Genomic DNA, 133684 nt, shown 5'->3' with positions numbered 1-133684 from the left:
CTAATATCTTTCCAGGGCAGTAGTTCTAGTAGTTTACAACGGTATCAATTAAATCTCACCAGCTTCTCTCGGCTCTGTTGTGGTGCCATCCCAACAGAAACCACCACGAGTCATCTCCCTTGTGATGGAAACACAACGCAAAATCAGATCGCTGTGGACATTTGAAATGACTCGCATTGACGAGGACTTCTGTAATCAGATAAACGTTTGTGATTTCATCCCTGACAGATAAACAAACAACCACAGTGACGGCACTACTGCATCATTTTGAGACTACGATAACAGAAGAAGCAGATAGTTTAGTATAAAATAGCAAGTTACATTGTCGCAACATGAATTGCCCAGCAGGGGTCGTCAATAAATAGCATTGGATCTCTATCGGTATAGTATATGTCATGCACTTGCAAACAATTCGCATAGTGAACATTCATGTTAACTTTACAAGATCGAGTGGAGAAAACCTGCGTAAAAGACAAGAACCTCGATGAAAATACCTAGAAAAACTATTATCGATAACGCAGACTGTTTTACTGCAGCGAACAAGAGATATCCCCAGCGTAACCATTGCAGGTTAGCACACCACCAACTACAGATGACATCACATTTTATCAATACGCAATGACAATTTGAAACAAATTAACTTTAACCGATCATGTGCTCATATTGAGTTCTCTAATCTACTTAGTGTGAAGTAAATACAGGAGATTGTATATATCAGGTCTGAAAAGTCGTAGGTAGATAACTTTGCTCGTATTCCTACCTTAGTACATTCCTAACTGCATCAATACCACATTCCTGTCTTGAACACAGCATCGACTATATGGGTGGTTTTTAAAACTAACTGAAGATGTATGTAATCGAGAGGGTAGCCTAATGTTTGGTTACGCCCGAGTTTGATCACCTACATGGGCATAATGAGTGGGGGCCATTTCTGGTGATACTGGTGGACTACTTACAACGTAAAACCAAACTCACTCACTCACTCTTGTATCTGGTGGTCGCTTGCGGTAAGGGTTGTTAATTTGTTACTTGCTAGTAAATGTCACTGTTAGTGTCCTTTAGTTTTGGTTAGTTAATACTCTGATTTGAAAACCCCTATATCGAGTAATGTCTGTGTGTGTGTCTCTATCAATCTCTCTCTCTCTCTCTCTCTCTCTCTCTCTCTCTCTCTGTGTGTGTGTGTGTGTGTGTGTGTGTGTGTGTGTGTGTGTGTGTGTTTGACTGAATTTCTCAGTATTCCTATTATATTGATATCTTGGCTGGTCACGCCGACGACCCGGGTTCGATTCCCCACATGGGTACAATGTGTGAAGCCCATTTTCTGGTGTCCCCCGCCGTGATATTGCTGGAATATTTCTAAAAGCGGCTTAAAACTCACTCACTCACTTTTAGCAATATTCCTGTCGTACATGTACCACGGCTTGGGACACTAGAAATGGTGTCAAACAGTTCAAAATGGTGTTCGACCAAATAAATACTTTGTTCACAGGTCCCTCGTGGCCCATGAGTTGATGTACCCTCTATCTTTGTTTATGTTCCCTGAGCATCTGTATCTAACTCTTCGGGAGAATTATCGTAATATTTTTTTTCAGAGACTAAATTCCTTATTCAACAGTTTGACCAAGACATCAGTACAGTGATACAAAATGACGCGTTCAGTCCTCATATGCAGTGAGAGAGCATGGCCCTGGGTGTCATCTAATCAAAGAGTTTGTTGGTTTCCGTAAATAACCAAACAGCATTGTCCTGTAAGCTTAATCACTACATCCTCTAGCCTGTTCTTATTTTGTCTTGTTTTTTTCGATAACAGATTTTATTACAACATACAATTTTTAAACCAAATCTCTGATATTCTTGTGTTTTACGGTATTTCGACGACAGGTTTATATGGTGTGTATTTATTGTGGTTTAATTGATAAATTGTTCTCGTCACGATATGTCTGAAATGCTGTCGACGTGACATTAAATACTCACTCACACACTCACTCACTCACTCTCCCACTCTCCCACTCACTCACACACACACTCTCCCATTCACTCACACACTCACTCACCCACTCACTTACTCACTCCTCTCTCATCCTGATGTATGTTGCTCACACTCACAAGTTTTGTATGCCAAACAACGTTGATGTCTTTTCCAGTTACTTCCCCATGAACGATAAATACTGAATTTGTTTACTGCTATTTGTTGTTGGCGTATCTCGCACACGATTCAAATATCGGTTGCGTCGTTATATTAATGTTATTTTCTCTACAACTACAACTGGCCAACAACTGGCAGGTTCAGTTTGAATTGAATTTGTCTTCCTGCGTTGTTGTAAACAGATGGATCTTTATGCTTCTGAAATATTAAATAATAGCTATTGTCTTCTTGCGGAGGTGGAATGGATATAATACGAACCACATATTTTCACCTGCAACTACAAAGGATTATTTGTAAATTCATCCGAAATTGCGATAGTGACTTTCATATTCTATTTTTTTAGTCAGTTTCGAAGAGCGTGCACATGGTAAAAATGCATTGTCATTATCTGTGCGTTTGTTTGTAGTTTTACGCGGCACGGCGATTTGTAAATAATGACAGGATCTTCTTTCGAATGATAACGTAAGTTATTGAGAGTAAACAGTTCTTTCTGTGGGTGTTTTTTCTTGACTCAGCAGTTTTAGGTCTCCTCTTTTTACTTTCCCATAACCTATTTTAAATGAAAAATGAATATTTCTACTTAAATCTAATTTCAAATTGTTCCGAATTACAAACCTCCGAAACTGAATTCCAAATTACACTTACAAAAACCCACAATCTAAAGAAGGGATATTGTTTTGAGGCCATTATTTGAAAAAGAACACATTCAGCATTGCTGGTCGTCAGCAAGGGCCACTTCAAAAATTAAAACTAAGAAGAACTAATTTTGTTTTAAAATCAAGCATCAAAGCGATGTGTGTATCGTCGGGTAACAGAGCGGAGCTAGAGGAGTGCGCAAGGGAAGTTGACGATGTCACTGTTTGGCAGAGACCGCTACGCAGCCGTTTACGTCCCTGAACGCAGTGATGGCAACGCTAGGAACAGACCCTGTTAATATCAGCGACATGACTGGCGAGATGTACCCACTTACAACAATTTAAAACATACGGTAGATATCTATACTAATTTAGGATTCCTCGCATATTGTTAGAGGAATATCAAGTCATTTTTAGGACTTCCAGTATATATTTATTTCGTTTGGCATTGTCTCCAAGAAATATTGTTTTCAAGCATATTCTGTGACAACTTATTGTTTACAATGTTTCCCGTAATTAATTAATTTTTTTCAGGCACTCTCTATAAGTGTAAGCATTCGTATAATCAATATTGTCTCTGCATTTACATTAACTGTGAAACGTTTTGTGGCTTCAAGTATTTCCTGTGTCAAATTTGTGTGTTCAAGTGTTTTCTGTAACAATTTGTAACTGTTTTCTAACATGTTCCGTAAGAAATGATCAATAAAATATCAACCCCTTTTTCTCCTCGCCTGGGAATAACAAACAATTCTGGTCAACTCTGAGGTCCACTCATATTTCCTAAAATGTCCATGATACGTCCAGCCACCTCTTCAGCTGAAGGTCGTAACCTTGGATCTTCCTGCATACACCGTTTAATTAAAGCGGTGACGTTAAAGTCAACACATCCTTCAAAGATACCACTCAAGATGACTCCGAGCCCGTAAACGTCCGCTGCAAATGACGTCACGCCGCCGGCTTTAAGTTCCGGGGCTAAATAATCCAGAGAGTCAAGGTCATCCGACTTGTTCACTGTGTACCCGTATCGAAGGGTACATTTCCCCAGGTCTATGAGCTTAATAACCGGGTAGTTATCCACAAAATTAAACAAAATATTGTCAGTCTTGAAGTTGCTGATGATGAAGTTCCTCTGATGGAAACTTGACATTGCTTCTGCAAGTTGTATTGCTAGCACGAGTTTAACCTGTAGGTTAAACTTGTGGACGAGGCACATGATGTCTTGCAATGTTTGCCCCCCGGCGAAGTATTCTTGTACGATGCTGAGGTTGCCAAGCGATGGCCCGAACTGTGTCAATCCGAGGAATTCGGGAACATAGCCTGTATCAGTCATGATGTAGTTTACAGTCGCTTCGTGACGTATGTCAACAAAGTTGGAATCTTTAAACATCTTGATGATGACGTCCGTGTTACTTGGTTTATGGTGACCTAAAGCTATTTTAGTTTCTCCACTGTGTCTTAACCAAATCGTTTCTCCGTCGGATTCCAGAAAGTAGAGATATTCCTGGGAAATTAGAGGTAACGTTATAGTCGCTTCATCTACGATAGAATATTCGGCTGTATCTTCTATATCATTGGTACCATCCCTGTCAGCCGTTGTTCCGCTGTCAACTGTAGTTTCCATTTCAGCTGTAGCGCCTTTACCAGCTGTAGCGTCTCTACCAGCTCTTGCGTCTCTACCAGCTGTAGCTTCTCTGTTAGCTGTAGCATCTCTAACAGCTGTAACATATCTTTCAGCTGTAGTTCCTCTATTAGCTTTAGTCTCCCTCTCAGCTATAGCTTCTCTATTAGCTGTAGCATCTCTGTCAGGTGTAGTGTCTCTATACGCTGTAGCATCTTTTACAGCTGTAGCTTCTCTATTAGCCGTAGCATCTCTGTCAAGTGTAGTGCCTCTACCAGCTGTAGCATCTCTACCAGCTGTAACGTCTCTACCAGCTGTAGCATCTTCCGCAGCTGTAGTGTCCCTTTCAGTTGTAGTATCTCTTTCAGCTGCTGCATCTCTTTCAAATGTAGCTTTAATATCAGCTGTAGTTTCGCTGTTATCTATATTATCCATATCAGATATTTCTTCATGATATGAATTGTTCACTTCACTGACCAGACTATCCTGACGTCTGTTCCCAGAACAAACATCCTTGTAGAGATTCGCCAGGAAATCATTGACGTTTCGAAGGGGAGGCCGACGGGATGGGTCAATGGCTGTACACTGTCTCGACATTCGGTAGAACTCAACATTCCCAACGAATGGCGAAATGTACTTCATTAAATCACCCACCGAATACACATCGCTCGAAACCGTTGTCAAGTCGAACCACACCTCTGGAGCTAAGAATCCATACAGTTTCCGGTCTTCTTTAAGGACTCTCCTGCTGCTGTAGGACATCCCCTTGCGAAAGGTGCAGTGGCCGAAGTCGGTGATGTGGACGGTAGGGGTTGACCCTTGCCAGGACACAAGGATGTTGTTTGTGTGCAAATCATTGTACAGCACCAAACGTTTGTGGATTTCTTGTAAAGTCGATGTGATCTGCCTTGCGACGTCGATCCAGACACATTCTGTTAGAAGTGCGCCAAGGTTGAGAAGTTCATCAAGCGACGAACTGTTCTTGAGAAACTCAGACACCAAAGACACGTCGGCGATGTCAGGACCCGTTGGAAGAAACCCATACAGACGGGGTATCGCGGGTATATCCTGCAGGTATCCCATTATATTAGCTTCGTGAAGGTTTTCTTCAAAGTCACGGTCTATTAATTCCTTGACAATGACTTCCTCGTCTGTGAACCGCATCCATCCGATGAATATCTTAGCTTGGGCTCCTGTGCCGATCAGTTTGAACTCCTTTAAGTGGTTGACATGGTGAAGGACGCTGCCTTCATGCAGGAGACCCGGATGGAAGTGAAGCAGGTCATGGGGTATGTCTTCGTCTGTGTAGTCCTGGTCTTCGAAAAACGCATATTTTAGTACTCTTGGGCACATTGTGTTGTTTTGTAGAAATGCCTGTACTCCTGAAACAGAAAGATGCTTTGAGATAAGGTAAGATAAGATAAAGGGGCTTAGATCAAGATTATTGGAATATGTGAATGCTGGTTTACCATGCGCTGGACAATCGGCTTCAGCAACCCATGCTTGCCACAAAGGCGACTATGCTTCTCGCGAGAGGAGACTAATTAATCCGGTGGTCAGACTCGCTGACTTGGTTGACACATGTCGTCGGTTCCCAGCTGCGCAGATCGATGCTCAGGTTGTTGATCACTGGATTGTCTGGTCCAGACTCGATTATTTACAGACCGACACCATATGTTGTCACAGCCACTAGTGCGCAATACACATCTTTGTGCACTTAAAAGAACTCACGAATCCGTTGGTATATAATAACCTTAAGAACCATGGTATATGATAACCGGATGGTGGCCACATGAATACGTGCATACACCTAGATGCGGGTACAGCAACGTGCAGAACACATGGACAGAGAACTGTGACTATGTGTCACAGTCCACCCAGCTGTGAATGTGGTACCTCGTTAGGATGAGAGAGCCACAATAAACTCGGTGCGCCTAATGGCAGCAAGAGTCGTATACTCTCCAGGGAGGTGAGACTGATAATATGATGTGACGCTGAGACGGACATCCAATGATCGAGGGAAACCAAATACCTGCGCCTCGAGCAAGCAATAGTTGGATGGATATGTGCGCTATATAAATATCATTTAAAATTTCTAACTCGGATCTTCACCGTTGGAAAGTGAGTAAAACGTCAGTGTGAGTGACTTAAAGTGAGTGAGTTGAGTTTTACGCAGCACTCAGCAATATTCCAGCCATAGGGCACCTTTTATGGCAAGCATGGGTTGCTGAAGGCCTATACTATCCCGGGACCTTCACGGGTCGCCTTTTATGGCAAGCATGAGTTGCTGAAGGCCTATTGTACCCCGGGACCTTCGCGGGTCGCCTTTTATGGCAAGCATTGGTTGCTGAAGGCCGATTCTATCCCGGGACCTTCGCGGGTCGCCTTTTATGGCAAGTATGGGTTGCTGAAGGCCTATTCTACCCCGGGACCTTCACGGGCCGACTTAAAGTGAATAAAAGTGAATGAAGAAATGTGGATATAAAATGAATATCAGTCAGTAAAACGTGTGTCTAGTTAAGTGTGTGTGAGCATTGATTTAAGCCTAGACCTTAAGATGCATGATTACACATATCCGACACATGTTTATTCTTTCATGGAAGAAAAGCTAAAGCCTCGGGAAGTAAACACGATGGATCATCTGACGCGCACTGAAACGAGTCAGTACTGGAATGAAGCTGGAAATCATACCCCACTAAGCGAAACATGCTGGGCTAAGTAATACAACTGTACCGTCGACTCACAGCACCAGAAGAAACGGACATTCGTGCTTCCTGTCTTTGTACAGCCCTGACAGAACAATTACTATAGAGTCCCTGCAGGTATGTCTATTTACCTTTACACATACACACCTGTTTGGAAGGCTATTAAGTACAGCACTGCGGCGGGTCGTAGCATACCTGAAACAAAATGTATTTCATGAGACGTCCACTAATGAAGCACGGTTGGTATAATGAGAGTGATATAGGACTACATCGATGTGAAACAGCGGGGCTGATCCGCACTGATCTGTTGTCCTGGTGACAGAGTAGAGCCCTGAATACACGCCCTCAGAAGAAAATAGAGCCGTGATGTGTTTTGGTATATTATCGCGAGAAATATCGCTGAAGAAAACTTCCTATCATCTACTGATACACAATACGCAATGCTCCGGCCATATTTCCTAGTCGCGTGATGGGATCAGAAGTTCTGAAGTCGGACGCCTTGTCCACATGACCAAAGAGGTTAACCCCGTCAGCAAGCTGACAAGCTAAGGATGTCATCTGTGGGATGACTCCACGCACTGCCACTCTTAAATACATTTGAGGATACAATTCAGTGTTTCTTTACTTGCAGTAAGTGATAATATCAGTAAAACCTTTGCATGCATAAGGCTGACCTGAAATTCGGGACCCTTGCAATACCCACCCAAACCTTTCTCACAGGGTGTGCACAACACCCTTAGACCCCAATTTAATGTCTTTATATCCAAGCAGTACACATAGTTCTTAAGATATATACTGGACAAACCTAATTAGGGATATATGTAAACTTTGAAATTATGAATATTAATGTATGTATTTACCCACTGCCATAGTGCTAATATATCAGTCATAAATATACCAATATCCCTAACCTGTTTTGTCCAGAATAATTTGAATGTATTTCCCTATATACTGAACCAAAAACTGTTTAGCACCCTGGTGTAAATGAGTCTTTAAAATGCTCCAACATGTCTGAAATTGAAAAGTTTACATTGTCAAATCTCTTGGCATCGATGCATAACGAAAAGTCGAAATGCACGTAACACGTCACAATTTAATTCTGGACTCACAAAAGTCCAGAAACTCTCAGCACTGTGGCCACTCTCTCACAAGGGGTTTCGCAAAATTAAACATACAGCTGTTATGTATATGTGCTAAGGATGAAAAAATGAAAAAAAGTTTTTTCGAAAACTCAAACTTTAAACTCGCTCGCCCATGGGCACGCCCATGGGCGAACAGTGGCCAATGGGTAGGCCCATGGGCAGGCCCATGGGCGAAAGTGTTTCATTTCATCCAGAATAAATGTTTTGGAGGTTGTAAATGAATGAAAAAATGTTGATAAGTATCATGACACAAATTTCAACTTGTTGTGACTTGACTCTGCTAACTGACAGCGATTTTAAAAAATCTCGCCCATGGCTAAAAAACATTTTGGCCCATGGACGAGAATAATTAATTTCATTGAAACTACATGTTGTTTTTTTTCAGGCTTTGCAGCTTTTCAATGAATGAACGTGTATTTATTATTGTCTTGATACGAAATTAAGCTTATTTTGACTTAATTCGGCTAATTAAGAGTGATTTTTCAAAAAGTCTCACCCATGGGCGAAAACCATTTGGCCCATGGGTGAGAATATTTACTTTTACTCAAAATTCACCTTTTCCCATGTTTTGGAGGTTGTGAATGGATGAAAGTATGTTCATAAGTATCATGTCACAAAATTCAACCCATTTTGAATTAATTCCGTTAATTTAGAGCTTTTTAACAAAATCTCACCCATGGGCGAAAAACATTTTGGCCCATGGGCGAGAATATTTCCTTTTACCCCCAAACCCATCTTTTCCAATATTTGGAGGATGTAAATGAATGAAAGTACATTTATGAGTATCAGGACAGAAATTCCAACTCATTTTGACTTAATTCCTCTAAATGAGAGCAATTTTGAAAACTCTCGCCCATGGGAGAAAGACATTTTGGCCCATGGGCGAGAGTATTTGCCTTCACTCAAAATACATCTTTTCCTGTGGTTTGGAGGTTGTAAATGAATGAGGATATATTTATGAGTATCATGGCACAAAATCCAACTCATTAGGACTTAATTCTGCTAAATGAGACCGATTTTCAAAAACATCTCGCCCATGGGCGAAAAACATTGGGCCCATGAGCGAAAATATTTCCTTTTCACTCCAAATACATCTTTTGTAATGTTTTGGAGGATGTAAATGAATGAAAGTGCCATTGTGAGTATCATGACACAAAATTCAACTGATTTTGACTTACTTTTGCGAATTCAGGAAGATTTTTAAAAATATGCCAGAATAATCACTTTTCCTCAAAATACATCTTTTCCTGTGTTTTGGAGGTTGTAAATGAATGACGATATATTTATAAGTATCATGGCACAAAATCCAACTCATTTTGACTTAATTCTGCTAATTTTGTAACAAGTACAAGAATCTGGACTTCCACTTAAATTTTCATAGCTTTTTTCATTGTCTTGGGGGTTGTAAATTTATGAATGAAGTGTGTTTATAAGTATCAGGACAAAAAAAAAGAAACCATTCCGGTCTTAATTCGACTAATCTCGCTCATGGACGAAAATATTTTCGTTTGCTTGTTTTCTTTATTTTGCAAACATATGGTTTAAAAATAGATGCAATTCGAATGAAAGTTCAGTTTAATTTCGTGAGTTTAGTTTTATGTCGCACTCAGTAATATCCCAACAATATGGCGGCGGTTTGTAGATAATCGAGTTTGGATCAGACAATCCAGTGATCAACAGCATGAGCATCGACCTGCACAATTGGGAACTGGTGACATGTGTCAACCAAGTAATCGAGCCTGACCACCTGATCCCGTTAGTCGCCTCTTACGACACGCATAGTTACCTTTTATGGCAAGCATGGGTTGTTGAAGCCCTTTACTTCCAGCAACATATACAGTACATTTAGAATGCTAAGCCTTGAGATTCTTTTGAATTTAGGTATTCTATAAATATAACAAAATTCAACCTATATCTCTGAAGTTGAAGTTATTTGTGAAAGCCCTAATCCACAGTGACAAAACTGCAAAGACTATGCTGGGACACATTAATAAACGGTGTTGTGAGATCTTTAAACTGTATTGAAATGTATGTCTTGTCAATTCCACTGACATTCACCAAATGTACCTACTTAGTAGTTTCAAGTGTACCTACCCAGTTTAGCATGTTTCGTTTTAATAGTGTGGCCTCCATTTTTAGTAATTCCCGTTTGCCCGTCCCGGCTTTTCTTCGTCCGAGGTTTTATGGGGTATTCTCCTATTTGTCAGACCAGAAATAATCTACAACAGGGGTAGGTCACTCCCTTGTTTTCTTTACCATTTGTACTAATTAGTATGCGCCTCCTCATGCTCCAATGCACACAGTGACCTGATTCGTCTCCATCGCAACTTAGGCTGCGTTTAACAGTACTTCAGCCAGTTTACTGTATCAGTCGAAATCTTACAATGAATGAATGAATGAATGAATGAATGAATGAAGAGCAAGAAGTATATGTGAATGAATGAAAGAAATGATAAAAGAAAGAAGTACATATGTGAATGAATGAAAGAATAAATGATACACCACGGCCATTCCTTCCAAAACATGCTAAAAAACGCAAAACTAACGTTAGATCACATGTGTTAACATCAGCTTGTTATTGTCTAACTGGTCAGACGTAACAATTGTCAGACAGGTTAAAACAACAAACTATCTGGTTGACTGCACAGCTGCCTGTTGACGTAGTCTACCCACATCACCTACTTTTCCTGCGTAACCTTCATCTACATCACCATCCTTAATATATTGAGCAGAGAGCACAGAAGGCCCTATAGCTGTAACCACTGAACCGTGGCGTCTCTCTGCTCCCAAGTTCCCAAGTGGGGGTGTCCTTCTCTACCTCTTCCATTATGACAGACATGTACTTTTGTACTGTGAGTACTATGTAACTGAACGAAATGAATTCTTCTCCACCCTCATTGACCAACTGGATGTTGACAGTTATGTTAAAATTGAACTTTTGGGTGAAAATGAAATGCTTGCATTATTCTGGGGAGCGGCTCAAACATTACCTGGAATTGTTAGCTTGACCACTTGGGACAATGTGTCACTATTATTTTGTAAATATGTATTTCATCTCAAGAATGTGTTGGACAGTCCTCTCTTTTCTGTGCAGCAATAACCGGCAGTCTGTGTACGTATCTTACTGAATAGTTATTTACACAGCTTATGACGTTAGCATTCATATTTCTATTCTAGCATTCATATTCTATATATTAACATTATGTGTTTGCTCTGAGTAACATCAGAGATGCTGTAAATCTTCGGATGTAAATTCTGGAGGAAATAAAGAAATTCATTCATTCATTCATTCATTCATTCATTCATTCATTCATTCATCACCACCCTTAATATATTGAGCAGAGAGCGCAGAAGACCCTATAGCTGTAACCACTGAACCGTGGCGTCTCTCTGCTCCCAAGTTCCCAAGTGGGTGTGTCTTTCTCTACCTCTTCCATAAATCTTAAAACATCTAACAAGCTCAACGCATGCATCTTTTTATTAAAATGTGATGTTATACATAATCATAAGAGTATTTGTATGTATTATTCAGTTGATAAATTATTAGTTTATGATATATATATATATATATATATGTATGACACGCTGGACAGGTCTAGGGCATTTTGTGTTAATTTACCATTCCCATTTTCATAATGCTTAAAAAAGACACTCATTAATCTATCACAGAGTTTTGTCATTCCTTCACTCCAACAAGGTTGCTAAATCCCCTATGATCATAGTATATCGACTCTGCCATACCCAATTCACCTTATCCTGAGAAATCAACCAGTCATGACATACCCACATCGCCTAATTAATTTTCCGTACCTATCGAGTAAAAAATACATAAACTGGGAGGGCGCCTTGTTAACTAATGGGAGCGAGCCTTGTAGGGAGTACCCTCACTCTCACAAACCCACATATTGAGGAGAAGCGGCCGTGTTTGTCGGGGATTTTTCTGGCTTTGCTAAATAAATCGTACATAAACATGTAAAATATTTTGCTTTGATTCTGTAACTACCCACATTGTGACATTGAGACCATTTTGATTTATTGAGTAAAATACGATTGAATAGTTTTGAGTTTGAATCTTGCCACTTTAGCGCTCTATCTTTTTAAATGGGGCGTGCATACTAATATTTAGGTGGTTTTTAGTATTCCATCTATTTGTTTAAATTAATTGATTTATCTGTGTTTGCTTTGTTTGGGTTTATTTTATTGCTAGTGGCCCAGCGAGTGAGTCTGCTTTGATACCTGTAAATTTATTCTGACGTTTGACGAGCGGGACGTAAACAAGAACATATATGGAGCCCCTGCATCAATACGTATTAAAGTGTTTGAAACATTATTCTAGACCAGTATTTGTACACAACTGATGAAATGTACCTGAAAGATCAAGGTTCATAAGAACTACAGGGCACATTTCTCCTACCCCATTTAAGAATGTCCATTTCTGATTGGTTCACGTGGCCTTGCGAGGGAGAATAGATCATTAAGTTTTACCCCGCCACGTGGGAAAAGCCTGCATCCACGGCAGTCAGCGAACTGTAACGCAGTGGTTCGAATCGACTATAGTTAGTACCATGTTAATATAATACATGGTTTCAGCTTCTTTTGATGCTCTATTTACATAAAGTGATATTTAAACATCCGTTATGGTAAATACGGTGTAGCAATGTGATGAAGAGTATGCGGGTATTCTTCATCTCATTTCATCCACCGATGAGAATGGTGGTATCCTCTTTTGGTTCACACCCGGATTGTCGATTGTTTTATCAAATACACAACAGGACTGTCGAAAACAGTGGAGTGGGACAGTGCTCAACACTGTTCTAATGACACTCGGAGCGTCGACGACCTTGGAGAACTTGTGCCCGAGAATAGCAGGACCTGTCGCTACGCTAATTAACGAGCTAAAACACATACACAAAGACATCGGTGAAAGAATGAGCTGTGGAACCAATTCCTGAATGATAGTCGTCGCACGAACAGTAGTCGAGAAAGTTGGCGTCATCGTGAATCGAGGGTCTGTGAACATGTAAACTGCATATTGTGACACAGTGGCCACAATAAAGAATAAAGAAGAACTTGACAGAAGGCTTCAGCGTCTCAACGAGCAGCTCCAAAGACAAAAGATTTCCGTAATGAGCTGTGCTCATCAGACTGTCTGCCTCGCTCATAGTGACCACATCACTGTACTTTATAACGTATTTGGTTTTCCTTCATGTCCGGAGCGTCGAACGCCATAGTGTTGACACCTGATTACCTCCTTACGTAATACCCGAAACATCGAATTTACAAAAATTTCAATTCAATTTTAGACAGCTCAGGCAAGTCGTTTGTTTAAGGAGTAAGAGGATTAGGAGGCATGGTCGACTAGATTTCTTTGTTTAACGTATCCCACACGGCCTTCACCAATAGAGGGAATGATTTCTGTTCAGTTATGACATTGCTGTTCTCCATATGTCTCTATTTTCTCCACACATCTCCATGTTGTTGTATATTTGTGTGTTTTGTAACTCTGATTGGGACTGGTGAACAAGCTTTACTGTACCTCACCCATACAGCATATAATACAAAATATAAATGAAGCATGTGTCGTCATCCATATGAACTATCATATAATAACATATGCATACATATCATTACATCAAATACAACAATCATATAGGTAAACATGAAAAATAGAGTTATGGTTTGTTGTGTCTGACTAGCTCTTTGTAGAAACACTGAACATTTGTGAGAAAGTTTTTAACAAGTTAATTAGTTTCCTGTTAAAAAATTAAAAATCAAGCTTTGTGTTTTATGATAAAATCGTGGACGGATTCAACTATTTTATGGTTTTCACAGTGAATAAGTTCTTTTCCGTTCACCGAAGTCATCATAGACCACAGTGAGAAAAGGTCGATCTTCAAGCAGTAAGGAAGACCATGATAGCGTATGGAGTACGTGTGTCTTGGTCATCTCCTCCGTTACCCCCTCCCCGAATCCACATCCCACCAGGGCGTGTAGGACTTGTCTCGGTGGATAAAAAGGGACTCCTATAACTCCATATACCCCTAATCACAATGCTATAATTTGTCGATTTTGTGTATCCGGTTTTGTGTATACTGTAATATTGTATAGTACTGGTGAAGTGTTAATCAAAGCAATATTTTGCTTGCTAAACGAACCACATTCTTTGAGAATCAAAATATGTTTTAAGCACATTTCCAAAGTTGAAATGCAGCATGCACACAATAACTAAATTGGAAGGAATATCGTGCCGGACAAGGTTTTCCAGAGCACCTGCACATAAATGTCAACGTCTTTCAAAGACTACTATGTGCAGGTCTTGCAAAAGGACAAAGCAGGTATGCTTGACAAAGTTCTTGCAAAGGGGGTTTATACACAACAACAAAACCAACTGGTCAGCTCGATGCCTTATAAAACAATCAATTCGAGATTTCCTTTGAATGTGAGATATTTGGCTGCGCGTCTTGCAGTCTTTTTCATCTATATACACTCACGAACACCTGTTCATTTCAAAGCTGGTGTCCCCTAATGACCTAATGTGGTCCATGGATGAATTTTGTATATGACAAGTGAAATACACTTGAAAGCGGCAGCTGTTTTACTCCAATAAACAAGACCAGCGGACGAGACATGACTTTTTCGGCGCAAATTGTCGTAGGCGCTTTGCGGAAATTACGTAAGTGAACGCGGAAGAAACAGAAGTGTCATCGTTCCGCTCAGTTTCCATTGTCTTTGCGAGTTATGCTGAGATACTCAGCAAGCTGAGATAAAAGACAAAATGATGAAAAAGTGGAAATCAGTGTGTGGATTAGAACTTGAAAATCACTCATGAAGTTTCTGACAAAGTAATATCTGTTCAGGTCATGATCATTTGGAACAAACACGGAAGTTCTATGGATGTACAACTTCTTATAAGGTAAGCAGCATTTCGGCGTAGCTGTTAAACTCGTTATCAAGAAAGGGATATCTTACAGGTAGTCCTGTAAGTTAAACCTTTGTTTTGGGTCGTGGTCAAAATCGTTTGGTGTAGTGACAACGGTGTTGTTTTATGGGATTAGATTACGGATTATACGGATTTTCTATAAAAAAAAGTAAAATGTGTGTCCTCAGGAAACGAAATAAGACACGTGTACAGGAATGTAAGTGAATCGATGTTGGCGAGTTCAATCAGTGACTTCAGTTAATAAAATGGGCTTTCAGTTCACTCCTTCCATTAGTAATGAGTTATTTAGTTTCTTGATAAAATTGCCTGCAAGGTGAATGTTGAAAATGACAGTTTTCAGGATCATTTTAACAACTTCAGTTATGGCAAATGCGCTGCTATGCTTCACATTTCGTCCTACTTATTTTACGGGAAGATACCTTTGTGTAAACAGCTATATGTTCATTTTGAGAACTGGTAAAAAGGGAGAATATATCTCGTGAAAAGGAATTTTGAAAGACTGCAGATCAACAGTTCCAGTTGTCTCAACAGCATAATTTCTAAAATACTTAAAGACCACAATCACGAAATCCAAAGTAAATCTTTTCGAGTGAAGCAAAAATAGTGAAAATTTATTTAAAAAATAGAAAAGTCAATGCAAAGTCAATCTTGATTACATTACGTATTCCTCATAGCCCGATATAATGATTACACATTAATAGTATGGATACGTTAATCTATAGTTTGAACCAATCTCCTCAAGTAATCGGGACTGGATTGGCAAGCATAAACATACATATCAATACCGCTCCATACCAATAATATAATTACATAACACACATGATAACAACACTTCATGTTCCGCTCGTCAAACGTCAGAATAAATTTACAGTTATCAAAGCAGACTAACAGGCCCGCTAGCAGTAAAAAACAAAACAAAACAAAACAAAAACAAATAAATTAATAAATCCAAATGAATAGATGGAATACTAAAAACCACCAAAATATGCACGCCCCCTTTAAACAGGTAGAGTGCAAAAGTGGCAAACCGGTAAAATATGCCAAGATTCAAACTCAAAACTATACAATCGTATTTTACTCGATAAATCAGAATGGTCTCAATGTCATAATGTGGGTAGTTACAGAATCGAAGCAAAATATTGTACATATATGTATCATGAAATAATAATTTATCAACTGAATAATACATAAAAAATACTCTTATGCATGCGTTGAGCTTGTTAGATGTTTTAAAGATTATTGGAATAGGTAGAAAAGGACACCCCCACTTGGGAACTTGGGAGCAGAGAGACGCCACGGTTCAGTGGTTACAGCTATAGGGCCTTCTGTGCTCTCTGCTCAATATATTAAGGATGGTGATGTAGATGAAGGTTACGCAGGAAAAGTAGGTGATGTGGGTAGACTACGTCAACAGGCAGCTGTGCAGTCAACCAGATAGTTTGTTGTTTTAACCTGTCTGACAATTGTTACGTCTGACCAGTTAGACAAAAACAAGCTGATGTTAACACATGTGATCTAACGATAGTTTTCCGTTCTTTAGCATGTTTTTGAAGGAATGGCCGTGGTGTATCATTTATTCTTTCATTCATTCACATATGTACTTCTTTCTTTTATCATTTCTTTCATTCATTCACATATACTTCTTGCTCTTCATTCATCCATTCATTCATTGTAAGATTTCGACTGATACAGTAAACTGGCTGAAGTACTGTTAAACGCAGCCTAAGTTGCGATGGAGACGAATCAGGTCACTGTGTGCATTGGAGCATGAGGAGGCGCATACTAATTAGTACAAATGGTAAAGAAAACAAGGGAGTGACCTACCCCTGTTGTAGATTATTTCTGGTCTGACAAATAGGAGAATACCCCATAAAACCTCGGACGAAGAAAAGCCGGGACGGGCAAACGGGAATTACTAAAAATAGAGACCACACTATTAAAACGAAACATGCTAAACTGGGTAGGTACACTTGAAACTACTAGGTGGGTACATTTGGTGAATGTCAGCGGAATTGACAAGACATATTTCAATACAGTTAAAAGATCTCACAACACCGTTTATTAATGTGTCCCAGCATAGTCACTGGAGTTTGGTCACTCTTGATTAGGGCTTTCACTAAAAGCTTCAACTTCAGAGATATAGGTTGAATTTTGTTATATTTCTAGAATACCTAAATTCAAAAGAATCTCAAGACTTCGCATTCTAAGTGTACTGTTATATGTTGCTGGAAGTAAAGCTCTGTGTTCGGGACCCGTGAAGATCTGGAGTAGAAGAGGGCTTCAACAACCCATGCTTGCCATAAAAGGCGACTATGCTTGTCGTAAGAGGTGACTAACGGGATCGGGTGGTCAGACTCGCTGACGTTTGCTGACACATGTCATCAGTTCCCAATTGTGCAGGTCGATGCTCATGCTGTTGATCACTGGATTGTCTGATCCAAACTCGATTATCTACAAACCGCCGCCATATTGTTGGGATATTACTGAGTGCGACATAAAACTAAACTCACGAAATTAAACTGAACTTTCATTCGAATTGCATCTATTTTTAAACCATATGTTTGCAAAATAAAGAAAACAAGCAAACGAAAATGTTTTCGTCCACGAGCGAGATTAGTCGAATTAAGACCGGAATGATTTCATTTTTTTTTTGTCGTGATACTTATAAACACACTTTCATTCATAAATTTACAACCCCCAAGACAATAAAAAAAAGCTATGAAAATTTAAGTGGAAGTCCAGATTCTTGTACTTGTTACAAAATTAGCAGAATTAAGTCAAAATGAGTTGAATTTTGTGCCATGATACTTATAAATATATCGTCATTCATTTACAACCTCCAAAACACAGGAAAAGATGTATTTTGAGGAAAAGTAATTATTCTGGCATATTTTTTTTAAAAAATCTTCCTGAATTCGCAAAAGTAAGTCAAAATCAGTTGAATTTTGTGTCATGATACTCACAATGGCACTTTCATTCATTTACATCCTCCAAAACATTACAAAAGATGTATTTGGAGTGAAAAGGAAATATTTTCGCTCATGGGTCCAATGTTTTTCGCCCATGGGCGAGATGTTTTTGAAAATCGGTCTCATTTAGCAGAATTAAGTCCTAATGAGTTGGATTTTGTGCCATGATACTCATAAATATGTCCTCATTCATTTACAACCTCCAAACCACAGGAAAAGATGTATTTTGAGTGAAGGCAAATACTCTCGCCCATGGGCCAAAATGTCTTTCTCCCATGGGCGAGAGTTTTCAAAATTGCTCTCATTTAGAGGAATTAAGTCAAAATGAGTTTAAATTTTGAGTTTTCGAAAAAAAATTTTTTCATTTTTTCATCCTTAGCACATATACATAACAGCTGTATGTTTAATTTTGCGAAATCCCTTGTGAGAGAGTGGCCACAGTGCTGAGAGTTTCTGGACTTTTGTGAGTCCAGAATTAAATTGTGACGTGTTACGTGTATTTCTTTCAGAAGTTGATGGTAATCACGGGAAACGCATTTTTTCCTGTGTCACAACGTCCAGGGAAGATCTATTTTTAGTAACGTCATCTCGACGTCACAGGTTTACCAGTGCACCACAGTTGGTCCGCGAATTGCAAAATGATACAGACACTATTGTTCAAGCACAAACTGTCATGAATCACCTACACGCCGTCAGACTGCATGCCCGACGCCCAGTGGTTGAGGTACCCTTGACTCAACGTCACAGACAGGCACGTTTACAATGGGCACGTATTCATCAACTATGGCGTTGTGCACAGTGGAACAGGACATTATTCATGGACATATCACGATTCTGCGTCGATTGTGTTGACGGGAGACGTCGGATATGGCGTCGAGCAGGTGATTGAAATAAGGTCACTGAACATGACCGATATGAGGGAGCATTATGGTTTGGGCTGAGATCCATGCCAGGGTTAAAACGGACTTGAGTGTTGTCAGTGGAAACACTGAGCAATGATATTGTGATGAAATCAACAGACCAGTTGTTGTCCCGTTTGTGCAACAAAATCATGGCTTTACGGTTCAAGAGGATAACGCTAGGCCATACAGTGCCATGCTAACCAGGAACCTTCTTCAACAGCACAATGTTCAACCTCTGCGGTGGCCAGCAAGATCCCCAGACCTCTCTCCCACAGAGCATGTTTGGTATATTCTTGGCAGGAGGGTCCGGGAATTTCACCCCCATATTGATAACCCTGAAATTGAACTTGCACTCGTACGGGAATGGGGTAACATTAACGTTGGTGAGCTCAGAACAGTTGTTGACAGCATGAGACGTCGGTGCACATCTGTGATTCAGGCCAATGGATGTCGCACACGATATTGACATTTGTGGCCTCAGGCCCCTTTCTCGAGTTTGGGAGTGTGGAGACGTTGTTGGGAACACTGAACACGGTTTTTCGTGTTTTTCTAGCCGATATATGAAATGCGACAATAGTATGATCTGCAAATACAAATTATGTTTGGTATAATATCATTTATGTCATTTTGTATACGAGCGTGCTAAACGTTTTTGCTTGAGTATATGTTCATGTTGTACTCAGAGTACTGTATCTGTAATGTATTCCGTATTTACTCAAGGTGTATTCAGAATGCTCAAAATTTATTTATACAATGTATTCCATATATACACATGGTTGTACTCGAAGTGCTCACAATTTAGTAGACCGGTGACGGTCCGGGGTAGAATAGGCCTTCACCAACCCATTCTTGCCATAAAAGGCGACTATGTTTGTCGTAAGAGGCGACTAACGGGATCGGGAGGTCAGGCTCGCTGACTTGTTTGGCACATGTTCCCAACTGCGCAGATCGATGCTCATGCTGTTGATCACTGGATTGTCTGGTCCAAACTCGATTATTTACAGACCGCCGCCATATAGGCGGAATGTTGCTGAATGCGGCGTAAAACTAAACTCACTCACTCACAATTTAGTAGAGAAGGTATTCCATATTTAGGCAAGTTGTACACAGTGTGCTGAAACTGTATTAATTTTAGAATGTATTCACGGCGCACTTATATGTCGCGGTAATATTGCAATCACGACCTAGACATCGGTAAATGTTATGAATCTAGAATTCATATATAAATATATTTCATTCAGATGTATAAGCAGTGAAATGAGAGTATCACTGTCACATAGATCATGTCCCAAGATATTCATCAGATAACATTTTGTTTGATTAAAGCTTTCGTAGACGAAGGTATACACTTCTGTTACCAGAGCTACGGCGATTACCTCGATGTCTACGACTACGAGGACTGGGCCTAGGTTTCTGCTAGGATTGTCACTGTCATTATTTCTGCTCATTGCTGTCAGTCTTTCGTTAAAACCAAACGTTTCATGTGTGACTGGAGGGTGAGTGAGTGAGTGAGTCAGTGAGTGAGTGAGTGAGTGAGTGAGTAGGCTGGTGAATGGGTGGATGAGTGAGTCCGTGAGTGAGTGAATCCGTGAGTGAATGAGTGAGTGAGAGAGTAAGTGAGTGAGTAAATGAGACAGTGAGCGAGTAAGTGAGTAGGCTGGTGAATGGGTGGATGAGTGAGTCCGTGAGTGAATCCGTGAGTGAATCTGTGAGTGAATGAGTGAGTGAGAGAGTGAGTGAGTAAATGAGACAGTAAGTGAGTGAGTGAGTGAGTAGGCTCGTGAATGGGTGGATGAGTGAGTCCGTGAGTGAGTGAATCCGTGAGTGAATGAGTGAGTGAGAGAGTAAGTGAGTGAGTAAATGAGACAGTGAGCGAGTAAGTGAGTAGGCTGGTGAATGGGTGGATGAGTGAGTCCGTGAGTGAATCCGTGAGTGAATCTGTGAGTGAATGAGTGAGTGAGAGAGTGAGTGAGTAAATGAGACAGTAAGTGAGTGAGTGAGTGAGTAGGCTCGTGAATGGGTGGATGAGTGAGTTCGTGAGTCCGTGAGTGAATCCGTGAGTGAATGAGTGAGTGAGAGAGTAAGTGAGTGAGTAAATGAGACAGTAAGTGAGTGAGTGAGTAGGCTGGTGAATGGGTGGATGAGTGAGTCCGTGAGTGAATCCGTGAGTGAATGAGTGAGTGAGAGAGTAAGTGAGTGAGTAAATGAGACAGTGAGCGAGTGAGTGAGTGAGTGAGTAGGCTGGTGAATGGGTGGATGAGTGAGTCCGTGAGTCCGTGAGTGAGAGAGTAAGTGAGTGAGTAAATGAGACAGTAAGTGAGCGAGTGAGTGAGTGAGTAGGCTGGTGAATGGGTGGATGAGTGAGTCCGTGAGTCCGTGAGTGAGTGAATCCGTGAGTGAATGAGTGAGTGAGAGAGTAAGTGAGTGAGTAAATGAGACAGTGAGCGGGTAAGTGAGTAGGCTGGTGAATGGGTGGATGAGTGAGTCCGTGAGTGAATCCGTGAGTGAATCCGTGAGTGAGAGAGTAAGTGAGTGAGTAAATGAGACAGTAAGTGAGTGAGTGAGTGAGTAGGCTCGTGGATGAGTGAGTTCGTGAGTCCGTGAGTGAATCCGTGAGTGAATGAGTGAGTGAGAGAGTAAGTGAGTGAGTAAATCAGACAGTGAGTGAGTGAGTAGGCTGGTGAATGGGTGGATGAGTGAGTCCGTGAGTGAATCCGTGAGTGAATGAGTGAGTGAGAGAGTAAGTGAGTGAGTAAATGAGACAGTGAGCGAGTGAGTGAGTAGGCTGGTGAATGGGTGGATGAGTGAGTCCGTGAGTCCGTGAGTGAGTGAATGAGTGAGTGAGAGAGTAAGTGAGTGAGTAAATGAGACAGTAAGTGAGCGAGTGAGTGAGTGAGTGAGTAGGCTGGTGAATGGGTGGATGAGTGAGTCCGTGAGTGAATGAGTGAGTGAGAGAGTAAGTGAGTGAGTAAATGAGACAGTAAGTGAGCGAGTGAGTGAGTGAGTGAGTGAGTAGGCTGGTGAATGGGTGGATGGGTGAGTCCGTGAGTCCGTGAGTGAGTGAATCCGTGAGTGAATGAGTGAGTGAGAGAGTAAGTGAGTGAGTAAATGAGACAGTGAGCGAGTGAGTGAGTAGGCTGGTGAATGGGTGGATGAGTGAGTCCGTGAGTCCGTGAGTGAATCCGTGAGTGAATGAGTGAGTGAGAGAGTAAGTGAGTGAGTAAATGAGACAGTAAGTGAGCGAGTGAATGAGTGAGCGAGTGAGTGAGTAAGTGAGTGAGCCAGTGAGTGAGAGAATGAGTCAGTCAGTCAGTCAGTCAGTCAGTGTTAAGAAACAGACACAACCCCACCAAATCCACCAACCCCCCAACCATGCTAAACACGCCAGAAGGAATATTGTTCGTTGAGAAATAATCATAACAGGGATACAAATGTATTTTTCCTGCCAAGAGCGCCACCCGACTTGAGGCATGACTTTGTGAAATTGAGAGTACTCATACCTTTTGATGATCCAGCTAAACGTAAAATATTACAACAATTATAAGGACAAAGAGCCACAAATATTCACCATTTACTCACTCACCGACATCAGTGGTTTAAAATAGCTCGACTCTGATCCCCACAAAAAAAATCGACATTTAGATATCGCCATGACGTCATGGGCCGATGCCATCTTTTCTGAAAACCTTTACCTTCTTATGCTCAAAGAAGACATATATTATGTGATATAAGTGTTACGATATTCCTCCACGGATCCTTTGCAATACGAAAAGAGCACCTCTAGTGCAAAATATTCCGCAGAGATGACATATATGCCATGAAATCGGTGGAATATTGCTGTGCGCGGCTTAAAACAAAAAAACAAGAACGCCATATCTGCTCTAATGTATATCGTTCTAACATTCTCCTCTACGACATTTCTTCCTTTCGAGAAAGTACCTCTAAGCGTAAAACATTCCGCAAAGAGGTCATATATGCTTTGAAATCGGTATACCATTTTCCTCTACGATGCCTCTGCAATACGAAAATGGCACCTCTAATGCAAAAATGTTCAACAAAGAGAACACACATATCCTATGAAATCGGTGGAATATTGTTGAGTGCGGCATCAAACAACAAAACTAAGACAGGAACGACATATATCCTCTCATGTCGTAATGACTACGATATCTTCAGTGCGAAATTAGCATCTTTTAAATCAAAACATTTCGCAAAAGAGGACAAACATTCTATGAAATTGATATGAGCTATTCCTCTTCGATGTTTCTGTAATACGGAAATAGCACTTATAAAAGTAAAACATTCCGCAATGATGACATACATGCTTTGAAATCGGTATGAGCTATTCGTCTACGTTTCTACATTACGGAAATAGCACCTCTTAACGCTAAACGTGCCTGTATTCCACAAAGACTCACCTGGTGTCCGCGCGGTAGATGCGACAGGCTGTCAGTCATTCCCCAGCAAACCAGCATTGTGTCAGCTCACATGTAGATGGCTAATGCAAACGGATGTTAAATATAGACACTGTCACAAGCCGCCATAATACAAGCAATAACACCTGTTCATGTCGATAAAAGTGATTCCTGTTTCGAATTTAATATCAGCGCGACATTAAATTTGTAAGTGCTTTTAAGTATCTCCGGGCAAAGTTAACGATGGCGATGTTGCTCCCGACTACCTGTGGTGACCTATGCTTGCAGTGGTGATTTAGCGGGTAATAAGCAGTGCAGGCAGAAATGGATTTGTGGAGAGGATAGTTTAGTACTTATAAAATCCATCAGCTATTAGCTGAAACTCCCACAGGAACTGACCGAATGTAGGAACATGAATCATACAGGTATTGCACATAGAATGCGAGATGGCCGACAATAGACTGTTATAATTTGCCTGTATGTTGTTTAACGCCGCATTCAGTAATACTCAAGCTTTTTTGCGGTGGTCTGATACAATCGACTCTCAAGCAGACATCCCAGTGATCAATATCATGACCATCGGTCTATCCATTTGGGGTACGATGTAATGTGAAATGAATGCCCGATCCTGTTAAACGCTTCTAATGGTAACGTACCCCTGAAGGTCCCGGGGTAGAATACCTGTGAAGGTCCCGGGGTAGAATAGGCTTCAGCAGCCCATGCTTTCCATAAAAGGTGACCATGCTCGTCATAAAAGGCGACTAACGGGATCGGGTGGTCACCCTCACGAACTTGAGGGTCCCAATTGCGCAGATCGATGTTCATGTTGTTGATCACTGGTCCAGACTCGATTATTTCCAGAACCGCCGCCATATAGCTTGAATATTGCTGAGTGAGATTTAAAACTAAACTCACTCACTCACTCACTCACTCACTCTTATGGTAAGGGTGAGTTGTTGAAGACCAATTCTTTTCCGGACCTTCCCTGAGGACTGAAGTAGCGAGACATTAATTGACATCTATACAAGTATTAGGTTAATGTATTTTTAATTCTAGGTAGTTCTAAATACCATAACGTTAAAGCGGCTACGTGTACAAAGAGAGTTAGTTTTAGCATTGGGTTTGAATCCGACACATGTATGCTAGCAACAAGAATCGCTTTGGACGAAGATATGAATGCAAACCGTTGGCGGTATTTGAAGTATTGGACAGCAGTTGATGTCGTAGGTGTTTGAACTTCTCTCTGGGAACGATCAGCAATCGCGACAAAACTTCTCTCAGGGAGACAGCACTCAAGGCAACAGTTTGCTCTAAGAGCGGCCAGCAATGGCGAGAATAGTTAGCTCTAGGAACGACCAGAAATAGAGACAAGACTTCGCTCTAGGAACCACCAGCAATCACGGCAACAGGTCAATCTAGGAACGACCAACAATCACGACAACAGATCATTCTAAGAACGTCCCGCAATCGCGAAAAGACTTCGCTCTAAAAACCAGGAGCAGTCGCGGCAACAGATCGCTCTAGAAACCACCAGCAATCGCGACAACAGATCACTTTAGGAACGTCCATTTGTAACAACCGTTCGCGCGTGGAACGACCAGAAATCGCTACGACAGTTCACCTAACGGTTTTGGCAAGACTTCGAGCAACGTTAAACAAATATCCAGCGATCGCAGTGCTGAAAAGAAGCTTTCTTGTGATATAACCACAGCAAAAAAAAATATATTCCTATCTCAGTTGCGATGATCGAGCTAATATCATGATGCACTGCCGTTCATATTAAACCCAAGCCATGTATCAAATCAATCTGAAATCTAAACTGAAAGAAAAGATACGAGTGGTTTCAAATAGTAATCAGTTCACCTCGTCCTTTCTCCGGAGCCTCAGGTACAAATATATCAACCGGCTGATGCTAAAGGTCATTTGTTAAACCTTGTAATTCTGGTTTCTGATTAAGCTACAAGTAAAGTATAAAAAAATCCGCAGTAAATTATCTGTTATGTGATTGTAGTTTATCGCCGCCAGTAATTCATCACGGCGAGAGACACCAGAAGTGGGACACACATGTTGTACCCATGTAGGGAATTGTCGACGTTGTACCGGTCCAGTACAGGAAAAGAAGTACGGACCAGTAAATAGTCGTAACGGTTGCATATTCGCCCTTTACAGTTTGGCCGGGACTGGCCCGATCACGTTTAATACAGTTTTCACTATTTAAAACAAGCTCATACTAAAACAACGTCAGAAAAAAAAGTAAAAAAAAAACGAAAAAAACCCCAAAACAACAAAACAACAAAACAAGAGCAAGAAAGCACAAGTTTATCCACGCATCAATTTTCCATTGATTCAAAGTTCCTTGTCCTTCTTGACAAGCTTGTTCAACAGAAGGTTCATTATTCAATATATAGTATTCCCAGAAATTATTGAGAATCATGTTGCGTCATGTAACTCATTACGTTTATTAACTTCTGGCGTTTTACTTACATAAACATGTTAAAACATCATCCTTTTACAGTCTCAGTCTTGTTTTAGTACTTTGTTAGACCTCCTCGCTCAGCAATGCATGCCTGAATACGCCTAGGCACACTACCCATCAAAGTTTGTAGGTAATCGTGTGACAGGGTATCCCAATATTGGACCACCTCGGCCTTCATATCTTCAATATTTCTCAGTCCCTTTTGGTTTATTCTGTCCTTCATGACTCCCCACACATTCTCAATTGGGTTTAGGTCTGGGCTGTAACTGGGCCAGTCTAAAACTTGAACATTTTCGCCCGACAACCACTGTTTTGTGTAGCGTGCAGTGTGTTTTGGGTCATTATCATGCTGGAAAATCCAATCATCTTCATACAATGTTTGTGCTGTCGGAAGAAGGTGACCATTTAGAATGTCAACGTATCTTTCTTTTGTCAAGTTTCCCGTGAAAACACACAATGGCGTCACTCCGCGAGCCGATATGCCACCTCACATGTGAAACTTCGGGCTATGTTTTGGTCGCTGGTAGATAGGTTTGACAGTATCTTTGGTCCAAATTTTCACACAATTAGGGAAAAGCCAAACAGAACGTTCATCCGAAAAGAAAACATTATCCCAATCTTGATTTTCATGAGCCCGACACCAGTTTAAACGTTTTTCCTTTTGTGCATCTTTCATCAACGGCGAGGGAATTCCACGTTTTTTCACCCAATTAAGTCTCTGTAATTCCTGCCTAACTGTTTCATTGCATACCTGAGGACTTCCTCTGCTAATCATTTCATTTCTGATGTTCTCAACACTTTTCAGTTTGCCCCTACTCACAATCTGCCCAAGTCTTCGGCGATCCACAACACTGAATTTCCTAGGCCGACCTGCCCCTGCTTTGTGCTCTATCCCGGTTCCTGTTTGAATATTCTTCAAAGTTCTGTATACTGTAGACAGAGGAATACCATGTCTACAAGCTAACACTTTAGCATCAGCCTCACCCCTTTCAAAATCATCTAGAATGAGCTTTCTTTTCTCTCTTGCTGTAAATTCTGCCATGTCAACACAGGAAGCCGTCTGCTCAGACAAGGGAGATAACTCTTGACGTAATGAGCTGCCTTCTAAGCCTTCAAGAGTTGTCTCCCTTATTTAGTATGCTTAGTGCATCTAGTGAAAGCCCTTTTTCCAATCTTAGCATCATTAGAAAAAAACCCAAAGATTTTCTCAATAATTTCTGGGAACACTGTACCTGATACAGTCTCTTTATTACGTATTTTCAAATTTTCATTTGCTATTCAATCTTTCGACATCTTGTCCAGCACGACATGATTAACAAAAAGGCGACTGTGCTTGTCGTAAGAGGCGACTAACGGGATCGGGTGGTCAGGCTCGCTGACTTGGTTGACACATGTCATCGGTTCCCCATTGCGGAGATCGATGCTCATGTTGTTGATCACTGGATTGTGTGGTCTAGACTCGATTGTTTACAGACCGCCGCCCTATGGCTTCAATATTGCTGAATGCGGCGTAAAACTAAACTCACTCACTCACTCATGATTATCAAACAATAATGTAATCTGGGCCTTTTATTGAATCATGTTTTGAATGACAAGTGGACGTTGTTGATACATGTTGTTGTTGTTGTTGTTGTTGTTGTTGTTGTTGTTGTTGTTGTTGATCTATAAGTAATTCAGACCATTTACTTTTTTGTTTCACATTTTGTTTCAACTCAATGTAAATTCAGAGATGTGGAAAATGTCACACTCCCCAACAATTCAACAGACAGGAAGTACATTGTCTGCGCTAGACCAGTACTGCGCCAGTATTTGGTAACCACCATAAATGGCCAAGCACAGTTTTGTCTGTAACTGGCCACTGACGGAAAACAAGTATTGTGCAGTACTGGTTCTGTACTGTTTTACATTATGTCAGTATCAACGGTACAGACCAGAACGATGCCAGTGCTGGCCCAGTTACGCGATGTTAACTGGATGAATCTTCTGTGTGGCAAGTGAACGCTTTAACAACTCTACCGCTCTTTATACGTTAAGGAAAAGGTATATAAAAGAGCATATGCCTAGGCATCTCATCACAATAATTGAATATTATACCCTTCAGCAGGGCTCTGTAATAGTATCTCCTTGTTTAGAATTGTCTTCCGGGCACAGCGTCTGTCATCACAGAAGATGGGGGCGGCCTGGGAAATATTCCTGGAAAAGAAAGTGATTGGTTTCTTGAATATGATTTAAAGCCCACATTAAAAGTAATTAAGCCTCTGGGAGAGGTCACACGTAGTGAAAGTATTTCGTTCGCTTTTCGTACCATTCTCGGCCATTCCACCATTCATCAAGTGTAATAGATCCACCACGGCCACCAGATTGCTCCATACATGCCATAAGCTGATTAATAAGGATAATAAACAACTGAGGGCTGAGGATGCATCCCTGCCTAGTACCTATACTACAATCAAAATAGCTTGAAAAACAATGAGATGTTCTGACACGAGCTGGTGTACATTGTTACACGGATGTTATAGAATTTACCACCAACACCAACTTTTTCACCGTCCTGTATACACTAAAGAAAAGGCATATAATAGCACGGGACTAAGGATCTCATGACGATAATTGAATATTTGTGATTTGACATATGTAACCAGATACGCCCTAGCACGACTCTGTGTAGTAGTACCTCTCTGTTTCCAGTTGTCATCGGGCTAGCAGCAACTGCAATTACAGAACGTGGGGAGTCTGGGGAATATTATTGGAAAAGAAAGTGATTGGTTTCTTGAATATAATTTGAAGCTCACATTAGAAGTAATTATGCCTCTGGGAGAGGCCACACGAAGTGACTGTATTTCCAACGCTTAACCATGATGGAAAATAAATATATCATTCTCTCAAGACTAGTGAGTGGGTTTAGTTTTACGCCGCACAATAGTCCAGCTATATGTAAATAATCGAGCCTGGACCAGACAATCCAGTGATCAACAACATGAGCATCGATCTGCGCAATTGGGAACCAGTGACATGTGTCAACCAAGTCAGCGATCTCTTACGACAAGCATAGTCACCTTTTATGGCAAGCATCCACAAGACTAGTTATGGAAATATATCCACCATTTGGGAGCAACATTTCCGTGTGTCTTGAAATGAAAAAAGATCATACTATAGATAGCCACAAGAGCTTTGGATTGAGAAGCAACAGTAGTCTGAGCTTTTGTCCATACTAGTAGTACTAGTACTATTACTAGCCTTGAAATGACCACAATGCCCAAATACCCTAAGTGTGAAACAACTTCAAGCCTTTGAGTGAGTGAGTGAGTGAGTGAGTTTAGTTTTACGCCGCACTCAGCAATATTCCAGCCATATGGCGGCGGTCTGTAAATAATCGAGTCTGGAACAGACAATCCAGTGACCAACAACATGAACATCGATCTGCGCAGTTGGGAACCGATGACTTGTGTCAGCCAAATCAGCGAGCCTGACCACACGATCACGTTAGTCACCTCTTACAACAAGAATAGTCGCCTTTTGTGGCAAGCATGGGTTGCGGATGGCCTACTCTACCCCGGGACCTTCACGGGTCTCAAGCCTTTGACCATAAAGAAACTACTTTTCATACTGTCTACTGAGCCCACTATTCCTGAAAACTGTACCTTTAGTTTTACCAATATTGATCTTCATACCAGTAAGTTGACAAAAATTCCCCTGAACATAAATCTTAAATAAAGCTGGAAAGAGATCTAGGAAACATTATTCGCAAACATTCGAGTTTATACGTGTAAAATATTAACATCAGATGTAATAAATCCACCACGGCCACCAAATAGCTCCATACATGCCATAAGCTGATTAATAAAGGTAACAAACAATTAAGGGCTGATGATGCATCCCTGTCTTGCACCAATACTACAATCAAAATAGCTTGAAAGACAGTGAGATAAGCCGACAACCTACCGTAGACTGATTCAAGAACGTTATAGAATTTACCACCGACACCAACGTTTTTCATCGTCTTTAAGGAAAAGGCATATAACACCATGGGACTAAGGATCTCATGACGACAATAAAATATCTGTGATTTGACATGTGTAACCAGATACGTCCCAGCACGAGAGTAATAGTATCTCCCTGTTTCGAGATGTGTTCTAGGCAACAACATCTATCATCACAGAAGACGGGGCCTGGGAAATATTACCGGAGTGACTGAACGCAATTGATTGATTCTTGAACGTAATTTGAAGCCCACATTAGAAATAATTAAGCATCCGAGAGACCCATTACTCCACATCACACCACACGAAGGGACTGTATTTCCTATGCTTAACCATGATGGAAAATAAACTCATCATCCGAGGCCCACGTGACTAGCGTTTGAAATGGATCTATCATTTTGTCGTAGCGTTTGCGTCTGTTTCACAGGTTTTGAAATAAAGGGGCATTTGGGAGACTATAAACACACGTTATAGGCGCGATAATAATGATGTTTTCATGCATTTATAAGGTGGGATACCATGGGTTAAAGTATTGTTCATTGATGAGTGAGTGAGTGAGTGAGTGAAAGAGTGAGTGGACTCGGGAGGACATCAGAAATGGATTTCACACATTGTACCCAATAGTTGTCGGTAACGTATAGATATGTTACGGTATTCAACTGAATATAAGTGAGTGAGTGAGTTTTGCACCACTTTTAGCAATATCCCATCAATATCACGGCAGGGGACGCCAGAATCCAACCCTGGTATTCGCCGTGACTTTATCTTACAATCATCGTATCTCCTACTTTATAATAGTCTTGCGATCGTCTCAGCGCTAAGGAGCTCGTAACCCTCGTACTTTATTATAGTCCTACGATCGTCATGTGATCGTAAATCTCCCAATTCATCGGTCTTATGATCATCGTATCGCAAAGATGATCGTAACTCTCGTACTTTATCACAGTGTTGTGGTCGTTGCAGCGCTAAGGTGATCGTTATGTCCGAACTTCATGATAGTATTACGATCGTCGTAGCAGTAAGGTGATCGTAACTTTATGGCCGTCTTACAATTATAGTAGGGCAACGATCGCCGGAAAACTTTTTGTGAGACGTTAACCAAGAACAAGAGACAGAGATTATAAAATTTCTTTCGTTTGGGGTACTAATTAGAGTGAAATTTCTTTCTCCTTGCGTCGGAATATACAACAAAGGGAAGTAATGCTGTGGGTATGAGGGCGCCCTGGAAGGTATAAAAGGGAGGGAAATTTGAATTAGGTCATTCTCAACTGCTGTGTACCAGCGGTCAGTTTTGATTTGTCATGTTATATTATGTGATTTCTAGGTGAGAGGATATATACACTGTCTGTGTATATGCATGTGTTCTATTCTGATTGGCACTGATGAGCGGGACGGACATGTCCAGGATGGCGAGCCGTTTGAGCCGTACGTGAGTCATTGTGCATCATTTGCCATGAACTGTGCAAGACGTAAACTTTATATGTAATGTGCGGGTTTGAGGCTGATTCGGTGATGTGAGGAGACGGCGCTTTTCTAGGTCCCAATGAAAGTACTTTGTACATACTGTGTCAAATTACATCTTATTCTGTTACGAACAAACTGTGGTCTCGGTGCACCGTGCAGCATGCCATGTCATGTAAGTGTTTGTTGTACGTGGATAAGGAGTTAGAGAACAGTTATTCATCGATGAAGTGAAGTAGCCTTTCTAACAGTCGTGGTCATTTGACCTACTGATACAAGATGTTGTGTATTAACGTTTAGGTCTACCGCACTGCTTGCGCAAATCTAGTCGGGGAATGAGTTGCCTCCCTTGGCGCACTCTCTTTGTTGTAGAGATACGCTAATAAAAAGCTAAGCGCATGTTTCGACTGCCATGATAGTGTTTGGTTGTGTTGTCACCAGGCCACCCCGAATGTTACACTGGCGACGAGGATGGCATCGACATTAGGATACTATGTCAATCTCATAAATATCCGTTAAGGTCGAAACACGTTTTGAACGTGTTTGCGTTAGGGGGAACAGATGTGAGGGTTTGAACTGAATCGATAACCAATTACACCACAGCAAACAAGAATTGACGTCCATAGGATGTGAGATTATTGACCACTCGCTCGCAAAATGTTCATAAATGCTCCTAAATTTGTTGATAAATAAAAAGGTGACCCGTACGATAACATTCTTGTGATTATGACTACAGTTTTTTTATGTGGCGGTGACCAGGTAATTGAGGTTTTGATGTGACTAGATGTCCAGTAATTGAGGTCTTGGTTTGACTAAGTGCCCTGTAATTGAGGTTTTGGTCTGACTGTGTGATTAGTTATTGAGGTGTCAATTGGTGTGACTAAAAGACCAGTAATTGAGGTTTTCGTCTGACTGGAATACCAGTAATTGAGGTCTTGGTGTGACTATAACACTAGTAATTGAGGTCTTGGTGTGACTTGATGACCAGTAATTGGGGTCTTAGTGTGACAAAAAGACCAGTAACTGAGGTCTTGATTTGACTAGATGACCAGTAATTGAGGTCTTGGTGTGACAAAAACACCAGTAATTGAGGTCTTCATGTGTGATTTCGAGCAATCACCATCACAGTGTGACAAAGTAACTTGGAACAATGGTGACCTCAGATCTTAGGTTTTACATTCTCAACCAAAATCCAAACAGGTGTCAACTCTAACCTTTACATTATACTAATTAGAAAGATTTCCTCGCTAAACAAGATTTTTGGGATATGACAGACAGAATGAAAAAACTTAATAAAAGGAAATTTGCACTTAAAATGTCACAAAGCAAATTAATGTTTACTTGATGATTGGTCACCACATCCCATTTCGGTACCTTAATTTGATAATACAACATTAAGATCTGAAGAACTTTACTGCATATCACCTTACCACGCAGTAAAGTACTTAGCTTCTCATTAGTTAAGGAACATACAATCAATGTCCATTCAGCAGCTTACAGATGGATATCAAATGCAATCTCAGTGACTGAGAAATTGATCAATGCACTCCCAATGTACCTTGCTTAAATATGATTGAGTTGAAACATTTATTGGAATGAATTGGGTGATGGGAAGAGAACTAGGTTTATCTGTGTCATCTGCAACTAGCTTTTTTAACTCATAGATACATCTTCAAGTGTCATAATTATTATTATTGTAATTTTTTTTATGTTGATTTTATGTCATCTGGAATGCCTGTAGCATGAAGGGAAAACAACACTAAACAAAAACATGTCATTTTCAAAACTATTCCATAACATATCATTACAACTTTCATAATACCAAGCATTTCAAAGGGCAACAGTCATAGAGCCTTGTTGTGAAAGTGTTTGCTGGGTGTGTGGAGGAACGGGTTTGATTCTCCACATGGCTACAAGGTTTGAAGCCGAATTCAAGGTCCCTGACATGTTACTCAAAGCGACAAAAAAATCTGACTCACTCTCAAGTGAACTGAAATGTGGCTCAACATAGCACTTAAGAATATCTCACTAATATGACGACGACCTGTATGCGTGTATATGTGTGGCGGCTTGTACTAACCACGATGCAGTTAAGCATGAATGTCGCTCTCAGACACATAATACTGACTCTGTTGCGACCAGTCCCGAGCACCAGGCTGAGACCTACAAGTACCATGTTTTATTGTCTTTTGGTATGAGTCCCTCACTCACTCAAAGCAGAATAACATTTCCATTTTGTGACTTAGAGAATCTAACTAAACAACCTTCCCAAACAAAAAAATATATTGAGCCGTAACACTTTTTTTCAGTTAATTACTGCTTTGGCAGACTTGTTTTTAAAGAAAGTCAGAAACTGAAAAAACAAAAACAGTTTCACCTTCATTCCCATGTTATCCATTAAACAACACAACAATATAATTGAATAAAACATGACACACTGTCTGGTAAAAATAGAAAATAGTTTATTTCATTTATTGAAATATGTGGTCATTTACACATTGACAACAAAATATACATATACATATCTTTTATGCCACTGTATAACAATATATGAAGTAAACAATGATGGGATTCATCAAGTCAGAAAAGAAGTCTACACATACACCACATATAAAGTATTTATAAAACAACTGATTAAAACATACAACATGAACAAAGTTATGATAACAATGTCAACAATCATATAAAAGTCTTATAATACAGACACTGTTTGACATTCTGGGAGTTAGATAAATGATAGAGTTTTTTAAAAACTAAAATGATTATTTTTGTTAATAAAATCTTCTGACATGTTGTTTGGGCATGCTGGCCAGATGATAAAAAGTAGAATTAGTCAATAACATTCTGAACATATAATATTTTTTTTAAGTAGTTTTTCCAGAATAGTAATTGTTAAGTCCTTTAATAATTATAATTAAAATAAAAAACATGAAAAACAAAGTATACAGTTTTTTGCTGGAAGTAAATGACATAAAATGCATAGGGAGATTATAATAATGTTCTACAACAAAACAGTTCTAAAACAAAACATCGCACTGCTCCATAAAGACTTCTTATGTCATGAGTCAAGTTTTGGATGTGTCTTTAGTAACCTATTCTTTTTTTATAGGAATTAACTAATGGAATCTGGTGTACAGGCCTGTGGTCTTGGTTGATTACTGTCAGGATTTATCCACTTATGATGGGAATCACCGGATTGTCTGGTCTAAGCTTGATTATTTACAAACCGGTATCAAACAAGTGGACTAGTGTTATAAATACCCAATAATTTGACTTTGGGTCCTTTTGTCAAACACGCCCCAAACTCAAACACCTACGTTTGTTTGTATGAAGTCAGCAATATTCTAGTTATATCACACCTGTCTGAGAATGTCTCAATCCAGCAAACTAATGGTTGATGTTAGGAGCACCACCCCTATATCAGGTCATGTAATCAACCAAAGCAGTCTCACCCACTGATCCCATTTAGTTTTCCTTACAACCAGTGCAGGTTGCTTGTGGCCTGTTGGGGAATAACGTATGAGTTGCCATGGCCATTTGATGTTAAAGAATATAGGTGAAGAAGGTCATACCACCTTCACTGTTTATCACTTAAGATATTAAATGCTCCTAACAACTGAAGATTACAGTTATGCTAAAATGATTTTGTGGAACAGGGTATCACATTAAAAAATATAGAAATGTGGGCATTCTTTTTTACACAAAGCACATAACAAACAACTTGTAACAATAACACCTTTCTGTAAAGTGTTTCCCTGAAGAGAAGTACTGGAATTGAAATCATTCAGGCCTTTAACACATCACACAGACAAACAGCCAAAAAGAACACTTTGCCTGCCTTCACCCCTCTGCCTCTTCCCCAGATTGGCCTGTACTACCAACCTCCTTGGCCAAATCTTGACCTGACCGTGGCCTGATTGTGACCCCCCCCCCAGTCCGACCTTGACGTTGATGGTCTGAACTAGAACCCTGACTCGACCTTTACACCACTGGCATGACCTAGAACCCTCTGTCCTGACCTTAATACTTCTGTCCTGGCCTAGACCCCAGGCTTGACCTTGAAACAACTGGCATGACCTACACCCTTGGTCTGACCTTAACACGTCAGGTCTGACCAAGACCTCTTGCATGACCTAGACCCTGGCTCGACCTTGACACCACTGGAATGACCTTGACACTTGGCCCCAACCTTAAAACTTTTGCTCTGACCTAGACCCCTGGTCCAGCCTTGACAATTCTGGCATGACCTAGACCCCTGGCCCGATTTTAACACTTCTGGTCTGACGCAGACTCCAACCATACCCAATGGGTCTGACCTAGAACCCCTTGCCCGAACTTGATAGCTGTATCTTTAAGCTGCATGTCTGAATTATCAAATAAAGCTATCATTTCCCAGAGGAGTAACATTAAGCAAGTTTACAAAGCTCAGTCATCAACAACCATGCCTCTACAGCACAGCATAAAACAATCTATGCCTTGCAGTTTCATATCTGAGAGAGTAACACTCATCAAAGTACCAAAGTTGGACTTCATTGTGTCCAACCAATACAAACCAATACAAAGCTGTGACAACAACTGATACAACAACAGGGTACTTCAGTGCTGGCGACCACTGTGAATCACTTATACGGAAATACGGGCTTGGGGATGTAATTTTTTCAGCAAATATTATAATCTTTCAATAACAAACTGAAATAGCTAACATGGATATGGACAAGACATGGTAGCTGTCTCTGATTAATTGAGTTGATCAGTCCATATTCTCTGCACTTTCCATCTTCCACCTGAATTTGCATTCCCACTTGAAATAATTACAAGTGGAAATGTTTGCCCTGATGTGATAAAAATACACATACTTCCTCATGCACACTCACAGAAAAAACAGATTCCTTGATCCTTCTACACCTACACTTTCAGCTACATCTACATCTTCAGGTGCAGTGAGGTCAGTTTTTTGTCACTTTTAGCAATATTCCTACAATATCAATGGCGGAGGACACCAGAAATGGGCTTCAGATGTGGGGAATCGAACCTTGGTCTTCTGTGTGAAAAGCCATCCCACTACCCCAGTTCAGCTACATCTGAGATACATCTATAGCAACATCATCATCTTTATAAACATTTGCATCTACAACAGTTTCTACATCCGCATCTACATTTACATGCATTAAAGTATTGTGCAGCAAAGCAACTTAGTGTGCATTGTAAATTTACCTAAAGACTACATGTACTATAAACTGATCTAAATTATAAAAAGCCTTTAACATAAGTTACACCACTGGCAAAAACCAAGTTTTAATGACTCCTCAACCACCATTTTGCTGGCTGAGGTTGGAGTTTAAAAACATAGAACACACATAATGCCTTCAAAATACAGTTACATACTGCAGATCAACAAAAAAGACAACCAAATACACAAATGATAGAGGCTATTGGCATAGACCTCCATATCTACAGTTCTTCCGCCCTAGATGAAGAAGTGAGTGAATGAGTTTAGTTTTACATCGCACTCAGCAATATTCCAGCCACATGACAGCAGTCTGTAAACATCAAGTCTGAATCAGACAATCCAGTGCTCAACAGTATGAACACTGATCTGTGTAACTGACTACAATGACATGTGTCAAACAATTCTTTGAGTCAGACCACCTGACCCTGTTAGTCGCCTCTTACGGCAAGCCTGGGTACTACTGAAGATCGATTCTAACCTGGAACTTCATGGATTTCTGGCTAGAGGAATACTTAATGAATATGCAAGAGCTGATCACAATTACTGTCTATCTGTACAGAACATATGGTGGAAGTCCTTGGTATTGGCAGATTATCCATAACAACATGCCTGCTATTCTACAACATGTTGAATAAAATATGAATGAAAAACATAAAATATTGTCGCAACAAACAGGGAACATTCACTTAGTGTCCTGGGATTTGATGCCATAATCCAAGACAATATAATGGACAACAATATATTCAGCAACATGCACTGGCTTAAATGAAAATATTCAAAATTTGTTAGACATGACATTTCTATCCATGTAGGTAACATACACGCACATGGACAATCACACACAAACATGTAAACTACAAAAATATTAATCTTATATTCAGTTTGTTCCTGTACCATGATGCAGTCTTAGAACTGCAGCAGTTATATGTCTATGGTAAAGAACAGGCGTTACAATCATCTTAGAGATATGAAATTCGTAAATGCATGTTAACATGATGAAGTTATGATCATCTTTCATTAGTACACATTAATGTACATGAATAACTGTTCAATCATCTTCGAAACATGACTTTCGTCAGTACATGTAAAATATATAGGAGTTACGACCATCTTAGTGCTATGACTGTCATAAATCTATGTTTATGTACAGGAGTTACCATCATCTTAGTGCTATGAACATCATAAATCTATGTTTATGTAGAAGAGTTACGTCCATCTTAGTGCTATGAGTGTCATAAATCTATGTTTATGCAGAGGAGTTATGACCATCTTAGTGCTATGACTGTCATAAATCTATGTTTATGTAGAGGAGCTGTGATCATCTCAGTCCTGTGACTGTCATAAATATTAGTACATGTAATATGACTGCCAGAGGTCCATACTAAAGGATAGAACCTAAGCTAATCCTTGCATTATGACTGTCATAAGTCTATGCTAAACAACAAGAGCTACGATCATCTAAATGCAGTATATACTTATGTATATGAGTTAAAATTATCTTAGCGCTATAAATGTCACAATTTTTTGTTAATGTATGAGAGATACGATCACCTTTGTGCTATGACTGTCAAAAGTCCATACTAAAGGATAGAAGTTACTATCATCTTAGTGCTAAGACAGCCATAAGTCTATGCTGAAGTATAGGCCCGCTGCCTGCTAGTTACATGGCTGGCTTACAACATTATTCTCTAGCCAGCCCTGTCCGCCAATACATTTTCCAAGGGAATATATTTGACCACGTCATTGACTCAAGAATTGTTTCGAAAATAATCTACAATTGTGGTAGCTAGATGATATCTGTACAGTTTGATTAATCAAACTGTAACTTCCACAGATCAACCTACTCATTTATCTAACACTAAATATGACTGGTCTAGAGAATGCTTTCAGCCAATGAATAACATTGTTCTTTTCTGTTGGTAGTGACACTAAATGAATTAACAATGACCACCAAGTCATGGATTTATCAAATTTGCTGTTGCACATGTTTAAGTTTACTTTCTTTTAACACCATATGTCAATGTCCTATATTTAATACAGGGCTGGTTTCATGTTAACAGGGCCAGCAACATATTTTAGTTAGGCTTCCTGTCTTTTTGTAGGAGTTTCATGCATTGAGTATAGGACTTACGATCATCTTAGCGCAGTGACTGTCGTAAGTCTGTTAACACATACGAGTTAGTCATCTTAGAGCTAGATGATTACTGCAATAGGACTTGATTATTACTAGTAACAGATAACTGTTCACTGTCTGAATATACCACCGACTAGAAAATTGTATATACACACGATGCATACAGACTTCAAACAGCACTTTCATTCTCTCTCTGCTGTCATATTCAAACTTGGCCCTAAAATTCTCAAATGCCCGGTAACACTGGCATTTCAATAAATGTCAACCATAGGCCTGTATACAGACACACAAATAAAACTTAACATCAACTTCAAATGTTCATGGTTACTATGCAGACATTCTTGTTTGATTATCTTATACAAAGAGATGCCAACCCTGAATCAAGTGAAAGCAGAGTCATGCCTTGCTAAAAGCAATTCCTGGGTCCTGAAGGTGCAAGATGGGGGTGAACGTGAGAGGGGGTTCAGACCTCTTTTGTCGGTGGGGGTCTGTGGGGATCTGTGAGGATCTCCCCTATGAAAACCTTTACATTTGGCTAGGAAATATACAATTTCTGGGCATTCTAAACCAGATGATACTTAACTCAAATAAACTTTCAGCAGCTATGTAATACAAGAGCCATCAGAAGATGACATATCCCCCCCGGCCCCCACATATTTGAAAGGACACATCATCTGAAGGTTACTTGATGTTCTTTAGAATAAGTTTGAATCGTTTTCCATGGAAATCATGAAAAATATAAATGCCATGTATATGTAAACAGCAAAAGGCACCACTTCAAGATCTGCCTCATATATCTGCCAAGATCTGTTGAAAGATATCAAATGGTTTTCGAGTTGTGCTCCGGAAACGAAGTCCATCCCTCCATTTTGAGACTAAGTGCGAAACGTTTCCATTGAAAAGAGAAAATAATAAATCACAAAAACCTGTACATAGCAAAAGGCACCACTATATGTTCTCTCTGATGTATCTAACAAGTTTTGAAGAAAAATATTGAAAATAATCACAAAACCTGTAAGAACCAAAAGGCACTACTTTGGGATCTGCCACACATATCTACCAAGTTTTGCTGATAGATTTTGAGATGTGCTCTGGAAACGAAACACACCTCTCACTTCTGAGACAAAGTCCAAAACATTTCCATGGAAACTGACAAAATGACAAATCCTAAATACCTGTAAACAGCAAAAGGCACCACTTTAGGTTCTGATTGATATATCTACCAAGTTTTGCAGTAAAATATTGAACGGTTTTTGAGTTCTGCTCTGGAAAGGAAGCCCATCTCTCCATTTTGAGACAAGTCAAAAACGTTTCCATGGAAAGCAAGAAAATAACACATCACAAAAACCTGTAAATAGCAAAAGGCACCACTTCATGTTCCAACTGATATATCTACCAAGTTTTGCAGAAAAATATTGAACAATTTTTTCTGCTCCAGAAATGAAGCCCATCCCTCCATTTTGAGACTAAGTCCAAAACATTTCCAGGGAAACCGAGAACATAATAAATACAAAAAACCTGTAAATAGCAAAAGGCACCACTTTTGGGTCTGCCACACATATCTACCAAGTTTTGCAGAAAAATATTAAATGTTTTTGAGTTCTGCTCCGGAAATGAAGCCCATCCCTCCATTTTGAGACAAAGTCAAAAACTTTTCCATGGAAACCAAGAAAACAATAAATTACAAAGACCTGTAAATAGCAAATGGCACCACTTTAGGTTCTAACTGATATATCTACCAAGTTTGGCAGAAAAATGTTGAACGGTTTTTGAGTTCTGCTCTGGAAACGAAACACATCTCCGACTTTTGAGACAAATTAGACTAACACCAAAATGTTCCATGGAAAAACAAAAACAATAAAAATGCCAAAACTCTGTAAGCAGCAAAAGGCACAACTATAGGTTGAGATTATTATATCTGTCAAGTTTGGTCTAAAAATATTGAACGGTTTCTGAGTTATGCTCTGGAAACAAAATGATTACAGCTGTACGGACGGACGAGGCGTCAACTATATCCCCCCACATTACTTTCTCTGAAACATTTTGAATTTTTTACTTAATTTAAAATATTTGTATTTTCTATAACATAAGAGTTTATTACAGACAAATCAGAGTAGATTTTGCAACTGAAAATCAGAGTAACTCCAAAACGAGAGTGGTTGGCATCTCTATGAATACAAAACAACTTCATTTGATGTTTTTACAACAATGTTTGAACATGCATTTTGAAGTGTGTCAGAATACACAATCAAACTTCAATCCAGCTCGGTATGGGTCTATTGGTGCCTTAAAATGTACAAACACATTGAAAGTAGTTAATATTTCAATCATGCACAAACAGTAACAAAAAACGGTTTGCATAATTTCCCCCAGGGTTCGGCGTGTTTTTATTAATTGTTCTTGGAATGTCATTCCACAAAGACACTGTTGTACGCCAAGTAAATGATTGCCAGAGATAACCCACCCCACCCCAGCATCTACACATGCCCATATCCGCCATCAAGAATATTGTGGTAGTCCAAGACCATCAAATCTAAACCTACTCCAAGAAATTGAAATTCTCGTCAGCAACTGGTGCTATCATCCTGAAAATAAATCTAAGGCAGAAAACCAGGATCAGTTATCATTCGAATATCCAGCTTATACACGGTAGAAGCTGTGAAAACCGGCATCTGTCTAATCCAGCAAGTTGTCAACACTGGCATAAAATCCAAGTCCCTTCTGTGGCTTGTACATTCATCATCACCTCTGTAATCCGGCAAGTTGTCTAAAACGGATTATTTCCTCAGTGCTGGATTAGACAGCTTCCACTGTACACTAATGTTGGCAATCTGGCATGATGAACAAAAAAGGATTGTGTGTTTCTACAGTGATCACAGACAATATCAAATCTGACAAATTTAGCCCACACATATCGCAGACCATGCTATTTGTAGCAAATATAGATTTGCGAGGTAGGCACCATGATATGGATGACATTAAGACATAGGCAGAATCTGGCAGTGCCAAGCTGACAAAGATGAATTATGAGGTATTATGAGTAGTATGGTCCACTGACTTGATTTTTTCACTTTTTTAGCTGACATGTAATTTTCCAGTACTGATGGACAATATTTAAGATATACTTCCAATTTGGATAGGAAATAGAAAAACTTTCAAAGACGGACATTTTAAGAACGAAACACATTTTCCACCCCAAAACACAATGCATGGGATGCATGTGCACTATGCATAGACCCATAACTCATGCATGGGGTGTCATTCTTGATTTTGAAAAAAGTCGATAAATCACTGTAGACCATTAATTTTGACAGTCATCTTGCATCACTGAGTGTTTGTAGCCATATTTTTTGTATGAAAATGAAGATCATGCAAATGTTGATGCATGCTCAAAACAATCATTATTTTCCTATCATTGTTGACTTTGATACACCACCCAATTCTTTCAATCATACATATAAAATTAAGTTTGCCTTCTTTTTTGGAAGAGCATAAAATCTCCGGTCATTAACCAGGATTAGTGACCAAAGTGTTTCATGCAAACCTACAAAATGCATCCTTATGTTTGAATCTTGTTTGGAAGATCCAATGAAATTCCGCACTGAACAATGTCCCATTCATATCATATTCCACATCATCTTCTGATATCATTACTGTACGTGTAATCCACCTGTTCATCCAGTGATTGGTTTCAAGTCCTGACCAATCAGAATTTCACACTGAGTACAGGAACTATCAGATCACATTTTCTCACTGGTGACTGGAACTATCCAGTAAGATATAATTGTTTTCATATATCCTTTCGAATCAGACTTTTGACACTAGCTGCAGTAATTATCCAATATGATTTGGGATGTATGTCCTGTCACATTGGATTCCCACACTGGTTGCAGTAATTATCCAATAAGATTTCGAATTCTGGCCTGATGTCCTTGTCCAGTCAGATTCTCACACCAGCAACAGTAATCACCCATTCAGTATGTCTCACTGGCTGTATTCATTACCCAATCAGATTCCAATCTTAATCACAGGAAGTATCCAAACAATCAGATTCTTACACTGGAGGTAGTCATTATCCAATCAAATCTTGATTTGACGTCCTGTCCAGTCAGATTTACACACTTGATGCAGTAATTATTCAACCAAACTGACATAATGTCCTGTCCAATCAGATTCTCACACTGAAGGAAGTAATTATCCAATCAAATGCTGCGGATGCATGTCACAGATATAGCAATAATTATGAAAATAAAATGTTCACAGCATCCTCCAAGATGGTTTTAGTCTCACTGGCAGCCATCTTAAATCTGTGGTCCCTGTCATGATGCGTTCTGTTGCCTCTCTGTGGCTTCCAACATGGCCTTGAACTTGGAATCAGGCCTTGACATCAGAGCTGATGGTTTGTCAAATTCGGCAACCTGCAACCAGGAAGACACAACATAATCATGTATGTATGTATATACAAAGTTTTGTTGGCAGGAAAGTTTTGCTAGTATTGTGGATGAACTGCAGGCACAAAACTTTCCAGACATAATGACCTCTCACATTTCGTTAAGTAACTATCCCCAGGCCATGAAGCATGGGGGTCATTTTGCTATTATTCTAACAAGAATCATCAGAAGATGACATATCCCCCCAGCCCCCACATATTTGAAATCATAAATCACAAAAACCTGTAAATACCAAAAGGCACCACTTCAGGTTCCGATTGATATATCTACCAAGTTTTTCAGAAAAATATTGAATGGTTTTTGAGTTCTGCTCCAGGAACGAAGCCCATACCTCCATTTTGAGACTATGTCCGAAAGGTTTTCATGGAAACCAAGAAAATGGCAAAACACAAAAACCCGTAAACAGCAAAAGGGCACCACTCTGGGGTCTGGAAAACATATCTTCCAAGTTTTACTGACAGATATTTAGAAGTTTTAGAGTTCTGCTCTGGAAACGAAACACCTCTCACTTTTGAGTCTAAAACGTTTCCATATAGACCAAGAAAATAGTAATAAAAAATGCCTGTAAATACCAAAAGGCACCAAGTTTTACAGAAAAATATTGAACGGTTTTTGAGTTCTGCTCCGGAAACGAAGCCTATCCCTCCATTTTGAGTCCATGGAAACCAAGAAAATTTGAAATCACAAATACCTGTAAATACCAAGAGGCACCAAGTTTTGCAGAAAAATATTAAATGGTTTTTGAGTTCTGCTCCGGAAACCAAACACACCTCCGACTTTTGAGACAAAGTCAGAATCGTTTCCATGGAAACCAAGAAAATAATAAATCACAAAAACCTGTACATAGCAAAAGGCACCACTTTAGGTTCAGATTGATATATCTACCAAGTTTTGCAGAAAAATTTTGAATCAATTTTGAGTTCTGCTCCGGAAACGAAGCCTACCCCACCATTAGACCATTAGACTAACACCAAAATGTTCCATGGAAAAACAAAAAAAATATAAATGCAAAAAATATTTAAATAGCAAAAGGCACAACCATAGGCTGAGATTACTACATCTATCAAGTTTGGTCTAAAAATATTGAATAGTTTCTGAGTTATGCTGCGGAAAACAAAGGATTACAGCTGTACGGAGGGACGGACAGATGAGGCGTCGACTATATCCCACCGCATTACATGCCGGGGGGATAATAAAGAAAAACACATTATAAGGTACAATAATTTATTGCACTATGAAATTCAGTGGCATTTCCAATGATGCACATTCAGTACAGTAACAGTAAACTCACTTTGTCACAATGTCAAGAAGGCCAGACGTTTGCCAGCCATGGACGACTTCCTCTCTCCTCTTCTTGAGAGCATCAAGGTTTGAGATGATCTGCCTTGCGCAAATGGGTTTCATCACGCTTATTCTCAAGTCTATACGCTTGTCAACATTGTCTTTCACATTTTGGGCAGCACACTCAACATACCACTGTGTAAAGTGTGTTTTCATGGCACTCTTGAAAACGAAATTCACTTATAGATCCATCGGCTGTAATTCCCCTGTACATGGAGAGGGAACGAATCTTCAAACGAAATCTTCAACAACTTCAAACAAGAGTCATCAGAAGATGACATATACCCTCAGCCCCAACATATTTGAAAGGACAAATCATCTGACAGTTTCTTGATGTTTTCTTAGAGTAAGTTTCCATGCAAGTCATGAAAAATATAAATGCCATATATCTGTAAACAGCAAAAGGCACCACTTTGCGGTCTGCGTCAAATATCTGCCAAGTTTTGCTGTAAGATATTGAATAGTTTTAGAGAAAAAAATTTGAAATCACAAAAACCTGTAAATAGCAAAAGGCACCACTTCAGGTTCTGACTGATATATCTACCAAATTTTGCAGAAAAATATTAAATGGTTTTTGAGTTCTGCTCCGGAAACCAAACACACCTCTCACTTTTGAGACAAAGTCCGAAACGCTTCCATGGAAACCCAAAAAATAATAAACCACAAAAACCTGTAAATAGCAAAAGGCACCACTTCAGGTTCTGATTGATATATCTACCAGGCAACAGGCAATTTCAAGTTCTTCTTGACCAATTTGGTATAAGGCAGAAGTATGTTATCAACGTAGTCTGACATGCTTTGCTCACAACTCCTGTGATTGGCTGTATGCGTCACATGCCTGTCAGCTGGAAATTTGACCTGGGTGTGGCACTGGGTCTATCACTCCTTGATACATGAGTTGGGGTGGGAGGAGTTCACCGATAGCAGTACTTCCTAATACGGCTGAGATGTCTCGTTTGTCTTCAAGAACAACAATTTCCACTTGTTTCGACCCTATTCGCCAATGTCCAGTTGGATACTGGGACAATCTTATCCCTGGTTTGGTCAAAGTTGATTACCAGCTCTGGGGGAATGTTGCACTTGGTGACCACATCACCCACTCCAGAAATGAACTCGTCCACCTGTGTGACAAAATCATCCCAGAGTTTTCTCTCAGCCTTCGTACCCGTGATTTGTTTAAACTAATAGGGCTGCCATTCTCAGCTAGGAGAGATCTGTTCTTGTGCGTTATTATTCCCTTTTGCTGCAGCAATGACAACAGAAAGGTTTATGACACCACCACTATTCCGAATTCCAATGACATGCTCTTTGACGAGATTGTTAATTTCTTCAAGGAGCAGTGGCCGACCCATCTTCTTATATGGCAACTGGTCAATTTCAACTGTTTTGTCTTCACATTTCTTCTGTAAGTAAGATTTTTTCATAAACCTTACAGACCTTTCAACAATTGTCCTGTTCAATAAAGTGCTGAAATGTTTAGCAGCCCTAGTGTTACCGTGTTCGGACGCATATTTTGCTATGTTAGCACGAGTTTCGGGAGAAAAGTGATTGTTCTCCCGTTTCCGTTTGACACCACGCTTTGTTATACATGTAGTCGTATCTGGTGTTACCCCATACTCTCTTCAATCACCTTGTTTGCTGCAGTCATTCTTGCAGCTTTTTCTGGCGTTTCTGCGGTAAAAGGGGTCCGGTAGTCCAGGAACAACAGGGTCGTTTCGCTTCTTTACTGAGACAAACTTCAACTCCGGATGTTTAAAACAAAGTGACACTGAGTTACTAATTAGTCACTGAGTTAAGTCATTGCACTACGTATGTCAAGTGATGTGTGTATAAGCACACTTTGATCTTTTCAATGTAATTGTCCCCCCACTTACGCTGGTAAATCACGTGATCAAGCATGGTGGGTATTGAGTGAGTATGTACGCCGCTATATTGTCTCCTGGAGGTGTGGTTTGTACAAATATATTGTCAACAATTCAAACAAGACGTAGAACTGGTTGGGTTGTTTAGCTCGCAAAACATCGACGACGGGGAACTTTGTCGATTTACAGTATATATTACAATATAGATATATATATACTGGACAAAATTATGTAGGGATATTGGTATTTTTATGATTGATATTTTATCAGTATGTCAATGAATAAATACATCATTATTCATAATAACTATTTTTGTTCAGTATATGTTCAGTTCATATGTTTAATATTTAACACATATCACAAAAAAGAATCACAATAAATTACATTTTATAACGAACATGGCCATATTAACCTATCTTTAGGTGACAAAAGTTATATGTTCTGTGTGAAATGAATATAGAAACTATGGTTATAAGGAACTATAGTTGGAGGTCCCACTGAACTGATTAAAGCCATCATAACGATTATCACTCTATTTACTGCCCTGAATCCTGGCCTGACAACTTCTGTTATTGCACTGAATATTACCTAACACTACTGTAATAGTATATTAAGACCCTAAAGTGAACGAACGAACGAACAAACAAACGAACGAACGAACAGGCAAACAAATGATCAAATACAATATTGTGTGAACCTAAGTGTGACTCACACAGACATATACACTGATAGACAGATGTACACACAGACAAACTGAAAAGAACAAAGTGTTGTCAAAGTTGGACATTTTCATCCATATCAAAATCTTCAAAAGGGAAATAACTCGTTTCCCACCAGGATTCAAGACAACTGATCTACATTTACAAAAACACGCAACTGTGCCCATCACTCAGCAAACTAGTTGACTGAGAGGACTCTCATCCCTCTCCAACCAATCACTGAAACATTAATGGAAACATTCCTTCCTTCACTGGTGCTAACTAGAGAGCAATATTAATGAATTTGGAGTTCCAGATAAATCACCAAAACCTGTGGAGTAAACTTGGTTGAGTCCTCACCTTGCCGTCCTCCATGACCATGATCTTGTCGCAGCTGAGGACGGTGTTCAGGCGGTGTGCAATGATCAGCATGGTGCAGTCTGAGAATGCCTCTTTGATGGTTGTCTGCACCAGTGTGTCTGTCTCCGTGTCGATAGCTGCCGTAGCTTCATCCAGCATCAGGATCTATCAGGGAATCAAACATTGGCTTTAGATCCATTCCTTTGTGGGTTTTTTTCGCTTTCTTTCACTTTTATATAACAGTTACTTGAAAGATTGTTTTGTTTTGGCAGTATCAGTGAGTGAGTGAATTTAACGTCACATCGACAATATTGTTGCCATACCGTGACAAGGACAGTATCCGTATTTATGCCTATCTATTATATGCTATTTCCTCAGTTAACTATATCTAACATGTCAACCATCTCTCATCTCAAATTGCTGTGCCTCACAACATCCCTGTCATGTCACACCCCTGCCGAAACTGACGAATCATTTGTGTCATGTCTCACTCGTGTCTGTGTCAAGTCTCCCCACTGCCTGTGTCATGTCTCACCTCTGATTGTCTCATGTCTAACCACAACCATGTCTGTGTCATGTCTCAACCACCCATATCATGTCTCACCGCTGCCTGTGTCATGTCTCAGCCCTGTCTGTCTCAAGTCTCACCTCGTCTGCACCTAGTCTCATCCCTGTCTGTGTCATGTAGCACTCCTTCCTGTGTTATGTTTCAACCCTGTCTGACAAATCTCACCTTGCTGTGTCTCACCACATCCCTGCCTGTGTCATGTCTCACCCATGTCATATCTCACTTGTGTCTTTGTCATCTTTTACCCCTGCCTGTGACACGTCTCACCCTTGTCTGTGTCACGTCTCACCCCTGCCTGTGTCACATCTCACCTTGCTGTGTCTCAGCAGAGCCCGAGCCAGACAGAGGAGTTGTCGCTCTCCCACTGAGAAGTTTTCTCCATTCTCTACCACCATGGCATCAAGCTTGTCATCCAGGCTTGCTATCTGTTAATACCAGAGAACAAACAATGACTCACTAAATCAATGGTAGAAACGAAACACTTTCGATGGTGTGCGTGACTATCGATAGTCTCAGAATTGACTCCAGTTGATAAATGCACAGGAAATATCATATTCATTCATTTTGACTTAGAGTTATCTGCCCCTGTTACCTCTTAAACAAACATGGCAGCAAACATGTTTGTAAGTTTGAAATTGTGAAAAACAACAAATTTGTTTTAACTGTTTACTTGATCTGGTTTTCAAATTTCTGTCAGTTATCACAAGAGACTGAAACTACTTCGACTTGTTTTTATTTCAAATAAACTATAGACTGCATTGGTAAATGACTTGAAATGAGACAATTCAAAAAGGAAAAATACTTTTGCAATGGTATTGCAATAATTGGTTACAATAGTATGTTGCAATATACAATCTCTATCACGATGTTTCCCCCTCAACAGTCACACGTCACTCACCGTGTCTTTGACATGACACTTCTGAAGAGCATCCCACAGTGACACCTCAGCATGCTCGCTGAACGGGTCGAGATTATATCTGAAAAATAAAAAAACATGCAAAACTCTAACATGTCTTCCTATAGGAGTACATATGTACAAATGTACCAAAGCAATAGTTTCATACTGTGTCTTGTATGACCTGTAAAATTCCGGTTTAGAACTTGCCTTCAGGATTGTGCAAGATGGACGTAATTTTTTATAAAACTCGTTAATCGGACATTGTTCATTGCACAGCAAATTGTTGGATTAACAAGGACGTCGGATTAAATAAATGAAACAAGTTAAGTTTATTCAATTTGTTACCAACAAAAGTGTCAGATAAAGCCAATTGTCGGATAAACAAGACTTGACTGCATATATATGTGCCTGTATCCATTCAGTACCTCATGCTTCAAAACAGTATAAGTATCTATACCAAAGCATCACTACTGTACAATAAAGAAGTTGATCATCCATAAAGACTTGTCATTCCTAATGACCTTCAGCAAGCAAGCTTGTCATAAGGTGTGACTTACAGGAACGAATGGTCAGGTTCACCGATTTGATTGATACATAATTGTGTACGAGTGGCGTAGATCAATGCTCATGTTGATCACTGGATTGTCTAGTCCAGATTCCAAACTTACAGATCATTGCCATAGAGCAGAACTATTGGTAGGTTCAACGTTATAATAACAAGTTCAAAACAATGTGGGCAATCTCATGGCCATGACACATGTTCCACTAGTCAACCTTGCAAGAAATGTTGCCTTGTACAAGACACAAGGAGAGTGGGCCTTCATCAGAACACAGGCTGCAACCCTATATAAAGTTAACATAAGTATCAACTGGTGTGGAGAGACGAAGGGGAGGAGGGGAGACAACTTCACTTTAAGGGGAGATAATTACCTGACTGTTCCAACAAAGAGAACAGGATCTTGGGGAATGATAGCCAGCTTGGACCTCAAGTTGTAGTGAGACACCTTGCTGATGTCAATGCCATCGATGTAGATTGTCCCTGATGCTGCCTCCACAAGACGGAACAAAGCCACGCCGAGCGACGACTTCCCTAGAGATGAAAAAACACTATATTACAGCGTGAACGTTAATTGGCCAGCTGCTTCGTTGTTTAATGTCTCACACAGAAATATTTCAGCCATATGGCTGGGGTCTGTAAATAATCGAGTCTGAACCAGACAATCCAGTGATCAGCATCATGAGCGTCGATCTACACAATTTGGATATGATGACATGTGTCCACCAAGTCAGGGAGCCTAACTACGATCCCATTATTTGCCTCTTACAACAAGCATGAGATACTCAAGACCAATTTCAACCTGGATCCTCATAGGTCTTGATGACAAAACATGAATTTTCATTATATATCAGCCACAACCTTGGTATGGGGATTGATCAAGACCATCTTTATAAAAATTATACATCCTGGTTACCTTTGCATAAACTTCAGCGCGAAACCCACGAAAGTCTGTGCCAAAAGGTTTAGCATCTACTAACCCGTCTCTCAGCATCACAAAAACCAGGAGTACAAAAGAACAAAATCAGTTGACTTAGGCTTTGGGTTAATGGTTGGGTTGCCGGCTTACTATATAAACTGTATAAACAATGATACAAGACCAGGTTCTCTTCCCGATTGGTTTACCTGAGCCTGACCTTCCCACAATGCCTATCTTCTCCTGCGGCTCCACAGAGAATGATACACCTTTCAGAGCTAAAGGCATTCCCTCTCGGTACCGCATCCGCAACCTATTGTACACGATTTTGCCCTCAGCTGGCCAATCCGTGGAGGGTTCGGTGTCGGACACAGTCATGAGATCATCAGAGGACGCATCCTGTCAAAAATAACTCAGTTATCTACCAGAAATGTGGATAATGATAATAATAATTAGTTATTTACATAGTGATTATTTCGCATCCATGAATGTCTGCTCAAAAGTATGCTTTCAGGACAACACCACTGATAAAAGGTATTCAGTTCAGCAAAACTGAAAAAGTCAATTTTCAAGCCAGATTTGATGTGTGATAGTTTCTGAGTGTGTCTGAGGTCGTCTTGAAGGCAGTGAGAAAAAACTGGACCAGCTTTTGAGAAGGTACTGTCACCGTAGAAGCTGGAGCTGGATTACAGACAACAAATTTTGGTTGCTGGATCGTACTGATCAAGATAGACATGAACTCTTATAAGACCACACCTGCATGATGGTGGCAGTTCATGCTATGCTTTGAAAATCAGTCTGAAACTGAACTATAAAACGGATGACATCAAAAGAAAGAAATGGAAATAAGCATTGTCTCAAGAATTGTTTCAATCTGCTCAGATTTTCATGCGGAGGTATGGCCTCAGAGCGAAAGATCTGACTTAAGCGAGTGAACTGGGCGATAGGGTCATATACTTCACTTGGAGTTTGAGACTGAATTGAGGGTCCATAACGATCCATGAACAATCAATCCATCTGGCAACAAAACGCAGCATTCTCAAGACCGGTGCAGATTCATAAAAAATATTAAAAGAGTGATCCCTTGTATAGTGAGTGAGTGACTTTAGTATTACGCCACCTTTAGTAGTATTCCAGCAATATCATGGCAAGGGACACCTAAATGGGCTTCTCACATTGTACTCATTTGAGGAATCAAACTTGGGTCTTCCGCATGATGAGCAAACACTTTAACCACAGGGCTACCTCACTGCCCCTTCTTTGTGTAGGATCAATATCATAATAATAATAATGATAATAATAATTCCCACCTTGGCATACTCCTGTATTCGTTGTACACTGGTGAAGCGAGACTCTGTCTCGATAGCAAGCCTCACTGTGAACTGGAACAGTCCAGTCATCTGAAAACAGCAGCATTGATGTCTGGTAGTCATATTAATAATGATAATAATTTAAAGTGAGGTGTAACGCTGTGATACGACACGTGACCCGATGAGATGGGTGTCATATGATTTATAACCCAATGTAATGGCTATATTTCATAAGTTCATAATCTCTGCTTTTGCAGATGAATCAGAAACCTGAATCCTTTGTTTTTAAATTTTGGACAATTAAATATTGTAGAGGGAGAAACATATAAACTGGGGCAATGTACACATTCTGTTGTTCATAGCCAACCAAGACCAAGGAACTTTTTAGTGCCAGTAAGCTGATCACCTACAACTCTTTTCATATTCTTACTGCTCAATTTGGCTCTTTCCATTTTTAGCCAGTTTTTGTTCGAAACTTGTTTCTTACCGTTTCTATAGTTAAGTGAGTGAGAATGATTTTACAATGTTCTTAATAGTATTTCAGCAATATCACGGTAGCTGAAACCAGGAATGGGCTTCACACATTGTACCCATTTGGGGAATCGAGCCCGGATCTTTGGCACGATGATTGAAGGCTTTGACCACTAGACTACCCCACCATCCCTCATCCACCTGAAGTATAACTGTGAGATTAGAATGCTGAGAACATCAAAATAACTTAATGCATGCATGAAAACATGTATTCACTTCACATCAGAACATCCAATATCCCGATTAAAAAAAAAAAATTTGACACAAACAGTGTTTTTTTAAAATATTGAGCTCACCTGCACAGCAAAGGAAAGGGCGAGTCCAGCTAGTGCTGGTGTGATGTTGTCATAGTTGAAGACAATGATGAGTCCTGTGACACCACTGATGCAGACACAGAGGAGGTCAAGTCGCACAGACAGCCAGCGACTTGCTGAGAAGAAGACAAAGAAAGGGACGGAATTGATATCTAGCAGTTTCTGGAACCTGAAAAGAAATTGAGACATTCATCATAGAGTATCAATGCCTGAGTGTTTCACAGTGTGAAAGCCCATGGGCTTCTAATTGGAAAAAAATTTAAAACAGTAGCCCCTGGGCTTCTAAATGAGAGGACTTGCTTTCAGAAACCCCAGGGTATAAACATCACCATGAGACATTGAGAGAGTGAGTTTAGTTCTACGCCACTTTTAGAAATGTTTCAGCAACGTCACTGAAGGGGACACCAGCAATGGGCTTCACATATTGCATCTACATCAGGAATCAAACGCAGGCTTTGGTGTGATGAGCGAATGCTTTAACCACAATGCCACCCCCATCATTCCTATGTAGTTATGGACGTTTTGGCATGTATCTTTGTGGGTCTGCTTGTTTGCTTCTTGTTTCATGTCTCACTTAGAAGTATCATTTTCACCAGACAATCCAGTGATCAAAATTATGAACATCAAACTACGCAACTGGGACTTGATGACATGTCAAGTAGGTCAGTGAGCCGGACGGTATCCAGTCAGTCACCTTGTTTGACAAGCATGGGTTGCTGAAGACCAATTCTAACCTGGATCTTCTCAGGTCGGTCTGCCATACTGTTATACCATTCCACAGATTTATATGGACACCTCATTGTGAGATAGTATCTGACTCTGCACCAACCAGAACATGTTTCCACGGTGTGATAGGAAGTATTTTCACCATAGTTAAACTCAGGTACTTTTCAGATCAGAGCAAACAATGGTCTATTATTGCTTTATGAATACCTTTCTGATGCAATGAATCACAAAACCTGTATAACATATATAGCATTGTTCTCAAGGTAAAACAAAGGTTGATCACTTCTCACCAGACAAGATTATATTTCGACACTATTCAAATCAGACTGAACTGGGTCTGTTAATGCTTTATTTATCAGTATGGAGATCTGAAATAGAATTGGTTTTCAGCAACCCATGCTAGTTGTAAGACACAACTAACAGGATCTGGTGGCCAGGCTTGCTGACTTGGTTAAACACACATCATTGTATCCTAATGGCGTAGATCAATGATGTAGATTAATGGATTAACGTCACCACATAGCTGGAATATTAAACCCCAAATTAACAAAATTCGACAAATGCCAAAGCCTGCACAAACTACTTACTTTGTTACAAAATCCTCTATCTTGCCATATGCATGGATGGTGGATATTCCCTGGACGGAGGCTGTGATATGACTGACCAGCGGAGACTTGGTAACAGCGTCCATACGCTTCAAGTTGCGGGCACAGCGAACAAACATTACGAACAGGCACCCAAATAATGCGATGAGCGGTATCATGGCAACCAGAAACCATGGTGACATGTAGCAGATCATCAAGAGGGAGAAGACAACTTGCAGGACGTTGTTAATGAATACTTCTGATTGCATGGGAAGACGAATGTCCACTGAAACATTTAATGGATTTATATTATTTCCTGCATAATAATAGTGAAAATAATAATAATATTTATAATAATAATTATAATATTGCCCAGTGATGACGTTTCCCCAGACTTGTGCATTCTCGAAGTGCTAACACATTATTACCCCTGATGACCCAAGTTGCCTGTAAGTCTCCACAAAGTTAACTCACATGACTTATCCCACCAGGTACCCATTTTCTGCTGGGTGCATAGAAGTGATTTTGAACAAACTCACTTGCCTAAGGTGAGCCTACATGTATCACATGTGCTTTGAAGTGGGGCTGGACTGAAGTCCAAGAAACTCTCAGGAGTCAAGTTGCCAACATGATCACCCATCCAAAGACTCTCAGCGCCCACCTTCGCTTACCTTCAACTGATATTGTTTTTGCTCTTTGCACAGGATTACTCACTGTTTATAGTATATATTTTCTAAACTTGCCCTTTAGACAGTGAAGGGTAAAGTGAAACGTCCACCTTTACAAACACTGTCTCCCCATTCACACCACACACAGAATGTAGATAATAAATAAAATATAGCGTACTGTGTAAAATACATTTTGGTTTTATAGGGCTAGCACACTGAGATACCATGCCACAGTTAAGCATGAATTTCCCCACTCAGACACTTTATACTGACTCCGAGACAAGAAGTCCTTGTTGAACCCGTTTATGCCGTATGTCAGGCTGGGACCAACTAGTACTGTTGTACCCGCAAAATTAGACAAAACTGTGATAGACAGGCAACATTTAATAGTAAGTGAAAGGCGAGCAAGGACACACATGTGTCTCCTGGGCTCGCTACATTGAAAGTGACCCGTATGAACTGCAAGTGTCCGGATTATTCTGATTGGCGTCCGGGTCGCACCACAGTGCTATGTCTGAACATCTTTTAGTATGAAATGGCCAGGGATTGAACCTGTGACCGTCAGCTGTTTTAAGTTAAATGGATTCATGTTATTTCTTGTATACTGTGAGCATAAAGCTATCGTCCTCTTAAAGTGTACAAGTTCTTAAATTAAAAATCATCATGACATAAATTATGTATGGTCCTTAATTGCAGATGGCAGCAGACTAAAGTGTCCTGTAAAGTTCACTTCTTCCAAATTATGTCAACCTCGGTTCCAAAATGTCAGGCTGTCAATGACAGTTTCAGCAAAACTTCAGCAAAACTTCAGCAGCTTGTAACTACCATCTGGACCATACCACCAAAGTGTTGCCACGTGGTCTCTGTTTTAGAGGTGCTGATTTCACTTGTGTTAATAAAAGGTCAACATTTTTTAATGGTGCCATTATAAAAACAAAATAACTTGTTGGTTAGAGCTGAGAACAAAACATGTACAACTGGGCACATTAATTCTCTATTGTGCAAACAACTGTAAACTTTAATCCTCTACCATGCATAAAACTGTGAACCTTAACCTTCCAGTTTGTTTTCAACTATTAACAGCTGAGAAAGAAATAGAAAGTTCAGGAACAACTGCCCACACCAATACAAGTCAAATGGAAACTTCAAACTGTACGTTTCACTAACGACAGAACTTACAAAAAAGTTGTATACCCTGAAAAAGACATTTGAAACCAACTGGAGATACATGATTCTAGCTAGTAAAGCACTGGTTTTAAGATTGTTTCGAAATGTGTGTCATTACTGTCCATCACGACTATAATGACGAGCATAACTAACAATATTGATACCTATTTGGATATTATGAAATTAATAAGAAGTAATATAAGATCAATACAGTGACACAACATTAGTTCACTCCTCAAAATTAAAATAAAATTAAAATACCAAATGGACACAAAAGGCGGAGTATTTTAAAGGTTGCATGGCTTTATTACTTTTCCTTGCTAACTGAAACAGTTTCCTATGAGTCTTTTGGTTAGTCATTCTTACTGCTGATGACCGGCAACAAATGACAATGCGCACTGAGTTATTGTTCATTAAATGTTTTCTTACAATGGTTTAGGGCCGTCATCTAATCTACAGTAGCATTATTACTTATACAGACCAGAAACATTGTGATAGTAATGCTGCATAAGGGCCACCTTTTAAACAAATAGTGAACAGAACGTGGATTAGAAATATTAACGGCAATCAATTGGAAAAATTCAACAATCTTCGCTCAATACAGACAACCAACACTATTCAAGATCTTAGGATGAAATGTGTTGAACTGAAACCACACTGTGACAGGTTTGGTTCATGCGTGCAAACAAAATCGGACTTCTATTCTGCGAAAGTTAACGTATCTTTCACTCACTGACTTGACTTATTATGAGTATATCTGAATTATCCATGCATAACTTATGCAGATACACAATCCATGAAGGTCCAGGGTAGAATAGGCCTTCAGCAACCCATGCTTATCATAAAAAGCGACTATGCTTGTTGTAAGAGGTAATTAACGGGATTGGGTGGTCAGGTTCGCTGAGTTGGTTGACACATGTCATCAGTTCCCAAATGCGCAGATGGATGCTCATGAGGTTGATCACTGGATTGTCTGGTCCAGACTCTATTATTTACAGACCGCTGCCATACAGCTGAGATACTTCCCATAGGACAGTGAAAAAGTATCAAGTTATCCAAATTTTGAGACATCTGACCAGTGCATATCATCACATATCATTCAGAAACAACTCAACAATGGCATGGTAGTCACATGATTACACAAAAACCTTATTAGATTCTCAGTATCTTTTCATTTGAAACTATAATCCGTTACCAGTATTGTTTAGTCTTAACAGTGAGTATTCTCTAATTAATTCCATCTTAATTAATCCAAATTAAATAACAAGTGACTTCAATTCAATCAGCACTACAGCATCCCTTCGATTCCTACCGAACCATGTGAAAACGTGTGGAAACATCCTCACCTCAGAGGGATACTGGCCTCTAAAAGGAAAGTGTATATCAAGGGTCTTTGCAAAGATTGAGTTAAAAGGGTAATTTTGCTTTCATGAAATTATATTAAGATATCCAAAATACTGAGTCATCCATATCGAGTTAAAAGAGCTTGAATAATGAACAAGTCGTGAAGGATTCTGCTGATGACCGAGATGTTATTTTGATACAACCCAAACATTGAGTTATTGATATTGTAATCACGCTTGACTGTATAATGACAGGATCCTGACATGCCTAAGGGCTGTTACTCATCAACCATCACTATTATGGAAAGAAATCTCTTTAGGCCAATTCTTCCTCACCTTCGTCCATATCAGCCGAAAACCTGTTGACGATACGACCAGTGGGAGTGGTATCAAAAAACTCCATGGGGCTGTCAAGTATGTGTTTGAATGCCCGGTCATGGAGTCCACTAGAGGCCTTGAGTGTGGCCTGCAAACATTAGAATAAAAGTTAAAGCTATTATTGGCCACAGACAGTAAATATCCTTGCTTAGTATTCAAGAAATGTTAATAACCTTTGTTATACCCAGGGAGCTTAACTACTGTTGTACTGTAAAAGTAAACTCCCACAAGATTATCAGTCACATAGTTAACTGTCATAAATCTGACATAGTTAACTGTCATGATTTTAACAACCACCATGTTAACTGTCACAAAATTGACTGTGTTAACTATCACAAAGTTAACTATCATGATTTTAACAGCCACCATGTTAACTGTCACAAAATTGACTGCCACAAAGTAAGCTGCCACAAGGTTATCTGTCACTAAGTTAACTGTCACAAAAGTAACTATCACAAATGTAACTGTCACAAAGTTATCGGTCTCAAAGTTATCAGTCACAATGTGAACTGCTACAATGTTAACTTTATGACAGTTAACTCTTACAAAGTTAACTGTCATAAAGTTACCTGCTACAAAGTTAACTGTCACATAATACATAATTAAATGTCACAAAGTTATCAGTCACAACCTTAACTATCACATGGATACTTAGTTAAATGTCACAATGTTAACTGAGACAATGGTAACTATCACAATGTTAACTGAGACAATGGTAACTATCACAATGTTAACTGAGACAATGGTAACTATCACAATGTTAACTGAGACAATGGTAACTATCACAATGTTAACTGTCACAATGTTAACTGAGACAATGATAACTATCACAGTGTTAACTGAGACAATGGTAACTATCACAATGTTAACTGAGACAATGATAACTATCAGAGTGTTAACTGAGACAATGTTAACTATCACAATGTTAACTGAGACAATGGTAACTATCACAATGTTAACTGTCACAATGTTAACTGAGACAATGATAACTATCACAGTGTTAACTGAGACAATGGTAACTATCACAATGTTAACTGAGACAATGATAACTATCACAGTGTTAACTGAGACAATGTTAACTGTCACAATGTTAACTGAGACAATGGTGACACTTACCTTCATAAAGACAAATGCCCGACAAAAGTTGAGCGTCAACATCACCACCATAAACATCCCGTAGATGAGGGTGTAGGTGTTCCGCATTGGGTGCTCGTTGATCCTCCCATTGTTACTGGACATGGTCACATTGTCCACAGTGACCATTGTATTATTCTGCCACGAGATAAATAAAGTTGTACCTCTTGGGTACACAAATATCACAGTTTTCAAAACACAGCAAGTTACTATCAAATTCTTCACTCTCCTGCATGTGGATTTAGTTAGATGTTTGTTTTCAAAATACACTGATAATGACCTAAAAAACAAGATGGAAATGGTCCTGTCTGGAAAATGAAGTTCATGGAGTGAAAGTGGATGGGCAGATTGTTGAGGAAACACGTCTCCTGTCCCAAACTAAATAACAGATTATGTTGTTAGTATAGTATACCACCTCTATGGTGATGGTCATTAAGTAACTGGGTTTGAACCAGACAATTTAATGATCAACAGCATGAGCATTGACATATGATGACATGTGTCAACCAAATCTTGAAAGTCGCCCCATATGACAAGCTCAGTCACCTTTTATGGCAAGCATGGGTTGCAAAAGACCTATTCTACCCTTCAGTCACCTCTCATGACACGCATGATTTACGGAAGACCAATTCTAACACAGATTTTCACTGCAGCTATCAAGGTACAGACTATCATAAAGGGTATTGATGGATTGGCTGACAGTAGATATATTTCACTGACAGTCATACCAGTCTAGATATACAGTCTGCCATTTCACAAAGATTGCAAAGTCCAGAGCAGTCCAGTTATCTCCCTTTACACAATGAATTTCAATGCGATCAGCAAGTTGTGTGTGTGTGTCTGTGTGTGTGTGTCTGTGTGTGTCTGTGTCTGTGTCTGTGTGTGTGAGAGGGTAAGTGAGCATGGGAGCCTGATCAGATGCTGCCCATCCACAACATTACAAAGGTGGCCCCACCTACAGCTATATCAATATCTGGTACATACACCATTGCCTTGGTTCAGCCAGAAGGAGAGAAACCAGTTTGCACCCGTCTGGGCGGCCACGGCCAGGAAGAAAACAGCAAACACACCAAAACAGACCAGACATCCTCCACCATCTTGTATATACTGGCGATACACAGTAATGGCAACACTGTCCGTACTCCTCTCCTCAGCAACAATCAGCTTCCCACCTGAGAAGTAAACATAAACACATGATAAATCCAAACAACAGCCCAGTCTATGTCTAAAATGTTGTATTTTTCTTTTCATAAACTTTCTTAGCTTCATTTTCAGTACATGCTGCCGTTAAGACTGTACTTGCACATGGCAAAGAAACAAACAAACATCATGTTCAGTTAGTTGTACGTCAATTGGAAATTCCCTTTATTTGTCTTTGTTAAACCTTCAGGAATGATTCCAGCAATACTGGGTAGTCTGTAAATAATCCAGCCTGGACCAGACAATCCAGTGATACCCATAATGAAAATTTTAAACACAACTGGAACAAGATGGACTGCGTCACCAATGTCAGCTTGCCTGATCACCTGATATTGTCAGCCACCTCTTACGACAATCTGTGCTTTCAATACTTCCATTTACCAGTTGGTCAGCAGGCGGAAAAATCTACATGCCCTGACTGCAAATATGCAGGCAGATTTTGTTAAAATCAAACCAGTAAAAACAAAATAGACTACACCATGTTTCATGTGGTCTCTGCAAAATCAAATTTTTATTTGTTAAAGACAGGCATTGACATTGGTATCGAAATACCAGGATGTGAAACTATAAGTTTTCGTAACATGATGAATCATGAATCATTCCTGACGGCTTAACAAAGACAAACAGTGGGAATTTCCAATTGACGTACAACTAATTGAACGTCCCAAAGGCCTGCAAATATTTAAAACTGCCATCCCGATACAATGACATCCCGTGCTGGGTCTCCAGGCTGGTGATTATTTTGAACGCTGTGCTGAAGACCAACTCTACCCCTGATCTTCATTGGTTAGTATTCTCGAAGGAGAGAAATATGTGTATTTTAATTCTCACCTCCATCACCATCACCGGAGCTGCTTGAGGACAGGGTACTGAACTGCCTTTCCACCCTCACACCAGGTCCCCCTGAGAACATCTCAGGCTGAGGCTTCTCCACCATTGCACCCCTTGAGAACAACCTCTCTAAGGTGGGAGGCGCAGGGCCCATCCCTGCACCCCGTGAGAACATTCTCTCCAAAGGAACTTCTTTTTTATGTGATATAGGGGATATGTTCCCCATCATAGCCCCTCTAGAAAACAGCCTCTCAAGAGGTGGTGGGGCTTTACCAACTGGAGTGCTCTCCCCTGGAAGTGCATTTGCAGACTTGTCTTTGTTTATGTCAGATGCTGACAGTGAAGACAATATCCCTAGAAAAGAGTAAATATCACATGCATACTGAAGAAAATGAAAGCAGAACAATGTATTGTATGGAGTTACAACTTCCTTATCATTTACAACACAATGTTTCTGGTTTAGAAGGGCCAAGAGGTAGCCCAGGATGACATTCACCTGATGAAGGGGCAAGAAGTAGCTCAGAAACTTGGAGTTGTAAATAATAAAGAAGTTGTAAATCCATACAATACATTGCTATGTACCTTCCAAATTCTAAAGAATTCTCAGAATATGAAAGCATTTCCCTTGAAAGTCTCATGCATCAACATGACAGATATTCAAACATTAAAAAGTCTCTTTTAAACACATAATAATCTCATATATAAACCTAAAGTGTGCTTCTCACGATATATTAGGTCATCTCTTGTTTTCCCAGAATAACCGCATTTGAGGTTTTTGTTTTTGTTTGGACAGGTTTTACTTTTCACTCGAAAGACCTCTTCCCAGGTTTTACTTTTCGTTAGTAAGACCACTTCTAAGGTTTTACTTTTCCTAACTTTACATGAACATCAACATTCAAATGATAAATGAGTGTTTGATATCTATTGAAAAATACCGTTCAAGATGAAACTCATAATACAAATGTTTTCCCAAGGAAATTAGAAAACTGCAAAGCTCAGATTTGTAGGCAGATGCTCTACCACAAGGCCACAGGGCCGACGAAGGTGGTGGGGTTAAATTATCTACTTATACTGTCATTAAATTGATTTTCGTGTACTTCATTTATTGTTATGTAGCTTCATTAAATTATCATCTACATTGTAATTACCCATCATTGATGGTATATATGATACAGAAAACATTTCCCCTCGGTTTTGGTGGACAATGTGAAACCATTGAGGTCGGGAAATCCCTCACCCACTGGTTTTACATTGTCTACCAAAACATCTGAGGCATGTTATCTCCAGTGATGTCAGTCTATTGTCTTACAAGGTTCTCCTTCTAAAGAATAAACCTCTACAGAGAGCACACTTCAAGAAATCCTGGGGATTTCCCTCCAAACTACATGCATCCAGTCTTTGAAGGTCATTTAGAAGTGAAATGCATAAGAATGAAGATTATGTAAACATATGTTATGTAAACATATCCCATCATCTGTAATGTATTACCATTGGCTTCTACCATTGTTATCATAATTATCGGCTTCCTATCAGTGCTTGTTCATACTGGCTTCCAGCTTTCGTTAACTCATTCCACTTGTTACTTTGTTATTGTTTTGCCTGTACATATAAATATAGCTCTGTACCTCATTCTCAATCACCTGATGAAGGAGTAAGCATTAACTCCGAAACGTTGTGTTCTCATATAAAGAAGTTGATATCCATAAAATCTTCATTCTTATACATGCATCCAGTTTATTTTCTACAGAACTACCCGCATAGAAAGGATTTTCTGAGGAAGACTTTTTGAATTTGAATTACTTTACTTGTGTTGAAGGCTGATACAAGTTTTGTCTTGAACGTAAAATTTCACATTATTGAAAATTCCAATATATTGTACTGACACTGTCTCTGAACCTTAAACCGTTCACTTAGAAGCTTGGCAGTTTTATCCACTAGGCTATGAAGGATCGATGTGATGAATGCGATTGTTTGTTAGTATGAGCGATGTGTTCCTCAAGACTCCTTATCTGATGAAAGAACAGTTTTATTTGATCTCAAGCCAAGTGGTGTGGCATATATTGAGAATACTACATGAGGTCTCATTACATATGAATTATACAAAACAAGTGTCCTTCCTTTCTGTGGTGTCTGATCAAAAGTGAGGAAAGATGGGAAGATCGTGCATTTCATATACTTTGTATGCAATAAGACTGATTGTGGTATTTATTTATTACCTGACTTACATTTATAAAATTGTTAAAACAGCGTATTTTTGTGATTTTTATGGTTTCAAACCAAAAGTGGTTTCATAAAGAGGTTGCAAAAGAACTGTGTTGCTTCACTCGGCTAACATCACTAGTGGAAACATTATGACACTCGTGTTATGTACAAGGTTAGTGTGCAGCTACCATTAGTTGGCCTTGTGGGTAATAATTGACACCCTGCACTGACCTTCGGGTACAATGTCATCCTCTTCATCTTCCTCCATCTGTTCAGAGTAGTACATCTTTATCAGCCCGCTATACTCTCCGTCCTGCTGCATCAGCTCGTCATGTGTGCCCTTCTCCTCTATCTGGCCATCCTTCAGGAACATCACCTCGTCACAATGAACTAGGTACTGGAAGTACAATATGAATACTGAACAACGGTATAGACAGTCCCGAACACTAGAGTACACTAGAGTTATGACAAACTCGCCTGGAGTTTGAGAGTCATGACAGACTCACCTGGAGGTGATTGGCAATGACAGTCTCCCCTGGAGTTGATGAGCAATAGCAGACTCATCTTGAGTTGATGAGTTATCACAAATTCACCTGAAGTTGGTGAGTAATGAAACAATCACCTGGAGTTGGTACATTATGACATACTTGAGTGGAATTGGCGAGTTACAGCAGTCTCCCCTTGAGTTGATGAGTAATAAAATACACATCTGGAATTGATGGGTAATGACAGTCTCACCTGGAGTTGATGAGCAACAACACACTTACCAGGAGTTGATGAGTTATGAGACACTCACCTGGAGTTGGTGAGTGACAAACAGCACAGTCTTCCCCTTCAATAACTTCAGAAGGACTTCTGTGGCTATATGATGCCCGACATGGACGTCAACGGCAGAGAGAGGGTCATCCAGCAGGTAGATCTCACTGTCACTGTACACAGCTCGAGCCATGCTGATCCTTTGCTTCTGGCCCCCACTCAAGTTGAGACCCCGTTCTCCAATCTGTGGAAGGTGAGAGCGAGTTTGTAAAGAGAATACAGTAACTTAGTAGGTATGGTTTCAAGCAATATTCAAGCAAGATCAGGGTTGAGATGAGCAGAAATACACTCGCACGTTGTAGCCATGTGAGGAACTGAACCCAGGCTTTAGGAGAGATAACTGAAAGCTTTAACCTGTTGGCCACCCCATCATCCAAAAATGAGTGAGTGGGTATGTTTTACATACCTTTCAGCAATATTCCAGCAATATCATGGCAAGGGACATTGTATAAGTGGGGAGTTGAACCCAGGTCTTTGGCATGATGAGCAAACGCTTTAACGACTGGGCTATCATAATTCTAATAGATGTAAAATCTCAGCAGGAAAATCCAGTATGATACAGCAGTAACAAGAATCATCAACCTTCAGTCATGCCAGACAATCAGTAACACCCAGCAGCCTGACTCTGCTAAGAAGACAGAAGTGCTCAGGACCGAGGACCTCTGATAAGAAAGATGTTTTGTTGATTGTCTACAACCACATTCCACCAACAGCAGTCTCTTAACAACTGACCAGGCAGTCCAGTGACTGATATCATGAGCATTTAAGTGGGATACAATGCTATTCATCAAACAGAGAATTTGACACCCAGCTCCATTCAGTTGCCCTGTACAGTCGTAGCGCTGAGGTTGTTTTCGTAACTGCATCCTGGTCATGAGCTAACTGTGCAGGGCCCTGCTCCACAAAGTGATTGTAGCGCTGCGTCAGTCATAAAACTATGTTTAAGTATGGGGTTTATGATCATCTTAGTGCTACCACCACTTTGTGGAATTGTACAAAACAACCTAAGGCCTGTTCTAACAAGTGATCATATCCCTACAATAGTCATAAGTCTATGTTAAAGTATGGGGGTTACGATCATCTTAGTGCTACGAACACCTTGAGGGACTGGGCCTTGAGCTCTACGACTGTAGTAAGTTGATGTCAAGGTCTGGGAAATACGATCACATTAGTGCTATGATGCTAAGATCACTTTGTACAACAACATCCTGTTCTACCATTCAAATTAATGGCCATCAAATTTAAGACATTTATAATGTCCTTTCAAGGCCTAATCAACAAGTTTTAGGAACTATAGAAACACATGAATTGCTGAATAGACATGAGGATGGATAGATGTGGCACCAACTGTCAGAGGGTAATAACGTTAGTAACATGTGTGGAATCATTTTTCTTTGTGGTGGAGATTACTGTAAACTGTCTTATTTCTGTGACTATAAATTTTCATGAGTGACGGTCACTAAACGTTTTCGCGCCTTGTAATTTTTGCGAGGTGATCTTGTTACAGAGACGTCTCTGAATGTTTTTACATGACACGCAGGTGCGTGACCATTGAGTTGTTATAAAATAAACAGATTTGCAAAGTGATCTCAAAACAAATGATATTGATTTCAGAATTAATCCTTTTTAATTAGGTGTTCGAGCAATGAAAATAGAACGTGAATGAGCCGTGTTAATCCAGATTAGCCCAGCAGTGACACATGACTGAGCAATGACACCTGTATTGTTTTTGTGTTGTTGACTTACCTGAATAGAGTGTATGATATATCTGTATTATCGCGTGTTCTTATTCTAACGTCATGAAGCCTGACGCAAAGTTCGTGAAAATTAAACGGTTGCGAAAATTTGGCTGTTTACGGTAATTAAGACTCACTGTCATTTCAAGGTAGTTTCTTGTGAAATCAAAACTTAAAGACTTTTGCTAAAAATAGAGTTTTTAGAGCAAATCAGGGCAAAGAGGAACATTTCAAACCTAAAATGAATTTAGGGCTTTTTCAGGGTAATTCAGGGCCCTATCTGTAGCAAACCCTGGCCAGAGTAAACATTTGAATCTGAACATCTCACCTCTGTAGCATCTCCTGATACAAAGGTGTGGAAGTCCGCATTCAAGGCACAGGCATGGACAATCTCCTTGTACCTTAAACAAGTGATACATTTTTTAAACACATCATCCGTGTCCAAATGTTTATTACTTATAAAAAATTTACCCAGGAAATGATTCAAAAGACACTCATGTTTAGAACAAGCTTCATTTGAAAAAAAGGAAATCATTTTAAAAAATCCCATGCAAGTCACAACTAACAAAAAATCTGTTCCACAATGCAAATTGACTTTTAACTGTCTTTATCTCGTATGCAAAGAAAGTGAGAGAATGAGTTTAGTTTTACACCAATTTTTTGCAATGATAAAAAACTGTGTTTACCGTTTTTCATTGTATGGAAGCCCAAACAGGATATTCTCTCTGACGGTTGTGTTGGTGATCCAGGCTTGCTGAGGGACGTAGGCTATGCTGCCGTTCACAGCCATCTTCCCACTTAACAGATCCATCTGTACAACACAACACATTGATACACCTACAGAATAGTGGTGGTCTGATTGATTGAAATAATAAAAGATTGGTCGCTGTGACTAAACGACCAAGCAATCGGTTATGTCTCCTCATAATCGAACACAAACAATTCTGGTACACTTCTTTGCATTAATAATATTTTTCACAAGGTTGGTTTTGCCTGTTACATTTCATGAGCACTACAAGCTTGTTCCTTGTCTTCACTGAACTTATCTTAAAGACTCCAGGAAATTTATGTTCCAAACATACTAGTTACCCTGTAATGATGTATTTATAAATATATTTTGTGCAATTGGCCAAAAAAGCCCGAAAGAACATGTTTTTTCTGATTTTTGTGTGCATTAACAATCACAACCAGGCAAATTTGATAAATAATGAGAACCAATAATTTTCAATAATTGATTGGTTGTAATGAACCAATCATCAATTGTGACATTTTAATCAATTCCTAACACTACCACAGATAAAGACAAACAATAACATGACCTTGAATGGGGAAACCCCTGATTGGTTCATCAGAGGTTTCAAATCTCAATTGCGACCTCCAATGCATTACCATCAGAGAAAACAGCAAATGATAAGGTGTACGTGAATGTGGAAAATACTTCAACTTCATTGGTTAATCAGAGGTTTCAAATCTCAATAGCCATCTTCAGTGCATTACCGCCAGAGAGTGGCAAATGATGAGGTGTACGTGAATGGGCAAAATACTTCAACCTTATTATTCGTTCATTAAAGGTTTCAAATGAGAACGCAGCACACAATAAGATGAACAAGATAGTGGAAAATATTTTAACCTTATTGGTTCTTTAGAGGAGTCAGAGAAAAGAGAATTGTGCTTGTGTATCAAATGGATGCAGTTGAAGGACTGACAAATATACTCATTGTACCAAATTGTTGAACGAAATAAAAAGCTTCAGAAAGTTAAATGCTTTCTCAAATCTTAAAGCAGAGCAAACCACACAATTTATTTCCCCATACAAACTGTAAAGACATTTGAAATCAGTCTTCAGGACCCTAGGTTCATATGAGTTGCTGCAAGGAGCTTAACACCTAAAACTTTTAACTAGTTGCAAAAAGGGCACTGAGGGTGAGTGAGTAAGTGAGTTTAGTTTTATGCCGCACTTGGCAATATTCCAGCTATATGGGGGAGGTCTGTAAATTATCGATTCTGGACCAGACAATCCAGTGATCAACAGCATGAGCATTGATCTGCAAGTTGGGAACCGATGACATGGGTCAGCGAGTCTGACCACCCAGTACCCCATTAGCCATCACTTATGACAAGCATAATCGCCTTTTATGACAAGCATGGGTTGCTGAAGGCCTATTCTACCCTGGACTTTCACGAGTCTAGATGGTGAAGTAGCTTGAAAGAGTTAAAGGAAGAACTGCTTCATTGTAAGCAGTGTGAGGATAGATAACCTGTAAAAGAATCCCAAGGGGTAACAAACAACTTGACTTCTTTAGATCAAAGATTTACTCACTCTTCCCAGGATGGCGCTGATCAGAGATGTCTTCCCCGCACCAACGCTGCCACACACACCCATCAGTTTGCCCTAGGAGAAAAGCACACATCATCAGTGAGGCTGTTGTTGTTTAATGTCGCACTCAGCAGTATTCCAGCTACATGAAGGCAGTCTGTAAATAACTGAGTCTGGACCAGACAAAAAAATGATCAACAGCATGAGCACAAGCTCACACAATCGAGATATGAAGATGGTCATCCAAGTCATTAAGCCTAACCACCCAATCTCGTTAGTCACCTCATACGACAAGCATGGTTGCTGAAGACAAGTTCTAACCCAGATCGTCATGGATACAACCAGTGACCCAAATATAACAGAACTGAAGGATTCCAATAAGGAGAAATATCACAGCTAATAATGGGTGAACCAGTCATGTTTCACACTATTTTCAACAAAACCGGAAATGAACCAATAAGAACAACTGAGGGTAGACTTCATTCTAGGCAATAAGTGGCAGTGTGTCGAAATAATGGTTGAAGCATCAGCTCGTCTTGCTGATGGCCTAGGTTAGATTCACCACATGGGTAAAATGTGTGCAGACCATTTTTGGAGACCTTGTTGATAAATTTCTGGAATACTGCTAAAAGCAGCACAAAACCATACCAACCAACTTACACAAGTCGATAAACAGGACAACAACATGTCACTAAATAATAACCCTTGTGATCAGAGTCTTATAAATTTAGGTTAGCAGATTGGCATATTAATTTAACAACATGTTTAGGCCAGACCAAATTTGTTTCTTGTTTATTTTTTTCCTCAGGAGACCTAAAGGCATGAGGAAAAAAAAATCACCTCTCTTGGTTTGTTTATATCAACTAACAATAAGTTGAGAGAGTTCAGGTTTCACACTGATTTCAAGAGTATTTCATGTATATCACATTAACATTAGGAATTTATTTTTTGAGTGGGGAAATTAAATATTATTATTATTTTTTTTTTGGTGAATATCTTATTCTTGAAAAAATATGACCAGCAGAAGCATGAAACAAATTGGTCTGGGCTTATCAACAGGATCCCCTCTGTTCACACATGTAAGAGCAGATAACTCACTCTTTCCAGGACAAACGTGATGTCTGTAAGGCAGGGTTCTGGAACAGCATCCAGCATCGTTGTCTCGTCAGCTTCTCGTAACGCTGTTGTGTCATCTGTGAAGTGGCCGCCATTCATCATTGGTTTTGATATGCTGCCTTTGCTTTGACCTTCAATGCAAAACATGCGAATTAGTGTAATACTAAGAACATAACATGAAGATGAAGACCTTCAGAAAATACACACAATAATAAAATAAGCATTTGTTTGTTTGTTTGTTTGTTTGTTTGTTTGTTGCAGTGTAAGTATGGAATGATCCAGATATATGACAAAGGTCTATAAATAATTCAAAATATGACCATACAATCCAGTGATTAACATCATGAACATTGATCTGTGGAATTTAGATACATGTAAGTATGGTTTTACACCGCTTTTAACAATATTCCAGCAATATCTCGACAAGGACACCTGAAAATGGCTTCACACATTGTTCTAATAAGGGGAATCGCACCCTGGTTTTCAGTGTGATAAGAAGACACTTTACCCACAAGACTACCCCACCGCCACTATAGATAAAGATATGCATAGAGCCCTTGAGCAGTTGAACTTACAGGATATCGGCGCTACATATATTTAGTTGTATTGTATTGTATTGTATTGTATTGTATGCATAGAAGGCCTGTATATTTCCTTGAATATCAGCTTGTGTGAAAACTTAAGTCAAAACATCAATCGAAGCAATGTTTAATGTTTCATTTCAGCTCCACCAACACATGAAATATCATGTTCAATAAAACGGCTGAAATATTCATGAATGCAATATTGTACTCACTATTTTTCTTCTCAGCAGATTCAATGATGCCCCAGCTAAAAGTGGCTTCTTGCATAGCTATTCTTTGATTGGAGGATGCCACGTTACACTTGGGCTGGGTGATTTCCTCCATACACAACACACTCTGCAGAACAACATTGTCACATCGTCATATCGTCACAACGTCACATCGTCACAACGTCACATCGTCACAATATGCATTCATAATGTGTCAAATAGGAAAGCTGGTCACAAATACTGTCTGCCATATTGAGGCCATTTCAAGATTAGGGCTGCTATGATTCAGTTCAATTCATCAAAAATTGAATCTCACACCTTAGTTCAATTTTTAATAATCATAATTTTGACTTTAACATTTGAATATCTATTTCAATTATTTACACACATAACATAACTTTGATCCCAACTTGAGCAGTGTCAAGTGCTGAAATAAGGCGATATTCGTAACAGACTTCACCAAGTTGACGATGGGTTTCATGATACCTTCCTGATTTCCTCGTCAAATCTTGGAAAAGTTATGTTTTGTTTCATAAATACTGAGAGTTAAATGAAATCTAATGTTTCACTTGTATGGGGAATCAAACCGAAATCGATCGAATCGAGGGTCCAAAATAGAAAATCAAATCGAATTGATTCAAGGTCTGGGTGAATTGTTGCAGGCCTATTCCACGCAGCATTTCAAAACAAGTTTGACCAGGAAAACTAGAGTCTGAAATCACATTCAAAGATCCCTACCATCAGGGTCTTGTTCCATACAGCCACTCTTGCAATAAGTACCATATTTAATGTCTTTTAGTATGATGTGGCTGAGGATCAAACTCACAACCTTCCGCACTGCAGGTGAATGCTCTAACCACTACACCATGAAGACGGCCTTCACAAACCAGCAAGGCAATCTATTTGATATTGGTATTATTTCCGGTGCTTTTCCACTTAAGTTTATCTGATCTGATTCAGCAGTAAATGCATACAAAGAACGGAGTTTGTGCTTTGAAGCTTAGGTGCCTCATGAAAAAGCTTGGATGTTGTATACTCCTAAGGGAGTTGAAAATTAAAACCAGGTACTCACTGATCCAATCAATTGGGTAAAACTGTCATGCTTTGGAATGCTTTAAAAAATGGATTATGAAAACTATGAAACAACAATATTTATATTTTTCCTAGACAAGAGTAAGTGAATGAGTATAGCTTTGTGCCAGTGTTGGTAATACTTCGTCAATATCACGGCAGGGGACACCAGAAATGGGCTTCACACATTGTATCCACATGTGGGCCCGAACCTTCGTCTTCGTGATGAGTGAACACTTTATCCACTAGGCTCCCCAGCAATAAATCATACATGTATCAAACAAGTGGTTATTGCATTGCTCAGCTAAAATATACCCAATATCTCTTCATGGAGACACACACTGCAGCCAGCCAGTACATACCTTATATCTCTTCATGGACACAAAGACTTCAGCCAGAGCCTTTATTGCATATGGTAGAACACCAAGAGAGAACCTCATCGAATTCAACAATGACACAAAGGTGAAAGCCTGAAAATACGATAAAAAAATTGCTCATTTACCAAAACTCAACTACATTCACTCTAATAAATGTCCTGGGCCCTTATTCACAAAACGTTCGTAGCCCTAAGAATTCTCAACTTTGATCGGACCCAATGAGTTAATAATGGCTTTTTGGAGTTCGTACAGAAACAAAGATATCGAGAATAGCAAGTCTGGGCCCTTATTCTCAAAACGTTTGTGTCCCTAAGAATTCGTAACTTTTATCGTAGTCAATGTGTTAAGAATAGGCTTAAGAAGTTCATAGGTCTACGAACGTTTTGAGAACAGCTAGCCTGGGCACTAAGAAATTCTTTGAATGAGATTTACAAAGCCATGAACATAGTATTACTAAACAAGACATTACCTTTGCAGCTGTGAGTTCATTCCCTGTAGCGACGTAAGTGATGAAAGTGATGACAGATGAGAAGACGGGCACCATGCTGGCAATGGACGTGCTAACTGACTGTACATATGCCCCCTTCTCCAGTACTCCCCGTTCTTTTGACCGGATGTCTGTGTGAGACACACAAGCAGTTAGAGATAATGTAAACTCACAACTCGTTCTCTTTAGAATGAAAGTTGACTTGTTATTGGTTTGTTGTTTAATGTCTTATTCAGAAATATTCAAGTTATATGGAGTCAGTCTGTAAACGATCAACTCTGGATCACAATCCAGTGATCAACAGCATGAACATCACTCTATGTAGCTGGGAAATGATGACGCCTGTGAATCAAGTCAGCATGCCCGACCACCCGGGATGGATAATCGCCTCCTATGACAAGCACGGGTTACTGAAGACCAGCTATAACCCGGATCTTCACAGGTGCATAAAAGCTAAATTCATAGACATCAACTTGGGCAATATAAGAAAACTTTTAACATTTCCCTCTCTGAGCAGTATTATTCACAAAAGCAGATGTTGAGAAGAAAGAAGAAGCCATACCTGAGATTGTTTTGGCGAATGGTTTTTCCCACGCATACATCTTGATGAGCTTTACACATGTCAGCAGCTCTGTCATCATGCGCACCTACATGGTGAAGAAGATGTTGACAAAGCTTTTATTAGGATCAGAAAGAACACCATAAAAGGGCAGTCACATATTACACATACACAAATAGTTTCCCACAGTGGGGAATGAACGTAGTAAACCACAGTCGACGCGTATCAAATGTTAAATGTAGTTAGACTTAGTTAAGCATAGTCAAAATGTAGATCACCATAGTTACCAACTTCACCAAACCCGTTTAACCATGGTCAGACTAAAAACATTTCATCATGTTCAAAATATCTCTATGGTTACCATGTATGAACAACGTTCATGACCAAAACATATGACCACGCCTTACGGAAGATATTCTGATCATTTCCCATTCTTAGAAAGTTGGACCAAATCAAAAAGTTTTTAAAGATAGCGTCCAAAATATTTGGCATTACACTTTCTCAGTAAAGTTCAAATTATTGTAACTCTTGGGGTTGAGCCCTATCTGGAATTTGAACCCATTTTCCAGAGTCAGGCACCTACTTGCCTGTCAGCCATCACACCCACTTAGTCAGTGCTGGTTCCATAATGGAAGTATGACAACTGGTAGTCCTGGCCATAGATTTTCGAAGCTCGCTTAGCGCTAAGACAGTCATAAATTAATATTAATGTATGGCACTTACAACTACCTTAGCACTGAGAGAGTTTCGAAAATCTAGGCCCAGGATTCCATTCTATATATTCCCCTCTGACAAATGTCTTCAATATTAATCATGTTTTGCAAAAGATCTGACTGTGATTCACCTCAAGCTTAGATGTATTAGATGTGTTATTCAGGACCCGATCCCCAAATAGTGACCAGACAGGTTGTCCGTCTGGACGCTCTTGTGGCGTCTGTATTATGAGGTCATTACTAGATCACCAATATTGTATTGAGAGCCAACTGAAGGTCATTTGTGTTGCTACATAGACCGATCCAGTCCGGGCTGATAAGCCCCGCCCATTTCGTTTTTTTGTCTTCACAAAATGGTTCTGCTGAAGGTACTGATCAAATTGCAGCAATGCATAATAGATATAGCGAGTGTGACTGGCATAATTCGAAGCACATTGCTCCGGAGGCTTTGTTTGACCCCGGAAATAAGTCTGGCAAATCCACAATGTGCGCCCGGCCTGCTGCTGGGCGAAATCGACGCATGCGCCAGCTTTGATTGACAGACTGAATCGGTCTATTACTGATATTCCATCAAACTAAGCAAGGATATATGTGATACTTACACGCTTGTCTGTAATTTGTATTCCTTCTCTTCTAAACTTAGTTGTGAGTTTAGATATCAGTGCCTGGAAACAAGAAGAATATCAAACATGTCAAACTTATTGGAGAAAGATATCAAGGATATCAAACTGATTTGAGAAGGATATCAAACAATATTCCAGCTAACCTATGCTTGTTGTAAGAGGCAACTAACAGGATTGGGCGGTCAGGCATCCTGACTTGATTGACATGTCATCTGTTCTCAATTGCATAGATTGATGCTCATGCTGTTGATCACTGGATTGTCTGGTTCAGAGTCAATTATTTACAGACTGACTCTATACAGGTGGAATCTTTCTGAGTGAGGCATTAACCAACCAAGCAACCAACCAACCAACCATTCATTTACATACCACCACCTTAAAGCTGGAATATTGCAATGCGCGGAGTAAAGCTAAACACACTCACTGACTCATTCACTGATTCACTACTTACAGCAAAAGGATAAAACCCCAGGAATATTGTGGTCCCAATAAGACCATAAGGTCCCAGTAGATAAACAGAATATATGGATCCTCCAAGCAATACAAACGGAGCACAAAACACCAGAGGACCGATTGCAGTTGCTTCAAACAAGCGCTGGCCATCATTACCAACTAAATTGACAAGCTGAAATGACAAAAATATGTTAGATCTAGCACAGCGTTATGTAAAAGTGTGTAGAACCTATGATGGGAAAATCACAAATGATGGTTTTTCTAACATGCATTGATGAGTATATCCCCCTGGCTCCAATATATTTGAAATGACAAATGATCTGACAGTTACTTGATGTTTATCTTGACTATGTTTCAATCATTTCAATGGAAATCATGAAAAACATAAATGCCATATATTTGTAAGGTCTGTCTCATATGTGTGCCAAGATCTGTTGAAAGATATCAAACGTTTTTCGATGGAAACCGAGAAAATTATAAATCATGTTGCCAATGAAAACCAAAAAACCCACAAACTCTAAAAATACCAAAATAGCAAAAGGCAAATTTAACAACCTGGTCTTTGTATGAGCACATTTTCATGAAAGAAAGACTGTAAGTTTTAGAGATAGGTTTGAGCAATCACCTCATTATCAATACTGTTAAATCCACATTGGAAATGGAAAACATGAATCCCGCAAATCTCTAAATAGCAAAAACCATCAGTTGAAGAACTGTGCAAGTTTTAAGAAAGAGCATTTATAACATTCAGCGATATGGTTAAACATAACCCATCACTAGAGTCAGGCAAACATGTTGCCATGGAAACAGGAAAAAAATTATTTTCCAAAATTCTTCTACACTAAAAGCCAGAGCTGATGAAAAATGTTGATCAGCGTTGTAGTTCTGCCCAAGAAACAAAACCTCCTTGTATTACATGCAGGGGTAATAAAACACTTACCTCTCCAACAGTCTTGTCCTTTAAACTCTTTAAACGTAATACTTTCTTAAATAAAAAACTTGTAGCACCAGCCCTTACACGCACACCTGAAATACAGAATGTATAATGAAAGGCCTAAAAACTGTTGGGACATACAGAAAGTTAGAGTCCCACCATGAATTAACTGTTTTTGGGATTCCATCATGACTTCAGTAAATACTGGTTTGTGATTGGTTAATCAAAGTCATTCAGAGGTATGTATAATCACATTATATACCCCTGATTTTCCAACACAGTATGTATTTTTTCAAACCATAATAACGCAGTTATGGTAGAATAGAAGTAAACATACTGTATTGGAAAATCAGAGGTATATAACAAAATTATAATAGCTCTAAATCTGATTTAAAACCAAACATATGTAGGGACATACTAAAAGCTAGAGTCCCATCATGAAGAACTGAATTACGGAAAAAGTCACAGACAGTGACAGCAATGTGTTGAAATCTGAATGGTAGATAAGGTTAAAGACTGAAAATACGTGACTATGGTAGCAGTGTGTCTAATCTTAATGGTTTCCAAGGTTACGGACAGATGTAGCTATGTTACCACGGTAACAACACATAAATGTTACAGGGAGTAGCTAGCTCGTATATTATCATGGTTACAAAGTGTCTTACCTGAACGGTACCCGAGGTTCCACAGGGCAGCACCAGTGAGGGTTCTTCCTGACTCACAGAAAAATATTCCTGCCACGTACGCCAGGCCCATCCCCACCGTTATCTCCCCTTGAGACAAATATTCCAGGAAATTATGGATTAAAAAAATCTGTGAATAAAAAACCAAAATTATTATTTTCATTATTATAGGATATTTATATAGCGTACATATCCACACAACTAGTGTTTGCTCAAGGCGCTGGTATTTCTTTCCCTCTGTCATTGGATGTCAATGTCAAAAGCACTTCGTATTATCAATCTCATCTCCCTTTGGAGTATACAACTCTTCTTGTCCCTAGGGAGTTTACTGTGGCTTTCTCATCCTTACAGAGGTGCCAGTTCACAGCCAGGTGGACTTTGACACAAACTTACATAACTTCTTAGAGTGGCATTCGATGAACAACACGTTTATTCAGGCAATGCGACTTTTTGATACAGAGTCTTGTTGTCAAGCTGCTTGACAAAAATACAAGAACCTGGAGAGAAGCATTGCATCACCTCAATAAAGAAGTTATTCATTAAATATAAATTACCTTTATAGAACTATGATTACTTAATATTCTTAGAGGAGCTTATTCCTGATGAATCAACCAAAGCTATACAACAACTTTGTAGAACCTCATAAGTGGCCTTCACACAGCAAACTAAAATTTGGCAATTCACTTTGAAATTTTAAAAGTTGTGAAACTCATGCTTTCACACATCAAACACATGCTATCAAACTTTCGTGGTCATTATTGGGGCTGTCAGGTGACAAATTCATTGTCTGTGATTGGCTGTTTCTGAACAACACAAGTTTCACAACACTTCACATGTCAAACTGAATTTTGATCCAACTTCTCACCAACAATTGGACAATTCTGAAATTGGTGTTGGTGGCAAGTTGTTGGAAAGTCCACACTCTCAAACTCATGTGTGATTACACGTGTCGACAAACTTTTGTTTGCCACGTGAAAGCTGTTTAAGACCCTGGCTGTGAGTTCACTTTTACACCACACTCAGCAATATTCCAGCTGCATGGCAGTGGTCTGTAAATTACCAAGTCTAGACCAGACAATCCAGTGATCAACAGCATGAGCATCGATCTGTGCAGTTGGGAACCGATGACACATGCCAACCATATCAGCGACCCTGACCACCCTATCCTGCTACATGATTCTTATAAAATGCATGGCTTGCTGAAGACCAATTCTACCCCAGACATTCATGGTTTCATTTATCCTAATAAACTTATATGTTTTGTTTATTTGTTTGTTGTTTTGCTGCACTTGGCAACATTGCAGCCATGTGGCAGCCATCTTTAAATTATTAAATCTGAGACAGACTATTCAGTGATCAACATAAACATACAAAACAAGCTTAACAAAGTCCGTCCTGTCAAACACGTACATAACAAATATCATCACTGAACCTTAAAAACTCATGAAAATATAATATTGGTGAAATGGTCAAAATTCTGAACATAAAATTTTGAAAGATAATAGTTGTGATCACAAACATAAAATTGTTGCTCAAAGAGCCACAGTTTTTTGCAGTAATGTCCGAAAAGTACTAAAAATGGGCCATGACCTTTTCTGCATACCCCCAGTTATCTTTTAAATGACTTAAAGAAATACATGCAAAACTGGTATATTTGTATAAATGATGCTTCCATTATGGAGGATGCGATTCGTAGCTTTCAAGTATTCTCAGCTTTAGAACATTACAAACATTTGTTGACAATCAATTCCAGCTATGCATTAGTAATTCTGGTAGGACCTTGAAAGAGTTTCTGTGATGTTATTTCATTGGAGATTTAAGAAACATGAGATGGCCAACTTACTGGATTAGCGAGAGAAAAGGCACAGAAAATAAGGATGATGCAGAACGCCACAATTACTCGTGTCCTGACGAAGCGATAGAGGACTCGGGCGAAGGAGGACTTTGCCACTCCCACTGTGCGGACCTCTTCTTTCCACAGCCTCTCAAACCTAAAACATTCAGTGAGTGAGTCAATGGGACACAACTGGGGATGCATCAGCTTTTGAAGATGAGGAACAACTATAACATATTGTGGGGAAAATTATAAAAGATATCTTTTTGACTTTACCTGAAACTTCAGTCAAGTATTTGGATGTTCCTAAGTTAGTTAAAGATAACTTCAGCCAAGTCTTCTTCCAGGATCTGGATGTTCTGGAGGAAGTTGACACCCTTCCAGACCATTATCAACAATTCACCCAACACAATACAACCTTACCTGTCTGAGTTGACTTTAGCCGAGTCTTCTTCCAATATCTGGATGTTCTCAAGGAAGTCAACCCCCTTCCGAAAGATCTTCCACATGACGGGGGTGAGCCAGCTGTAGAAGAGGTTGCTGATGCAGCCGGACTTGGCCAGGGGGAACTCATACTTGGACCTGATGGTGCAGCAAAAAATGAAGACATTAAACAGAGGAGGGGAATTATTATATTATACAGTGGAAACTGTCAAAACCGGCATCTGTCCAATCCAGCAAGTTGTCAATACTGGCATAAAATCTCAGTCCCATCCATGGCTTGTCCTTTTATCACCAGTTCTTCAATCCAGCACATTGTCTAAACCAGATAATTCCTTCAGTCCCATTGAGTGCTGGTTTAGACAGATTCCAGGGTATTATATCATAGGATATTTATACTACACCCATATCCACACAACTAGTACATGGTCAGGGTGCTGGAGTGTTAATTTGATTGGTAGATGTCTTTTTTCCTGACATTCTTTTAATCGACTCTGTGGGGAGTATTCAAGTCATGATGTCTGGTAGGCGTAGTGAATTACCACACAGCCTCATCCTGACAAGGTACCCATTTGCAGCTGGGTGGACTGGGACACAGTCACGATATTTTGGGTGACAGGCCGAGAAAGACACATTTCAAAAATAACTGTTGCCGGGAAGGTGACATTTCAATTACATGTCTGTAGCCAGTAAAGCCACATTTCCAATAGGTTTATTAATTAATGGATTACAGTAACGGGTAAAATAGTGTCATCACTTTCATTGACACAGAGTCAGTCTTGTTTGTCTATAACACCTGTAGAGACCTCTTGCACTGCACAAAATGACTGTATTGCCCAAATTTACTAATGACAGAAAATGTACGTGTGATCCAATGGCCAGATGGACAAGGTTTGAAATCTATGTATTATCTGACCATCAGATTTACATACATTTAAAGCAGTGTTGAAATAAACGAGCAACTAATTCTGCATTTCCATGTATTTCACAGGTATGTTTGGTTTCCAGCCTGTTTAACATATGTAAATGCTGTGAATGCAGGACATGCATTTCAATACATTTGAAATCTCGTATGACCAGGGTTAGGTTTGTCATATATTCAGTATATGCGTAAATGGTTAGTAATGGGTAAATATAGAGTTACAAGATACACTGATTCAGCATGTATTTCAATGGTTGTATAATATAACTGTCACATCGGGTTTGTTAGTGCATCCGACTATGCCATGACATCGTGAGATAATTAGTGAACATATGGTAATACCCATGACTGAACACTGCTATTAATAACTGTGTCTTTCTAGACATACACATGATGCTATTAACGTCTGTGTCTTTCTAGACACGCACATGATGCTATTAACGTCTGTGTCTTTTCAGACATACACATGATGCTATTAACGTCTGTGTCTTTCTAGACATGTCTTTCTAGACATACACATGATGCTATTAACGTCTGTGTCTTTCTAGACATACACATGATGCTATTAACATCTGTGTCTTTCTAGACATACACATGATGCTATTAATGTCTGTGTCTTTCTAGACATACACATGATGCTATTAACGTCTGTGTCTTTCTAGACATGTCTTTCTAGACATACACATGATGCTATTAACGTCTGTGTCTTTCTAGACATGTCTTTCTAGACATACACATGATGCTATTAACGTCTGTGTCTTTCTAGACATACACATGATGCTATTAACGTCTGTGTCTTTCTAGACATACACATGATGCTATTAATGTCTGTGTCTTTCTAGACATACACATGATGCTATTAACGTCTGTGTCTTTCTAGACATGTCTTTCTAGACACGCACATGATGCTATTAACGTCTGTGTCTTTTCAGACATACACATGATGCTATTAACATGTGTGTCTTTCTAGACATACACATGATGTCTGTTTGAAAGGTTCAAATATTGGGTGCACTGGCCAGAACGATATGTATGGTAGAGAATGTGTGTCTGCTAGTGTGTTAGGGAGAGGGCGCGGGATGGAATAAGCCTAGGGTGGGGTGGTGGCAGTGTCTCGGTGCTAGGATACTGAAAAACCTTTCTGATCAGTAGGTTATATCGGTCATACTTTCTGTAAGGGAAATTGAATTACAGTTTAAATAACTGACCTCTGGTACACTTCTTAAATGTGAGGGGACACTGCTTATGTGCTTATTACCATGTGTTATTATTGTATATAATATACCTGTTAGTATATAATGTTGTGTTAATTATAGAAACTAAACCTGTTGTAATCGGAACAAAATTATAAGGAAATATGTCTTGATTTGTTAAATACAGTAACAGGTTTGGATCAATAAACATGTTTTGACAGCATAACCGGGAGAGCCACATTCAATGTTCACGTAACCGTAACTACTGCCGGGAGAGACATATCAGTTGACGCTATCTGTTTTGGTAATGTGGCTTTCCCTGCCTGTAGCCATATTGTGTCCACTAATTATGTCCATAGAATGGTGTCTGCACGTGTTCGTGTGTCCACCTCTGTCACCTCCCATCGGACAAGTGGGTTCTTTTAAGTGTTCAAGTTTGTGTTAAGTGCACTCTAGGGCTTTTGACAACACTGAAAGAGCCTGCAAGTAATGATAGCTCCAAGATTTTTAAACCTCGTCACAAGTGGGTATCACTCAGGGCACCTTTCGCTTACTAGTGAGGGACCTTAGACAGCTCGTTCACCATGACTGACAGTGGGCCATAACATTCAAATATTTGCAGGCATGCATTTCAGGTGTTAATGTGAGTGAGTAAGTTCAGTTATACACCTCACTCAGCAATATTCCAGCAATATGGCAGCGGTGTCTATATTATCAAGTGTGGACCATACTATCCAGCAATCAACAGCATGAGCATCGATCTTCACACTTGGTATACAATGACTTGTCAACCAAGTCAGTGAGCCTGACCACCTGATCGTTCTAGTCTTATCATACAACAAGCATATATTACTGAAGATCATTTATAACCCAGATCTTCACAAGTCTTAGCTCTTGACAGTGATGACAAGAAAGTTAAAAGTACACCAGGCTACAGTACATCGCAATATATTAGAGATGCAGTATCAGATTTTATATGATACTGACAAAAAAGCAAGCATTACAAACTTTGAATTATATGAAAAAGAGGGAAAGACTCCACAACTCTACAACTTTATTTTGTGTATTATCAGAGTCTGACATTCATTGTATGGGCCTTTGATTGGAATAGTAGGATCTATATGTACAATCACACTAACTGTCGACTACTTTTAACCCACTATATCACACACTGTAACACACTGAAATGCTATATATTTCACTTGCCAATAAGGAGGTCTTGCTGAAACCACATATTATCCTCTGTTGACAGTAGGGTAGCCTTGTGGGTTAAACATTTGCTCATCAAACTGAAGACCTGGGCACAATGTGTGAAGCCAATTTCTGGTGTCCCTAGATGTTCCTTGAATATTGCTAAAAAAGGCTTGAAGCCTCACTCATTCACTCATGACACCACTAATTCAACCTGTGTAGAATTGGTTTTCAGCAACCCATGCTCGTCAAGAGATGCAAATAATGGATCAGGTGGTCATCATGTCATTATATCATAAATGCACAGGTTAATGCTCATGATGTTGATCACTGGAACAGCTAGAATACTGCTGAGTGCAGTGTCAAACAACAATTCAACCAAACAGCATTAGCTCTCATTCACAGGAATCATTTACACTGCATTCAGTTGTAATTGAACATCTGTTGCTCCATCCCACATTTGCAAAACTGTTCCCTTCTGCTTGGCCAAGCAGATACCACATTAATCAGAATAACATGGATTTTTTTCAGCATTCTGCTCAGACATCACTGAGCTACACTTATCTGAAACTTGAGATCACATTGCCTTCCACAAGACATTACACAGGACTCACTTTCAGCATTTACAACTCACAATAGAGTAACAGGAACCCAGCTAGAAAGGACAATGAGGAAGTGGCTTGGAGAGGTGACTCTGATGCCAACATGTACAGTGCCTCACTGGATGACAGCTGCTGTTCATGTCATGCAATTATAGATCCAGAAAAAATCCTTGATATAAAAACGCAAGCATTATATGTAATTTTCTGTTGACAAACAGGTGTAACTTAGCTTGGGCCTTGAGCAACATGGTCATTACCTGAGGTTGCACGTGTGCAATTTAGGTTTTGACCTCATGCAACACGGTCATTACCTGAGGTTGCACATGTGCAATTTTGGTTTTGACCTCATGCAACACGGTCATTACCTGAGGTTGCACATGTGCATTTTCGGTTTTGACCTCATGCAACACGGTCATTTACCTGAGGTTGCATCAGGTGCAAGTAGATTTTATTTCCTTAAATTGAGACCTGAGAGAAAGATTTGGCTTAGAAACACTCTTCAGTAACCCTTGCTTGTCATAAGAGGTGAGTAGAAGGATTGGATTGTCAGGCTAATCTATTGGTTGATACATATCATCTATTTCTTAATGCTTGGATCAATGCTCATCCTCTTGATCACTGGACTGTCTGGTTAGAGCTGATTATTTACATATAGCTGGAATATTGCTAAAAGCTGCATGTAACAATACTCACTCACTCACTCCTTGCAAACAATACAACACTGGGAAGTGTCCCAAGAATGAGTATGATGCACTAATTATCACAACCTGCTTGAGTTGCAGCAACTTCTCAGACATGTCCATGACCCTTTGGAGCAAATAACACATTTCATTCAAATGACAGTTTCTAAACACCAATGTGTATTCATACCTTTCAGTCATGTGAGCCAAATGGTACCCAAATGACTCAACAATCGTCTTGGGACCTTACGGGTGAGCTTCATAAATTTGTTACCTAATAAGGCAGATGAAAGAATTTCAAACCTTTTGACTTTCCGGACAGGTATCATATGTGAGAGGGCATTACTGTACTTCTGGAATCTATTTTCCCGTCTTGGGGACAGCGAAAATCCTGCTTCAGACTTCGCCTCAATTTCCAAAATCCTGGAACAACAAATATGAACATCAGACAAGTAATATTCAAGTAAACCACATAAAACGCTCAGTCATACAACACACACAGCTTAAACTCAGCAGAGGTTGATTGAAGGGATCAGTTCCCCAGAAGACAGTTTTAAGGAGGTTCCAGTGTACAAGTATACCCATCCTCGATATCTCCAGGGTATACGTTCTGGTAAGTCTCCACTATACCCTGGATACATCTACGGCTCGTCAAGATAATTTTATTACCTCCCTTGGCTGGCTCAGCATTCTCACAGTCAGCCAGTCAGCTAAGCTGCCGTTACAACCGAGCTTGCCAGTGTCAACAAAGACAGTAGTTGCAACTGCGAAGGTTTGTTCACAGTGTGACTCACATTTTGGGGAAATCATGCAGACAAATTGCAATGTCTCTTTCTCTCTCTCTCTCCCATGCTCGATATCTCCAGGGTATACGTTCCGATAAGTCTCCACTATACCCTGGATGCATCTACAGCCAAGACTGATAAATTTATTAGCTCCCTTGGCTGGCTTTTTATCCAATCAGGTGCATACAATCACAACTCACTTTCGCTTTTAAAATTTTCTAAACAATTAAACTTGGCAACACAAACCATGGAGATGTTCTCTGAAAGAGGCAGAAGTAGTTCTTGCATATATCTTTTGCTAAATTTTCAGACCTATCAATGTGTCTGTATGATTTCCCCAAAATCTGAGTTGCACTGCAGACTTCGCAAAACAAACCTTCGCAGCTATCTTTGTTGACACTGGCAAGTTCAGTTGTAATGGCGGCTTGGCTGACTGGCTACTGTGATGTAGATGTAGATGCATCCAGGGTATAGTGGAGATTCATTGTAAAGTATAACCTAGAGATATCAAGGATGATGTATACTGTGATCTGCGAAGATCAGTTATCTCAATCTAATGAGTATCAAATTCACTGAGAGATATGTAGGACAGTATGTGAGGAACAGTTTATTTTAGTCCCAACAGTGTTGAAACATATTCACATCTATTAAGCACCATCAAACTGTTTCTTCCCCTTCCCACAGCAATAAAATCAGCATTCTTATAAAAACCTGAACTGTATCGCAGATAAATCGCTTGCATGAAACATGTATTTATGGAATATTTAAGTGCAGCCACAAAATGCGGGTTAAGAGATGTGGGTTAAAACTGACCTCCAGTAAACTATGTTTGTTGTAACACTGGCAACTAAGGGGATTGGGTGGTGAGACTCGCTGACTTGGTGGACACGCGTCATCGTATCCCAATTATATTGATCGGTGCTCATGAGTTGATCACTTGAACCCCAATAATACTGATCGGTGCTCATGATGTTGATCACTTGATTGTCTTGACGAGCGTTAATTATTTACAGACTGCCTATGTAGCTGTAATATTGCTGTGTGTGGCGTTAAACAATAAACAATGAAATTCAAAAAGCAAACACCAATACCTCTAGACCTAAAGGCTGTACCAGTATGTAATAGGTTATGCATAACTAACTCACTGCAGCAAAAAAAAACAACCTTCACCTTAGGATGCCTGACAAGAGCAAACATGTTCATAATGTACCTTGCTCAAAGCTTTGTCAATCATGATGTAATGAGTTAGGGATGTTATTCATAAGAACAGGAAAAAAAATTATTGAGACATGCACTGATGAATCTAGAGTTTGTGGCTCTTTGAAAACATGTATTACTTACAGGTCTGGCAAGCAGGGATTCAACACTCACAGTGTACAAGAATACTGAAGTTTTATAGTGATGTGCATGAACTTGTGTGTGTGACTTCTTTTAAAAAATATATGTTTTACTCTGATGAGGTGAGGTGAAAATAGAATTAACATCATGTAATATTATATATTAAATCAGCAGTGTGCATGCAAATGTAAGGGGTCGCTTGGCTAGTTCAAACTAAAGCCACTATAATCAAAGATAATAGTCTTCGTCCATGGAGATACAATGTCTCAGTTTTAAAAGAATATCCAAGAAGTGATTTCGCTATTGACAACCTGCCCTGATGCATGTTAAGAATGGCTGTTGCAGGTTACCTTCAGTAACAGGTTGCACTCGGTGCAGGTAACAGGCATATTATAGGTGTCATCTTTTTTAAACTCAGAGGGGTTGTGGGGTAGCCCAGTGGTTAAAGCAGACGCTCATCACGCCAAAGGCCAAAGTTTGATTCCCCACATGAGAGCACATGAAGCCCATTTCTGGTGTCCCCGGTGTGACATTGCAGGTATGTTGCTAGAAGCAGCGTAAAACAATACTAACTCATTTTATTAGGAGGCAAAAAATATGAAATAAGTTTCTCTCCTCATTTGTGTACTCATGAATCAGGACCTAGATTTTCGAAGCTCTCTTAGCGCTAAGACAGTCGTAAGTGCCATACGTTAATATTAACTTACGACTATCTTAGCGCTAAGAGAGCTTCGAAAACCTAGCCCCTGTATGATAGCAGTTATCATATGATTAAGATTGATATATAAAGGTAATGCAAATCTGGAACAGAATTATTTGTCGTGTCTCATAATAGGTTCCAGTTCTGTTGCCTGTATGTGATACGGAGTTAAGAACATTAAGGTGATAGACCTAGTGTGTTTGCAAATCAGAGACAGGCTGTACTCATTTGATGGCGACTAAATTTCAACTGGACACCAACTCGTAGAGACAAGAAAAAGCTTTAACCACAAGGCTTTACTAAGTAGCCCAACAGCGGCCCACAAAAAAATACAGAATGAACGAGAAAAATATGTATTGATAGCGTCCAGCTGACACACAATATTTTAGTTCTACAGTGATAAAGCAAAGGACATGAGGTCTTGGTTACGCACAGAAAAAAACCCACAAGTTTAATGAATCAAACACGCAAGTGTTGATCTTATCGTCTTTTGCACAACACCTGAAGATCCTGGTTACAAGTGCAACTCATGCTTGTCGTAAGAGGTGACTAACAGGACTGGGATCTCGGGATCTAGTATCTCAGCTGCACAGACAAATGCTCATGAAGTCAATCACTAAATTATCTTGTCCAGTCTCGATTATTTACAGATGCCACCATATAACTGAAATATTGCTCAATGCAGTGTTAAACAACAAACAAACAAAAAACACTATAAATAATTTATGTAACATCCGATGATAAACGATGACAGCTATTTTCCTTCTTCCTGACATTAAATAGGTCTCTGACAATCTGACATTACGTCTATTATGTTTCGCAATTTCATGCAGGAGTAGGTTAACTGTCATTGCCTTTAAAATATGTTTGAAGTTCATTGATTACATTGCACAGTGATTAAATAACACACCAAATCACAGCAGCTGATTTCTTTATATTTCAAGTTTAGACGAAAAAATCAATGTGATATCAGTCTTCCAAGATGCATGATATCAATTTCTGTGAGAAAACTTCACACCATTTGACGATCAAACGATCATTTGATCAGCAAGAATGATGGGCATGAATTTTTTACAACCTATCAGGTAATGTCTTTTATTATCTGTTTTACGCTGCTTATTCAGTACTAATTTCGTTCAAGGATCATGATTAAACATGCACCTAAGAATTATCAGCATTGTTGTATTTGTCCTTCACTTAATAATGACTTCCTCATAATTTCATATGTGGGACGGGTTTCTGATGCACACATGGCACCATCCACAACAGGTGGCAGACAGAAAAAAGTCACAATGATTTGTTTGTCTCAGTGCACTTAGCAATATCCCAGCTATAGAACGGTCTGGACCAGACAATCCAGTGATCAACAACCTACACAATTGGGATATGATGGCTTATCTTTCCTTCACCTGAAATACATTCATTTCAAGGACACTTTAACAAATTTACTTGTCACCCCTCATAGGAAGATGACAACTGGGAAAAAAATATTACCTGCTGCCATGGTAACTGGTAAAACTCTCCACTGAGAAGCTGTATCACATCATAATATGACTCACGCAATGTACAGAGTTTGAAAACCGTTTGATTAGCTGGTTTTGAGTTCACTACGTACACAATCTTTTCACCGACTGTATTTCTACTATTTTACACACTGAATCGCTTGCACACTCAACACAACTGGCCAATTTCAAAGCAGTTTCAAGCTTGTCAGAATATGTTTTACTCGTTTTAAAAATCCAGTCAGAGGCAGACAATTTTTTACATGTAATATAGTCAGTAGAAACCTTACCGATTTTCAAAATAAGACAAAATTATATATTTTGTATGAAGTTTTGTTGCAGTGTTATCTCATTCTGCCAGCAAAAAGGTGTACATCAGAGTGTATTACCCTCAAAAAAGCAGACAACTTATAATCTGTCAACCTAGAGAGCAAGCCAGAAAGTCACAATGGGGGCAATTCATGGCTCCCAAACAATTAACAACAGATCCTGGCCTGACTAGGGGATGAAACTCTGTGTAGCAAAGTAAAGTGAGTGAGTGAGTGAGTGAGTGAGTGAGTGAGTGAGTGAGTGAGTGAGTGAGTGAGTGAGTGAGTGAGTGAGTGAGTGAGTGAGTGAGTGAGTGAGTGAGTGAGTGAGTGAGTGAGTGAATATGGTTTCTTATGCCACTTTTAGCAATATCATGGTGGGGGGACAAGAGAAATTGGGTTCACATGCTGTACTCGTGAGGAATTGAACCCGGGTCTTCAGCGCCACAAGCAAATGCTTCAACTGCCAGGATACCCCTCCCCCCCAGAAAAGCAAAGCCTGAGAAACATTTTATTAATCTACATTATGTGTCAAAAGATGAACACAAATCAACAGGACCTAAAAACCTGATAACAAATTCAACAAACCTAACTGCAGCAGGTTCGACCTCAAAGTAGATTGACCTCACAGATGTTTACATGCAGTTAGGAGGAAGTAGAGCAGTGGTACTTCCTCCTAATAAAGGCTTGCTAATCTCGACATGCATGATATTGAGGATGAGGGCAAGTATTGTTGCATCTTACGAGTCGCCTTACGATTCATTCTGAGCTTCACACAATATCAGAACAGATTTGTAACAAGATCCACTTCGTTTTTGTCGTGTTGTTAAATGATAATGATTATAATCTCATGCAGTTGAGGAAGGCAACTGTATCCCCTAATAACAGAACCAGTAAGGGAAGAGCATTTGGTTTAAATCATGGCATCAAATATGAATACGAGTGAGTTCGTGAGAGAGTGATTATACATGGTTTTATGCCACTTTTAGCATTATTACAGCAATATCACGACAAAGGATACCAGAAATTGGTTTCACACATTGTACCCATGTTTGAATAAAACCCAGCCCTTCAGCATGACCAGCATTCACTTTAACCACCCCAACGCCATAGAGTGAATTATATAACAATGTTTAATGTTTGAAACTACAATAATTGTCAGAATTAGGCAGCTAAATATACATTAATACATAACAAAAGTCACTCAATCAGTACGTCTGATAGTTCAGACAGGCGCCAAACAACACAACACACATTTCTTATATTAGAGACAGTTTGAAAGGCCGAGACCATGCAGCGGGCGTGGATAGGTTTCATGACACTGATCTGGAGATCAACAGCTTCACCGACACTGACTAAACTGGTCCTTCATCAGTGCCAATTTATTAGAGTCATTCCATTTAATTTAATCCTTTTGAACTGTTTTAAGCTTATCTGGCCTATGCAGCAAGTGTTCTTTTTAGGAAAACTTCACCGACTGCATACATGCGGAAGTACACCACTGAATGGTGTTCAAGATTAGCGGCAAACTTTAGAATTAGGCAAGCCGCAAAAATATCGTGACATAAAAACGTCTGTTGGTCGCCACTCGCAAAAATATCATGAAACAAAACTTTTGTCATTTACAGTATACAATAAAAAGTATCAGTTAATTTGCACATGTTTGTTAAACCCACAAAAAACAACAAAATATGTAATAGTTGTCTCTTCAGAAACACTGCCGTGTTTAAGCTTTATGCAATGTAAGCTGTGAGTCCCAATATCACCATAGACAAACCTTAATCCTCATTTAATATTCAGTGACAATATCCTTAAAAGCACTTACCTACCTCTGTATATTATGAGTCTTGATCAAACACTAATTACCTAAATAATCAACTAAAACAAAATATGTCTCCCAATATAAAGTTGACGAATAAGTATGCTTTAACATCAATCTTGGCAATATTCCAGCAATGTCACTGCATGGACACCAGAAATGGGCTTCACACATTGTATCCAAGTGGAGAATCGAAACCCCTGACTTCAGTGAGATAGGTGGATATCTTAACCTTTAGGCTATCGTCTAGGTTGCATAGAATCCTCAAACACTCAGTAGTTATCCGTCAAACTTGCACAAGGTACAAGTAAGTTTTTGAGAAATAAATAAAAAATAAATCTAACATTATAAGCATAAATATGTCAGTTCACTTTTTTTCTAAACTTTGAATAGCTATGGCACCAAAATTTTGCTATTTATAAATGTGTCTGGGCTATGACAACTCTTGAAAACAGGATCCGCTGCATCTCTGGGTTGCTATGGTTTTATGCATACTACATCATGGAAATAAGTTTATGTGCACTGAAATATCTTATGTTTTAGCACAAAACATTGCAACTGGAATTTTGGCTGGTGCAGCTGGGTTCTTATCATAAGTTGCACCTGGTGCAAGTAGGTTAACATCTCTTAAATAGCCTCAGCCCTCTGATCACTGTCACCCCTCTATCCATCAAACACTAATTGTGCAAAATAGTTGCATCATGTTGAATAGTTCTCATAAAATCTCAAAATCATTGTTGCCACTGTCATCATTGTGGTCGTCGTCATCATCATCATCATCATCATCATCATCATCATCATCATCATCATCATCATCATCAAGTCTGTGTGTGAGTCTAAGTCAAGTCTATTGCTTGTTCAATATTGTATATATCTGTTAGCTACCTACATGTGTGATATTCATGTAAATGTATCTGTATGCATTATATTACGCAATTTCTGTGTGTCTACCTGTTGAAGCTCTCCATTTTAACAAGAACACGATAGTCACATCATTTCACTTAATGAAATAAAAGTACACCTCAAGATATGAGACAAAAAAAAACACATAAAAATCTCATCTTGTGAAAAAGAAAATCATCATTTTCCATAAAGGAACTGTCATGGGTGAAAAAACCTGGAACTCCTAGAGATATGCTTGTTAAATATCACAACTGTTGCAAATGCATCGTGGGAATTCTACACACCAGCATCAACCGCTGGAAAAAGAGGAAACATCAAGAAAGCATCAAGATCCAAATAAAGAAGCCCCAAATCGAGACAAAGGCATTTACATTCGCAGTGTGTACACCACTGTACTATAACCAACAGCTTTGTCTTACATTGTTACACTGTTAATCCATTGGCTTTATCCCACTTGTATTGCTATACTGTTATCCCTACATTGTTGTCTTTGTTATCATCCTAACTAATTGGCATCGTGATTATATTCTTTTTTTTTATCATTGTTATTATTTCACTCTTTTCATCCATTTTACGGTATAAGTTGTTCACTGGTCACGAGGGGGCCATGGGCTCATGTACCCTCGAGGGTTGTTTATGTTCCCCGAGCCTTGCGAGCCCATGGCCCCCGATCGATAAGTGAAGAACATATGTATCTTACCGAACACTTGAATTTTAATTTTGAACTGTTTGAAGCACTTCTGCGAATCGCCACTTTGCAGATGACACAAGGTAAACAGATTTAGAGTTATCTCCCTTTCATCGATTTTCAATCGCAAAAAACATCATTCATTTCCATGCTTGATGTGTGATTCAATGTTATTTGAGATAAGAAAGTACTACCATGAAGCACCAGAAGGGTTCGTAGTTCCCAGCAGTATACATTGAAAATAATACATCGCCTGTAGTGAGTGAGTGAGTGAGTGAGTTTGGTTTTACACCGCTTTTAGCAATATTCCAGCAATATCACAGCGGGGGGACACCAGAAAAATGGCCTCACACATTGTACCCTTGTGGGGTATCGAACCCGGGTCTTCGGCGTGCCGAGCGAACGCTTTAACCACTAGGCTACCCCACCGCTCTCACATCACCTGTAAGCGGGGTACAGTGAAAATAATAGGATAGCGCTTAGCCAATCAGAAAGTGACATTCATGTGTGAGGTAAGATAAAATTATGTATACATAGCATACAGTCAAACCCCGTTGTGTCGAACTCGTCGGGTCCAAGGGGAAAGTTCGACTTATCCGAGTGTTCGACACATCCATCAGCATTGAAAAGACCAAGAACCAACACGACCATGGTGCTTAACACATCGTTATTTTGCAGTAGGATACACATACGAAAAATATATCTTTGCAATAAACGTTTACGGCAGTATTGATCTTTAAATTGCAAATGTAAATCAATTCAATCACTTTATTTGTCATGGCAAATAAATATGCATACAAAAAGATAAGAACAAGAATAATTTAACAAACTCACAAGCGATCCCATTTAGTTGACAACACTAATTCATTTTCAGTCAGTATAAAAAGTTGTATAGTTCAATGTACCAAGTTGGTCAGACTAACTTTTCTGCTTGTGCCATCAATAAAGCACCGCTTACATTAGCATTTACCATTTCAAAAGTGCTTCCTCAACATCATCAAATTTACCAGTACGCATTCTCTTAGGAGAAGGTGAAATGCTTGACTGAACAAATGCCTCTTTGATTTTATCAGCATTTTTAATCCATGTAGAAAGTGTATTTCTGGGTATGCCAAATTCAGTTGCAATTTCTGCTTTGGATTTTCCACCCGACTCCACAGCTATGACAGCCTCGTATTTTGTCTCTATTGTCCTCACAGATAATTTTCGCTTTTTATAGGTGTAACGTGCGATCCAGTTATCCCCCCTGGCTGATCGGGTCCTTCGCTGAATTGTTCTGCCATGTTACTAACCGTACTGGTTAAAAAAATTGATCCTACACCTTAAATACTAAACCAAAAACAAAACATCAATTTAGATAATCCAACTCCGTTTTCCTCACTTCTCATTTTGTATTTTCAAGGAAATCACATGACCTCTAACATAGACTGTCACATGACAACAACATGCGCCATTGTTTGTTTAGAGATATCCTGTCGGTCCGTGATCAACGTGTCACTGGTAACAAGTTAATTATGGTTAATTGTTTGAGTAAAGTTCAGTTGGTAAGTGTGCTGACAATGTGTGTATAGATGCGTAGTTAAACATATCACTTGTCGACACATGTCGAGTCCGTTAAGCGTTACTTTTGATCTTTAGGTAGCATGTTTATGAGGATGACTTCCGATTGCGTGACTGAAGTTTTCAGTTGCAACAACCAGCTTTGACAGTTTGAGACAAAAGGGTAAATTTGTACTTGTTAGAGATTTTGGGGACCTTAAAATGAGTTCGACACAACCGGGAATTCGACACATCTAGTTCGACACATCAGGGTAAAAATAATGATAAATATAAGGAAATCGGCAGGGACCAAAATGTCAGTTCGACACATCCGAGAATTCGTCTCAACCGAGTTCGAGACAATGGGGTTCGACTGTATATGTGTATATGGATATACAGAGGATTGTGTCTCGTTTAGAAATGCTAAAAAGGATATATGTACAAGGACATCGCAAATGTACAGATGGTTAGGACTGACGTAATATGATAAAACCAGGTTACTAGATAACGCCATTGATGTACACAATATTGTCATTCATGTCAAAGATTTTTTTACTACAAGCACATGTGGAGTAAAACGTACATAGAGAGTGATTATATTGTTATCTTTGTACATAATCTCCCACCTTGCGCTATGCAAGCTTTTATATTTTTTATCGAAAAACATTCACTCTATGAACAGATTCAGAATATGAGGGAGCAAGAATTAGCTCTGAAACGTCACATAAAAATAAAAAAGAACTTCTTATCCATAAAAACATGTCATGTATTCACGAAAAATACTATCATGAAGTGAGGGATTGTGTTATAAGAAGCTATGATCTGCTAACCCATCTTGAAAAACACCAAGGTCGGTTAAAAGAATTCCTGAATTTTTATGCTTATTTTAAACTAGATGTTTGAGGAGGTGATATATTTTCCCTTTTTCTTTGATCATATTGAGAGTGTTTGACAGAAAACCAGGTGTGTACAGTACACTTGATTCTGACATTACCACAAGAATAAGGCCATTGCAAGTGGGACCAGCTGAACAAAAACAGAAGTCACATGAGATAAAAATGTGCTGTGTCATCATGATATGGCTAGGATTGGTGTTTAAAACTCTAATCTGTCTCACAATCTCTGAACCAAAGTATTATCCCCTCCTGCCAGCCCTCCCTGTAACGCTAAATCCTAGTCTGTCTCACAGTCCCTGAACCATATTATTTTCCCTACTGCCAACCCTCCCAGTAACGCTAAATCCTAGTCTCTCAGTCCCTGAACCACATTATTTTCCCCTACTGCCAGCCTTCCTTGTAATGCTAAATCCTAGTCTGTCTCACAGTCCCTGAACCATATTATTTTCCCCTACTGCCAGCCTTCCCTGTAATGCTAAATCCTAGTCTGTCTCACAGTCCCTGAACCACATTATTTCCCCTACTGCCAGCCCTCCCTGTAATGCTAAATCCTAGTCTGTCTCACAGTCCCTGAACCATTTTATTTTCCCTACTGCCAGCCCTCCCTGTAATGCTAAATCCTAGTCTGTCTCACAGTCCCTGAACCATATTATTTCCCCTACTGCCAGCCCTCCCTGTAATGCTAAATCCTAGTCTGTCTCACAGTCTCTGAACCACATTATTTTCCCCTACTGCCAGCCTTCCCTGTAATGCTAAATCCTAGTCTGTCTCACAGTCCCTGAACCATTTTATTTTCCCTACTGCCAGCCCTCCCTGTAATGCTAAATCCTAGTCTGTCTCACAGTCCCTGAACCATTTTATTTTCCCCTACTGCCAGCCCTCCCTGTAATGCTAAATCCTAGTCTGTCTCACAGTCCCTGAACCATATTATTTTCCCCTACTGCCAGCCCTCCCTGTAATGCTAAATCCTAGTCTGTCTCACAGTCTCTGAACCACACTATTTTCCCTACTGCCAGCCCTCCCTGTAATGCTAAATCCTAGTCTGTCTCACAGTCTCTGAACCACATTATTTTCCCTACTGCCAGCCTTCCCTGTAATGCTAAATCCTAGTCTGTCTCACAGTCCCTGAACCATATTATTTTCCCTACTGCCAGCCCTCCCTGTAATGCTAAATCCTAGTCTGTCTCACAGTCCCTGAACCATATTATATTCCCCTACTGCCAGCCCTCCCTGTAATGCTAAATCCTAGTCCGTCTCACAGTCCCTGAACCATATTATTTTCCCTACTGCCAGCCTTCCCTGTAATGCTAAATCCTAGTCTGTCTCACAGTCTCTGAACCACATTATTTTCCCTACTGCCAACCCTCCCTGTAATGCTAAATCCTAGTCTGTCTCACAGTCCCTGAACCATTTTATTTTCCCCTACTGCCAGCCCTCCCTGTAATGCTAAATCCTAGTCTGTCTCACAGTCCCTGAACCATTTTATTTTCCCTACTGCCAGCCCTCCCTGTAATGCTAAATCCTAGTCTGTCTCACAGTCCCTGAACCATTTTATTTTCCCCTACTGCCAGCCTTCCCTGTAATGCTAAATCCTAGTCTGTCTCACAGTCCCTGAACCATTTTATTTTCCCCTACTGCCAGCCTTCCCTGTAATGCTAAATCCTAGTCTGTCTCACAGTCCCTGAACCATATTATTTTCCCCTACTGCCAGCCCTCCCTGTAATGCTAAATCCTAGTCTGTCCCACAGTCCCTGAACCATTTTATTTTCCCTACTGCCAGCCCTCCCTGTAATGCTAAATCCTAGTCTGTCTCACAGTCCCTGAACCACATTATTTTCCCCTACTGCCAGCCTTCCTTGTAATGCTAAATCCTAGTCTGTCTCACAGTCCCTGAACCACATTATTTTCCCTACTGCCAGCCCTCCCTGTAATGCTAAATCCTAGTCCGTCTCACAGTCCCTGAACCATATTATTTTCCCTACTGCCAGGCCTCCCTGTAATGCTAAATCCTAGTCTGTCTCACAGTCCCTGAACCATTTTATTTGTATTGTCAATTTGTACACAGGAAAGTAATACAATATTTTTTGAATAAACTTCTTAAAGTATCAACTGAAAAAAAAATGTCAGTGTTGTAACAAGTATACTAGTAATTTTTTGGCTCTTTGATGTCAGATGTCAGATTTTCCACTTTTGTCATTATTTACAAATTATTTCCTTTTTCAAATATAAATGAAATTATTTCTTTATTCTCACAAATTTAATTGTAAATTTGTCCAAACAAACATCATGGGTACTTCAACCCATGGTGCCTTCATGACCAGTGAACAACTGATATTATCTTACACATGAATGTCGCTTTCTCATTGGCTAAGCACTATTCTATTATTTTCAAAGTACACCCCTGGGAATTCCAAACACTTCTGTTGCTTCATGGTAGTACACACATCAATCACGAAAACTACCAATGTTTTGCGATTGAAAATCGATGAAAGGGAGATAACTCTAAATCTGTTTACCTTGTGTCATCTGCAAAATGGCGATTCGCCTCGCATTCAACAGCAATGCTTCAAACAGTTCAAAATTAAAATTCAGGTGTTCCGTAAGATAAATACGTTGGTATAAATATTGGTATTTCATTTTAAATCTTTAAAAAATATATACAAATGACCTGAAATTTAAACTTGAGGCACAAGTAAAGTACTGGTAACGTCACTTTCCACTGAAAGTGGTTTTTCTTCCAAAATAAGGAAAAAAAACCTCAATTTGTCCTAAGAATAACAAACACGTATAACATTTGACATTATTATGAGTAAGAAATTACATTTTAATTGGATCACATGAATTTTGACAAAAAATAATTTGACATTGCAAAAATGCAAATTTCAAAGCTGAAAAGTAACATGATCAACAAAATAGCATGCATTATAAATTGCTGTTCAAACAATTCACTAATTTTACAATTCACTAATGAAAAAATGGTTCAACCAGCTGTGCTGCGCTCCGCCCATTGTAAGTGCATGTGCAGTCATGGATTACGTTCGCACATGTGTGAACCGGGATAAGCGACTCGTACAAACACAGCAAGTGATGCGTGCAAGCATTATCACTACTGTCGAAGTTTGAGAACATGTTTTCAAGAATGTGTAGCATTAGAAATACTCATTTCATAGCTAAAAATTGCTCAGCTTGAAAACTAAAGCGTTTCAATACATGTCTGTGGAAACATAGAAAAATATATTGAATGTAACAAGCTGTCTCTGTCACTTACAAAACACAATGTATCTTTACTGACACCTATGTGTCTACCTGCCTGTCTGCTAATGACAACCTGATGTACACAACTTCAATCATTGAATACATGCATTTGAACTTAAACACCTATCAGGATATACACCAGAAACAGAATGCAATGATTTATGGCTCGTGCACCTGGGGTCTGTCTAAGTTACATTATGCAATTACACAGACTGACTTTTTTGTTTTTCTGTGGGTTTCAAACAAACTGCATCTGTTTTCCCGGCTGACTGAATTGAATGGAAACCAGTGCAAACTCAGACTGTCAGTTTCAAGTTTCGGTTTGTACTTGGACGAAGGATAGTTTTCAGTCACACATTAGTTCACCATCACAGTATTTGTTGATTGGATCAAACAGAAACGCAGAGAACATAACGTGTATATACAAAACCCAGCATCTCTACATTATTTATGGATAACATCTTCTACTGTATATGATGCAATGCTTCCGTAATTATTCTTATACCATTATCATTCTTGCTTGACAACGGTATATGAATTCATAACAAAACGTTTCATCATATACAATATAAGTAGTTTTTATTCATAAAAAAATTACTCACCAAACAGATAGTCTCTGCGTGTTTTGGCAAGTGGACCAACCAATGAAATGTCTTCGTTACACTTGAGTGCCCACCCACCCGCACTGACCATGTTCGGTGCTTTGTTTCAAGGGAAGTGCAAAATATTGCAATTTTATTTGCAACTATAGGCTTATAATTTGATTTGATTTTTTCACAATCAACAATGTGTATTATATGTCATGAATAAGTGATAACTGTGTTTTAATTATGTTTGATTTTTTGTTTGCAAAACATCTGATATCTTTGAATTGAAAATGTAGATACCAACAACATTAAACTTGAAAAATGTCACTGCTGTTACAAAATCTGTCCATGATAATGGCAGTGACCATTATGGCAGTGACATACACAAACAATATCAGTTTTAAAACAATAACTTGTCCCCAAAATTTACTGAGCTCATGGTTTTCTGCACTTGCCATCAAGCAAGATTGGATCATGGAGCTCACAAATGAGGCTAAAGCAGGTAATGCTATCCAACCTGTGTAAGTTAGTCGCAATGTTACAGACCTGGCTGGTCCAGAATTATTTATTTACACCCCCTGAGTGCGCTGACAAACAAACAAACAAACAAACAAACATAATAGTCTCTTCAGCTATCTTGGGCATGATCTTTTTGTAGAAATCAAAGTACAAGGTCATATGATGACAAGCATGAAATTTTATGACCAGTCATCTTGCACAGGAAATATCCATTAACTGGGACACACTTGCGTGTTTGACTTTCTAAATTAAGAGTGGTAGTATCTATATCATATGTAGGGATAAACTTTTCGGAGGACAGAAATGCTGTTCTTGCAAGATTTCCATTGGGCACCTGACAAGTAATTTAAGCGTGTACCTTAAGGAAAATGTGTGCAAATACTTTTTAATGATCCAATAAAACTTAAAACAGGAAAGCAATTATTTGATTGCAAGTTAGTGTGAAGCCCATTTCTGGTGTCCCCATAGTGATATTGCTGGAATATTGCTAAAAGAAGCATAAAACTGAATCTTACTGGCAATGAAGGATAAGTTCGACCGACAAGGCACGGCAAACACGTTTAGTTCGTGAAGAGTAGAGCAGATGTAGGCTAGTGCATGACAATGAAATTGAACCTGTGCGTAGCTGCTCACACCTTGCTCATAAGACTCTCACATGATCAGTGCAGCGGTTGGTTCAGCCCGGGCCCCTGTCTCTCACAATGGCAAATGCAAGTGGGTGGCATTCGTACATCCTAATATCAGTCAGTAGTCAGGTCAGTGCTCAACTTATCCTTGTTTGCAAGTAAACATCGTATAAACATGTAAATCGGAGAGCTGGATTTACTCACAAGACCATAAGAATAGTTTAGTTTCATTTATCCTGGATCCGTAAGCTTAGAAATACTATGCTGGTATTCAGATTGATTAACATCGCCAATACAACAATACACATTTTCTTAGGGTGCGAAAATAGGCTTGGAATCATTTGAAATGGCCAGATGTATCGCATTTTCCAATAAAATTTTCATGAATAAATAATGGCATGTATTATTGTAATATCTGTTGTGCACCTTGGCACAAAGAAAATATTTCATCTGTATCATTTCAATATTCACAGATGAAGCACTATTTATTCAATTAAGAAATTTTAATGGTTCACACAAAACAATGAAACACATGTATTCAGACACTACTGATTTTAATTATAGTGTTTATCCACCTGCCCAGACAACTAAGAGTGTTGAATAATTGTTTACTGACAGGTAAAACAGGACAAATAATACTTAGGCCTCCAAAATATATGTCCATTTATCTATTACATGCCTTTTAAAAGTAGTGTAGGTCACAGGTCAATTTTATCCTTTTTTTTTTTTTAACTTTTTCCGAAATCTAGCAATAGGGTTGTTCATGCCTTGGGCATTTCTATTTTGAACATGATTTGTATGGTTTGTGTGCTTTGTGTGTTTGTTATGTAACACTGGACTCAGCCATATTGAAACTTGAAGCTATATGGCAGTGGTGTGTAAGACAATCCAGTGATCAACATCATAAACATTGACCCACATAAATGGGATACGATCATGACTTAAATAAACATTGACCCACATAAATGGGATACGATCACGATCATGACTTAAATATCAGCCAAGTCAACGAGCCAACAAGCATGAGTTGCTGAAGACCCATTCTAATGCAGATCCTCACAGGTGGATTGTATAAATAATATTTGACTACATTGTCCCAAATTTACACACTGATGGAATTATGCAAAATATTGCAATATGAAACAAATAAAAAATTACATAACTTCTTGGCCAATAACAAATTTAAATAACATGTATCCTCAACATGTCTGCACTTCTTCTGAATCTTCTTACAATCAATTTCAATTCTACTCATCTCTAATGCATAAAGTTCCTACAGAGCTGTTATGTAGATACATATAATTCACATAAAAGTGACATTTGAAACATAACTGACAGATGTGAGACGACACCATGTCTTCAAAACTCAACTTAAGCCTATGTGCAATTGGCAGCTATCCCACTCCCAGCAACCATCAAAACGCTCAACTTCATCACAAGATATATTCAGTGGTTTACGAATTCCACTCCAGAAACAGAAAACAGATGAGGTACTGACAGACGGACAGACGGATCTAAGCAAGTAAGATAAAAAACAAAGTCATAGGATTTACAGAACGCAAAACATGACAACAGACACAGTGAAACTGATAAGCATATCCACAGGGATTTGGATACATTTTGATTGAGTAACAAGTTATCACTGAGTCTGTTTCTAGCCTGGTATCATTAGCAAATTAAATGCTGTAACAATGTGATGATCATGATACAAAATTCAATAATAAAACAATATTACATCACAGTATCAACAATGATATTTAAGAGTCTGGGACCGCCATTTTGTAATCCAGATGCAGGGGTTCAAAAATCCTATGGCCCAACGCCCAGGACAAGTCAGTTTTCATTTGGGGCAATCAGATAATGGCATCTTACTAGTCCATGTACTACTAGATTATTTCCACTTGTGGTTTCAAACCACAAATAATCTTGGATTTCATTTCATATCTGCTCATAATGAAGCTATTAAAGTTCACAATATTTATAAAGTAGAGCTAGTGGAAAGTGAAGTTATTACTCTTCGATAAATAATCCAGTAAACATTAACATGACTCATTGTGTCATAAAATCAGGACAAGTGGAAAATTAGTCAGGACAAGTTACTTTCTTGAAGTGTGGCAAGAGGCTTTTCAAAATATTTTTGAACCCCTGAGATGGCAGTTTCACAAGGCTTTTGTAAGTTTAAGATCTCATAACTTTTCTCACAACATTGGTACCTCCTATGTTACGGTATAGGAGGCCGTGATGCTATGAGGCAACTAAAGCATATAAGAGTTTTGTGAAATTGGCCCCAGGTCCCCTCAAAATCAAGTGAGTGACTCCTAGGGACCCTCAAATACAGAATTCAAGATGCATCACTGATGACTTAATGTTTCAAAACGTTACTTCTCAGTATGTCCTTCAACACGTTCAGACACATGTGACCGACTTTAATCATGACATTGAGATTCCTCCTGTGTTGGGGACACAAATGGCCAAATTGTTTAGGTACTATGCTGACGAACATGTAATTGTCGTTTTGTATGCCAGTTTGTGTTAATCATGTGTCACACTGCAGGCACACCAAAAATTGATAGGGAGCGAGTGAATTAGTGTTGGAAATTGGTCGAAATTTCACAAATGATGATAGTGTCTCTACCAACGAGCAATCCTGCTAAAACACTGGTTGAGCCAGACCAATTTTATTTCTTTTTTACAGATTTTTGTCTTCAGAAAACCTAGAGGCAGAAGGGAAAAGAACAAATGAAAAACTTCATCAGCAAACAGTTTTAAATACTAGACGTATTTACCTTCTGCAATTTATAAAGCGGGCCAAAAAAACGAACAAATTTTTATCTAAGTTTACATTTTTGGTCAATAAAAATATAAGAATTTGATTTTTTAAGCAGGGAAAATAAAATTTTATGATTTTTTTTTCTTTTTCTTGAAAAAATATGACAGGCAGATCCATAAAAAAATAATTAAAGTGGTCTGGCCTTAGTGTCATTTTTCAGATTTTCCTATTCAGGATGTAAGTACTGATAGGCATAACATGGTTCTCTGTTGTTTTTGTTTTATTTAGAAACTGCACAAATTGCATTTGCAACTTAAATTGAAAGTAATGACAAATATATGATGAACATGAACTACATGAGGTCTCTTAGTGCTAAGATAGTCTTAAGTGCCAACACCGGTAGAGTAAATGAATTTAATGCCACTTGAAGCAATATTCCAGTAACATCAATGAAGGGATACCAGAAATAGGCTTCACACATTGTGAGCACACAAGGAATCGAACCAGGTCTTTGGCGCGATGAGCAAACACCTTAACCACCAGGCTGCCCGTAGCATTTTCAACAGAACTTGTGTCAAATATGCAAGATTTCTACATCAGAGCAATCCTGTTTTGCATTTAAAATCAGAACTAAGCCTCAGATTTCTCTCATTCTCATAGTGTCAATGGTTTTCCAAAACAAGGTACGTACTAGGATCTCATGCATTTAAGCCCTTGGCTTGACAACAGAAAAATGACGTTTACAAATATAAAACCCATAATTAAGACCACGACCTAATTTTGGAAAGAAAATTATTGTAAGATACAGTAAAATGGAATGAACTTTAAAATTAATCGAATACTACAGTATGAACTTTCATATGAATGGAATACTACAGTACGAAATTTGATATGAATGGAATACTACAGTACGAACTTTAATATCAATGAAATACTACAGTACGAACTTTAATATCAATGAAATACTACAGTACGAACTTTCATATGAATGGAATACTACAGTACGAACTTTGATATGAATGGAATACTACAGTATGAACTTTGATATGAATGGAATACTACAGTATGAACTTTGATATGAATGGAATACTACAGTACGAACTTTGATATGAATGGAATATTACAGTACAAACTTTGTTATGAATGGAATACTACAGTACGAACTTACATATGAATGGAATACTACAGTACGAACTTACATATGAATGGAATACTACAGTACGAACTTACATATGAATGGAATACTACAGTACGAACTTACATATGAATGGAATACTACAGTACGAACTTTAATATCAATGAAATACTACAGTACGAACTTTAATATCAATGAAATACTACAGTACGAACTTTCATATGAATGAAATACTACAGTACGAACTTTAATATCAATGGAATACTACAGTATGAACTTTGATATGAATGGAATACTACAGTATGAACTTTGATATGAATGGAATACTACAGTACGAACTTTGATATGAATGGAATACTACAGTACAAACTTTGTTATGAATGGAATACTACAGTACGAACTTACATATGAATGGAATACTACAGTACGAACTTTGATATGAATGGAATACTACAGTACGAACTTTGATATGAATGGAATACTACAGTACGAACTTAGATATGAATGGAATACTACAGTATGAACTTTGATATGAATGGAATACTACAGTATGAACTTTGATATGAATGGAATACTACAGTATGAACTTTAATACTAACGGAATACTACAATACTTCTGAACCACAAACAATCATTAAAGAACACTAAGGTATAAACTCCAGACACTTTCAGTGTCTAAAATGTTCTGAACACGAGAAAAACTCTAACTACACTACATACATTATATATGCTGGCATTCGCCATGTGCTTTTGCAAAGAGCGTGACTCTAAATAATAAAATCTGAAATTTTCATTTAGACCTTTGGGCTTAATAACAGGAAAATATCCCATTTTAATGCACATGGCATAATTTTGAGTGGACTTAAATACAGGAAATATCAGTAAATTTGCTATTCTTAATAACACAAGCATTCTGAACACTTCTTCCCCAGATAACAGAGGATGATATTGTTTCAAATCACAGTAAATGAGTTTTAACCAAGAGGTGACACTTACAAGTTATAGATTCTTTCACCAGGAATGTGAAATAAACATACCAAACAGACAGTTTTTACCAAAAAAGATGTTTTCTGTAAATTTGTTTCAAAACGGCAATACGTTATCCTGTAGTGAAGTTAATTTAAACAATTACAGAAATTCACAGTGGGACCAAAAACCAAATGTTACAGAGGTTTTGACTAATGCTATTGGCCCATCATTTCCCTGCTAAAAAGGTCTTTTTCAAATGTACCTAGTTATTTCTTAAACTGAAATTGAGAAGTTTTGACATGTTTCAGTATTGTATATCTTCCACCCATTGTAAAGCAATGTTAACATACTTACATATAACGGCAGTGATTTGGGGGAATTTGTAGCCAATTACACTTTTCCCCCAGGAATAATAAAAGATACAAACACGGTATCCATTGAAAATGAGTGCATCTGTCTTGCATAAAAAATTTCGGGGAAATCCATTTGCATTTTTCAGAAAATTATTTAGAAAATTTTACTCTTGGTCAAAAAACATCTTCGGATAATTCTGCGACAATACCATTACATTCTTTTGAGTCCTTTCTTCGTGATGAGCTGATTATGATAAAACATGTGTGCACTTGATTGCTCTTTTATTTATTTCGTGATTGTAAAAAATTTAAAGGGTTGAGAGATTCTAACTTAAATTGTACATGAGCAAATATAATATTCAGTGATGTTTTATGAAAATTGTTTGATTTCAGGCCCCCCCAAAAAGGTTAAAAAAAACTGTACGTATTGTTCTTCCTGATACTAGGACAAGAAGGACATAGACTACAAGCTCTCCCTCCCTCACACGCATGCACGCACACACCAATGCACATTGTCAGTGATTATGGCCTACGTATAGTTCTGTCATCAGTCACTGGAAACCCAGCATTCCATATGACCAAACACAGAAACAATCTCAACATGGGTGTAACTAATGATGCTTTGACCTGTAACCATGGTAATTCAGTCACTATACTCACCCCGGACTCAAGTCCTCAACACGGTCATCAATGTCTGTGTTTCTGTTTGCCATGGTTGACTTCATTCAGTGTGGACACTATTAACACGCCAGCCTGCAAAAAGAACGGACATGTGAATGACATGAATGATGTGACTGATTACTGATGCGATCGATGGGAATGATGAGACTGACGTAAATATGAGTGACATGAATGATGTTAATGACGTGATTGCCAGGAATGAATGACGTGAATGACGAAACTGACGGGACGTGACTGATGTGAATGACATGACAGGAACGACGGGCCTGATGGGAATGAATGGCATGAATGATGTGTGAATGACAGGCATGATGGGAATGACATGAATGATGTGACTGTGAATGATGTTAATGACGTGACTGCCAGGAATGAATGACACGAATGATGTAAATGACGTAAATAACGGGATGTGAATGATGATATTCATGTGAATGACATAAACAAAATGAATGAGGTGACTGCCTGGAATGAATAACTATCGCCAGTCATCAACTTCCCACAACATCATTTGGGAATACACAATGACTTCTTATAATGTGGATCAGGGGTAGAATAGGCCTTCAGCAACCCATGCTTGCCATAAAAGGCGACTATACTTGTCGTAAGAGGCGACTAACGAGATCGGGTGGTCAGACTCGCTGACTTGATTGACACTTGTCATCAGTTCCCAATTGCGCAGATCGATGCTCATGTTGTTGATCACTGGATTGTCTGGTCCAGACTCGATTATTTATAGACCACTGCCATATAGCTGTAATATTGCTGAGTGCTGCGTAAAACTAAACTCACTCTCTCACTCTTATAAAGTGGTCACATGCAATAAATAATTTGTGTGGGATTACATGTTCTCAGATTCTACTAAGTTAAAATCCCTTTAAGAATATCTGAATATATACACTTTGGAAAGGAACAAAACAATTGAAAAAAGCCCACGTGAGAAGGAAAATTGAGAACAATTGAGGAGATCTAAACCTGCTTCATTTAGAAACAGAAACAGAAAGGCCTATGGAAGTGAGCGAGTTAAGTTTTACGACACTCTCAGCAACATTAAAGCTATTTGGAGGTTGTCTGTAAACAAATGAGTCTTAATCAGACAATCCAATGATCAACAGCATGAGCATCAATCTTTGCAACTGGAATACAATGAAAACCAAGCCAGCACGCCTGACCACCCGATCTCCTTAGTCGCTTCCTACGAGAAGCATAGGTCACCGAGGACTATTTCTAAGCAAGATCATCATCACTGAATGTTCAAAATTAGTAGTTTGAGCATAAAATTCGTAGTCAACTAAATAAACAAAATCATGATGGATTCTGAAAAAAAAATGAATGATAGTATGGTCACATGGTTAAATTATTTCCGCAGGAACTAAATGTGTCAAATCGCAAAGGTATTGAAATCAGCTTTACTAAAATTACGTTTGTTACTTGCAATCATTCCAGTTCAAATATGTCATTAAATACGATGAATGGAAGGTACGTGAAGTCCGAAAATGTATTTCATCGTTAAAATTATATGTTTTTGTCTATATATCCGTATTTTAATGCATTTTATTCAAATTTCGTAGGATTTCTAGTGGAATCGTATTGGTGTGGTTTGAACTTAAAATTCATAGCGACTACGATAAAATCGTAGAGGTTGGCATCTCTCCAAATATATCATGAACATAAACTTCCAGGAGTCTTCAAGAAATATTCATGACTTTTCAGTTTGTGGTGAGAGTTTTCTAAGAAGTTCTAAAACAACTTTATAGATATGCTCTATTTAGGAGACAAACATCATGAGTTGGCCATTTTCCGGGTGTTATTGAGTATTTGAAGCACGGGAATGCATTTGGAACTGACGGCGTCAGACAGAGGTTTCAAATGAAATATTCCTGTGCTTCAAATACTCAATAACACCCAGAAAATGGCCAACACATCATGTTTATCGACATTGTAAACACAAAGGGTTTTACTGTCTGCACTCGTTTACATCGAGTATGGGTTCAGAAGTGAAGTGTCCTCTGCTGGCCGTTTCAGCTGGTTCCCATGGTAGCATCTGGAGCTGCTCATTTGTGACATCATTCTGACATTACGTCACAATATGATTTGAATGACGTTGATGACACAAGAAAACAATAGTTTGCAATGTTTCTACGTGTTAATACGCAGTGAATAGTCTTGCAGTTTCCGGGAATCTAACACCATTTGATCATGTTTTTCAACCAATCAGATTACAGAACACAGAGACTTTTGGTTTACAATGTCAAGTGTTTCAAAGACCATAACAATAGTTCCAAAATTGTTTGTTTTTGATTATGAGGAAAAAAGATCCATTGCTTGGTCGTTTGGTCACAAACTACATTATTGATAAAGATATTATGAGCCATGTGTGTTTTCATATCACTTATCCATTCAGAATAAACACTTATATTTCTTATGTATGGTTATTTGAAATACAAAAATGAATTTATCTTTATTAAATGCTCCTAGAATACAATTATCTCTCCCACATGAAATTTATGAGAAAAAAACATAGCGAATGCTCAAACTATACAATTATTTTTTTAAATGAAAATTATGACACAAGAACAACTCTCATAATTCATTTTGTTCTTTGTTCCTTTATTAAATCCCTGATTATCATTACAAAAATATGCCTTAAATGTTGTCACATTACAATTAATATCCCAATAGATTCATGATACAGAAGCATACTCATGAAATAAACACATGGGATGCAACATGCGTGAGGGGTGTGAGTGAGTTTAGTCTTACGCTGCACTCAGCAATATTCCAGTTATATGGCAGTGGTCTACAAATAATCGAGTCTGGACCAGACAATCAGTGATCAACAGCATGAGCATCCTAATGCATATCTGGGATCAGATGACATGTGTCAACCAAGTCAGTGTCTCTTACGACAAGCAATGTGACTTTTACAGCACACATGGGTTGCTCAAGGCCTATTCTAACCGAGTAGGCTCTTGGTCCATATGAGTGAGAGAGTGAATTTAGCTTTACGCCGCACTCAACAATATTGCAGCTATATGGCGGCGGTCTGTAAATAATCCAGTCTGGACCAGACAATCCAGTGATCAACAACATGAGCATTGATCGTCTCTTACGTCAAGCATAGTTGCCTTTTATGGCAAGCATGGGTTGCTGAAAGCCTTTTCTACCCCGGAACCTTCACGGATTCTAAATTGACCAAGATTGACTTCTTACATTGAAAAGTGCACATATCAGTTATTACTGATAACAATTTTAAAGAGACAGAATATTTGTGATACGCTTGAATGGTCTGTAGTTACTTAATGAGTAAAACGTGAAAAATAAGACACTGCTCCTTTTCTTCGTCATTTTTAAAAAAAACTGGATGTTAATGTCACAATATGACAGACATCTGACAGACAACAGTAACATTTAGGTCCACCATAAATGTGACAAGAATACCAGTGTATCAAATCTCGGCTTTTAAATATTAGCTGGAATTGTAAGAATTTATCACAGTGTCGTTGATATGTTGCTAAGTTAACCTAATGAACATATATTAATATTAAATTTGTTTGTTTTTAATTATCATGTGATTATTGTTGCTAATGCCATATTTATGACGGACCTAAATGTTGGTAATGTAATGGAGTATCAGTAATCTTGTGTTTCGTTTCACATTTTCACCACAGCATTGCTACTCTCATGTAAACAGGTCAATAAACAATAAAACAACACTGTTTCAGATAAACGTGTCTGTAAATGATTCTAAGAACGCACACCATTGCTGTGGTGCCTATCTGCTACATTTTCTAAATTACTTCCTACTGTATGGTGCATATTTTATATTCATAACAGCCCCTATCTGCAGCTCTGTATCACTGTGTACGAAACTCCTAAAAAACATCCAGGAAGTCCACATGGCTGATAACTGAAAAAAGTTGCTTCCCCGCTTAACATCACCCTTGATATCTCCAGGGTAAACGTTCCGGTAAGTCTCCAATACACCCTGGATGCATCTACGGCTCGTCAAGGTAATTTTATTACTTCCCTTGGCTGGCTCCGCATTCTCACAGTAGCCAATCAGCTTAGCTACCGTTACAACCGAGCTTGCCAGTGTCAACAAAAACAGCAGTTGCAACTGTGAAGGTTTGTTCACAGTGTGACTCACATTTTGGGGAAATCATGCAGACAAATTGACAGGTTTGAAACTTACGAAACTTTCGAAACGTAAAAATACATGTACAGACTATTTCTACCTCTTTCAGACTACCCAAGCATCATACTGCCAAGTTTAATCCATTAGGTAATTTAACAAGCGAAAGTGAGTTGTGATTGGTTCACCCAACTTCCCAGCGTAGACACCTGATTGGGTAAAAAACCAGCCAAGGGAGACAATAAATTCACCTGGCAGGACCATAGATGCATCCAGGGTATAGTGGCGAGGTATGAAACGTATACTCTGGAGATGTTGAGGATGGCTTAACATGTAACCAGCCCTGTATTAAAACTAGGAAACTGAGACAAGGTGTTAAAATAAAGTAATTAATGAATTACTTGAAGTGAGATAAACTTAAACCTGTGTAAAAACGACTTTAAAACATAACTTGGTGGTCACTGTTGATTCATTTAGTGTTACAGCATCTGAATCAGAAAAAAAGAAAACAACAACACTGTTCATTGGCTAAAAGCATTCTCTAGACCAATCACATTTAGTGTTACTGCTAGATGAATGGGTAGGCTGATCTGTGAAAGTTAAGGTTTGATTGATCATAAACTCAATAGACGTCGTCTAGTGACCACAGCTGTAAATTATTTTCAAATATTTCCCTGTAGTCAATGATTTGATCAAACATATATCCTTGGAAATTGTATTGTCCCACAGGGATGACAATAATATAAAGGTGTAAGCCCAGGTGCTATTTCATACACTACGCGCCTGAATTGCTGTGCATGCAGTTTTCTTTGGTATGCATTATAATACTCACCCTTATGCCATGACTTCACTCCTCACACTGACGCTGGTGATGAGTACCTCATCAAAAACTGTTTCATCATGATCAGGTTTGAAACTTCTTCTTCACCCTTTGGTCTGCAACAGATTGAACACAATCACTGACAAATCCGATGAAGTTAATACACATTATTTTTGTTAGTTGTTTAACACCACTCAGCAATATTCCAACTATATGGCAGAGGTCTGTATATAAATAAGCCTGGACCAGACAATCCAGTGATCAACATCACATGCATCAATCTACATAACTGGCACATGATGACATGCATCAACCAAGTCAGCAAGCCTGACCACCAAATTCACTTCGTTGTATCTTACAACTAGCATGGGTTGCTGAAGATCAATTCTAACTCGGACCTTCATGGGTCGCAAGACTAACACGATTCTACACGTATATGCAGACTGGAAAATGGAATTGGACACACATTGCAATATTTTTGTAAGATTCAGAAAGGAGACTTACATTCACAACTATTGTTTCCTTTCATAATTGAGTGAGTCACTATGGTTTTACACCATGTTTAACGTCACATCGGCAATATTTCAGCCAGATCAAGACAGGAACATTACATTGAAATGGAATGTATGAGTATTATGAAAACCTGTCGACAAAGGACAGTAAAACAACTAGAATATCACAATTTGAAATAAAACTAGCATGGAAAGTTAAAACTAATATCACTATTGAGACAATACAATATAAAAACAAACTATAGATCGCCAACAACAGAAGGTAGATCACCACACTAGGGACCATGGGGACTTACAGTACCTTTGCTACCTACATGGACCCCAGTCTTGATATGAAGTAAATAGGATCTGATATATGATCAGCATCACCCAGTGTCAAACACCTTAGCTCCCAACAAATTCATTACAGGGACCTGAATCACATTTACAGCGGAAACCGTTTCATCTGGAAATTTTGGTTCCACTCGGAAATTGTCCAGTTAGCAAGGCATCCACTTAATAGGATCAAACAAGCAAAATGCATTGACAATGTATATTGAAGATTTGTTTTCATTACTGATGAAATGTTCTCACACCTGCCAAATCCTAATTAACACCTGATGTGACACATGTCCCTTGTGCTCTGATGGAAAATTCAGATCAAATGGTTTGAAAATTCTCCTTATGGGTCCGGAAGTGTAGGGACCAAAAGTGTATGGTCTAGCTAAGCAAGTGAAATTAATGAAGTCAAGTTTCAATTCAGCTGAAAATCATGGAGAAGGTGGGGTTTCCGGATTTACAGAGTCTGAGGAAACGGGACACAACTGTATAAAGAAATACAATTCATTAGGCAGTACACAGCCCTCTTTACCATAATATCAAGTGTACAGACAATTTCTCGTATGATGAAGGTTAAGACATGAACTTCATGAGTAGTGGGTGAGTGAGTTAAGTTTTACACCGCTTTTAGCAATATTCAAGCAATATCACGGTGAGGGACACCAAAAATTGGGCTTCACACATTGTACCCATGTGGGGAATCAAACCCGGGTCTTCGGCGTGACGAGCGAACGCCTTAGCCACTACGCTACCCCACCACCCCACGTCATGAGTAGTACACTTCTCATTCAAATGATGTTTGTATTTTTATAGGAAGATTTGAGGATATCACCTCCCTGTCCATGTGGAAATATAGAATATATTTGCCACTATTTTAGAGGCAATAAAACAGATCTGTTTTGCAAGCCTCTTCCATCCATAGGGTTTGTACAGTTGAGAACTCCATAGTTCCAACCATACCCCCACCCAAATTAAAAACTAAAATTACAAACTGACATACATATCTCACCCTAGATAAATATGCACTCTATAAACTAGAACAGGTACAAAAAGAACAAAAAACAAAACAATCAATGAACTTATTTCAGTGTTGGAATATTACACTGGAGAAGGTGGAAAAACATATTCTATATGTATAAAATCAGAGACTTATATATAATCTATTTTATGGTATTTGACAAAATGAGCACGTTACTAGATTTAATCAAACTCGGTATATATAATTTCTCTCTTGTCTACAGTTGTTAGTTTACGAGTCTCTCTTGTAACGCGCTGGTATGTTGAGCCCTGCTTTCAAGGCAACAACATATCATTGAGAACACACCCACTTGAAAGCCAAATGACTGTTGCACTGACGAAGGTATTTATAGAAAAAAATACCATCGCGTTGTATACAGAAGTGTGATCATGATACTATTCAAAACAAGTGCCTTGATTGAAATACTGCACGGATTTTGATGACTCACCTTAGATATGTTACGTCCACATCAGCCAACAAAGTTGGTGATTGAAAGGTTAGTGAAGTCAGCCGGAACTTACAAACAGGAAGTCCATTAACCAGCGGGCAGTGGGACACGATCGTACCGCACCGGACTGACTCCGACTGTTTCACGAAATATGTGCGTCGTTATCACTGCAACCCGGTTTATGAATTCATACTTTTTCATTGCAGTTGAATGTTACGATTAACTCATTTCGAATGATGCATATGGTCAAAATTTGTACAGTTTTTCTTTTCTTTACCCTTTTTTCACAAAGCACAGAAACCTCAAGTTCAAGCAGAGGCCATACATCTATTACATAGTCTCTGGTTCAAGAAAGTAACCTGTTTTCCAGCTAAGGCTAACATCTAACACCTGCGTAGAATACAGAGTCGTTAGTTCTAGGGCCGTCTTCTATTGGTACGGGTTTCCTATATTCTCGCTCGGTAAACACGTTTTCAACCGAGATCGTCGATGCGTGATACTAATCGGGTGTTTACATCACATCTGGACCTGACATTTCCAGTGATCATCAGCATGAACACCGATCTATGCAACTAAAGGCTTTTCTTTGTAAACGAATACTCTGGGCTCTGTCTTTACACAAAGCAAGTTGTCGCAGCGCACATTGAGTCTGGAACCAGATCGGACGAGAGCTGTTGGACAGGACCTCGCTGTTTCCGGAATGACCCGAGTAGTTACGAATGGACGTCGCTTATTTCATTTCCAAGGGAGAGTTATCACCCCTCACAACAAAAAGATAAATACTGGTATATACGATGACGCGGCGTCAACCTAATCTTCACGATTCGTATTCTCCATGAACGTGTTTTCAACTATACTGTATCGATTGTATCACAAGCAAGTCATAAAAACGAATATAAGTAATCCCTGCATGTGACCGTATCCCTGAACATATCGTATGCGCTAACAGAAAACTGATGTAACTTGACACAAACCAGCTAGTTTATTGTTTCCGTCTTGTGTAAGGCTGTGAAGACGTCATTTGACGTAATATACAGATGACGTCACAACAGAAATTACGTCATATGTGATGTTTGACGTCAGTCCACGACTGTCGTTTTCCAAGATAGCCCCGCTTTGGACAAGGATTCTGACACTCTTTTTCTTCGTAAAATCAGTGTAATGGGTACGTTTGTATGGTAATGCCTGTAAATGACCTAATCCAAATGTACAGTATGTACGTAGCGCTATAGTCCCATTTACATATGGGAAAACGACATAGTCGTATTTAAACACGCATAATAAACATTTAAAAAAAAGATGTAATAGAGACGATGGCCTGAACCAGTGGTTAAAGCGTTCTCACGTCACGCCGAAGACCCGGGTTCGATTCCCAAAATAGGTACACTGCGTAAAGCCTATTTCCGGAACACATAGAGAACATATGAGCGTTAGCTGAGAAGATGCGACAGGATCCGGTGATTCGCCCTGACCTGCAATTTTCCTCGCGTTTTTTGTTACATTATTATTCAGTTGCGACACACCCAAAATGCGCTTCTACGGTTCCTATCACATCGCAACCGTTTAATTTACGAATACGCATGGACATCACTGCAAATAACTGTCAAGATTTACAAGCTTGTAAATGTCGTGTAAAAATGAGATATACAAGACATCTACAATTATGTAGAGTTGAGATTTTACACATTTACAATTTTGTAAATATGGAATTTTTACATTCTTCTGAAAATATGAACCCAGTGTATGAAACTGAAAAAAAGACAAAAAAGGAAGCCCACGGGGCTGGTAACTGAAAAATGTTGTTGTCCCTGTTAACATGTAACCGGCCCAGTATTAAAACTAGGAAACTGAGATAAGGTGTCAAAATAATGTACTTAATGAATTACATGAAGTGATGTAGACCATGTGCAAAAGCCCCCTTTTAGAAGAAAAAAACCAAAAGCCCCCAAACCTAACTTGGTGTACAATGTTGATTCACGTAGTGTCATTGCCATGTGAACCAGAAAAACAGAAAAGTACATTGTTCACTGACTGAACCGGTAGTCTGATTTGTGGAAGTTATAGTTTCATTGATCATGAACTATATATGCGTCGTCTGGTTACCACCATTGTAACCTATTTTCGAAATATTTCGATCTTAGTCAATGACATGGTCAGTTATATACCCTTGGAAAATGTATTGGCCCATAGGGTTGGCAATAAAATAAAATTGTAAGTCCGCCATGTAACTTGCAAGCAGCGGACCGCCGGGCAGACGCTATTTTATACACTGTATGAACTCTATGAAATTGTAAATTTTGCAAATCATCACATTTCCTCTTGCGTATGTACTGAACTAAGATCATGTCCGGCGTAAGTCACTCAGACATCAGGTCGAATAAAGGGAAAGAATGTGTTTCTTGCAAGCGGTAACCTACAATGTCACACACACATGTCGTCATCAGGAAAAACAGATGTAGAACATCGGAATGGAATCAAATACCGGACATGTATTCGACAGAATCATCTTTGATAAAACTGTATAACTGCATTTGGGCCAGGTGATCAGAACAAATATCGTCCCGCCACCATTGGTTTTCACGATATCAGTGGTGATAGCAATTGTGAAAGTAATAACAATAAGCAGTGCATTAGTAATAGCAATACCGGCGATGAAAATGATAACAGTACTGAAGAACTTTAACAATTGGGTGTAATTACAAATCCTATACACACAGTGTTCTTGTATCTATCACCCACCCTAAGGATCAACACGTACACTTAACCTCGATTTCCGTGAGTTGTGAAACATATTCATTTGACCTACAAAAGCATCTATTTCAAATGGTGGACGCATAAGCCCTCGTGTCTTTGCCAGGATTCAAAGAAAAAGTGAGATGTCCCCCGGCGCGAAATGCTACATAGTATAATAAATCATCATATATTGTATTGTGAAGCATTTCGAGTCGGTGTGTGTGTGTGTGTGTGTGTGTGTGTGTGTGTGTGTGTTGGGGGGGTGGGGGTGGTCATCTCATTTATTTATTTATTTAAATTCCAAATCGTCAAACCATCCCAAAGACAAGAGGGCCTGTATTGTACGACCCAAAGCAATCACACATCGATCCGAACTATTATATTCTTCACGGTATTGTTTAACTATTATTTACAAGTGACAGGTCTATATCATAAAATATTCTCCTACATTAAAAGGAAGCGGTTGCAATTACAGGCAATTCTCTGCCAACTGACTCGAATACAAACATGATCTACATATTACATACACATGGCAGCTGCTGCAACACATTTATCGTAAGATGGAGGCGGAGGTATCACGGATTTAATATTGATTACCAGTGCCATACATAGTCCCCGTTGCTGGTACACTGCAGGCGTCTGACCAGATACATTGGGATTGACTTTCGAATGGAATGAAATTAAACGTAATGTGCCCTTGGTGCATTGATCCAGAAATAGACATGCGGGTAATTTGTACGCTTGACACACGTCAACAACGCGGAATTGCTTTCGCAGTGGTTATAAAGGTACATGGATTTCCAAAATAGATGCTTTTAATCTTTAAAACCGAGAGCCTTGCCGTTCGCCACAATAAGATAATCTGCAGTGAATGTAGTCTGAGTTCTGCCGAATTCAAACATATCATGTCAGTTGGCTATATGTCACTGAGACGGATTTTATTCTTCTTTCGAGATGTTTGTTCTATTTTCGGGTTGTAAACCGTAAACACTATATATGTCGTTAGTGTATTCAGTGCAGCTTCACTAGCAGAGAGATTAGTGACGTCATTTCCTTGTTACGTCATGGAAAGCAATGACATCACGGTTGTCTACAAACAACAATGAAACGGAAATTTCGTTGTAAGAGGTGACTAAAGGGCTCGGGTGGCAAGGCTCCCTGACTTCGTTGACATGTCATCGTATCCAAATTGCGTTGATCGATGTTCATCCTGTTGGTCACTGGATTGTCTGGTCCAGACTCGATTATATACAGACCCCCGCCATTTAGCTGGAATATTGCTGAGCGCGGCGTAAAACAACAACCCAATCTACAAACCATATTGCGGCTCATCACCATCCATGAATATACGAAGTGGTTACGTGTATATGACTCTTGTGCAACGTTGACAACTCCACAGCGTTCGCCATTTAGTGAGTTTAGTTTTACGCCGCTTTTAGTACTATCCCCTCAATATCATGAGAACACCAGAAATGCGCTTCAAACACTGAACCAGTGTGGGAAATCGAACCCGGGTCTTCAGCGTGACGAGCGAACGCTTTAACCCCCTGGATGCCACAGGGACATATATGTCCCTCCTCTTCACCCCTCACTTTGAAGTCGAATAAAATTCTAAATATACCACGCATATATAAATACTTCACAGTTTTGAATTCTGCGGAAAATTCCCAGTTTCTTGATACCATCCACTATTATCTCAGACCAAGCGAAAGTGCTTAAAATCGCCTTTCAAAATAGGCTTCTTCGTAAATGTCGCCATTTTTCAAACTGTACAAAATCGAGATTCACAGCGTTATTTGCAGTATGTTTTGAAATGTGAAAATCGGATAATTACTGGGAGTAATGCATTTCAAAAATAGCATATTAATGATCACTGATATCAAGTTTTCATGTAACCCGGAATGATAATTCTGAAACGTCACCGATGTACCCAGAATCGGTTGGGATGTTTTCGAAAATACACTTACACGAACGCCGAAGTGCGCTTTCCGCCATATTGGATAGTGTTTACTAAATCACGTTTCGAGAAGGCCGGTATTGAGAAGCCTATTACATCATGTATACTTCATAGTTAGCTGTGACAAATGCATCATTGAATTCCCCATATATCTTAGAATCAAATTACAAATGGTCTTTGTCACCAATACCAACTGTCTAGACAAAACGAAACGAAATATACTTTGTATGAAAACGAACGCTGTGCTCGAAAGACAGCGCTTGACTGAAATGTAAACAAAGAAAAAATCCAATTTTACACTGCGTAGCATTTTCGGAAATTTCCTAACATCCAGCCCTCTAATCATTGCTTACAATAGCTCAATACGCTTAGTATATTCAGGGGAAGAGTATCGTGGCAAAAAATAGCAAATTGAAAATAGATACAATGAAATAATTTGGTAATTCATAAGAAACTGTCAAACTTTTAGTGCAGCGTGACGCCATGACTGACGCAAAATCACGCAGAACGACAACGGTACTTATCGGCACTTCTGGCTTCTTCCGTCATTTACAATGTAAACGATAAGAACATATCACAATACACAGATAGTCAGAATAATTCTGATTACTTACATCTCACATTTGTATACAAAAGATCCCTGAATCAAGAAAAATGTCGTCGCAAAATCCTGTGTACCCTTCTCAGCGAAGCCGCCATTTTGAAAGAAATCGGTCATCGGTAGTGATGTCATACGTCAACATTGTTGCACATATTAGGCAATTTCTTTGAGGTGAAGGTCGGTTGAACAAGAGTAAACACAATGCCCATACCATTCCGATTGCACTTTTAGTATTGTGATGTATATTTTGCGCATCGTTCAGATATTTTTTCATGAAACTGATTTCAGTATCTACGTATATCCATGTTCAACACCATATCATGTGTGGATATAAGGTATCCGTTTTTATTCTTTGAAAGCTTTTGATTGTTTGAATAATATTTACATGGGAAACTGTCTAAGTAAGTGTATTATACCACATTTTAAGCCTCTACACAAGTGTTGGAAGATCACACGTAGCCATTACTGCAACATGTGCTTTAGTTCCCGTGATGTGCAATATTCAGTACGTTGGGACAAATATTGCAGTTTCATATGAACAGGTTAATAAACAACGATTTCATTCCAACTTATAAGTAAAACGGATAATATTAATGAAAATGATTTGTACATTTTATCAAATGTAGGGGCACACATACTACTATTTAAAGGAATTGTCTTGTTCATTGTATTGGTTCGTGTCGTTTTTATAGACAAAACTATTATCAATATTAATTGACCAGGTGCGAGTTTGTCAAAACGTTTCATGATTCATTATCATTGTTTTTCGATAATAAAGTCAATTCAAATGCTATTAAAATATATCTGATGGCAGAATGTCTAACTCAAACAATATTTATACGGAAATTGTTAAAAATATATACATCAGGTCAAGTCTTAATTTGGACAAGGATTACGTCCATTTTCTAATACTTCTTTACTGAAACATCGATCTCTTTGTACCTTTCATTGCATACTTATGAAGGGAATTAATTTCATAATCATGAGAAGAAAAGTCTTTTTCCTAAATGAATACTCAATGAATATTCAGGTGTTGTGAAATTTTTATTTATGCTAAATTGATGCTAGGCAGGTGCGCGTGTTGCTCACAATAAGATATGTAGTAAAACCGTGTAATTGTTGATATATTCAGGACACTATTTCAGTGATAATACCATTCATTTTATATTTTGGCTGAAAAGTGTTGAATTCTGACACAGAAGCCGAAATCTTTTACACATTGAGTGGAAATTAGGTTAGATATATACTAATCAGCAACCAGAGTAGTCTTTTTCCGACGTCACAAAATGCACAAAACATGCTGTGACGTCAACTAAAATGTCGCATTATTTTCAGTTATTTCATTACGTTTGAAAATGTTGCTGTTACTCCGTTAATAATGATGGAAAATTAATAAAAATACATATACACAAACAGGAGAATATGGGAATCTAAGAACTAAAATATGTATCGGATAGGGACATCCAAATCGCTATTGCCTGATTTTTGATGTAGTACACTTGCATCTTTTCTTACAAATTGTGAAACTACCAAACGGTATCCTCTCACATTGGGGAAATTTGTGTTGGAATAGTTTGGTTCACTGTCAACAAAACATCACGAAAATATACTGTCGGTATCCACAGCAAATTCTCTCCATGTGATCGGAGTTACATTGACCTAATGTAAACCATAGCTGAGTTATGCCCCCTTATCTTTATACGTGCATGAATACTGTGTCGACGTTTGACGTCATGGTAAAAAATCGATTTTTGACATTTATTGCAGGTCATTTTTAATTTTGTGATTATGACGTTATGCATTAGTACATACATCCATTTCATATACACTTATGTCGTTCAGATATCAAGCTGTATTTTCTTCGCTCACACTTTCCGCTAAGATGCCAAATTAAAAAAACCGTAGCAGAGTGCTTTTATTGGTGCACGATAAAAAACGGAGAAATTTACTGTTTTTCAACACACAGAAAAGTTTTGGACAACTTTTAGCAGTGTCTATTTCTCAGACCCCTGAGGTAGCCGCACATATATTTATACCAACTTATGGGAAATTAAATATTCTACATTTCTGTGCAATTTTATAGCCGTACGCAGATCCAATACCACGCGAGCGCAAATCTCGCACAACGTTCACTTTTCAAACCTTACGAAAATGTGCGCTTGAAAAAAAACTCGGCATCCAGGGGGTTAACCACTAGATTACCCCACCACCCTCCGTTCGCCACTGGTTGTGCACGACCACGCCGGTGTTACAGCAAATGCCTGAAGTTGCTAACAAGACTGAATTGGCCAATCAAGGCTATAAAACTGGAGTTCCGTCAGTGTTGCGCTGGTCGATAACCGCTAGACAAGACCTGACAGATGCGAGTCTTCTTTTCATCGTTATTGACAGATGTGCATCGGCTGCCTAGCTCCCTTCACTCTTCACCTTTCTTCTGCACAATTTAAGCTGATGTATAATTGACACCAAAAAAGTCCCACTTTTTATGCGCGTATGATCTGAGATACTCTCGACAACGACACGGAAGATATTCTAAGTCGGCGTTTTGAGTTGGATAAGCTAGACTTCCAGACTCCTATATTTTTGAACGGGTTAACTGGAGAGGACAACTGCAATTGGGTTCAGGATTCTATTAAAGGAAAATGGCGTCAGCGTATCCGCAGAGCTGAATTCGTAGTAAAAATGTCGGCAAGAAGTAAGAATTCATTTCCCAATCCCATGTGGCAGACTTAAAGAACGAATTATTTATTTATTTATTTATTTATTTATTTTGTACTTTTGTAACCATTACATGTGAGAGACGTCTCATTAGTCTCCAGCGGAACACCATGTATCTTCTTAAAAACTTGTGGTTAATTAATACCGAGCGATTAAAAGAAAAAGCCCACAAGTCATTTGCTTCACTCTCCCTTACCAAGGAAACTACACGTTATATGTATCTTTGTCATCAGAGCTATGGCAGCGAACCGGAAGTGACGTTGTGTGTTAGCGTCATATTGCCATCCACGTCAGTTTCGCCTACGTAAGTGATACTAATATCTACGCAAATGCTACTTACAGTTACGTATACATATAATATATTCTATCCAGGAGACTATACTTTGTGGTTATCATTTCCTTAGTATCCATCGCCATGACTTCAGGGAAAGCTGACAATCTACCTAACTACGAGTAAGGTAATTAACGGTCGAATTATCGACTAATAGTAACATGTATCTTAGCAACATTTACTCGCGTAATCGATAAAACGTCAGGGTCTGTCTTACGTAACATTTTGCGCAATGATTATTCCATTAATGGTTTGTGACTTTTCAAACACGTTTATTGAGGTACTATCTCAACATTAGTGAGCGAGCTTAATTTTACCCCGCACTCAGCAATATTAAAGCTTTATGGAGGTGATCTGTCAATAATCGAGTCTGGACCAGATAATCCAGTGATCAACATAAACATCGATCAAAGCATTTGGTATACGATGGCGTGTCAACCCTGACCACCCGATCCCGTTAGTCGCCTGCTAGGTCAAGCATGCGTTACTGAAGATCAATTCTAACCCGGATGTTCACGGGTCTATCTGAACATTAAATAAAATAACCTGTCATTTAAGAGAGTACGAGTTTGTTGGTGTTTGCTGATTCCATGTCGATAGTTATACAATTTCAAATGAGATCAGTATGAAAAACAAAGGAACGGACATACAAACACGACGACCTTGAACGCCACTGTAACCCAGTTCATCTCTCCCTGATTCAATTAACTAAAACGACATTTTGAAAACACAAAGTGTTGAAATCAGTGTTGTTGTGTCATCGTGAGTCTGTATCCTTTAGGGGGCGGAAGGGTACAATATGCGAAGCCCATCTGTGGTGTACCCCACCATAATGTTACTAGAGTGAGTGAGTGAGTTTGGTTTTACGCCGCTTTTAACAATATTCCAGCGATATCATGGTGGGGGACACCAGAAAATGGGCCTCTCCCATTATACCTATGTGGGGAGTCGAACCCGGGTCTTCGGCGTGATGAGCGAACGCTTTAACCACTAGGCTACCCCACCGCCCCTAATGTTGCTTGAATACTGACAAAACCGTAGGTGACTTTTCTTAATAAGGGGGCACTATCCACGTCAAAAGGGCATTACAGAGTGTGATAGCAATACTTTGATGCACAAAATATAATGTCTAAAAAAATTCGAGACGCCCTGAGCTACCCACCGTCCTGATTGCTTAGAGCGGCGTAAAACAAGAATCACTCACTAGTATCAGCGTGCCCATTCACAGTGATCTAATCGCATGACCCCTAGGTCACCCAAGGTTATCACATACGTTGCCGACAGGATTCAAGTTGAAGTGAGAAGTCGTTGAGAAATAGGACACTGCTAAAATTAGAACTCACAAGCACACATTGTATGTTACTATAAACGGTCAGGGACGTTATCAAAACATCGTTTGCAGCATTAAGTCGTTTGTAAGTCAGTAATACCGGAAATTCCCATATTTAGGCCCGCGCAAAACTCCTTGCCGTATTTAAGTTCCTGGGTTAAAATCTGGACTAAATTCTTGGGTGTTTAGAGTGACGTACCTTTCCAAAGGCACAGAATTTGACTAGTCATTGTCTCAGATGTCAGTCAGTTAGATGATGTCTCATAATAGTTTGTGTTTTGCATTTGACTGTCAGCTTTATAATTCACGTTCACATTCACTTAATCGATCGCGTAAATATTTTCATAATTTTCATTTGTGTCAAAATATTGTGCATTTTCGAATTTAAGCCCTGTAAGAATGGTCAAAATATTTCATCACTAGGACAGCAATTTTCAGTAATTAAGCCGTGGCTTAAAATTAAGCCCGTGGCTTAAAATGTGAATTCCCAGTAGAGGTCGTAGCTCTTAGTGGATCGGGAAGCTGGGAAAGAAATGCTACAACCACGTGTGTCAGATGACTGTGACAGATGTGTGTATTGAAACATACATGTCTTTTAAATATCTACTGTTATTCCAAAATTCAAAATGAATGAAATGAAATGAAGCCCACAAGTGTGTAAACTTCTCTAAACGATAAAGCGGAAACATGCCAAATCATTCTAGACCTGCGTTGGTTTTATTTGTTACTGCACTACCAAAGATCTAGAGTGAGTTGGGTTTTACGCTCTTTTCGGCAATTTTCCAGCAGTATTACAGTAGGTGACACTAGAAATGGGCTTCACATCTTCTGCTCGTGTGTGGAAATCGAACCCAGAACTTCGAACGCCATATCCCGGCTAAGGTCTGAAGACAGACAAGGGATTGTTGCTAAAGCTGACGTTTCTCACAAGGTTCACACTTAATCAGATGACTGATGTGTATTGGATTTAATCAAACTGATTTCATGACGGTGGCATAATAAATTTCACGTTTCTTTACACCTGCATCGACTCTTGAAGGTCCAGGTTAGAATTGATCATTAGTAACTCATGCTTGTCGTAAGAGGAGACTAACGGGGTCGGGTTGTCAAGCTCACTGGCTTGGTTGACACATGATGGATGGATGCTGATCGTGTTGATCACTTGATTGTCTGGTCCAGATTCCACAAATGACAAATGGTGACATAATTGATGTTTATTGTGAAGGTGCCTGCAGAAATGTTCCTGGCTCCAAATACTGACGAGACATTGCCTCCTTTCAGTGAGGAAGTCGAAGGACATTTGAAGCACTTTTTGAACGGTGGCACTTCACTATATCTCAAATCTCATTACAATGAGGGGCACGTGCACTTGACTTGGGGATATATGCTCGTATTGGTCAGAATTAATGTGACAGTAATAATTTTTTTATTTATGACCGGATATTTGCTTGATATGATCTCTCTCTCTCTCTCTCTCTTAACCAGTAACTGACCTGATTACACAATGCCACACAGTAACTAACCTGTATCTGAATCACAACAACAGTCTTCCCGACAGCAGAATGCATGCTGCACAACCAGTGTCCTACAAAATGCACTTTGCTCTTGCGAAAGAAATATATCGATCAAGCGTAATAGAACGAAGTAACCAGTAACTGACCTGATTACACAATGCCACACAGTAACTAACCTGTATCTGAATCACAACAACAGTCTTCCCGACAGCAGAATGCATGCTGCACAACCAGTGTCCTACAAAATGCACTTTGCTCTTGCGAAAGAAATACATGTATATCGATTGAGCGTAATAGAACGAAGTAACCAGTAACTGACCTGATTACACAATGCCACACAGTAACTAACCTGTATCTGAATCACAACAACAGTCTTCCCGACAGCGGAATGCATGCTGTACAATCAGTGTCCTACAAAATGCACTTTGCTCTTTCGTATCAGGTATCGGTGTTGGTGCACGGTGGGCCGATTTTGTTCCGTAGTGAGTGTACTTTATTTAACTTTACGCCGCAATATTACAGCTATATGGAGGCGACCTGTCAATAATCGAGTCTGGATCAGATATTCCAGTGATAAACATGGGTATCGATCTACGCAACTGGGATACGATGACGTGTCCACCAAGTCAGCGAATCTGACCACTCGATCCCGTTAGTCGCCTCTTACGACAAACACTGGTTGCTGAAGATCAGTTCTAACCCGGATCTTCTCGGGTCTAGAATATGTTTAAGGATAAAATATATTTTACACCCTTTCTACGAGCTCAATATTTTCAGTCTCGCCCAAAAGTTTTCACGTGATACGAGAAAAAGCGAATGCACAAGCGAAACTGATTATGTTGAAACTGACAAATAATTAAATAATCACGTCATGCATTCACGCTCACACACGCACACGCACACGCACACGCACACGCACACGCACAAACGGACAAACACATAGGATTTAAACATTCAGGGACGGTCAGGTATATACTGCACACAAATAGTTAGGGATACGTTTTATTTGTAAATTTTATAATTATGAATAATTATGTATTTCTTCATTGACATACTTATAGAATATAAATCATAAAACACCAATACTCTAAGTTTTTTGTCCAGTATAGTGATATATCGAAACTGTTGAAGTTAGGGCAAGCACGATACTGTGAAAGACCCGGGACTGAGTGCGTGTTTGCGTAATTTGACGGCCGGATGGTTTAAACTTTAAGGCTTTGTCCGGGGAATAGACGCTCAGAAACACCCACACATTCCCATCTTTCATATGTCTAATCGGGAAGTAAGGAGGAAATTTGATTCATATGTTAAATGAGTGAGCAGTTTCCCCATGAGTGAGTGAGTGAGTTTAGTTATTGCCACAGGGACTTGTATCGCTTAGAAACAGCGCTCGAAAGACATATATGTGTATAGACCCTACCCTAGTACTATATAAAAGGAAAGGGATGTAACGAAGAAACCACCCCCTGTTCGATCAAAGTTACATGTCACCGCGTAAAATATTTTTAATTCAACGTCGAGGCCAACGGATCGAACGCTAGATGATTTCCCTACAAAACGAGCCATAAATGGCCACAATCGGATCATTATTTCAAAAGTTATACTCCACGAATCATCGAAAACAGCTACCTCCGCAATTTCACGCCAAAATCATGGATCACCAAATACGGCGAAAACTCACCTTTTAAATTAGTTTATTAATTCCAGACACGTTGACAGCACCAGCGCTGGGCTGGATTCGATCGGCTGCGGCATACCGTGGGTCGGAAAACTTATTGCAACACCTACATGTCATTTTCTCGACAGTAAGCAAAACATTTTCACCAAAATCGCTGGCAAACCTACTCACTTGTCGGCCATACGTGACCTTGACATTCATTGAACTGAGCAGATCCGCGCAAACAGACTCGGGCCATCCGATTGGTGGGAAATAAAATATACAGTGGCAGTGGCCAGTCGGATGGCCCGAGTCTGTTTGCGCGGATCTGCTCAGTTCAATGAATGTCAAGGTCACGTATGGCCGACAAGTGAGTAGGTTTGCCAGCGATTTTGGTGAAAATGTTTTGCTTACTGTCGAGAAAATGACATGTAGGTGTTGCAATAAGTTTTCCGACCCACGGTATGCCGCAGCCGATCGAATCCAGCCCAGCGCTGGTGCTGTCAACGTGTCTGGAATTAATAAACTAATTTAAAAGGTGAGTTTTCGCCGTATTTGGTGATCCATGATTTTGGCGTGAAATTGCGGAGGTAGCTGTTTTCGATGATTCGTGGAGTATAACTTTTGAAATAATGATCCGATTGTGGCCATTTATGGCTCGTTTTGTAGGGAAATCATCTAGCGTTCGATCCGTTGGCCTCGACGTTGAATTAAAAATATTTTACGCGGTGACATGTAACTTTGATCGAACAGGGGGTGGTTTCTTCGTTACATCCCTTTCCTTTTATATAGTACTAGGGTAGGGTCTATACACATATATGTCTTTCGAGCGCTGTTTCTAAGCGATACAAGTCCCTGTGCCCCGGACCTTCACGGGTCAGTTTCCCTAGGACAAGTCTAGTGTCTAGTAGTACTAGTGATATCAAAGCAACAACAAAACGGGCTTCCTGTGGTCGGGCGCACGTGGCCCTGTTGGAAGCACACTGTAATTGTAATTCACACTGTACCCAAATGTACCCAAAATACAATACACTGTATTATGTAATGAGTGTAGCGGTAGAATTTCCTAAAAATTCCATATCTTCACCGATTTCGTTCAAATTTCAAAAATATGTAAATTATAGCATCCAAAAACATTATACGATTGCAAAAGTCTAGATTTTTGAAAATTATTGTCCAAACAGAGATTCGAACCCATGTGCAACGAACGAACACGTTAATGTGAGGCTAACCCAACACTGCAGTATGTTGGCTGTTGATTTTAAAATGCGTTTTAGTTTATCGTCGCACTCAGTAATTTTACAGCTAACTCGATGCTATTTAAGTATGGACCATAAAACCTAGTGATCAACATCATGATCACCATCGATCTACGCAATTGGGATAGGATGACATGTGTCAACGAAGTCAGCGAGTCTGACCACCCAGTCATGTTATAGTCACATCTCATGACAAGCATAGGCTACTGAATATCAATTCCAACCCAATCTTCGAGGGTCTTGATATGATGTGGAAAGTTTTCACGTTTGTTTTGACGAAAGGAAAACGTATAGACCTATCATCACCAAACGTAAGTAAAATACACGTTTTCCGAGATCGGACTGTGATATGTTTAGCTATTGTTCGACCGGGTTTTACAGTTTTAATCACTGAAAGCACAGTGACAATACTGTACAAAAGCTAATAACATTAATTAAATCACTTCCCAATAATGTCAATGACAGAGTTTCGTTTCATTCGTTCCGATTACAAGCATTAACGCAAAGCGGTTGCAAACTTACCATGTCCGCGTCCATCGATGTCAATATTAGACTGGTTTCTCGACGTTGCGTCGCTTGCTCTTCGATGTCCCGGGTTGACAAGGGACATTCAGGAAAACTACTTCCTACACAGACAATCGTGTCTCGGTTAACACCAAATGCGGATTTTCCCTAGCGAATAAAATTCAAGTGCACGTCTTTATATCCTGTTCAATGATGACATGCACCTTTGAGCCATTACTACGAATGCGTGCACGTGATTGATAAATTCCGAATCCTTGAGAGATTGTGCGAGTGAGCGATGAATAACATCGTCAGTACGGTCCGTCTTACTCTCAACTGAGTTTGCGGGGTCATTTGGTGCATGAGGAAAATTTAAAGAAACAGTTATAGCATATGTTAAAGTTTGATAAACGCGTCAACTCGTTTATGGGCCTATAGATTCGATAGCGTAATAATTAGTGCTAAAAGCGGCGTAAAACCCCAGTCACTCATTCACTTACTTAGACTGTAAAGGGACCCTTGACTGTTAAAAGTTTCGTAAATGACAAATTTCGTATTTTACTTTTGCCATACCGATTTAGCTTAATCCTTACATAAGTTCATATAAGTTGTCTTCAGTTATGTTCAGATTCAATGTAAGCGATGTAACCGGAAACATATACTTCACATATCAGTGACCATATCTATCAGTGTTCATGTCCATCAAACAGGTACTGGTGATCACATCAGTGATCATATCTAGCAGATTTCATATCTATCACACTCACATATCAGTGACCATATCTATCAGTGTTCGCTTCCATCAAACTGGTACTGGTGATCATAATTATCAGTGATCACATCTAGCAGATTTCATATCTATCACACTCACATATCAGTGACCATATCTATCAGTGTTCATGTCCATCAAACAGGCACTGGTGATCACATCAGTGATCACATCTAGCAAATTTCATATCCACCACAAACATATCATCGATAACATCTAGCAGTGTTCACATCTATCACACACATATCAGTCATCACATCAGGCAGCATTCATAAATACCACACACGTGTCTAGCAGTGTTCATATCTATCACACACATATCAGTGATAATATCTAACAGTGTTCATATATATCAGTGTTCATACATATCAGTATTCATACATATCAGTGTTCATACATATCAGTGTTCATACATATCAATGTTCATACATATCAGTGTTCATACATATCAATGTTCATACATATCAGTGTTCATACATATCAATGTTCATATATATCAGTGTTCATACATATCAGTGTTCATATATATCAATGTTCATACATATCAGTGTTCATACATATCAATGTTCATACATATCAGTGTTCATATATATCAGTGTTCATATACATCAGTGTTCATATATATCAGTGTTCATACATATCAGTGTTCATATATATCACTGTTCATACATATCAGTGTTCATACATATCAATGTTCATACATATCAGTGTTCATATATATCAGTGTTCATATACATCAGTGTTCATACATATCAGTGTTCATATATATCAATGTTCATACATATCAGTGTTCATACATATCAATGTTCATATATATCAGTGTTCATATATATCAAGTGTCCATATCTATTACATACATATCAGTGTTCATACATATCAGTGTTCAGTGTTCATACATATCAGTGTTCATACATATCAGTGTTCATATATATCAATGTTCATATATATCAGTGTTCATACATATCAGTGCTCATACATATCAGTGTTCATATATATCAGTGTTCATACATATCAGTGTTCATACATATCAGTGTTCATATATATCAGTGTTCATACATATCAGTGTTCATATATATCAATGTTCATATATATCAGTGTTCATACATATCAGTGTTCATATATATCAGTGTTCATACACATCAGTGTTCATATCCATCACAAACATTTTGGTATTGATACGCATCAAACACACATCAATAAATCTGCAAGATCTGTTTTCCCGTGACAGCGGCTATCTCATTTTCAGCTACTTGAGAGAATGAATCTGTATCATTAACTTTAACTATGTAATGTGAAGGACGGATTTCTTGTTTATCAGTTTGGTGCTATGACATTTTCTGTTTGTAAATAATGCTGTAATATATAAATATGTTTTTGCTAAGCTCATTTGAACTTTGTACTTAAACTGTGCATGCCAACTTGATCTCGTCGCTACATTACTGGAATAATGATGCCGACGTGACGTCAAACCCGACTTAACTCATAAATATTTGTATCAGTGTTCGTACGATGAACTCAACTCAGCTCACAAACATCACCTTTGTATCAATGTTCGTACGATTGACTCAGCTCACAAACATCACAAGTGTATCAATGTTCGTATGATGGACTCAGCTCATGAACATCACAAGTGTATCAATGTTCGTATGATGGACTCAGCTCATGAACATCACAGCTGTATCACTGTTCGTATGATGGACTCAGCTCATGAACATCACAGCTGTATCACTGTTCGTACGATGGACTCAGCTCATGAACATCACAGCTGTATCACTGTTCGTATGATGGACTCAGCTCATGAACATCACAGCTGTATCACTGTTCGTACGATGGACTCAGCTCATGAACATCACAAGTGTATCAATGCACTCAGCAATATTCCAGCTGTATGTTGGCGGTCTGTAAATAATCGAGTCTGGACCAGACAATCGAGTGATCAACAACATGAGCATCGATCTGCGCAATTGAAAACCGATGACATGTGTCAACCAAGTCAGCGAGCCTGACCACCTGTGCCCGTTTGTCGCCTCTTACGACAAGCGTAGTCCGCCTGTAACGGCAACTATGGATTGCTGAAAGCCTATTCTACCCCGGACCTCGATGTACACAGTTACGGCGACATCTACCGAGTCAGATTCACGCTTAGTCCCTGAATATACATAAATTTGTACCAACTAAATCAAAGAGCCCAGTGAGTTGGGAGACAGAACATGGGGAAATCTTGATTCATTTAATCCTTCACCACTTGGCATTTGGGACGATAATGTGGTTGGGGGACAGGCTACAACCAAGTGAATACACCTGGCTACAAGCCCGTTTGTTGGATCAGTAGGAATGACTTCTAGCAAATTCAATGAGTAAATGTATTACACAAACATCCACATGTCACTGAAAGCTGGCCTGGGGTAACACGATAACTTCCATTGGTGTCTAATGGCCCAGCCATAAACATTTATGCCTGTCATCCTGTTACGAGCAGACGATAAAGTATTCACTCGCGTCACACCTAACATCATACCCAGCTTACATATAGGTAAAACACTGATATAATTAAATACTCTAATTAAAAATAGTTGGTCTGCCCACAAAGCGTAGCAAACTGTGAGGTTAATGAAAATATGTTGAAAACGAACCGGAACCTATTGAAGCTTCGATTGTGAACAAAATGTAAACAAGAAATCGGACAACATGACAAAAAGCGTTATCAGTGATAACACGTGCTGACATTGAAAAAACAATGACACCTGTCGCGTTATAACGAGCTTAACTAGGAACCAAGCACACTACGCTTTCTAACGCACCTTCTGGGACCTAACGCCTTATACAAACAACGCTCCCGTTCACCACTACCTGGTTAAATATATAATAAAACGCGCTGCGAGAATTGTCAATGTATCTCCGTTTGGATTTTAACGGGTGTGATATAATTTTGCCTTTCAAATCTACATCCAACAGTTATTTATAATTGAAACGGAATCTCTAGACTAATCATGGATACTCACAATATCCCGTGCAAGAAAAGCCTCGAAGCCGCAGCGTGAATCCCTAGTGCACGAGCAGCACGGGCGAATCGTTGTCGTGTCAACGCTTGTTTACAAATCCTGTCCCAGCAACACGTGCAATAATCGTCCAATGACAGTCCGTTGCGAGTGCTTGTATGGGAGATCATCGGCGCCACATATCCAGCTTATGAAATTGACTTCCCAAGTGAGGCTGAATTATTTTATCTCCAGCTGCTTTCTGTATTCGTCGCGGAACAGTTTATACCGTAGATGATTAGATAATGGAGGTGCTCTAATAGACGATGTCCATTTTGAGCAGAGACAGTTTTAGACACATCCAAATATGGAACGGAGAATTGCTACATTGGACACGAAAAGATCTGTTACGTCGTTATGTTAAAGAAAATATACTTCTTTTGAACAAAAATGTTATTAGAGTTCTTAAATAGGAAAACGAGCCAAATTGGTTTCCTTTCTATACAGATGAGACGGGCAAAATAACAATGTTGACGAGTACGCTGTTACATAACCAACCAACCAAAAGACCAATTTCTCAGTCACACAGTCAAGATTATTTACTGGTTTTCATGAACCGCTGAGCCAGGAAAGGTCAGTTGAGATATATTGTTTAAACATGTTCCATTGAGATGTATTGTTAAGACATGAAAACATTTTAAAATAATAAAAAAACCTTCTACCGTCATATATTGTGAAACAGCTGACACCACGTTTGTTTTGAGATCGACAATGAAACCCAACGCTGTACTGTCTGCGCATAATTTATTCAGAGCGATTTACATGCATTTGCGATTTTTCCTCATTTAATACTGTTCGTAAATACCATTAAATCCAGTAGAACTTACACAGATACTGCACTGGTCGATGTTAAATAAATCGTATCACAAGAAAGAACAACTTAGGGAGGTAGTATTCATCAACGAGAGAGGATCACACAAAATATATTTTATATATAAAAGGAGCTTATTTTTTGTTACAAAGAAGTTTAAACCGACCCGTAATAAGTTCAGTTTATTTTTCTACTAATTACCGAAAAGACTTGGGCAGTAACTGATGAGTGACTTGGAATGGCAGATAATCTTCCCCGACTCACATTAATTAATTCTGGCGAGAGAATTAGATAATCAATACAACGAGTGAGTGAGTGAGTTTAGTTTTACGACGCACTCAGCAATATTCCAGCTATATGGTGCCGGTCTGTAAATAATCGAGTCTGGACCAGACAATCCAGTGATCAACAACATGAGCGCAATTGCGAACCGATGACATGTGTCAACCAAGTCAGCGAGTCTGACCAGACAATCCAGTGACTAACAACATGAGCGCAATTGCGAACCGGTGACATGTGTCAACCAAGTCTGCGAGCCTGACCACACGATCCCGTTAATCGCCTCTTACGATCAATATAACGAATGTTTCCTTCTCCGTCATACACGTCGGTAATTGTCTGTGATACGCCAGTGAAGATGACGGGTTTAGACAATACAATGTGACAACACGGCTTCAGTACGAGACAAAACCTCCTCGTAAATGGGAAAAACTAGGTGACCCAAATTTGCTGACATCTTTTGGGATAAAGTACTTTTAATCTCCCCTCGGCTATAGGATAACAAGTCATCCATTCCTCCTTCCCATCCAGCGTGTATGTGAGGGTCATTTAGATAAGATCGGTTTTAGGAAGGCTTTTTACCTTCAGACAAATATAAAGTGGCCTGAGAAAATAAACGTTGCTGTATTTAGACAGTAATATATTCACTATCCTCATTGTTCCACCCCTCCTCCCGTGGGTTAGTCCCGTGAACATCCGGGCTCGCTGACTTGGTTGGACATATATCATCGACGGATGTTCATGCTGTTGATCACAGGAATAGTGATTAGTACGGTGTTACATAACCAACCAACCTACCAACCTACCAACCAACCAACCAAGCAGTTTATGAGAGCGGGACCTGTACCGACGACATGTCATTTCACACAGATCTACAGATGAATGTACAGTCACATACAAGCTCATGTGTGCGTGCGTGCGTGCGTACGTGCGTGCGTGTGGTGGTGGTGGTGGTGGTGGGGACATTCGAATACTTGGTTTCAAAAAGAATACTGGGCTGAATTCAGTTCCCAAAACACAGCAGACTTCTAGTGCAAACAGAACGCCATTTCTGGTTCGTGTCATTCTTGAACACTTCAAACCTGAGCGTATACTTTATTTTTGCAAAGCAGTGTATAAAGCTGCACCCGCACCTGGAGCGTTCGCCCGGGTTCGATTTCCCATATGGTACAATGTGTGAAGTCCATTATGTCCCTAGCCGTGATAGTGCTTGAATATTGCTAAAGCGGCGTAAAACTTTGTTCGCTCTGCACACACGTAAAAGCACTCAGAATGATTGATCTGTAATATTCATTATTTATGATTAAGCAATCGTAATAGGACCAACAAACAAAAGCATGTTTTGCCTGATAGCATACCAACTGTCCTCGGCATTGGTCAAGTCATGTGTTCATATCTTTAGGCCGTTGGGCAATATGCTTAAACAATAATCAACACTCGACAAAATGCTTTCATTTACAAGATCTTAATCATGTATACAAACTACGACATTTCTTTACAGTGATGGCAGTTAAGTACTCCTTATGTTATCTATATCTCGTGCCGTTTTTAAAAATTCCATTCCAAGATTGATATAACATATTTATTGCAACATCTTTAAAACATCGAATAATTAACGAATCCAAGCAACGTCTGAGACGGGAAAACTTTTAGCGGGTTTCAGTTGAACCTGGTCTTCCTATCTGGTAACTGCCACGGTTATAGGAAAGTTGTTGTGTTTTGTTCGATAATCACGTTACCATAATGCTAGACGCAGCTGCGGATACATTGCGGACTGTGATCGGGGAGGCGCTGTTGTTTTCTTCAGCTATATTTCCGGGTTTCAAAAATCCCATCGCCCGACGCCCGAGACAAGTCAGTTTTCATTACGGGCAATCGAATGATGGTATTCCTAGTAATCCGTTGGCTACTGGATTATTTCCGCTTACGACTTTTTCAAACTGCTAATGAACCTGGATTTTGTTTCATATCTGCTCAAAATGTGGGTATTAAATTTCGCAATGATTATATATTAAGGTTATTTTTCATTGCTAATTATCACCGTTCAAGACACATTAACATCAAATACCATGTTGATTTATTCATTCATGATTTACGCCCCAAAATCAGGACAAGTAGTAAAATTAGTCAGGACAATTAACTTTCTTAAAGCCAAGTAACCCACTGACCCCCTGTATTTAGTAATATTTCATAAACCTCAAGGAACAGGCTTCACACAATGTACCCATATGACAAATTGAACCCGGACCATCGGTGTGACGAGTGAACACCTTTACCCCCTAGGCTCTGTATTATTGAAGCGTACCCATAACGTGGGTGTTTAATAAAGTTCATAGTTATTTGTCTTATTCCAACGAAGGAAGATTTTCAATGATAATTTGAATTTCAAGCTTCCCGAATTATTACTGGTGTTTTGTTCGTTTTCTCACACTCAATCGAATAAGCTGACGGCTGTACTCAGCACGCTCCGCCGAATAGGCTGACTGTAATTTTAGCATGGTCCGCCGAATAGGCTGCCTGTACCTTATTGGCTGACCGCATTTTTAGCACACTCTACCTCATAGGGTCACTGCATTTTTAGCACACACCACCTTATAGGCTGACTGCATTTTAAGCACACTCCACCGAACAGACTCACTGCTTTTTAGCACACTGCAGCGAATAGACTGAAAGCACTCGTACCTGATCCTCTAGTCTCTCTATAGGTAAAAACCCTAGAGAGTGTCATAAATTATCTGTGTCCAAAAGAGTATATTGACAGCACTTTAGGAAATTGCGTTAGGAATTATATACGTCAGATCGCACTGAACATGTACCATTGCCCTTCAGCGAGTAGCATTTGTGTGAAGGCATGGCATCAGATGAGCGTTTCATATTTCACAAAAAAGACAAATCAATTTCAAAATTGGACTCAAACATGTGATTATCGAATTCTTGCACAAGCAATACGTGCACAGGAAAAATAGTGAATTGTACGTCTGTGAAGAGTGAGTGAATATGGTTTTACACCGCTTTTATCAATATTCCAGCAATATTATGACGGGGTACAGAAGAAATGGGCTCCACACGTAGATTCTAACAAACGAACAAAGGCCCTATGCCGACGAACTAAGACGAATCATATATTCTTACCCACAAACACAGGTCATGGATTCTAAACCACAGACACAGGACACGCATGGATTCTAACCCACAAACACAGGTCTTGTGTCGACAAACTAAGACGAATC

The 133684-nt window shown here is 39.2% G+C and overlaps 1 protein-coding gene across 2 annotated transcripts; it reads right to left on the bottom strand.

The window, feature by feature from the left end:
• Positions 1-33829: 33829 nt before the first annotated feature.
• LOC137281590 (ATP-binding cassette sub-family C member 5-like) lies at positions 33830-129535 on the bottom strand. Of its 2 annotated transcripts, none has more exons than XM_067812922.1 (33): positions 129329-129535; positions 108670-108773; positions 103685-103777; positions 82636-82755; positions 77727-77885; positions 77313-77460; positions 75452-75599; positions 74793-74878; positions 73851-74024; positions 73379-73441; positions 72067-72151; positions 71487-71635; positions 71003-71110; positions 69573-69696; positions 68759-68907; positions 67664-67735; positions 66030-66154; positions 65672-65744; positions 63588-63791; positions 63023-63188; positions 60590-60943; positions 59543-59730; positions 58541-58696; positions 57383-57512; positions 53872-54154; positions 52541-52727; positions 51714-51803; positions 50613-50802; positions 49862-50021; positions 48932-49010; positions 48345-48458; positions 47466-47630; positions 33830-43171 (listed from the first exon to the last, which is right to left on the bottom strand). In XM_067812922.1, the coding sequence occupies exons 3-33, from the start codon at positions 103747-103749 to the stop codon at positions 43073-43075; spliced, it is 4413 nt and encodes a 1470-aa protein (XP_067669023.1). In that variant the 5' UTR covers positions 103750-103777; positions 108670-108773; positions 129329-129535; the 3' UTR covers positions 33830-43072. The 2 variants fall into 2 exon arrangements, with proteins under 2 accessions (XP_067669023.1, XP_067669022.1); XM_067812921.1 differs by lacking the exon at positions 129329-129535 and adding an exon at positions 110954-111033.
• Between the last annotated feature and the right edge of the window lie 4149 nt (positions 129536-133684).

Source organism: Haliotis asinina, chromosome 4 (genome assembly GCF_037392515.1).
Source record: "Haliotis asinina isolate JCU_RB_2024 chromosome 4, JCU_Hal_asi_v2, whole genome shotgun sequence".
Lineage (NCBI taxonomy): Eukaryota > Metazoa > Mollusca > Gastropoda > Lepetellida > Haliotidae > Haliotis > Haliotis asinina.
This window is presented reverse-complemented; position numbering and strand designations above follow the sequence as displayed.

Coding starts and splice junctions, on each gene's coding strand:
- LOC137281590 (XM_067812922.1), bottom strand. CDS start 103,749: ATGAAGTCAACCATGGCAAACAGAAACACAGACATTGATGACCGTGTT. Junction 77,886..82,635: donor CCTGTCCGGAAAGTCAAAAG/GTTTGAAATTCT, acceptor CTGCACCATCAG/GTCCAAGTATGAGTTCCCCC. Junction 59,731..60,589: donor CTCCGGTGATGGTGATGGAG/GTGAGAATTAAA, acceptor TTTACTTCTCAG/GTGGGAAGCTGATTGTTGCT.